Source organism: Pseudophryne corroboree, chromosome 2 (genome assembly GCF_028390025.1).
Source record: "Pseudophryne corroboree isolate aPseCor3 chromosome 2, aPseCor3.hap2, whole genome shotgun sequence".
In the NCBI taxonomy this organism is placed as follows: Eukaryota; Metazoa; Chordata; class Amphibia; order Anura; family Myobatrachidae; genus Pseudophryne; species Pseudophryne corroboree.
The window spans coordinates 35,721,994-35,866,172 of NC_086445.1; the positions used below are offsets into that span (position 1 = coordinate 35,721,994).

At 47.9% G+C, this 144,179-nt stretch overlaps 1 protein-coding gene across 13 annotated transcripts; it reads right to left on the reverse strand.

Annotated features, from left to right (window-relative positions):
- Positions 1-11,747: 11,747 nt before the first annotated feature.
- LOC134995568 (oocyte zinc finger protein XlCOF7.1-like) lies at positions 11,748-117,580 on the reverse strand. 13 transcript variants are annotated; one of them, XM_063951113.1, is made up of 12 exons: positions 117,384-117,577; positions 113,422-113,564; positions 112,515-112,700; positions 112,124-112,235; positions 111,630-111,730; positions 111,442-111,514; positions 107,978-108,078; positions 106,263-106,332; positions 97,818-97,918; positions 97,589-97,658; positions 71,986-72,060; positions 11,748-12,908 (listed from the first exon to the last, which is right to left on the reverse strand). In XM_063951113.1, exons 2-12 carry the CDS (start codon positions 113,539-113,541, stop codon positions 12,367-12,369), a joined length of 1,551 nt encoding a protein of 516 aa, XP_063807183.1. In that variant the 5' UTR covers positions 113,542-113,564; positions 117,384-117,577; the 3' UTR covers positions 11,748-12,366. The 13 variants fall into 13 exon arrangements, with proteins under 13 accessions (XP_063807183.1, XP_063807190.1, XP_063807181.1 ...); XM_063951120.1 differs by lacking the exon at positions 11,748-12,908 and adding an exon at positions 13,110-13,429 and having other exon boundaries at positions 117,384-117,566; XM_063951111.1 differs by lacking the exon at positions 11,748-12,908 and adding an exon at positions 14,776-16,350 and having other exon boundaries at positions 112,539-112,700; positions 117,384-117,580.
- Positions 117,581-144,179: the final 26,599 nt, after the last annotated feature.

Genomic DNA, 144,179 nt, shown 5'->3' on the forward strand with positions numbered 1-144,179 from the left:
GGTGCACCCAACTTGTTGGGCGCATACAGGATAAATAGCGAGTCAGTCTTTCTGACTCCAGCTGTCCTGGAAACATAAATTTTCAGGGCCCTGACTACGTCTAACAACTTGGAAGCCTCCAAGTCTTTTGTAGCCGCAGGCACCACGATAGGTTGGTTCAGATGAAAAGCTGATACCACCTTAGGGAGAAACTGGGGACGAGTCCTCAATTCTGCCCTATCCATATGGAAAATCAGATAAGGGCTTTTACATGACAAAGCCGCCAATTCTGACACACGCCTGGCCGAAGCCAAGGCCAACAACATGACCACTTTCCACGTGAGATATTTCAATTCCACGGTTTTAAGTGGCTCAAACCAATGTGACTTTAGGAAATCCAACACCACGTTGAGATCCCAAGGTGCCACTGGAGGCACAAAAGGGGGCTGAATATGCAGCACTCCCTTAACAAACGTCTGAACTTCAGGTAGTGAAGCCAGTTCTCTCTGGAAGAAAATCGATAGAGCCGAAATCTGGACCTTAATGGAACCCAATTTGAGGCCCATAGTCACCCCTGACTGTAGGAAGTGCAGAAAACGGCCCAGCTGAAATTCCTCCGTTGGGGCCTTCCTGGCCTCACACCACGCAACATATTTTCGCCAAATGCAGTGATAATGGTTTGCGGTCACTTCTTTCCTAGCTTTAATCAGCGTAGGAATGACTTCCTCCGGAATGCCCTTTTCCTTCAGGATCCGGTGTTCAACCGCCATGCCGTCAAACGCAGCCGCGGTAAGTCTTGGAACAGACAGGGCCCCTGCTGCAGCAGGTCCTGTCTGAGCGGCAGAGGCCATGGGTCCTCTGAGATCATTTCTTGAAGTTCCGGGTACCAAGCTCTTCTTGGCCAATCCGGAACAATGAGTATAGTTCTTACTCCTCTTCTCCTTATTAACCTCAGTACCTTTGGTATGAGAGGAAGAGGAGGGAACACATAAACCGACCGGTACACCCACGGTGTCACTAGAGCGTCCACAGCTATCGCCTGAGGGTCTCTCGACCTGGCGCAATATCTTTCTAGCTTTTTGTTTAGGCGGGACGCCATCATGTCCACCTGTGGCTTTTCCCAACGGTTTACAATCAGTTGGAAGACTTCCGGATGAAGTCCCCACTCTCCCGGGTGGAGGTCGTGTCTGCTGAGGAAGTCTGCTTCCCAGTTGTCCACTCCCGGAATGAACACTGCTGACAGTGCTAACACGTGATTTTCCGCCCATCGGAGAATCCTTGTGGCTTCTGCCATCGCCGCCCTGCTTCTTGTGCCGCCCTGTCGGTTTACATGGGCGACTGCCGTGATGTTGTCTGACTGGATCAGTACCGGCTGGTTTTGAAGCAGGGGTTTTGCCTGACTTAGGGCATTGAAAATGGCCCTCAGTTCCAGAATATTTATGTGTAGGGAAGTCTCCTGACTTGACCATAGTCCTTGGAAGTTTCTTCCCTGTGTGACTGCCCCCCAGCCTCGAAGGCTGGCATCCGTGGTCACCAGGCCCGTCCTGTATGCCGAATCTGCGGCCCTCTTGAAGATGAGCACTTTGCAGCCACCACAGCAGAGACACCCTGGTTCTTGGAGACAGGGTTATCAGCCGATGCATCTGAAGATGCGATCCGGACCACTTGTCCAACAGGTCCCACTGAAAGGTTCTTGCATGGAACCTGCCGAATGGAATTGCTTCGTAGGAAGCTACCATCTTTCCCAGGATCCGCGTGCAGTGATGCACCGACACCTGTTTTGGTTTTAGGAGGCCTCTGACTAGAGATGACAGCTCCTTGGCCTTCTCCTCCCGGAGAAACACTTTTTTCTGTTCTGTGTCCAGAACCATCCCCAGGAACAGTAGACGTGTCGTAGGGACCAGCTGTGACTTTGGAATATTTAGAATCCAGCCGTGCTGTTGTAGCACCTCCCGAGATAGTGCTACCCCGACCAACAACTGCTCCCTGGACCTCGCCTTTATCAGGAGATCGTCCAAGTACGGGATAATTAAAACTCCCTTCTTTCGAAGGAGTATCATCATTTCGGCCATTACCTTGGTAAATACCCTCGGAGCCGTGGATAGACCAAACGGCAACGTCTGGAATTGGTAATGACAATCCTGTACCACAAATCTGAGGTACTCCTGGTGAGGATGGTAAATGGGGACATGCAGGTAAGCATCCTTGATGTCCAGAGATACCATGTAATCCCCCTCGTCCGGGCTTGCAATAACCGCCCTGAGCGATTCCATCTTGAACTTGAATTTTTTTATATATGTGTTCAAGGATTTCAAATTTAAAATGGGTCTCACCGAACCGTCCGGTTTCGGTACCACAAACATTGTGGAATAGTAACCCCGTCCTTGTTGAAGTAGGGGCACCTTGACTATCACCTGCTGGGAATACAGCTTGTGAATTGCCTCTAACACTGCCTCCCTGCCTGAGGGAGTTGTTGGCAAGGCAGATTTGAGGAAACGGCGGGGGGGAGACGTCTCGAATTCCAGCTTGTACCCCTGAGATACTACTTGAAGGATCCAGGGATCCACCCGTGAGCGAGCCCACTGATTGCTGAAGTTTTTGAGACGGGCCCCCACCGAACCTGGCTCCGCCTGTGGAGCCCCAGCGTCATGCGGTGGACTTGGAGGAAGCGGGGGAGGACTTTTGCTCCTGGGAACTGGCTGTATGCTGCAGATTTTTCCCTCTACCTCTGGGCAGAAAGGACGCGCCTTTAACCCGCTTGCCCTTATGGGGCCGAAAGGACTGTACCTGATAATACGGTGCTTTCTTTGGCTGTGAGGGAACATGGGGTAAAAATGCAGACATCCCAGCTGTTGCTGTGGAAACGAGGTCCGAGAGACCATCCCCGAACAACTCCTCACCCTTATTAGGCAAAACTTCCATGTGCCTTTTAGAATCTGCATCACCTGTCCACTGCCGAGTCCATAACCCTCTCCTGGCAGAAATGGACATTGCACTTATTTTAGATGCCAGCCGGCAAATATCCCTCTGTGCATCTCTCATGTATAAGACTGCGTCTTTAATATGCTCTACGGTTAGCAATATAGTGTCCCTGTCTAGGGTATCAATATTTTCCGACAGGGAATCTGACCACGCAGCTGCAGCACTGCACATCCATGCTGAAGCAACAGCTGGTCTCAGTATAATACCTGTGTGTGTATATACAGACTTCAGGATAGCCTCCTGCTTTCTATCAGCAGGTTCCTTTAGGGCGGCCATATCCGGAGACGGTAGTGCCACCTTCTTTGACAAGCGTGTGAGCGCTTTATCCACCCTAGGGGATGTTTCCCAACGTGACCTATCCTCTGGCGGGAAAGGGTACGTCATTAGTAACCTTTTAGAAATTACCAGTTTCTTATCGGGGGAAGCCCACGCTTCTTCACACACTTCATTTTATTTCCTCAGATGGAGGAAAAACTACTGGTAGTTTTTTCTCTCCAAACATAATACCCTTTTTTGTGGTACCTGGGGTAACATCAGAAATATGCAACACATTTTTCATTGCCTCAATCACGTAACGTGTGGCCCTATTGGAAGTTACATTAGTCTCATTGTCGTCAACACTGGAGTCAGTATCCGTGTCGACATCTGTGTCTGCCATCTGAGGTAGCGGGCGTTTTAGAGCCCCTGATGGCTTTTGAGACGCCTGGGCAGGCACAGGCTGAGAGGCCGGCTGTCCCATATTTGGTATGTCGTCAAACCTTTTATGCAAGGAGTCGACACTGTCACGTAATTCCTTCCACATAACCATCCACTCAGGTGTCGGCCCCGCAGGGGGTGACATCACATTTATCGGCATCTGCTCCGCCTCCACGTAAGCCTCCTCATCAAACATGTCGACACAGCCGTACCGACACACCGCACACACACAGGGAATGCTCTGACAGAGGACAGGACCCCACAAAGCCCTTTGGGGAGACAGAGAGAGAGTATGCCAGCACACACCAGAGCGCTATATAACACAGGGATTAACACTATAACTGAGTGTTTTCCCTTATAGCTGCTTATATATATATATATTGCTGCGCCTAAATTTAGTGCCCCCCCCTCTCTTTTTTACCCTTTTGAAGCTTGAAACTGCAGGGGAGAGCCAGGGAGCGATCCTTCCAGCGGAGCTGTGAGGGGAAAATGGCGCCAGTGTGCTGAGGGAGATAGCCCCGCCCCTTTTTCGGCTGACTTTTCTCCCGCTTTTTTATGGATTCTGGGAGGGGTATTTATCACATATATAGCCTCTGGGACTATATATTGTGATTTTTTGCCAGCCAAGGTATGAATATTGCTGCTCAGGGCGCCCCCCCCCAGCGCCCTGCACCCATCAGTGACCGGAGTGTGAGGTGTGCATGAGGAGCAATGGCGCACAGCTGCAGTGCTGTGCGCTACCTTGTTGAAGACCGAAGTCTTCTGCCGCCGATTTTCAGGACCATCTTCATGCTTCTGGCTCTGTAAGGGGGACGGCGGCGCGGCTCCGGGACCGAACGATCGAGGTCGGGTCCTGTGTTCGATCCCTCTGGAGCTAATGGTGCCTAAGAAGCCCAAACTAGCTCCAATCAGGTAGGTTCGCTTCTTCTCCCCTTAGTCCCTCGTAGCAGTGAGTCTGTTGCCAGCAGATCTCACTGAAAATAAAAAACCTAAAATATACTTTCTTTTCTAGGAGCTCAGGAGAGCCCCTAGTGTGCATCCAGCTCAGCCGGGCACAAGATTCTAACTGAGGTCTGGAGGAGGGTCATAGAGGGAGGAGCCAGTGCACACCAGTTAGACCAAAAGCTTTCTTTTAGTTGTGCCCAGTCTCCTGCGGAGCCGCTATTCCCCATGGTCCTTACGGAGTCCCAGCATCCACTTAGGATGTCAGAGAAATATATATATATATATATATATATATATATATATATATATATATATGTATAATTATAGTGAATGTACACTATATAAGGACCCAGTATATGATGGTTTCACTTATGGGGTGAAAAAACGCTGGGAGGAGGTGGAGATTAGTCCTCGGAACGAGTCCGCGCCATTTTCCTCACATTCCCCCCAGAACTTGCTGTATAGTAAGATGGAGGGGGGGGGGGGGCACAGTGGTTATACTGCTATATGGTTGTCATATAGCATGATGTTGGATATGGGTTGCATAATCCCGGTTGTACTACATACATTCACTGTCCCTGTTAGTCTTCCCACTATTGGTTAGTCGATATATGTCGATGGTGTGGGGGTTTAGCTACGAGCGGTTGTGAAAAAATCTGGTGGCTGCGCCGGCACACGGTGGTGCTTGATTCGGTGAATTAAGTGTTACCAAGTTGGTTTTTTGTGTGCTTAAAACAGTGAACACAGGAGGGAAGTCACAATGTTTTGTGATGCCCTGTCGGCATCAACGGTATTTCCTGGGTGAAAGAATTAGCAGGCTGTTATTGCCTTGTACCTATATATACTGTATATATGAATATATGTATTCGGGTGTTTGGGGGGGGGGGGGGGGGAGTCTTATCTAAATTGTATTTGTATGATTCTCTCAGACCTCTCGGGGTTCCCAGTTATTATTATTATTATTAATTTTTGCCCGCTTACTATCCCTTGCTGTCGACATTTACTAAGTTTCTGTCGACCATAACGTTACAGGTAATTCCACATCGGGTACATGTCAGTACATGGTCATACACATTCCCAACACATTACTGTCTCTAGGGACCTGGCTGGTCGGGACAATCCACTTGCATATAGGTTACGTCTATATGTTTATATAGGTAGATATGGGTTTATATATGCATGTTTTGGATATATGTGTTATATCGTGTGTGGCAGGATGTTTATCAATGAATGCTGAAATAATGGTATTCTTATCCTGTCCTGACCGCTCTGTTGATTAAGCTCTAGATTGGCCGTGACGAGTTGGTTTCGATCCTCTCGAGGAGTCCGAATATTATTCTCTTCACAACGCGGATAGAAAATTATGACAGTCAACTCCTGGTCGACGCAGAGCCCGGTCGCAAAAGATCATACACAGGCAGCTAAGTGAAATTTTATTTCTATTGTTTGTCCTTATTTGCACTGTATACTTTTGAGAAAGTGTGGTATTTGGGTAGGCATCCGACAGTATTACCCTACCCAGAGTGGGTAATCCTTGCCTATGTTTGTTCTAAATTATAACATTACAGCAGGCTGCCACGTGACAGCAAGAGGTGTGACCGGTAAATTGCGGAGGATGTACCAGGGAAAGCTGGAGGGAGGTGTACAGCTGTGGGTGTGGCCTCTGTTCGGTAATTCTCGGCGGATTCCTCTGGTAAGGCTAATTAGCCTACTTCACGACGGTTGGTGATGCATTCTTTTATGCGGTGCAGTCATTGGTAACCGGTTCGACACCATTCTTGTTTTTCCTTTTCTGTGCAGACAGTGAAAGGCGAAAAGGTAAGTGTTCTGCAGCCTTGTTAGGTTCGCAGAAGTGGAGGTTGTTTTCCTTTTGTTTCTTCTACTAATTCAACCACTGGTCGCTGAGTCGATCTGGCGGGTTCCCACTCCGGTGACCACTTGTCTGATGAGTTTCAGTTAGTCCAGAATTAGACTAGGACCTGTGAGTTAGTCATAGAATATAAAGGAGGACATTCTGGGTTCCAGTTGTTTTTCCTTACTGTTTTTCTAATAGTTTTGCCGCTCCCCTCTGGGAGGGGAGGTAATGCATGACGCCATGCAGTGGTGCGTCAGGTTCAGGACAGTCTCTGGCTGTCCTTGTATTAAGGTGCAAATCATTGGGTCTCTCTGACTGTTTTGGACACAGGGATTGGCTGTTGTTCCCAATGACGCAGATGTTGAAATTGGGGTTCAGAGTAGGTGCTGACCGGTTTTGGTTCAGTGTTTTTTCCTGTGGAAAGAGGTCTGAGGATCCAGAGTAGGATCGGTTTTGGGGTGACACCTCATCAATTTCTTCCATCATAAAGCAGATGGCTGCGGCCTAAGAGTTTTTTTCCGGTGAGCAGATCTATTACCAGATGGGTTTTTAGGGGACCAGTTGGGAACGTGGTCTGGAGTTTACCACCGAATGCTCAGGAATATAATCCTAACCGCCAGGACATCGCTCCTGTGGTGTCTGGCCGGTTCTCTTCTTCTAAAGGAATGAAGGTTCGGGATCCAGCTTTAGACCCTGGTTGCCGTGCATGCAGCTCCCCGATGCTGGGGAGCAGTCCTTTGCAAGGGACGAATTTCCAGAGCCTATAGTCAAGTTAAAAAGCTGGTCTGCTGTAAGCTTTCTGGAATTGAGAGCTATTTTTCGACGAACGTTTTCTTCGAGGGCTGCCCGTGTTAGTTCTGCCGGACGACTTGTCAGCAGCGGCATAGGTAGGCCGCTAGGGCGGAACATGGGGCAAGCGGTATTGGCAGAAGTTGCACAGTTTGCGGTTGAAGGGGAGGTCTGGAAAACGCTATATTAGCAGCCTTCATTCCGGAGGTAATGACAGGGAAATAGAGTTCCTCTGCCGACGTGATATCCAGCCGGTGAAGATTCGGTCATCATCGAGAAGCATTCCCAGACGTGTCGAGTCTTTGAGGAGTATTGCAATTGGATATGTTGGCAATTCGCTTCAACGAGAGGCCTCAAGGAGATTTTTCCAGGTCAAGGGACGCTCAAGATATAGTAGTGGACATCCTCATAACACCGTGGGTGTCTTTAGTCGGTCTATGTGGTTTCTCCGCTTTCACTTTTCTCGTGGTGGTGTGCAGAAGATGTTGGAGGGTTCCGGTGATCCTCTTGAATCCGGTCTAGAAATGAGGGTTGGCTATCCAGTTTCATGATTTACTCATAGAAGTTTACGGCCCTCTTCCTCTACGTGAGGTAATGTTACAACAAGATCAGGGAGTGTAGCATGACTTACCGCGGCTGTGTCTGACGGCGAGGCGGTTGAATGCCATGTTCTAAGCCGAACGAGTATTCATGGTGTAGTCGTTTCCTCAATTCTTCAGGCTACGAAAGAACTAACGACAAAGGGTTACCAACGTAGTTGGAGTACCTAGATGTCTCGGTGTCTTCCACAAAGACTTTTATGGAAGTTTTTCAGCTTTGTCTGGCTTATCCATACTTTACAAGCCTGGGTGGAGGCAAGCATAATAACTTTCTTCACAAAATTTCTCTTTCGGAAGGTGGTCATGCTATTGACTTTAACATCCGCAAGGCTGTGTCGAAAGTGGTGTTTTTTGTCTCACAAAAGCCTGGTTTGATTTTTCAGGTGGATATGGAGGAATTGGGTACTAGGTTGGTAGTTCTATCTAGAGTGGTTTCTGGATTTGACAGAAATCCATCTTTTTTGTTGCTGGTAATTTTTAGGCATTAGCCGTTTCAAATTTCCTTGATCTAGCTGGGGATTTGAGTATGCGGGTTGCCAATTGGGCTCAGTGTGAAGTAACAGGAGCTCTGTTTTATGGCATGTTTCCCAGCGTGGTTTTGAAGACTGTGTTATGCAGTCTGTTACAGGCTGAATCTGTGATGCGGTTTGGCGTGTTTATTATACGGCTGGATTGCCGTCATCGAAGTAGGTGGAGGTCTATCCTTCTGGGAAGGTGGGCTTACTCTCGGGCGGATGCCCGGGGAGTCTCGGCAGGTCAATTTTGCCGAGAGGATTCTTGGTCGGGTTCAAACGCTTTTGCTTTGCTCTACAAGTTTGATTTCCTGATTGTTGGGGACCGTTTTGTTGGCTCATGCGGTGCTGCAGAGTCGTCCGCACTCTCCCGCCCGGTTTGGAGCTTTGGTATAATCCCCATGGTCATTTTGGAGTCCCCAGCATCCTCTAGGACGTATGAGAAAATAGGATTTTGGTACTTACCGGTAAATCCTTTTCTCTTAGTCCGTAGAGGATGCTGGGCGCCCGTCCCAGTGCGTACTGTGTCTGCAGTTATTGATTTGGATTACACCCTAGTGATGTGTTTTTCTGTGTCAGGCGTTTGATACCGTTGTTCATGCCATGGCATGCGGGGTCGTATTTTTGTTTATGTGGACACACGGGTTGTGTTACATATTCTCTCAGCATGTGGCTGTGTTTTTGTGCATACCGTTGGCTGGTATTCTACTGAATGCCACGTTCTACGGTGTGTTTGAGGTGTGAGCTGGTAGGACACTCACTGTGTTATAACAATACATTCTTTCCTCGAAATGTCCATCTCTCCTGGGCACAGTTTTCTAACTGAGGTCTGGAGGAGGGGCATAGAGGGAGGAGCCAGTTCACACCCAGTTTAAGTCTTTATAGTGTGCCAAAAGCTCCTGCGGATTCGTCTATACCCCATGGTCCTTTTGGAGTCCCCAGCATCCTCTACGGTCTAAGAGAAAAGGATTTACCAGTAAGTACCAAAATCCTATTTTAGTCAAACAAATATTATCTTGTAAATCCCAAATCTGTTGCTACTTAACCTACAGTAACACTGGAAGGTTGCAAGTAACATGACCAGCAACTCTATGATATGTAGTATTTGTCATGGTGCGCAATCTACTGGATTGACATGCATACTGTAACGTCATGAGTCAAGATAAGCTGGCTGATTAGTGCTTATTATATAGTTAGATTTCCCTGTGTAACAGATCTTGATATATATGTATATATATATATATATATACACATACAATATATCTATGTATGTATTTATATATGCATACATATATAACTGCTTGCATTCTGGGTTTGCAATATGAAGGTGTGTCCTTATTCATCCTTGCTGCGTTTCATGGTGCTGCCACAATGCGTACAAGTGCAGCCTCCCGCAGCCAGCAGGCTCCCATTATCTGCTATAGGTAGCGGGGCCTGCTACCGGCTTGCCCTGGAATAGTTACGGGTAGCAGGAGCTACCTCCTCCGTCTCCTCTGCCCTGGTATACTATACTTATAGCGGGAGCGTGCATTTGCATGCTCCCACTACTATACGCTGTGCCACGGTATTTACGCATTGCGGGCAGCAATGTACGTGGACACATCTGCATGTATTGTATATATCGTACATATATATTTATATACCTAGTCATTTTGGACTTGAGGAGCCTGTGCAAATTCTGCCAAAAAATATTTAATATCTGCATAGTTCATAAACAGTCCCATGAAATATATTTGTCCCCAAAAAAATTATATGTATATACCTATAGTGATTTTGGGCTTGAGCATACCTCCCAACATGACCCTCTCCAGGAGGGACAGAATGCTCTGCTCCTGGACTTCCCTAATAATGTATGATTGCCAGCACCTGTGGTGAAACACCTTTCTTATCCAGTTACCTGTTCAACACAGGTGCCGGCAATCATAGAGAAAGAGAAAGTCCAGAAGCAGAGCATTGTGTCCCTCCTGGAGAGGGTCATGTTGGGAAGTATGGGCTTGAGGAACCTGAACACTGCATGTGTCTGTTTTTTTCTTTATTGCTCCTCGACCTAGTGTCACATTGAGATCATACATACCTCAGTTTCTTTCTAGGTCACTAAGCTATGGAATAGTGAAAACGTCATCCAAATTCACCTTGTAGATTTTGCGTTATGCCAGAACGAACAAAAAAAAAAAATCAGACTTTTTTGGGTTTCCATAGTTCACAGTTTGTTTAAAAAATTCTTGTTTACTCAAGTAAATTATGTACAAACAAAACCATTACAACTTTATTATACGTATACATAAATTAATCTATAGAGATGCACTCCCCAAACTTCTAAATAGCCGTGTTTAATAAAGCATATCCGTAAAATCACTGTTCCACATTTCGATCCTCTGCAAGTGTCTTATAGGCCCTACACACTGGCCGATATTCTGAAAGATATGAACGATCTCGTTCATAAATGAACGAGAACTCGTTCATATCTTTCAGTGTGGAGACTCCAGCGATGAACGATGCGCGTCCCCGCGCTCGTTCATCGCTGATCTCCCGTCGGCTGTGCATGCAGGCCAATATGGACGATCTCGTCCATATTTGCCTGCACTTCAATGCAGCCGGGTGACGGGGGGAGTGAAGAAACTTCACTCCCCCCGTCACTGCCCCCCCGCCGCCGGGTTGCTCGTCGGCCGTATCGGCCGTCGGGCACCTCGGCGGCGCATCGCCGAGTGTGTAGGGCCCCTTAATCATGATTACTGCACCACCATCCCAAATGCTTTACTAAACACTGCTAATTAGAAGCCTAGTGTGTGCTCTCTACATGATTATCTATGGCTATACTTGCAAATGATGGACTTTGGGTCTAGCTGAGGAGAGCACCCCTGCTGCTGGATTAATAACTGAAAGTGCACAGACTTTGGGGGTCATTCAGATCTGATCACTGGGCTGCTAATTTTGCTGTCCTGCGTTCAGATAGTCGACGCCTCCAGGGGAAATGCATATTCGCCATGCAAGTGTGTGATCCTATGTGTACGCTGAGCTGCTAAAATTCAGCCCAGAACTTACTCCTACAGTACGATAGAATCAGGCTGATCGGGCCGGAGCTGACATCAGACGGGTGGTCTTCAGTATGCCGACTGACGGGATCCCGGCGCACAGTATACCGGCGCCGGGATCCCGACAGCCGGCATACCGACACTTATTCTCCCTCGTGGGGGTCCACGACCCCCCTGGAGGGAGAATAAAATAGTGTGGCGCGCGTAGCGTGCCACCGTGCCCGTAGCGTGGCGAGCGCAGCGAGCCCGCAAGGGGCTCATTTGCGCTCGCCACACTGTCGGTAAGCCAGCGGTCGGGCTCCCGGCGCCGGTATGCTGGTCGCCGGGAGCCCGACCGCCGGCATATCGTACTGAACCCCATCAGACACCCTCCCTGAAAATGCTTGGGAAGCAGTTGTCCCTTCTCAGTCCAGGAACCTCTCTATTGCACCCCCTCCTGAATGTAATCAATACAAACACATGAAAGTAACACATATAAGACAGGGCATGGTTCTCAATAGGGAATAAAGTAAGAAGGCGTACACCTTGGTAAAACTGCAGATATATTAGATGTGAGATGAGTGTGTACAAAGTATTATCTAGATTGCACTGTCAACATAAAGCTGATCAGCCTTGTGGGCCACATGTAGAAGCAGACAGTATTTACCCTGCATGTAAAAAATGTATGTATTTGCCCCCTATGCATTGCAACATATGTTGTCCAGGTGCACAGTTGCCTGCTCTTACTTTATTCTCTAATCAGAATCAGGCCCAGAGACAGTTCTGATATCCTTCACTCCCATAACTAAACTACGTTACGCCAAAAAGTGGAAGTAGGTGGGATATTCAAGGGATGTTTCTATTGTATCCACAATGCCCATTTTTACATGGCTCTAAAACTGGACACAACCCCTTGCGCAATTCAAACTCTTGCATTCGCTGGGAAAAGATGTCTGTCTGCAGATGCATAACATCTTGTTATGTATGTGACGGGCAGTTTATTCACATAGATCGGTGTGAGTCTTCTTATGATGCCAAAGATTTGAGCTATCAGAAAAGCAGCGACCACACTGGGAACACGAGAACGGCCTCTCCCCGGTGTGAGTGCGCTGATGCTTCAAAAGCTCGGCATTCTGGATAAAACATTTGCCGCACACTGTGCACGTAAACGGCTTCTCGCCAGAGTGAATCCGCTGGTGTATAGTAAGTCCATACCTTCTGGTAAAACGTCTCCCACACACCGCGCATGAAAATGGCCTCTCCCCGGTGTGAGTCCTCTTATGTGACAAGAGACGTGACCTCTGTGGAAAGGATTTCCCACAGTAAGAGCAGGGAAACAGTTTGTCCTCAGTGTGTGATTGCAAGTGAGCGGTAAGAGCCAATCTGGAGCTAAAACGCACTCCGCAATCTGAGCATCTATACAGATTACTGGCACTATGCGTCTGCTGATGGGTGACGAGGGCTGAATGATTAGGGAAACATTGCTGACACTCCGAGCACTGATGTGTCTTCTCAGGATAGTGTGAGGAGGCGTGCGGACCTGTTGGGGACAAAAGTACTAAGATAAACCCTCTGTATATGAACAGATGTGTTGCGTGTGATAAACTATACATACATATGCATATGTACAACTCAGACATCGGGTTTTAAAATATATCACGTGTATTATTTATATTAACCCTGTCAGTCCCACATAACACTGGAGTCTAGTTTAGGATGTATTAAACACATAAACGGAACGTAGTAAAAAAAACTGTCATTTAATTGAGTACAGCACAAGAGACGCAGCCATCTTTCATTTTACATTACTAGAATGTTTCTGAATCTGTCGCCTCCTCTCATTAAATGGAAAACACCAAGAACGGGCCAGAACAGTATTAGGACAGTATAGAATACATGTAGGAGGAAGTTGGCAGGATGAGTAACAGTCACTGCTCGGAAAGATTTGGTGATGCAAGTTAAATCTACGGTGGTGACCACTCTCAATCCTTGTAAAGAATGACTTCTCATCCATCACTGCTGGAACACAGTCTGCACCTTTATACTGTGTCTGATCTAGAACTGTAGATGATGAGAGATTAGATAATCCATAATCAGACCACACAGACAGAACACAATAACCCTCCAGGAACACAGACAGATGTATTGTCACTAAGCACGGCCTGTACATGATATACAGTGATCACTATCAGAGGGACATTATTGGGAAATCACTAATCACTATAACAATGTATGCTCCAAATGTCTCCTCCTGCTGTTTGATCTCCTGGCCGCAGGGTACGGCACCATTGCTGGTGATATTACAGGTCCCTCACAGCCATGCTGAGAAATAACCTGCCCCTATGTACTATCATTTATACCATGGTATAGAGAGGTAAGTGTGTGTAATGGGACAGACGCCCTCTGTGCCCCATAGTGAGTGGGTAACAGGTAACCTGTACAGCAGGCACCAGGACGGGCAGATGCCAGCTGCAGCTATGACAGGGCCACACCTCTCTGGCACGTCTACACATCAGGGTGTGATTACCTCGTAGTCAGGTGACTGATGTAATAATAGAGATGGAGACGTAGATGGAGATTACCTAGATATTAGTAAGGCCTGATTCCACACCGAAGACTCAGAAATCAGGTATAAGGCTAGGGCATGAATACAATGGCGGCTGAATAGATAGAATGCTGGAAAGAGGATCGCCTACACTTGTATTACATGAATTACATGCAGAGGAGGAAGGGGTGGGGGGGGGAGGCTTCCAGTGCCAGGTCGCAGGTCACACGGTACCTCTGTGGCCAAACTCACTCTGGTGTAAATGGGAAAACTGTTCATAAGTGCAGAATAAAGAGTAATTTAAAGGCAGAACAGAAAAACTATTAACATAATCAGGTTACATGTTGAGTTATATAGCATAGAACAGCACATTGCATACTATCTGATCAGGGAAACATACACAGTGATGGCTCACCGCTTATCCCTCTACATGGGTAGTAATAGCAACACTGACACCTGTAGGCTATAGAGGAAATGACACACACAGGGAAAGCTGATCCCATGTTCCTGGAGATGCCTTATTGTACCACTAGGAATGAGGGACATCATTGCTCCCTAGTGACTGATGAGCTACACTCTTGTGTCTACTGAGGCGTATCTAGTGATATCACTAAATCCTACTGAGCTGATAAGCTGCATTGTATAAAGAAGAGAAGCACCATAACATAGTCATTGTATAACTCACTAACTAAAATGTTTAATTATAGTTAATGTTCCACAAAAGACTGAGGGGTAAATTTACTAAGGTGGGAGATTTTTAGAACTGGTGATGTTGCCCATGGCAACCAATCAGATTCTACGTACCATTTATCTAGCTGCTTCTAGCAGATAATAGATATAATCTGATTGGTTGCTATGGGCAACATCACCAGTTCTAAAAATCTCCCACCTTAGTAAATTTACCCCTGAGCGTCTATGCTGTTTGTGTGACATCACCCGTTCTTATTTACACAAATGTTCCATTATTGCACTGGATTTGGGCGGGGAACTGTGACAGTGGTAGGTGGAAAGGGGTGCAGATTATTTTTTACGGGGCAAGATTGAATGTATATGATGGTGTAGGGAATACATCCTTAGAGCGTCATACCCTGTGTTGGGAGGGAGCGCAGCCTTTTGCGCCAAGCAAGAGAACTTGACTTTTCCAGCTCCCCTGAAATGGTGGAAATCGGACCTCATCGTACGCTACTGAGGTGTGCGCACTCTGGGCCAAATTCATGTTTGTTTGCAATAGCCAATTATCACGCGACGGAGTGATTAGCGGCATGTGCCGAGATCGCGATATGCATGCGCGAGGGTGCCGCTGCGATTCCCGCTCGCACTGAGGACTTTCTTGCAGAGTGATTGACAGGAAGTTTGGAGGTGGTAACGGGGAGTTTATGGGGAGTGGTTGGGAAAACACAGGCGTGCCATGCCGTTTTCGGGGCGTGTATCTTTAGATGGCTGCGCGCTCATACGTGCAAATACACGAGTCCAGTGGGCGTCTCTTTTCAGTTCTGCATAAATTAGGCCCTTTGTACCTTCCAGTTGTTTTTTTCGAAGGTGATGACAAACCAAAGTAATCATTACATTCAGATACACACAAAAGTCACAGTAGTAATAGAAACCGTCCCAACGTCCAAGACGTAATTAATGTTTTCATTGTATCCACTATTCGCATTATTAGATGGATCCATAACTGGACACAACTCCTTCTACATGCGCAGGACTGAGGACCAAAAATGTAGCCCTGCACCTTATAATGCATTTTGCAAGAAAAGAGGTCAACTTATATTTCCAGTTTGTAAACAAGACTTGTTACGTTAGTGACGGACAGTTTATTCGCCTAGACCGGTGTGAACTCTCTGATGTTGACCAAGACTTGAGCTATTAGAAAAGCAGCAGCCGCACTGAGAACACATAAACGGCCTCTCTGCGGTGTGAGTGCGCTGATGCCTGACAAGGTCGATTTTCTGGATAAAACATTTGGCGCATTCCGTGCACTTAAATGGCCTCTCCCCGCTGTGGATGCGCTGGTGCGTCACAAGGTTGGATCTCTGCGTGAAACGCTTCCCACATTCTGCACAACTAAAGGGTTTCTCGCCAGAGTGAATCCGCTGATGCATAATCAGAGCAGATCTGCCGGTAAAACATCTGCCGCACTCCGGGCAGGAAAATGGCTTCTCCCCGGTGTGAGTCCTCTTATATTTCAGAAGAAGTGACCTCTGATGAAAGGATTTCCCACTGTAACAGTGGATCAGTCTTTCCTCAGCGTGTGATTGCTGGTGGGCGGTAAGAGCAAATCTGGAGGTGAAACGCACTCCGCAAACTGAGCACCTATACAGATTACTGGCGCTATGAGTCTGCTGATGGGTGACGAGGGCTGAATGATTAAGGAAACATTGCTGACACTCCAGGCACTGATGCATCTTCTCAGGATAGTGTGAGGAGGCGTGCGGACCTGTTGGGGACAAAAGTGCTAAGATAAACCCTCTATACATCAGCGGATGAGTCACGTCATCATGAGCAATAAACTGAATAGTTATACATATGTATGATATAGATACAGATGTGTACGCATACATCTAGCCTCAATACGCCACACAGCGGGAGATGCCTGCCACGAGTGAGAGGACAGGTCCAGGGCATACAGCTTCTGGCATCTTAATTTGCCAACTAGGACGCACCGAGAGACTGTGCGGATTAATTTAATATGTGACGCCTGTATATCTGTGTGCAAACGAGTCTGTATATGAAGCGCCAAGGTACTTGGCATGGAATAAAACCACAGCCGCTGAATCATGGCACTACATATACAGATTCAGAGACTCAGTTGCACACAAATATGCAAGTGTCACATATGAAATTAATTAGCCTGGTCTCCCGGTGCGTCCTAGTCGCACCGCTAAGACGAAATTTCAGCAAAACAAAGACACCTGATGCTAGCAGAGTCTCACAGGACATGGAAGGCTGTTTGGCGTCGTGGGGAAGGGGTGTGGCCACAAAATAATACCAATTCATATAACGGTTCACAGTAGTCTCCATTATTCAAATTATGCCGCACGGTAGCGCCACTACAACAGGTAGAGCCCCTTTTACACCTTACGACGGACAGATTCCCCTTTTTACACATTACGGCAGACAGCGTTCCTTTTTTACACATTACGACAGACAGCGTCCCCCTTTTTACACATTACGGCAGACAGCGTCTCCTTTTTTACACATTACGGCAGACAGCGCCCCCTTTTTTTACACATTACGGCAGACAGCTTCCCTTTTTACACGCTACGGCAGACAGCGTCCCCTTTTTTACACATTACGGCAGACAGAATAGATAGACAGAATAGATAGAATAAACATACTGTTTCCTCTGGTTCAGGCTCCTCGTGCAGCTTCTGGCAGATCCCGGGCAGCCAGGGAGAAGAATGAGAAGGAGGAGGAGGAGGGAGGGGAACTCGGGAGCCGCAGCAGCGCAGTGTAATTGGTGGAGGTGTCGCAGCTGCTGTCCCTCTCCTTAACCATAGGCTGCCCTCCGCCGCTGTGAATGCTGGGAAGCGCTTCCCAGCATTCACAGTGGCGGAGGACAGCCTATGGTGAAGGAGAGGGACAGCAGCTGCGACACCTCCACCAATTACACTGCGCTGCTGCGGCTCCCGAGTTCCCCTCCCTCCTCCTCCTCCTCATTCTTCTCCCTGGCTGCCCCCCCCCCCCCCCCCACCGTAGCCGGTGCGCTCCTCTCCTCGGCACACAGCGGCAGCCAGGCGGCATGTAATGAGTCAGTTTGACTCAATACATGCCGCTCTGGCTTTGGGCCCCTTGACAGTGGTGGGCCCCAGTGCAAGGCACTGCTTGCACTGGCGGTAGTTCCGCCACTGAGAATGGGCCTTGTTACCTCTGACACCTCACGTGATGGGCACATGTGACTGCTACCATCAGAACCCTATGGGAGGAATTCAAATGTTTGAAAAGTCGGTTGGGTGTCTGTTTTTTCTTGTTTATTAGATATGAAAAAACAGACACCCAACTGACTTTTCAAACAATTGAATACCCCCCTAAGTGTCAGCCTCTGGAGAGAAACCTCTGCAAAGGTTCAAAGTTACCAAACTGAAGAGCATATATTCTACAGACTGTGGCTTCCATCAGGCCAGACAGCTCCTCTTGGTGTGCCAGGTCTGGGGCGACTCAGCTGCAGCGAGGACTTAGTTGCTCAAAATGTAAGTCTTAAAACAACTAAAAGCGATAAACTACTTTGCTAGATTGCACTGATCATTTTGATGTGCGACACTTGTACATCTGTGTGCGAATGAGTCTGAATCTGTATACGAAGTGCTACGATGCATCGGCCGCTGTTTTCCCAATGCCAGGTTCTGTTGTGCTTCATCTGCACCTTTCCTATAAATCCAATTCTTAGCCTGTAAACCTGTCCTCATACTCTGGCACACAGCTGGATAGTAGAAGCCAGAGGGACTATACGGTACTCCGGGAACTTATTACTCTTTCTATCTTTTTGGCTCTAATTATATTCCTTGCTTAATAGATTGCTATAGCAGGAGGACACAATCATTTGTATACATTTCTTTACTAGCACCAGGCTTATTGATCTTTACCAGGTGTATGTTGATAGTGAGCAATTCACCTCATGATCAACGCAGACTAGCATCAGCAGAGCCAGCCCTAACCAATATGATGCCCTAGGCAAGATTTTGGCTGGTGCCCCCTAGCACCGCCGCTATTTCCACCTCTGACTCAGCAGCTCTTTCCCAGCACCATCACCTGTCACCCCTCACCCACAGCGGTCCTCATTTTGGGGCTCCTACTCCCTATATTTTTAATAGGAACAGTGCGCATGAAAGGAACATGTTCTTGCTGGGAAGGGGCATGGCCACACCACAGTATCCCCAATTCAAATTACGCTAACACAGTATTGCAACTTTATTCACATTATATCATGCGATATTCACGTTACATCACACAGTACTACCACTTTACCTTACGTACGTTACTCCTCACAGTATTGCCCTGTATTTACATTACACCACACCATAATGCGCTTTATTCACATTAGACCACATCGTAGTGCCCTTTGTATACACTACACCACACAGTAGAGTACCTTATGCACATAATGCCACACATAATGTAAGTAATGCCTTTATACACCTAATACCACACAGTAATGGCCCTTACACATGTGACACATGTTATTAAGGTCCTTATAAACATAATGCACCTTACACATTTGCCAACCTTTATTAATTCCCTTATACACATAACTGCCCTTACACATATGCCGCACATTATTAATGCCATCTTTCCCAGAAGGCGAATGCATTGATGAACCAACACCCGGGTTGGCTTCAGGACATCCCGGACCATTGTTTGTATCACCAATGCTTTTTCCAGTGGAAGAAATACCCTCCTTTCTTCCGGTTCGAGGATGATCCCCAGAAAGGACAACCTCCTCGTTGGTACCAAGTGTGATTTTGGAAGGTTCAGAATCCAACCGTGGACATTGAAAAGATCGGTCGTGAAAACAATGGACCGCAATAGTTTCTCCCTGGATGATGCCTTTATCAACAGATCATCCAGATATGGAATGATGTTCACCCCCTGTCTGCAAAGGAGAACCATCATCTCTGCCATTACCTTGGTGAATACCCTCGGTGCCGTTATGAGGCTGAATGGCAGGGCCTGGAAGTGGAAATGACAGTCCAACAAGGCAAAGCAGAGATACGCCTGATGCGGCAGCCAGATCGGAATGTGGAGGTATGCTTCCTTGATATCCAGGTATACCAGGAATTCCCCCTCTTCCAGACTTGATATCACCGCTCTTAGAGACTCCATTTTGAACTTTAACTCCTTCAGAAAGAGGTTTAGTGACTTTAGGTTCAGAATGGGTCTGACCGAAACATCCAGTTTCGGTACCACGAGAAGGTTCGAATAGTAACCCTTGTTGTGCATATGAGGTGGTACGGGCAACAATGACTTGTGACTCCACCAACTTCTGAACGGCAGCTTGTAGGACCTTCCTGTCTGCCAGCAGAGCTGGTAAACCTGATTTGAAAAATCGGTGAGGGGGGAGATTTTGAAACTCCAGCCTGTACCCCTGGGACACAATATCTTGCACCCAGGGATCCAGGCCGGACGACACCCAAACGTGACTGAACTGCCTGAGTCTCGCTTCCACCGGCCCCACCTCCGGGACCAGCAGTCCACCGTCATGTGGAGGACTTTGGTGTACCTGAAATAGGTTTCTGTTCCTGGGAACCTGCTGTAGCGAGTCTCTTGAACTAGGGCCTACCTACCGAAAGAAGGTGTTGGACGGCCTGGCCTTTCTGGGCTTTGTAGTCTGAAAGGGCTGTGATGTAGGTGAAGAAAATGGTTTCTTCGGAGCAGGAGCAGCTGAGGGAAGAAAGGGATACTTACCCGCTGTAGCCGTGAAAATCCACGCATCTAGTGCTTCCCCAAAGAGAGCCTGACCTGTATACGGTAGGGACTCCACACTTTCTGGATTCTGTGTCGGCAGACCATTGACGTAGCCACAGTCTTCGCCACACTGAGACCGACAAGGAAGAAATTCCTGCAGCCATGGAACCCAGATCTTTCATGGATTCCACCAGAAAACAAGCTGAATCCTGAATGTTGTGCAAAAATAAGCCAACATCATCCTTATCCATAATATCCAAATCTTCAAGTAAGGTGCCAGACCACTTTACTATAGCTTTGGCAATTCAAGCACTGGCAATAGTGGGACGCAGTATAGCCCCTGAAGCCGTGTACATGGATTTGAGCGTATTCTCAATCTTACGATCAGCCGGCTCTTTCAAGGGGTTCACTACGATATGCCGGCAGTCGGGCTCCCGGCGACCAGCATACCGGCGCCGGGAGCCCGACCGCCGGCTTACCGACAGTGTGGCGAGCGCAAATGAGCCCCTTGCGGGCTCGCTGCGCTCGCCATGCTACGCGCGCCACACTATTTTATTCTCCCTCCAGGGGGGTCGTGGACCCCCACGAGGGGGTATAAGTGTCGGTATGCCGGCTGTCGGGATCCCGGCGCCGGTATACTGTGCGCCGGGATCCCGTCAGTCGGCAGACAGAAGACCACCCCTTTCAAGGCGGTAGATCCCGGAACAGGCAACACCACCTTTTTTGAAAGTCTGGATACTGACGTGTCAACAATCGGTGGGTTTTCCCATTTTTTCCTATCCTCAACCGGGAAAGGAAATGCCACCTGAACCCTCTTAGGGATCTGGGATTTTTTCTCAGGGTTTTCCCAAGCCTTTTCAAAAATAACACTTAATTCTTTTGACGCAGGGAAGGGTAGCGAAGCTTTCTTATTCTCAGTGAAGTAAGCCTCCTCAACCTGCTCAGGTGGTGTATCATTAATATTCAACACATCCCTAATAGCCTCTATCATCAACTGCACCCCTTTAGCAAGAGATGCTGTCCGCCGTACCCCATCATCACCGTCAGAATCTATATCGGTGTCATCCTGCATAATTTTGCTAAAGGACGCTTATAGGAGTACACAGCGGGGGGATCTGAGGTACCAGAACTGGGCCAGACTGCCATATTGTGCAGCACCTGGGTAGCAGATTCATCTGTGAAATCTGAGAAATCATATTTTTGATAGAGGATGACCATTCCGGCTCCCTTGCTGGAATCTGTGCTAAATCAGTGCAATCCTGACAACCCCTTACAGCGCTGCACAATGTATCGCTGAGCCTCCCGGAGCGCAGTTAATACTGCGCTCCTACCCTGATGCCGCCATCTTCACACCGGGCCCCGCTTGCTAGGGGGGTCTGTGTCTCCCTCGCCACAATCTTCAGCTCTGCAAGGGGGTGGCGGCATGCTGCTGGGATGAGCGATCCCCTGTTGCAGGGAATGATCTATCCCCTCTGGAGCTCAGTGTCCAGTCAGCGGAGACAGTGGCTCAGACCTCGCAGGGCGGACACTGCTCCCCCACCTAAGTCCCTCGCGCAGGGAGGCTGTTGCCAGCAGCCTCCCTATAAAACAATAAACTAAAAAAAAAAATAACTTTTACTAAGGAAACTCTGGAGAGCTCCCCTAGCTGTGACCGGCTCCTCCGGGCACATTTTCTAAACTGAGTCTGGTAGGAGGGGCATAGAGGGAGGAGTGTACCCACACTCTCAAACTCTTAAAGTACCAATGGCTCCTGGTGGACCCGTCTATACCCCATGGTACTAATGTGGACCCCAGCATCCTCTAGGACGTAAGAGAAAAATCTGTTTAATAATGTGTCATATGTTATATCGCTGCGCAGTGCGCACTTGGAGAATGATGGACTGCACGGTTACAGAACTGCATGGACAGGGCACTTATGAGAAAAGTACAAGGTATTTTGTTTCTAAAAAGGCCTTGACAATAGTTCTTGAGACACTTTGCATAGGAAGTCGTATGTTAATTGTCCTAGCTCCAGCAGGGAATAGGTGACAATTGGCAGGCTTTTGGTGGCCATACATTTTCTTCGAGATACAAAGGAAGGTTTGGAGAGAAGACGGTTTGTGTTTCCAGCATCTCTTGTTGTGTGATAAGCCAAAACTGGTTTTACATGGAGATGTGAGAGAGATAGAAAAATGTTAAATCACATTGTGTTTTATGAATGCAAACTAGTCAGTTTAGTTTAACAAACAGTTTGATGTAAGATTTCTTAGGCTGCATTATCTAGGATGCAGATTTAGGTTTAAATTACAAGAACTTTGTGTGACCGGAAGGAGGAAATTGCTTTATGCACTTATATACTTTTAAAATGTATTTTATTTAAATGTTGTAAGATATCCTGATTGGATGGAAAGAACTCGGGGGGGAACACTACCCCCTAAGATGTAGTGTGGTTTTACTGTATAAAAAGAAGAGGCCTGTGAGCTCCAGAGTGGATTATACCAACTACTTTCTACGGTAACATCTTGCTGTATTGCTGTTGCCCCTAGCAATAGGGAAGAGTTCTCTTTAGAACTATTGCATATAAACATTATTTGCCTCAAGACAACAGATTCATCTTGTGACCTGCAGGGCTAGGCGAAACATAGCTCCATTTTCCGGCTGTCCAGGGTGTAACCAGTGTCTCCAAGCTCCGCTTTACACCAGCTAACGGCAGAGGCCAAGTCAAATGCCTAGTGGGGATTCGTCAACACCACACAGGTGTGGTAAGGTGGCGTGTCGACGCATACAGAGCAGAACTGTGGTTCCAGACGCCATGGCAGGTTAGGGGTTTGGTGGTGGCAGCGTAAACCCGCCCACTACGCAGTGGGTGGAGTCAGTAACAGGCGGTTACTGACAGTAAGCGGGAGTTTCCTATGTGGCCAGGTCTTGTGTGACCTAAACATCCATTCTGTGTACTGGGGACAAGACGCGAAAGCAGTGAGGGCTTTCGTACGGGACCGTCCGGTCACAGTACTAAAGGGGTAATTCAGACCTGATCATTGCTGTGAGTGATCAGATCTGAACTGTGCACGCACCGCAATGCGTCGGCGTGTCGCACAACAGCACCGGGCATCAATGCCTAGCGACGGGATGGTGCGAAAAACCGACCTCATGGGCGATCGCACAATGATTGACAGGAAGTGTCCATTTGTGGGTGGCAACTGACCGCTTTACAGGAGTGTCCAGAAAAACGCAGGCGGGATCAGGCATTTTCCGGGAGGGTGTCTGACATCTGCTCCGGCCCCGAACAGTAGCAATCCATCGCAGCGGCAGAGTAAATCCTGGGCTGCGCAGAGCTCTGCTAGAAAAGCGATCGCACACCTGCAAAGCACTTTTCCCCTCCCCCTGTAGGCGGCAACTATCTGATCGCAGGGCTGCAAAAAACGCACCCTAGCGATCAGGTCTGAATTACCCCCTAAGATATATAAGGCCACAGTGGTGATCTTCCATAGCGGTGTGAGACCAGCCGCTTACCTGCCCTGGAGGGTGCCCTGATTCATAGCTGCAATGTGGTACACCCATACAGTATAAATTACTATACTGTGCAACACAGTCCCACTGAGCAGTAGAACTGAATAAAGGAACTTCCTGATCTACTTTAGCATCTGACAAATAATAGCAATGAAATCTTTTGTGACCTTCAGTCAGTATACAGACGTACTTGGAGGCGATCTCCATTCACAGCCAGAAGTTGGCAGAGCGGCGATCAGGTTTAAAGACCAAACAATACAGACAGCGATCGGCCATTGTTCAGGACACAGACTGAGCGACAGTCACTCACACCAGTCATTTAGTTGTCTGCTCTGCACAATCACCGCACAGTGGGGGTAATTCCAAGTTGATCGCAGCAGGAATTTTTTTAGCAGTTGGACAAAACCATGTGCACTGCAGGTGGGGCAGATATAACATTTGCAGAGAGAGTTAGATTTGGGTGGGTTATTTTATTTCTGTGCAGGGTAAATACTGGCTGCTTTATTTTTACACTGCAAATTAGATTGCAGATTGAACACACCACACCCAAATCTAACTCTCTCTGCACATGTTATATCTGCCTCCACTGCAGTGCACATGATTTTGCCCAATTGCTAACAGAATTCCTGCTGCGATCAACTTGGAATTACCCCCAGTGTACAGCCAGCTTTACTTGTTACACTGTAGAGACGCTTAGGGAGTAAATAATGGAGAATGGAAGTTGTAGGATCAGTACTAATATTGCACTTTAGAAACATAGAATTTGAAGTCAGCTACGAACCACTTGGGCCATCTAGTCCTACCTAAAAACATGTATATGCCCACACTTACACACTAGGGTTCATTTTTGTGTCAGCAGCCAATTAAACTACAAGCATATATTTTGGATTGTGGGAGGGAGCCAGAGTACGCGGAGGAAACCCAGGTAACCACAGGAAGAATATACAAACTCCAAAGTTAGGACCGTGGTAGGAATCAAACGCATGGCCTCAGTGCTGTGAGGCAGTAATGCTAAGCATTACACCGTCCTAATTTGTTTACTTTGTTACAGTTATTGCTGTACAGGAAATTAAACAATGTGCTTAAGACAACGCCATAAAAGAAGCATATTAATACCTTATAGAAATAATTAGGATAAATGTTTGATAAACTGTGGGCCAATAATAATGAAACCACAAAGCAGACAGATGGCGTATTAGTGTATGAGAACTTCATGTAAACACTCGTTCCAGCGCACTTTAGTTTTTGGCCAAGGAGGATTTCCTAATAGTTGGTCACATGTCACATCACAGACGTCCTTCTCGGCACTCCCAAGTCACACCACAGACGCCCATCTCAGTGGTCACGTATTACAATACAGACACCCTTCTCAGTGGTCACACGTCACATCACAGACATCCTTCTCAGGGGTCACACGTCACATCACAGACGCCCTCTTCTCAGTGGTCACACGTCACATCACAGACGTCCTTCTCAGTGGTCACACGTCACATCACAGACGTCCTTCTCAGTGGTCGCACGTCACATCACAGACGCCCTTCTCAGTGGTCACATGTCACATCACAGACGCCCTTCTCAGTGGTCACATGTCACATCACAGACGTCTTTCTCGGCACTCAGACGTCCCACTACAAACGTCCTTCTCAGGGGACACACGTCACATCACAGACATCCTTCTCAGTGGTCACACGTCCCATCACGGACATCCTTCTCAGTGGTCACACGTCCCATCACAGACATCCTTCTCAGTGGTCACATGTCCTATCACAGACGTCCTTCTCAGTGGTCACGTCCTATCACAGACGTCCTTCTTAGTGGTCACGTCCCATCACAGACGTCCTTCTCAGCGGTCACACGTCCCATCACAGACGTCAGTGGTCACATCACAGACGTCCTTCTCAGTGGTTACATAAATGTCTTTGCTTCCCCTTATTACACAATATAAGGCAGAGTTCTACAACCCAGATCTGCGTCAGCCTCAGACGGAGAGACTGCTTGCTACATAGCGGCACTTTGCATTATTTCTGTCACACTGGTAAAAGTAACTAATGTAAATGTCCCAGTTTCTACATTCTGACAAGATGGGATCCGACCATCACGGTTATTGCTTATTGTGGAGGGACTGAGGGATGAGGCTGGAATGTGCATTGTACTGGTATACATGTTCATTATGTGGCATTTGGGACATAAGGAGCTCGTAACATCTTCATCGTTTTATTGTAAACCCCGGGCTGCTCCTCTATGTTTGAGTAGAAAGCCTCATGTAGGTTATTATCGTGCGTATCTCCTGAACCAATGTTATCATGTGATGGTTGGATGTCATCAATCTACTTGTGCCAACACCGGTGACTTCTTGCTGGGAGTGTTCGGTGTTTCTACACTTATTGCCTTTTTTCTGTTCGTCTTCCAGATTTCTCTCTCGCCATCTCCTTACTCGCTTGGCGGATTGCAGACACTTCAATTGTAACCTGCAAAGATCCTCCAACAGCTTTTGCTCTTCTGCCTCTCTTTTTCCTCCCCCTCAGCCTCCCTTTCTCTAGGTAAGCTTCCTTCACGTCTTCATTCCGCTTCACCCTCTCTCCTCTTCCTAATCGTTTCTTGTGAACTCATTCCTGAGAAAAATAAGGGCTACAGCTTTCATTTACAAATAGTATCAGGAGTTTGAGCACATAACTGGGACTAAACACAGGTCAGATGGGATATTTCTTGCGTAGGAGTAGCGCATTCTGCAGACTAATGTTTCAGAATTATTTTATAACTGCAGCACTGATTTACCACACCCCTTTTGTGAACACAATAATAAATATTGTCAGTCTTCTTTTTTTTTTTTACCTATATGGGTATGCAGTTGGCATACCAATGCCAGGATCCCGACAGGGCAACCATACCGACGCTGGTATACCAACGAGGTAGGTGATTCTCCCACTACGGGTGTCCACTACACCCATAGAGGGAGAAAAGAACCTGTGGTGAGCGTAGCTCGCCACCGAACCCGCAAGGGGCTTGGTTGTACTCGCGAACCTGCCGGCATTTCAACACTTAGGATACCGATTTCGGGATCCTGACCTTCGATATCCAGGGCGGCGGGATCTCATAGCAATCCCATATTATGTATGTATTTGGTTTTGTATCTTACACCAGAAAAAGCAAAAGCGTAACAAGTTTAGAGGCAGATTTTATTAAAGCACAACACCCGTTGGAACCAGGATTTGTGAGCACAACTGCAGAATACTCTGATGGGAACACAATCAGTTACGGCCCAAAGATTTCCCCCCAGTGTGAATTCTCAGGTGACGAACAAGAGCTGCGCTCTGGGAAAAGCAGCGGCTGCACTGAGAACACCCGAATGGCCTCTCCCCGGTGTGAGTGCGCTGATGCCTGACAAGGTCGCCTTTCTGGACAAAACATTTGACACACTCTGGACATTTGAAAGGCTTCTTCCCAGAGTGAATCTGCTGGTGCATAGTTAGGGCACATCTTTTGGTAAAACATCTCCCGCACTCCTTGCACTTAAACGGCTTCTCCCCGGTGAATGCGCGAATGCCTGACAAGGTCGCCTTTCTGGACAAAACAATTGACACACTCCATGGACTTGAAAGGCTTCTATTCAGAGTGAATCCGCTGGTGCGTAGTTAGGGCACATTTTTTGGTAAAACATCTCCCGCACTCCTTGCACTTAAACGGCTTCTCCCCGGTGTGAGTGCGCTGATGCTTGACAAGATTGGATCTCTGGGTGAATCGCATTCCACACTCTGTGCACTTCAACGGCTTCTCGCCAGTGTGAATCCGTTGGTGTGTAGTAAGGCCATACTTTGTGGTAAACCATCTCCCGCACTCGGGGCATGAAAATGTCTTCTTCCCAGTGTGAGTCCTCTTAGGTGACAGGAGACATAACCTCTGATGAAAGGATTTCCCACTGAAACAATGAGACAGATTGTCTTCGGGGTGACATCGCTGGTGAAGTGTAAGAGTCCTTTCGGAGGTGAAATGCACTCCACATACCGAGCACCTATATAGATTACCGGTGCTATGCGTTTGCTGATGGGTGACGAGGGCTGAATGATTAGGGAACATTTGGTGACACTCCGAGCACTGATGCGTCTTCTCGTGATAGTGTGAGGAGGCGTGCGGACCTGTTGGGGACAAAAGTACTAAGATAAACCCTCTTTACAGTGAATGGATCGCTTCATCGTGTGATAAATATATGTGGATTTATACATATGTACAATTCAGACATGAGGGTTTTTTTTTACTAGCAATAATGTTCAGTAAAATGTTTCAGGGAGGGATACAGAAAAGGAAAAAAGAAGGGGGGTGAAGATGTAGGGAGGACGCAAAATGAGATCAATTTCTACACACTAGGCTGTCCAGACGTTGAGCTAGAAAGCAAGCTTCTTAGTATTTGACCAGGTCTGGAAGAACTAAGCCACATCGGTTCTTTGGGAGAATTATCCAAGACCATGCAAGTTTCAGAGGAGGTAGTATAGCAAATATCTCGATAAATGCTGCTCTAATGAAAATATTAGGATTTTAATTACCTATCCGTAAATCCTTTTCTCGTAGTACGCAGGGGTTCCATTTAGTACCATGGGGTATAGACGGGTCCACCAGGAGCCATGGGCACTTTAAGAGTATAATAGTGTGGGCTGGCAACTCCCTCTATGCCCCTCCTAGCAGACTCAGTCTAGAAACTGTGCCCAAGAAGACGGACATACTTCGAGAGAAGGAAATACACAGATAGTGGTGAGATTAACACCAGCTCACACATAACAAAAAGGAAAGCCAAGCTAACCAACTTATAACGATTCAGCAACGACTGAACCAACAATACTTAACCAAGTAACAATGCAGGAAAACGAAGCACTGGGCTGGCGCCCAGCATCCTCTATGGACTACGAGAAAAGGATTTACCGGTAGGTAATTAAAATCCTATTTTCTCTTGCGTCCTAGAGGATGCTGGGGTTCCATTTAGTACCATGGGGATGTACAAGTGCTCGAGAAGAGGGAAGTGAACCAAGTGCTCGAGAAGAGGGAAGAGATTCAATTCAAAAAACAGAGGTAAGGGTAGGAAGAAAATGGATGTCTAGATATTGAATAGACGGATATTCTTACAAAGAAACAAGGATCAAATAAGGTTTGAGGTAAAAATATGGTGCAGACAGGGGCAGACTAGATGGGCCAAGTGGTTCTTATCTGCCATCTGTTTGTATAAGTAGCTTGCCAATTATATGGAAACTGAGGGTCAAGGGAAGAAACGTCTACAAGATTTATAGGCAGTGTCAGTTTTGGTTGTATTAAGCTTATACTAGGAAGCTGCAAATTATTTGTCCAGTAAGGAATGTAAGTGAGGCAATGAAAGAGTCCCGTAGCAAAAAGGAAGATATCATCCATCAAGAGGCAGAGTTTATGGGTAGTTTTCCCACCCTTAGCATCAGGAAAGGCTCCATCTGCCCTAAGCAGTATTCCCATCCTTAGCACCAGGGAAGGCTCCATCAGCCCTAAGCAGTATTCCCATGCTTAGCACCAGGGAAGGCTCCATCTGCCCTAAGTAGTATTCCCATCCTTAGCACCAGGAAAGGCTCCATCTGCACTAAGTAGTATTCCCATCCTTAGCACCAGGAAAGGCTCCATCTGATATAAGTAGTATTCCCATCCTTAGCACCAGGGAAGGCTCCATCTGCCCTAAGTAGTATTCCCATCCTTAGCACCAGGAAAGGCTCCATCTGCCCTAAGTAGTATTCCCATCCTTAGTACCAGGGAAGGCTCCATCTGCCCTAAGTAGTATTCCCATCCTTAGCACCAGGAAAGGCTCCATCTGCACTAAGTAGTATTCCCATCCTTCGCACCAGGAAAAGCTCCATCTGATCTTAGTATTCCCATCCTTAGCACCAGGAAAGGCTCCATCTGATCTAAGTAGTATTCCCATCCTTCGCACCAGGAAAGGCTCCATCTGCCCTAAGTTTAGTGGCCAATGGCTTGATGGTTAAGAGAAACACTAGAGGGAAGAAAGAGCACCCTTGATAGGTACCATTAGTAATAGGGAATGTATTAGACAGAAAGTTATTTACTAAACACCCTTGCAGAGGGAGAACTAGATAGAGTTAAAACAGAGGATACTAGTTGATCCGGGATCTGAATCCATTACTCCCCACCTGAGACAGCGCACTACCTCCCCGCCGCGGACTTTATTACATGGGTGTCACGCTGAAACTGCTAGACCTTGTCCGGTGAACATCTACATAAGGACCTGGTAACTAACATTGTGGACCCCACTTTGTGAACTTATTCACACCTACGGTCTGAGCACGGACTAATTTGTACGGTGTTGCTGAATTCAAATTCTAGTATACTTACAAGTGACGGATATCGTTAATTAACCATAGCGGCTTTCTCCAGGGGGAAGTGGAGCACGGCGTTGCCATGCACACTTGACGGCGGTTAAGAGCTGTACAGAGTTTCAGAATGACAGTGGCTTCTAAGTGTATAAAAACACTATCACACGAGCTCCGGGTTAACAGACTGCAATTTATTAAACCGTATGATTAATCTAACACTAAGGGTGCTTTATAAGTGCTAAAGTGCATATAAATATATTGTGTTTCTATTGATGATATGGTATAAATAAATATTATTTCTCTGACGTCCTAGTGGATGCTGGGAACTCCGTAAGGACCATGGGGAATAGCGGGCTCCGAAGGAGGCTGGGCAATCTAGAAAGATTTATGACTACCTGGTGTGCACTGGCTCCTCCCACTATGACCCTCCTCCAAGCCTCAGTTAGATTTCGTGCCCGGCCGAGGTTGGATGCACACTAGGGGCTCTCCTGAGCTCTTAGAAAGAAATAGACTTAGGTTTTTTTATTTTCAGTGAGACCTGCTGGCAACAGGCTCACTGCAGCGAGGGACTAAGGGGAGAAGAAACGAACTCGCCTGCTTGCAGCCGGATTGGGCTTCTTAGGCTACTGGACACCATTAGCTCCAGAGGGATCGACCGCAGGCCCAGTCCTTGGTGTTCGGTCCCGGAGCCGCGCCGCCGTCCCCCTTACAGAGCCAGAAGCAAGAAGATGGTCCGGAAAATCGGCGGCATGAAGACTCAGTCTTCACCAAGGTAGCGCACAGCACTGCAGCTGTGCGCCATTGCTCCTCTCACACACTTCACACTCCGGTCACTGAGGGTGCAGGGCGCTGGGGGGGGGGGCGCCCTGAGGCAGCAATAAAAACACCTTGGCTGGCAAAAATACCTCAATATATAGCCCCAGGGGCTATATACGAGGTAAATACCCCTGCCAGATTCCATAAAAAAGCGGGAGAATAGGCTGCGGAAAAGGGGCGGAGCTATCTCCCTCAAGCACACTGGCGCCATTTTCCCTCACAGCTCCGATGGAGGGAAGCTCCCTAGCTCTCCCCTGCAGTTTACAACACAGAAAAGGGTTAAAAAAGAGAGGGGGGGCATTTAATTTAGGCGCAGTATACATATATAAAAAAAGCAGCTATAGGGGACATAACTCAGTTAGTCCCTGCATTATATAGCGCTCTGGTGTGTGCTGGCATACTCTCACTCTGTCCCCCCAAAGGGCTTTTGTGGGTCCTGTCCTCGTTTAGAGCATTCCCTGTGTGTCTGCGGTGTGTCGGTACGGCTGTGTCGACATGTTGAATGAGGAGGCTTATATGGTGACGGAGCAGAGGCCGATATATGTGATGTAGCCCCCTGTGGGGCCGACACCAGAGTGGATGGATAGGTGAAAGGTATTAACCGACAGTGTCAACTCCTTACATAAAAGGGTGGATGACGTAACAGCTGTGGGACAGCCGGCTTCTCAGCCCGCGCCTGCCCAGGCGTCTCAAAGGCCATCAGGGGCTCAAAAACGCCCGCTCTCTCAGATGGCAGACACAGATGTCGACACGGAGTCTGACTCCAGTGTCGACAAGGTTGAGACATATACACAATCCACTAGGAACATCCGTGACTTGATCCCGGCAATTAAAAATGTGTTACACATTTCTGACATTAACCCAAGCACCTCTAAAAATGGGTTTTTCGGTTTGGGGAGAAAAAACAGGCAGTGTTTTGTTCCCCCATCAGATGAATAAATAAAGTGTGTGAAAAGCGTGGGTTCCCCCATTTAGAAACTGGTAATTTCTAAAAAGTTACTGATGGCGTACCCTTTCCCGCCAGGAGGATAAGTTACGCTGGGAGATATCCCCTAGGGTGGATAAGGCGCTCACACGGTTGTCAAAAAAGGTGGCACTGCCGTTTTAGGAACGGCCACTTTGAAGGTACCTGTTGATAAAAGACAGGAGGATATCCTGAAGTCTGTATTTACACACTCAGGTACTAGACGGAGACCTGCAGATCGTGCTGCTGCAGCGTGGTCGGTGACCCTGTCAAACATGAGAACATATTAAAGACGTCGTCTTATATATGAGGGATGCACAGAGGGATATTTTGCCGGCTGGCATCCAAAATGAATGTAATGTCCATTCTGTCAGGAGGGTATTAGAGACCTGTCACGGGACAGGTGATGCTGACTTTAAAAAGATTCTGCCTTATAAGGGTGAGGAATTATTTGGGGATGGTCTCTGGGACCTCGTATCCACAGCCACAGCTGGGAAGAAATATTTTTACCTCAGGTTTCCTCACAGACTAAGAAAGCACTGTATCAGGTACAGTCCTTTCGGCTTCAGAAAAGCAAGCGGGTCAAAGGCGTTTCCCTTCTGTACAGAGACAAGGGAAGAGGGAAAAAGCTGCACCAGTCAGCCTGCTCCCAGATTCAAAATTCTTCTCTCGCTTCCTCTGAGCCCACAGCATGACGCGGGGGTTCCACAGGTGTAGCCAGGTACGGTGGGGGGCCGTCTAAAAAAATTTCAGCGATAAGTGGGCTCGCTCACAGGTGGATCCCTGTTTCTTTCAAGAAGTATGTCAGGGGTACAAGCTGGAATTCGAGATATCTCCCCCCAGCCGTTTCCTAGATTATGGCTTGCCGACAACTCCCTCAGGCAGGGAGGCTGTACTAAAGGCAATTAATAAGCAGTATTCCCAACAGGTAATACTCAAGTGCCCCTACTTCAACAAGGACGGGGTTACTATTCTACACGGGTTGGGGTACCGAAACCGCATGGTTCGGTGTGACCCATTTATATTAAAATCCTTGAACACATACATAAAAAAATTCAAGTTCAAGATGGAATCGCTCGGGGCGGTTATTGCAAGCCTGGACGAGGGGGATTACATGGTATCCCAGGACATCAAGGATGCTTACCTGCATGTCCCCATTTACCATCCTCGCCAGAAGTACCTCAGATTTGTGGTACAGGATTACCATTACCAAGTCCAGACAGGACTGTACAAGGCACCGAGGGTGTTTACCGGGGTAATGGCCGAAATGATGATACTCCTTCGAAAAAAGGGAGTTTTAATTATCCCGTACTTGGACAATCTCCTTATAAGGGCGAGGTCCAAGGAGCAGTTGCTAGTCGGGGTAGCACTATTTTGGAAAGTGCTACAACAGCAGAGTTGGATTCTAAACAGTCCGAAGTCACAGCTGGTTCCTATGACACGTCTACTGTTCCTGGGGATGGTTCTGGACACAGACCAGAAATAAGTGTTTCTCCGGGAGGAGAAAGCCAAGGAGCTGTCATCTCTAGTCAGAGACCTCCTGAAGCCAAAACAGGTATCGGTGCATCATTGCACGCGAATCCTGGGAAAAAGGGTAGCTTCCTACGAAGCAATCCCATTCGGCAGGTTCCATGCAAGAACTTTTCAGTGGGACCTGTTGGACAAGTGGTCCGGATCGCATCTTCAAATGCATCGGCTGATAACCCTGTCTCCAAGGACCAGGGTATCTCTAAAATGGTGGCTGCAGAGTGCCCATCTTAAGGAGGGCCGCAGGTTCGACATACTGGACTAGGTCCTAGTGACCATGGAGGCCAGCCTTTGAGGCTGGGGGCAGTCACACAGGGAAGAAAATTCCAAGGACTTTGGTCAAGTCAGGTGACTTCTCTACACAGGCAAGGCCTCTGCTTCAAAACCAGCCGGTACTGATCCAATCAGACAACATCACGGCGGTCGCCCATGTAAACTGACAGGGCGACACAAGAAGCAGGATGGCGATGGCAAAAGCCACAAGGATTCTCCGATGGACGGAAAATCATGTGTTAGCACTGTCAACAGTGTTCATTCCCGGAGTGGACAACTGGGAAGCTGATCTTCTCAGCAGACACGACCTCCACCCGGGAGAGTGGGGACTTCATCCAGAAGTCTTCCAAAGGATTGTACACCTTTGGGAAAGGCCACAGGTGGACATGATGGCGTCCCGCCTCAACAAAAAGCTATAAAAGATATTGCGCCAGGTCAAGGGACCCTCAGGCGATAGTTGTGGACGCTCTGGTAACACCGTGGGTGTACCAGTCGTTTTATGTGTTCCCTCCTCTGCCCCTCATACCAAAGGTATTGAGAATAATAATAAGAAGGCGAGGAGTAAGAACGATACTAGTGGTTCCGGATTGGCCAAGAAGAGCTTGGTACCCAGAACTTCAAAAAATTATATCAGAGGACCCATGGCCTCTGCCGCTCAGACAGGACCTGCGGCAGCAGGGGCCCTGTCTGTTCCAAAACTTACCGCGGCTGCGTTTGACGGCATGGCGGTTGAACGCCGGATCCTGAAGGAAAAGGGAATTCCGGAGGAAGTCATTCCTACGCTTATTAAAGCTAGGAAAGAGGTTACAGCAAATCATTATCACCGCATATGGCGGAAGTATGTTGCATGGTGTGAGGCCGAAAAGGCCCCAACAGAGGAATTTCAACTAGGTCGATTTCTACATTTCCTGCAAGCAGGAGTGAATATGGGCCTAAAACTGGGCTCCATTAAGGTACAGATCTCGGCTCTGTCGATTTTCTTTCAAAAAGAACTAGCTTCAGTACCTGAAGTTCAGACTTTTGTAAAGGGAGTGCTGCATATTCAGCCCCCGTTTGTGCCCCCTGTGGCACCTTGGGATCGCAACGTGGTGTTGAGTTTCTTAAAATCACATTGGTTTGTACCACTAAAAACCGTGGATCTGAAATATCTCACGTGGAAGGTGGTCATGTTATTGGCCTTGGCTTCGGCCAGGCGAGTATCAAAATTGGCGGCTTTGTCCTGTAAAAGCCCTTATCTGATTTTCCATATGGATAGGGCAGAATTGAGGACTCGTCCCCAGTTTCTCCCTAAGGTGGTGTCAGCGTTTCACCTGAACCAGCCTATTGTGGTGCCTGCGGCTACTAGGGACTTGGAGGACTCCAAGTTGTTAGACGTGGTCAGGGCCCTGAAAAATAAGAATTTACTTACCGATAATTCTATTTCTCGTAGTCCGTAGTGGATGCTGGGGACTCCGTCAGGACCATGGGGAATAGCGGCTCCGCAGGAGACAGGGCACAAAAGTAAAAGCTTTAGGATCAGGTGGTGTGCACTGGTTCCTCCCCCTATGACCCTCCTCCAAGCCTCAGTTAGGATACTGTGCCCGGACGAGCGTACACAATAAGGAAGGATTTTGAATCCCGGGTAAGACTCATACCAGCCACACCAATCACACTGTACAACCTGTGATCTGAACCCAGTTAACAGCATGATAACAGCGGAGCCTCTGAAAAGATGGCTCACAACAATAATAACCCGATTTTTGTAACAATAACTATGTACAAGTATTGCAGACAATCCGCACTTGGGATGGGCGCCCAGCATCCACTACGGACTACGAGAAATAGAATTATCGGTAAGTAAATTCTTATTTTCTCTGACGTCCTAGTGGATGCTGGGGACTCCGTAAGGACCATGGGGATTATACCAAAGCTCCCAAACGGGCGGGAGAGTGCGGATGACTCTGCAGCACCGAATGAGAGAACTCCAGGTCCTCCTCAGCCAGGGTGTGCCCCTGACCAAGTAGCAGCTCGGCAAAGTTGTAAAGCCGAGACCCCTCGGGCAGCCGCCCAAGATGAGCCCACCTTCCTTGTGGAATGGGCATTTACATATTTTGGCTGTGGCAGGCCTGCCACAGAATGTGCAAGCTGAATTGTACTACACATCCAACTAGCAATCGTCTGCTTAGAAGCAAGAGCACCCAGTTTGTTGGGTGCATACAGGATAACAGCAAGTCAGTTTTCCTGACTCCAGCCGTCCTGGAAACCTATATTTTCAGGGCCCTGACAACATCTAGCAACTTGGAGTCCTCTAAGTCCCTAGTATCCGCAGGTACCACAATAAGCTGGTTCAGGTGAAACGCTGACACCACCTTAGGGAGAAACTGGGGACGAGTCCGCAGCTCTGCCCTGTCCGAATGGACAATCAGATATGGGCTTTTGTGAGACAAAGCCGCCAATTCTGACACTCGCCTGGCCGAGGCCAGGGCCAACAGCATGGTCACTTTCCATGTGAGATATTTCAAATCCACAGATTTAAGCGGTTTAAACCAATGTGATTTGAGGAATCCCAGAACTACGTTGAGATCCCACAGTGCCACTGGAGGCACAAAAGGGGGTTGTATATGCAGTACTCCCTTGACAAACTTCTGGACTTCAGGAACAGAAGCCAATTCTTTCTGGAAAAAATTCGACAGGGCCAAAATTTGAACCTTAATGGACCCCAATTTGAGGCACATAGACACTCCTGTTTGCAGGAAATGTAGGAATCGACCGAGTTGAAATTCCTCTGTGGGGGCCTTCCTGGCCTCACACCATGCAACATATTTTCGCCAAATGCGGTGATAATGTTGTGTGGTCACCTCCTTCCTGGCTCTGGCCAGGGTAGGGATGACCTCTTCCGGAATGCCTTTTTCCCCATAGGATCCGGCGTTCAACCGCCATGCCGTCAAACGCAGCCGCGGTAAGTCTTGGAACAGACATGATCCTTGCTGAAGCAAGTCCCTTCTTAGTATCTCTTGAAGTTCCGGGTACCAAGTCCTTCTTGGCCAATCCGGAGCCACAAGTATAGTTCTTACTCCTCTCCTTCTTATAATTCTCAGTACCTTGGGTATGAGAGGCAGAGGAGGGAACACATACACCGACTGGTACACCCACGGTGTTACCAGAGCGTCCCAGCTATTGCCTGAGGGTCTCTTGACCTGGCGCAATACCTGTCCAGTTTTTTGTTCAGACGGGACGCCATCATGTCCACCTTTGGTCTTTCCCAACGGTTCACAATCATGTGGAAGACTTCCAGATGAAGTCTCCACTCTCCCGGGTGGAGGTCGTGCCTGCTGAGGAAGTCTGCTTCCCAGTTGTCCACTCCCGGAATGAACACCGCTAACAGTGTTATCACATGATTTTTCGCCCAGCGAAGAATCCTTGCTGCCATTGCCCTCCTGCTTCTTGTGCCGCCCTGTCTGTTTACGTGGGCGACTGCCGTGATGTTGTCAGACTGGATCAGCACCGGTTGACTTTGAAGCAGAGGTCTTCCTAGGCTCAGAGCATTGTAAATTGCCCTTAGCTCCAGTATATTTATGTGGAGAGAAGTCTCCAGACTTGACCACACTCCTTGGAAATTTCTTCCCTGTGTGACTGCTCCCCAGCCTCTCAGGCTGGCATCCGTGGTCACCAGGACCCAGTCCTGAATGCCGAATCTGCTGCCCTCTAGTAGATGAGCACTCTGCAGCCACCACAGAAGAGACACCCTTGTCCTTGGAGACAGGATTATCCGCTGATGCATCTGAAGATGCGATCCGGACCATTCGTCCAGCAGATCCCACTGAAAAATTATTTCGTGAAATCTGCCGAATGGAATCGCTTCGTAAGAAGCCACCATTTTTCCCAGGACTCTTGTGCATTGATGCACTGACACTTGGCCTGGTTCTAGGAGGTTCCTAACTAGCTCGGATAACTCCCAGGCTTTCTCCTCCGGGAGAAACACCTTTTTCTGGACTGTGTCCAGAATCATCCCTAGTAACAGCAGACGTGTCGTCGGAATCAGCTGCGATTTTGGAATATTTAGAATCCACCCGTGCTGTCGTAGAACTACTTGAGATAGTGCTACTCCGACCTCCAACTGTTCTCTGGACCTTGCCCTTATCAGGAGATCGTCCAAGTAAGGGATAATTAAGACGCCTTTTCTTTGAAGAATAATCATCATTTCGGCCATTACCTTGGTAAAGACCCGGGGTGCCGTGGACAATCCAAACGGCAGCGTCTGAAACTGATAGTGACAGTTCTGTACCACGAACCTGAGGTACCCTTGGTGAGAAGGGCAATTTGGGACATGGAGGTAAGCATCCTTGATGTCCAGGGACAACATATAGTCCCCTTCTTCCTGGTTCGCTATCACTGCTCTGAGTGACTCCATCTTGATTTGAACCTTTGTATGTAAGTGTTCAAAGATTTCAGATTTAGAATAGATCTCACCGAGCCGTCTGGCTTCAGTACCACAAATAGTGTGGAATAATACCCTTTTCCTTGTTGTAGGAGGGGTACTTTGATTATCACCTGCTGGGAATACAGCTTGTGAATTGTTTCCAATAATGCCTCCCTGTCGGAGGGAGACGTTGGTAAAGCAGATTTCAGGAACCTGCGAGGGGGAGACGTCTCGAATTTCCAATCTGTACCCCTGGGATACTACTTGTAGGATCCAGGGGTCCACTTGCGAGTGAGCCCACTGCGCGCTGAAACTCTTGAGACGACGCCCCCCACCGCACCTGAATCCGCTTGTACGGCCCCAGCGTCATGCTAAGGACTTGGCAGAAGCGGTGGAAGGCTTCTGTTCCTGGGAAGGGGCTGCCTGCTGCAGTCTTCTTCCGTTCCTCTACCCTTGGGCAGATATGACTGGCCTTTTGCCCGCTTGCCCTTATGGGGACGAAAGGACTGAGGCTGAAAAGACGGTGTCTTTTTCTGCTGAGATGTGACTTGGGGTAAAAAGGTGGATTTTCCAGCTGTTGCCGTGGCCACCAGGTCCGATGGACCGACCCCAAATAACTCCTCCCCTTTATACGGCAATACTTCCATGTGCCGTTTGGAATCTGCATCACCTGACCACTGTCGTGTCCATAAACATCTTCTGGCAGACATGGACATCGCACTTACTCATGATGCCAGAGTGCAAATATCCCTCTGTGCATCTCGTATATATAGAAATGCTCTATAGTCAATAAAATACTGTCCCTGTCAAGCGTATCAATATTTTCAGTCAGGGAATCCGACCAAGCCACCCCAGCGCTGCACATCCAGGCTGAGGCGATCGCTGGTCGCATTATAACACCAGTATGTGTGTATATACTTTTTAGGATATTTTCCAGCCTCCTATTAGCTGGCTCCTTGAGGGCGGCCGTATCTGGAGACGGTAACGCCACTTGTTTTGATAAGCGTGTGAGCGCCTTTTCTATCGGGGGAAACCCACGCATCATCACACACTTCAATTAATTTATCTGATTCAGGAAAAACTACAGGCAGTTTTTTCACACCCCACATAATACCCTTTTTTGTGGTACTTGTAGTATCAGAAATATGTAACACCTCCTTCATTGCCCTTAACATGTAACGTGTGGCCCTAATGGAAAATACGTTTGTTTCTTCACCGTCGACACTGGAGTCAGTGTCCGTGTCTGTGTCGACCGACTGAGGTAATGGGCGTTTTAAAGCCCCTGACGGTGTTTGAGACGCCTGGACAGGTACTAATTGGTTTGCCGGCCGTCTCATGTCGTCAACCGACCTTGCAGCTTGTTGACATTATCACGTAATTCCCTAAATAAGCCATCCATTCCGGTGTCGACTCCCTAGAGAGTGACATCACCATTACAGGCAATTGCTCCGTCTCCTCACCAACATCGTCCTCATACATGTCGACACACACGTACCGACACACAGCACACACACAGGGAATGCTCTGATAGAGGACAGGACCCCACTAGCCCTTTGGGGAGACAGAGGGAGAGGGAGAGTTTGCCAGCACACACCAAAACGCTATAATTTTACAGGGACAACCTTATATAAGTGTTTTCCCTTATAGCATCTTAATATGTAATAATATCGCCACAAAAATGCCCCCCCTCTCTGTTTTAACCCTGTTTCTGTAGTTCAGTGCAGGGGAGAGCCTGGGAGCCTTCCCACCAGCAGTTCTGTGAGGGAAAATGGCGCTGTGTGCTGAGGAGAATAGGCCCCGCCCCCTTTTCGGCGGGCTTCTTCTCCCGTTTTTCTGACAACCTGGCAGGGGTTAAATACATCCATATAGCCCCAGGGGCTATATGTGATGTATTTTTAGCCAGCATAGGTATTTCATTGCTGCCCAGGGCGCCCCCCCAAGCGCCCTGCACCCTCAGTGACCGTTGGTGTGAAGTGTGCTGAGAGCAATGGCGCACAGCTGCAGTGCTGTGCGCTACCTTAAGAAGACTGGGAAGTCTTCAGCCGCCGATTTCTGGACCTCTTCTTTCTTCAGCATCTGCAAGGGGGTCGGCGGCGCGGCTCCGGTGACCCATCCAGGCTGTACCTGTGATCGTCCCTCTGGAGCTAGTGTCCAGTAGCCTAAGAAGCCAATCCATCCTGCACGCAGGTGAGTTCACTCCTTCTCCCCTAAGTCCCTCGATGCAGTGAGCCTGTTGCCAGCAGGACTCACTGAAAATAAAAAACCTAACAAAACTTTTACTCTAAGCAGCTCTTTAGGAGAGCCACCTAAGATTGCACCCTTCTCGGCCGGGCACAAAGATCTAACTGAGGCTTGGAGGAGGGTCATAGGGGGAGGAGCCAGTGCACACCACCTGATCCTAAAGCTTTTACTTTTGTGCCCTGTCTCCTGCGGAGCCGCTATTCCCCATGGTCCTGACGGAGTCCCCAGCATCCACTTAGGACGTCAGAGAAATATATGTTTCCAGGACGGCTGGAGTCAGAAAATCTGACTCGCTGTTTATCCTATATGCACCCAATAAGCTGGGTGCTCCTGCTTCTAAGCAGACTATTGCTCGTTGGATTTGTAGTACAATTCAGCTTGCACATTCTGTGGCAGGCCTGCCACAGCCAAAATCTGTCAATGCCCATTCCACAAGGAAGGTGGGCTCATCTTGGGCGGCTGCCCGAGGGGTCTCGGCTTTACAGCTTTGCCGAGCTGCTACTTGGTCAGGGGCAAACACGTTTGCAAAATTCTATAAATTTGATACCCTGGCTGAGGAGGACCTGGAGTTCTCTCATTCGGTGTTGCAGAGTCATCCGCACTCTTCCGCCCGTTTGGGAGCTTTGGTATAATCCCCATGGTCCTTACGGAGTTCCCAGCATCCACTAGGACGTCAGAGAAAATAAGAACTTACTCACCGGTAATTCTATTTCTCGTAGTCCGTAGTGGATGCTGGGCGCCCGTCCCAAGTGCGGTGTATCTGCAATACTTGTACGTAGTTATTGTTAACTAAATCGGGTTATTGTTGAGCCGTCTGTTGAGAGGCTCGGTTGTTTCATACTGTTAACTGGGTTTCATATCACGAGTTATACGGTGTGATTGGTGTGGCTGGTATGAGTCTTACCCGGGATTCAAAATCCTTCCTTATTGTGTACGCTCGTCCGGGCACGGTGTCCTAACTGAGGCTTGGAGGAGGGTCATAGTGGGAGGAGCCAGTGCACACCAGGTAGTCTAAGATCTTTCTAGAGTGCCCAGCCTCCTTCAGATCCCGCTATTCCCCATGGTCCTTATGGAGTTCCCAGCATCCACTACGGACTACGAGAAATAGAATTACCGGTGAGTAAATTCTTATTATTTGTTATGCACTCTCTCCTATATATGCTTTGGTTTCTGTTATCGTAGAATATTTTCATACTACTATATGGGAGCTGCAGTGAATGTAATAGAGTGATCAGAACATCAGCTAATGAGTTTTTAATCTAATATAAAAAATTACCTTTGCGCATGAAATTTGTATATATACATGCGCGTGATACCTTTTGGGTAGCAATTAGTTTAGCAGAAAGTTTAACATTTCCACTTAGGAGAGCAATGGGGCGGTAATTTTAACAATATGCTGGGTCCTTTCCTGGCTTAGACAACGTCACAACCTGAGCTTCCAACATTTTAGTAGGGAATTTCCTAGAGTCTGGTACCTCATTAAACATGGTAGTAATTAATCATGAAATGTCTCATAAAAGTCATTAATAAAACCGACAGTTTTTATACCAATAAAAGAAACACTACATGAACAGAGCATACACTATTCTACTCTCTTTGCCTCTAAATTAAGAGTCGTGGCTGATGGAGAGTCTAAGTTTTTCTTGTCACCAAGGGAGGCGGCAGCATAGATGGACAGTCAGGTGACTGGAACACGACAGATGACCACTGATTAATGTCCTTTTAATGCCCTAATGAAACGTGCTTCTGTGTTATTGAAATAGATGTTAAGTTTTTATTTTTTAGAAAAATTAGCATAAATCTAAAAAAAAAAAAAAAATTGGAGGGAAAATGTTATTTATTCCATTTTGGAATAAGGCTGTGACATAACAAAATGTGGAAAAAGTGAAGCGTTGTGAATACTTTCCGGATGCACTGTAATAGGTCATATAGGTGACTGGTTAAAAAATAAGAATTTACTTACCGATAATTCTATTTCTCGTAGTCCGTAGTGGATGCTGGGGACTCCGTCAGGACCATGGGGAATAGCGGGCTCCGCAGGAGACAGGGCACATCTAAAAAGCTTTTTAGGTCACATGGTGTGTACTGGCTCCTCCCCCCATGACCCTCCTCCAAGCCTCAGTTAGGTACTGTGCCCGGACGAGCGTACACAATAAGGAAGGATCTTGAATCCCGGGTAAGACTCATACCAGCCACACCAATCACACCGTACAACTTGTGATCTGAACCCAGTTAACAGTATGATAACAAAACGAAGTAGCCTCCGAAAAGATGGCTCACAACAATAGTAATAACCCGATTTTTGTAACAATAACTATGTACAAGCATTGCAGACAATCCGCACTTGGGATGGGCGCCCAGCATCCACTACGGACTACGAGAAATAGAATTATCGGTAAGTAAATTCTTATTTTCTCTAACGTCCTAGTGGATGCTGGGGACTCCGTCAGGACCATGGGGATTATACCAAAGCTCCCAAACGGGCGGGAGAGTGCGGATGACTCTGCAGCACCGAATGAGAGAACTCCAGGTCCTCCTTAGCCAGAGTATCAAAATTTGTAAAATTTTACAAACGTGTTCTCCCCTGACCACGTAGCTGCTCGGCAAAGTTGTAATGCCGAGACTCCTCGGGCAGCCGCCCAGGATGAGCCCACCTTCCTTGTGGAATGGGCATCTACATATTTCGTCTGTGGCAGGCCTGCCACAGAATGTGCAAGCTGAATTGTACTACAAATCCAGCGTGCAATAGACTGCTTAGAAGCATGAGCACCCAGCTTGTTGGGTGTATACAGTATAAACAGCAAGGCAGACTTTCTGACTCCAGCCGTCCTAACTATATATATATATATATATATATATATATATATTTTTAGGGCCCTGACCACGTCTAGTAACTTGGAGTCCTCCAAGTCCCTAGTAGCCGCAGGCACCACAAGAGGTTGTTTCAGGTGAAAACGCTGACACCCCTTTATGAAGAAACTGGAGACGAGTCCCAGTTCTGTCCTGTTCAAATGGAAAATTTTAATATGGCTTTTGTAAGACAAAGCCGCCCATTCTGACAATCGCCTGGCCGAGGCCAGGGCTAACAACATGGTCACTTCCCAAGTGAGATATTTGTCAACAGCATGGTCACTTTCCATGTGAGATATTTCAAATCCACAGATTTGAGCGGTTCAAACCAATATGATTTTAAGAAATCCCAACACTATGTTGAGATCTCACGGTGCCCCTAGGGGCACAAAAAAGCTGTATATGCAATACATCCTTTACAATCTGGACTTCAGGAACTGAAGTCAATTCTTTCTGGAAGAAAATCTACAGGGCCGAAATTTAAATGTTAATGAACCCCAGTTTGAGGTCCAAAACACTCCTGTTTTCAGGAAGTGTAGAAATCGACCTAGTTGAATTTCCGTCGTGGAGCCTTCCTGGCCTCACCCACGCAACATATTTTCACCCCATGTGGTGATGACGTTGTGCGGTCACCTCCTTCCTGGCTTTGACCAGGGTAGGTATGACCTCTTATGGAATGCCTTTTCCCTTCAGGAACCGGCATTCAACCGCCATGCCGTCAAACGCAGCCGCGGTAAGTCTTGGAATAGACATGGTACTTGCTGAATCAAGTCCCTCTCAGCTCCCCAGGCCCTTAGTCCTCTGTGAGCATTTCTTGAAGTTCCGGGTACCAAGTCCCTCTTGGCCAATCCGGAGCCACTAGTATAGTTCATACTCCTCTATGTCTTATAATTCTCAATACCCTGGTTATGAGAAACAGAGGAGGGAACACATACACAGACTGGTACACCCACGGTGTTACCAGAACATCCACAGCTATCGCCTGAAGGTCTCATGACCTGGCGGAATACCTGTCCCGTTTTTTGTTCGGGCGGGACGCCATCATGTCCACCTTTGGTCTTTGCCAACGGTCCACAATCATGTTGAAAAACTTCCCTATGAAGTTTCCACTCTCCCGGGTGGAGGTCAAGCCTGCTGAGGAAGTCTGCTTCCCAGTCGTCCACTCCCGGAAAGAACACTGCTGACAGTGCTATCACATGATTTTCCGCCTAGCGAAAAATCCTTGCAGTTTTCACTGCCCTCCTGCTTCTTGTGCCGCCCTTCTGTTTACGTGGGCGACTGCCGTGATGTTATCCCACTGGATCAATACCGGCTGACCTTGAAGCAGAGGTCTAGCTAAGTTTAGAGCATTATAAATTTGCTCTAAGCTTATTTATGCGGAGAGAATTCTCCAGACTTAATCACACTTCCCTGGAAATTTTTTCCCTGTGTGACTGTTCCCCAGCCTCTCAGGCTGGCCTCCGTGGTCACCGGCATCCAATCCTGAATGCCGAATCTGCGGCCCTCTAGAAGATGAGCACTCTGTAATCACCACAGGAGAGACACCCTTTTCCTTGGATATAGGGTTATCCGCTGATGCATCTGAGGATGCGATCCGGACCATTTGTCCAGCAGATCCCACTGAAGAGTTCTTGCGGGAAATCTGCCGAATGGAATTGCTTCGTAATAAGCCACCATTTTTACCAGGACTCTTGTGCAATGATGCACTGACACTTTTCCTGGTTTTAGGAGGATCCCGATTAGCTCGGATAACTCCCTGGTTTTCTCCACTGGGAGAAACACGTTTTTCTGGACTGTGTCCAGAATCTTCCCTAGGAACAGTAGACGTGTCGTCGGAAAAAGCTGCGATTTTGGAATATTTAGAATCCACTCGTGCTGTCGTAGAACTACTTAAGATAGTGCTACTCCGACCTCCAACTGTTCTCTGGACCTTGCCCTTATCAGGAAAGCGTCCATGTTTCTTTTAAGAAAAATCATCATTCCGGCCATTACCTTGGTAAAGACCCGGGGCGCCGTGGACAATCCAAACGGCAGCGTCTGAACTGATAGTGACAGTTCTGTACCAGGAACCTGAAGTACCCTTGGTGAGAAGGGCAAATTTGGACCTGTAGGTAAACGTCCCTGATATCCAGTGACATCATATCGTCCCCTTCTTCCTGGTTCGCTATCACTGCTCCGAGTGACTCCATCTTGATTTGAACGCTTGTATGTAAGTGTTCAAATATTTCAGATCTCACCGAGCCGGTTGGCTTCAGTACCACAATATAGTGTGGAATACTACCCCCTTCCTTGTTGTAAGAAGGGTACTTTGATTATCACCTGCTGGGAATACAGCCTGTGAATTGTGTGAGGGGGAGACGTCTCGAATTTCCAATGTACACCTGGGATATTACATGTAGGATCCCGGAGTTCCCTTGCGAGTGTTGCTGAAACTCTTGAGATGACCCCCTACCGCACCTGAGTCCGCTTGTACGGCCCCAGCGTTATGCTGCGGACTTGGCAGAAGCCGTGAGGAGCTTCTGTTCCTGGGAATGAGCTGCTTGCTGCAGTCTTCTTCCCTTTCCTCTCCCCCTGGGCAGATATGACTGGCCTTCGCCCGCCTGCCCGTATGGGGACGAAAGGACTGAGACTGAAAAGACTGTGTCCTTTTCTGCCAATATGTGACTCGGGGTAACAAAAGGTGGATTTTTCAGCTGTTGCCATGGCCCCCAGGTCCAATGGACCGCCCCTTTATACGGCAATACTTCCATATGCCGTCTGGAATCTGCCTCACCTGACCACTGTCGTGTCTTCGTCTGGCAGATATGTACATCACATTTACTCTTGATGCCAGAATGCAAATATGCCTCTGCGCATCACACATATATAGAAATGCATCCTTAAAATGCTCTATAGACAATAAAATCCTGTCCCTGTCAAGGGTATCAAAATTTTCAGTCAGGAAATCCGACCAAGCCCCCTCAGCGCTGCACATCCAGGCTGAGGCGATTGCTGGTCGTAGTATAACACCAGTATGTGTGTATATACTGTTATGATATTTTCCAGCTTCCTATCAGCTGGCTCCTTGAGGGCGGCCGTATCTGGAAACGGTAACGCCATGTTTTTTATAAGCGTGTGAGCGCCTTGTCCACCCTAAGGTGTGTTTTCCAACTCGCCCTTACTACTGGCGGGAAAAAGGGTATACCGCCCATAACTTTCTGTCGGAGGAACCCCACGTATCATCACACACTTCATTTAATTTATCTGATTCAGGCAAAACTACAAGTAGTTTATTCCCACCCTACAAAATACCCTTATTTGTGGTACTTGTGGTATCAGAAATACGTAACACCTCCTTCATTGCCCTTAACATGTAACTTGTGGCCCTAAAGGAAAAATACGTTTGTTTCTTCACCGTCGACACTGGGGTCAGTGTCCGTGTCAGTGTCTGTCGACCGACTGAGGTAAATGGGCGTTTTTACAAGCCCCTGACGGTGTCTGAGACGCCTGGACCGATACTAATTTGTCCGCCGGCTGTCTCATGTCGTCAACCGGCTTGCAGCGTGTTGACATTATCACGTAATTCCATAAGTAAGCCATCCATTCTGGTGTCGACTCCCTAGAGAGTGACATCACCATTACAGGCAATTTTCTCCGTCTCCTCACCAACATTTTCCTCATACATGTCGACACACACGTACCGACCTACAGCACACACATACAGGGAATGCTCTGATAGAGGACAGGACCCACTAGCCCTTTGGGGAGACAGAGGGAGAGTTTGCCAGCACACACCAAAAGCGCCATAATGTATATAACAACCCTAGAAGGTGTTGTTTCTATATATGGGCTCTTAATATATAATTATATCGCCAATTTATGCCCCCCTTCTCTTTAACCCTGTTTCTGTAGTGCAGGGGAGAGTGGGAGCCTTCCTCACCAGCGGAGCTGGTCAGGAAAATGGCGCTGAGTGCTGAGGAGAATAAGCTCCGCCCCTTTCACGGCGGGCTTTTCTCCCGGTTATTAGGAAAACTGGCCTGGGTTAAATACATACATATAGCCTTAATGGCTATATGTGATGTATTTATTTGCCAAATAGGTATTTATATTGCTGCCCAGGGCGCCCCCAGCAGCGCCCTGCACCCTCCGTGACCGTGTCAGTGAGCCGTGTAGCAACAATGGCGCACAGCTGCAGTGCTGTGCGCTACCTCTCTGAAGACTGTGAAGTCTTCTGCCGCCTGTTTCCGGACCTCCGTTCCGCCGTCTTTCTTCAGCGTCTGTAAGGGGGATCGGCGGCGCGGCTCCGGGACGAACCCCAGGCTGACCTGTGTTCCGACTCCCTCTGGAGCTCAGTGTCCAGTAGCCTAAAACTTCAATCCTCCTGCACGCAGGTGAGTTGCAAGTCTCTCCCCTAAGTCCCTCGTTGCAGTGATCCTGTCGCCAGCAGGAATCACTGATTAGAAACCTAAAAAAAAAAACTTTACTAAACAGCTCCTTAAGAGAGCCATCCAGTTTGCACCCTTCTCGGACGGGCACAAAAACCTAACTGAGGCTTGGAGGAGGGTCATGGGGGGAGGAGCCAGTACACACCATGTGACCTAAAAAGCTTTTTAGATGTGCCCTGTCTCCTGCGGAGCCCGCTATTCCCCATGGTCCTGACGGAGTCCCCAGCATCCACTAGGACGTTAGAGAAAGGAGATTTATGGTAAGAACTTACCTTTGTTAAATCTCTTTCTGCGAAGTACACTGGGTTCCACAGGGATAACATCGGGGTGTAGAGTTGGATCTTACTCCAAGGCACCAACAGGCCAAAAGCTTTGACTGTTCCCAAGATGCACAGTGCCGCCTCCTCTCTAACCCCGCCACCGTGCACAGGAGCTCAGTTTTGTTAACCAGTCCAATGCAGTAGCAGGTAAAAGAGACAAGTTAGTAGCCACAGACATCACATTCTCACGACAGGAGAAGGTGTCAGCGGCTAATGCCATACCAACCCAAAGAAGCTAAATGCGTCAGGGTGGGCGCCCTGTGGAATCCAGTGTACCTCGCAGAAAGAGATTTAACAAAGGTAAGTTCTTACCATAAATCTCCTTTTCTGCAGCGGGGTACACTGTATTCCACAGGGAATAACATCGGGGATGTCCTAAAGCAGTTCATCATGGGAGGGGATGCACTGTAACGGGCACAAGAACCCGGCGTCCAAAGGAAGCATCCTGGGAGGCGAAAGTATCGAAGGCATAGAACCTTATGAACGTGTTCACTGAGGACCACGTAGCCGCCGTGCACAATTCAAGGGTCGCACCACAGCGGGCCGCCCAAGAAGGTCCAACAGACCGAGTAGAATGGGCTTTGATGGTAGCAGGAGCTGGAAGACCAGCCTGTACATAAGCATGTGCAATCACCATTCTAATCCATCTGGCCAAGGTCTGCTTGTTAGCAGGCCAGCCACGTTTGTGAAAACCAAACAGTGCAAAGAGAGAATCAGACTTCCGAATGGATACGGAGAGCCCGTACCACATCCAAAGACCTCTCTTTGGAGGACAATTCAGGAGAGACAAAGGCCGGAACCACAATCTCCTGGTTAAGGTGGAAAGAAGATACCACCTTAGGTAGATAACCAGGGCACGCCCGAAGAACCGATCTGTCACGGTGAAAAATCAGATAGAGGGACCTACAAGACAAGGCACCCAAATCTGACACCCGTCTAGTAGAGGCAATAGCCAGTAGAAACAAGACCTTAAGAGAAAGCCACTTAAGGTCCGCAGATGCAAGAGGCTCAAACGGAGACTATTACAAGGCCTCCAGAACCACCAACAAATCCCAAGGAGCCACAGGTGGGACATAGGGAGGTTGAATCTGTAAAACACCCTGTATGAACATCAGGCAGAGTCGCAATCTTTCTCTGAAAACCATACCAACAAGGCAGAAATATGAATCTTGAGGGAGGCCAGACGAAGGCCCAAGTCCAGGCCTTGTTATAGGCCTGGACTTGGGCCTATAACAAAAGTTTGGCCGTACTAAACTTGTAAACGTCATGATTATGAGATGCGCACCAAGCAAAGTAAGAATTCCAGACCCTATGGTAAATCCGAGCAGAAGCCGGCTTACGGGCCATCAACATAGTTTGAATGACCGCATCAGAAAATCCCTTGGCCCTCAGTACAGAAGCTTCAAGAGCCATGCCGTCAAAGCCAGACAGGCCAAGTCCTGGTAGACACAAGGGCCCTGAACGAGGAGGTCTGGTGGAAGCAGAAGAGGACGCTTTAGCGAGAGACCCTGTAGGTCTGAGAACCAATGCCATCTGGGCAGCGCCGGAGCTATCAGAAGTAGGATTCCTCCTTCTTGCTTGAACTTCCTCACTACTCTGGACAGGAGTGACACCAGAGGGAACGCGTATGGCAGCCGAAAGTCCCATGGAATTGCCAGTGCGTCCACGAACGCCGCTTGAGGATCCCTTGTTCTTGCTCCGAAGACCGGAACCTTGTGACTGTGTCGAGACGCCATCAGGTCTACGTCTGGTAGGCCCCACTTGTCCACTAGGAGTTGAAATACTTCTGGATGAATGTTCCACTCTCCGGGGTGTACGTCCTGACGACTGAAGAAGTCCACTTCCCAGTTGAGGACCCCCAGAATGAACACTGCTGATATGTCTGGCAGATGGCGTTCCGCCCATTGAATACTCTTTGACACTTCCATCATGCCATGCGGCTTCGAGTGCTGCCTTGATGATTTATGTATGCCACCGTGGTGGTGTTGTCTGACTTTTCTTGAACATGCCTGTTCTGTACCAAATGCTGGGCCAGTTTCAGAGCATTGAACACTGCCCGCAATTCCAGAATGTTTATCGGGAGGAGTGACTCCTCCCTGGTCCATCGAGTCTTGAAGGATATAGCGTATCCACGAGTGACGACTTCCTGTACCCAAGCGTTCGAAGTAGTCTTCAACCATACCTGGGTAAACTGTAGAAGTTGGCCTCCCACCCACCCTGGTATCTCCCAGGGGGAGGCCCGCCCCGTCATGAAGTGACAGAAGTTACTCCGGAGGGAACCCGTACGGCAGCCGAAAGTACCATGGAATTGCCAGTGCATCCACGAACGCTGCTTGAGGATCCCTGGTCACTGCTCCGAAGACCAGAACCTTGTGATTGTGTCAAGACGCCATCAGGTCTACATCTGGTACACTTGTCCACTAGGAGTTGAAATACTTCTGGATGAAGGCTCCACTCTCCAGCGTGTATGTCCTGACGACTGAGAAAGTCCGCTTCCCAGTTTAGTACCCCCGGAATGAATACTGCCGATATGGCTGGCAGATGGCATTCCGCCCATTGGAGAATTCTGGATACTTCCCTCAATGCCATGCTGCTTCGAGTGCCACCTTGATGATTTATGTGGTGGCGTTGTCCGACTGTACTTGAACAGGTCTGTTCTGTATTAAATGCTGGGCCAAGTTCAGCGAGTTGAACACCGCCAGCAATTCCAGAATGTTTATTGGGAGGAGAGACTCCTCCCTGGTCCACTTCCCAGTTGAGGACTCCCAGAATGAACACTGCCGATATTGCTGGCAGATGGCGTTCCGCCCATTGAAGAATCTTTCACACTTCCAACAGTGCCAATGCGGCTGCGCGTGCCGCCCTGATGATTTATGTACGCCACCGTGGTTGCGTTGTCTGACTGTACTTAGACAGGCCTGTTCTGTACCAGATGCTGGGCAAGTTTTAGAGCACTGAACACTGCCCACAACTCCAGAATGTTTATCGGGAGGAGAGAATCCTCCCGAGTCCACCGACACTGAAGAGAGTGTTGCTCCAACACCGCGGCCCAACCCTGTAGACTGGCATCTGTTGTCAGAAGGACCCAGTTGGAGATCCAGAAGGGACGACCCCTGCTCAATTGTTGGTCCTGTAGCCACCAGGTCAGTGACAGACGATCCTCCGGAGTCAAGGAGATCATGAGAGATCTGATCCAGGAAGGCAGGCCGTCCCACTCGGAATTAACCTCTGTAGAGGGCATGAATGAAATAGAGCTTATTCCACCATGTCAAAATCAGACACCATGATGCCTAGTACTTGCATCGCCGAATGTATCGACACACGTGAGCGAGAGAGGAAGCATCCTATCTTGTCCTGAAGATTCAGGATCTTCTCCGGAGACAAAAACAGCCGCTGGTTGTTGTTGTCCAACAGCGCTCCCAGGTGCACCATGCTCTGAGCAGGAGTCAGGAAAGATTTTTCCAGTCGATGAGCCACCCGTGGGCTTGCAGGAATTGGACTGTCAGTTCCAGATGATGAATGAGAACCTCTGGAGAGCTCGCCAGGATCTACAAGTCATTGAGATACGGCAGGATCCCGATAACCTGACGGCGGAGTAGGGCCCTCATGACCTTGGTGAAAACTTGAGGAGCCGAGAGCAGACCAAAACGCAAGGCCTGGAATTGAAAATGTAGGTTGCCAATAGCAAACCGCAGGTATAGCTAATACAAAACTACAATAGGTATATGCAGGTAAGCATCTTGTATGTCCAGGGATACCATGTAGTCCTTGGGCTCCAAGGCCAGAACAATAGAGCGAAGAGTTTCCATACGGAATTTGGAGACTTTCACAAATTTGTTCAAAGACTTGAGGTTGAAAATGGGCCGAGTAGCTCCATTCGGCTTCGGGACTAGGAACAGCGTTGAAAAGTACCCCCTGCCTCTCTGAGCCAGAGGCACCGGCACTACCACTCCCGTATCCAGGAGGGATTGTACCACCAGATGGATAGTCTTTGCTTTTACTGGATCAGAAGGGACGTTGAGCAAAACTGGCGAGGGGGACGTTTCTTGAAAGAAATAGCGCATCCGTAAGTGATGACTTCCCTTACCCAGACATCCGAAGTGGTCTGTAACCATACCTGAGCAAACCGAGGAAGTCAGCCTCCCACCCTGGGATCCCCCAGAGGGAAGCCCGCTCCGTCATGCAGCGGGCCTGTCTATTTTGGAAGCAGGCTGACGGGCAGCACAAGCACGATTAGGGTTGGGCTTAGTGGATTTGGAAGTGCGAGCATGTTTTGGGTACGTCTGACCCTTTGTTTACCTGGAGGTCGAAAGGAACAAAAGGAAGTACTCTTAGCCTTCGAGGCCGAAGGAGTAGTACTAGGTAGACGTGCAGTCTTAGCAGACGCTAAGTCAGCGACAATCTTGTTGAGATCTTCCCCCGAAAAAGAATGTTTCCCTTAAAAGGGATAACCTCCAAGGTCTTTTTCCAGTCCAGATCTATCGACTAGCGAGCCAGAATAGATGTGGTAGATGCTTTTGGCGGCTAAGATACCTGCATCCGATGCCGCCTCTTGAATATAACGAGAAGCTGTAACAATGAATGAAAAACCCTGTTCTGCATTATCAGGAAAATTAGACGGTAGTTCCGCTTCATCTCCTGAACCCAGGCCTCTATAGCTTTAGCAGCCCAAGAAGCCGCAATAGTGTAAATGGACTTCAAGCAACCCTCCACACGCTTATTCGTCGTTCCTTCAGAGAGGTAACGGTAGTGACAGGCAGAGCAGATGACACCGCCAGACATACGACCTGTGAAACCACCGGCGGCGGTGTTTCCCAATGTTTGCTTAACTGCAGCGAGGGGATAACGAGCTAGCATCTTTTTTAGATAAAGAGAATATCTTTTCTGGATATTACCAGGATTCCTGTCAACTAAATGGTCAGAATGTGGTAAAACTAACTTAGTATCCTTCGGACGCTTGAACTTATCTGACTTCTTAGAGGACGCTGGGGATTCTTCATCATCATCAATTTGAAGAATCAGCCTTATAGCCTATAAAATGTCAGGATTAGATACCCCGTCAGAAGCATCTGTGTCAGTGTTGTGGGATCAGTATATGCGCCATCATCATCAGATGAAGTATCTTTAACATGTGTGGACTGTGAGGATGTAAGGGCCCGCTTAGAGGACACTTTGGACTTAGGATTTTGCTTGGTCAAAGACTGATTTAATTGCTGTAACTGGGAGGACAGAGTATCTGCCCATGGCGGATTAACAGCAGGGACAATATGTGGCTGTAATGGCACAGGAGGTCCCATAGGGGGTGCAAGTCTAGTCACCAGCATAGTCACTAAATTAGAAAATGTGGCCCACGGTGGGTCAGTAGTTTTCCCGTTGTAGTAGCCTGACTGAGGGTTACAAAGCCCCCAGCACCTGAACCGTCAGCTGCAATATTTTCCTCACAGACATCCATGGCATGAGCACTGCAGGACGCAGGGTCAGCCACGGAACCCTCACCCTGATGAGCTAATATTCTATTAAAGCTTTACCTTAGGGCGGCACAGTACAATATAAGCAGACAAGGTACCTGACAAAAATCCCCCCGGATAGTGTGACTACAGGCAGAGCACACACGGAGGATTTAAGAGGTATATGGTGACTGTAATACACAGAGAAAATACCAAAACAAGTATATCCTGTGAAAAACACTATATTATATGAAAACTCTGACGCACTTAGCCCCCCCTCAGGGTACAGAATATAGGGATAGCAGTAGATGTTAGATACACGGAATGGAAATCACACAGCAGCTATTGGCACACACACACAGTCACATGTACAATACAGAAATGATCACTAATTACAATAAAACTGCACTGGACTAGCAATACTTTAGTAACTATGTACCACTCAAGTAAAGCTAAGTAGGTATAGAGATATATCAATGCACAGTAAAGACTGGATGTATATCGCAGGGTACTTGTACTAAATATCCCTGCCAGAATGCACTTGTTCTTAACTTACACTGTCAGCAGACATGTAGAATACTTACATGTCCTGTAAATGCACAGCGCTGATGATGCAGGCGGCTTTACGGAGGAGACCATGCCCAGCAGTCCCAAGATCAGCACAGCTGTGTGTGTAATGGCACGCAAACGCTGACAGGGAGTGAGGGAGAGAGAGAGATGCGGCTCCAGGGTGGGAACATTAGCAGTAAATAGCGCCCTGGGGCTGGGGGAAAGGCTACAGGTCAGAGCCTTATTCCCTTGCTGGACTTCACCACCGGGAACTGCGGGCAATAGAAAAACAGATTATATATCAAATCCGATCTGTGCCCTTGCCCTGGTGGTCTAGTGGGGTACCTGTACCGCCAGTGTCCACGCCAGCACGCGCGGTCCGTCTACTAGAGACCGCGCCGGATCGCAATTTGCAGCAGGTCCCGCCTGGGGGACCCTCTTACCTCCTCCCGGATGCGGCTACACGATCCCAGAGTGCAGCGGCAGTGTGTGTGCCCTAATTGAAGAACCGGAGCCCTTCGCTGTAGTTACCCGGCAACCAGGGTGCGGGGGTATACAGCGCTGCTGGGAGGTGAGGGAGCCGCAGCATAATATGCCAGAAATGACATATAGCACTCTTAAGTGCCTGTGCTGCGGCCCTTGAAGTCTTCTTTTTTCTTAGAAAAGCTCTTTTTAGGGCTGCTCAGCGCAGCCCTCCCTGTTGTCAGCCTGCACTGCAGGCACCAACTTACAAACTGAGCTCCTGTGCACGGAGGCGGGGTTATAGAGGAGGCGGCGCTGTGCATCTTGGAAACAGTCAAATCTTTTAGCCTGTTGGTGCCTCGGATCAAGATCCAACTCTACATCCCGATGTTATCCCTGTGGAACCCCAGTGTACCCCGCTGCAGCAAGTAGAAATTTACAGATATGGGGAGTAGAGATTATACGGTATATGAAGGAAGTAAAAAATAATCAGCAATAGGAGGGATTAATGTGCTAAACACTTTCTTTTTCTGTTTTTCTCTCTTCTAAAGCAGCAGCTGATATTATTATTATTTTTTAAAAAAGGAAACGAAAATGGCAGAGAGCCCACCAGTGTTTTGGTGGTTGGAAGAATACATTGCCCCTGTTGGGGTATATGTTTGGAGTAGGAGTTTAAGTATGCCACAGATGGGTTGGTATACAGGGGGGGAGGGGTTTGTATTGTTAATGTTTGTTTGTGATGTTGCAAATATTTTTGGGATGTTCGATTAGTGTGGTCTCCAACGGTAAGTAATAGCATTCCTGTATCTGATGATGAGAAGCGGGAGATTTTACAGGACACCTGCCCGGATATTATGATATTGAGCTACGGATGGTTAAGTTATTAACATGAATAGCCTAATTCATCAACGAGTGATAAATTTCACTGTGAGTGATAAATTGCACCAGCCAATCTGCTCCTGTCATTTTTCAAACACAGCTTGTAACATGACAGGAGCTGATTGGTTGGTACAATTTATCACTCACAGTGAAATCTATCACTCATTGATAAATAAGGGCAGAAATGTGAGAGGCAGAAATGTTCCTTAGTTTTTAAGCAGCTAAAACAATATGGAGCTGAGACAGTTTGTATTACTGAAACACACTTAGTGGGAGGTGAACTTATGTCTTTAAAGAGGCCGAGGGGGAAATGTAATAGGGGGTAAGAATCAGAAAGTGAGAGATTTTGGTAAAATTCTCCTGTTTTTTTTTTTAAAGTGGCAATCATTTACATGACAAAACCAGGTTGATTTTGCCATGTAAAAGATTGCCACTTAAAAAAAAAAACAGGAGAATTTTACCAAAATCTCTCACTTTCTGACTCTCACACCCTATTACATTTCCCCCCATGGGTGGGATGGGCATATCATGCCCCAGACACGTCTTACTCTAGGGGAGTGTCAGATATTATAAAAAAAACAATAACAATACCCTTTATCTGTAATGAGGTTAAGATTGACCCAGAAGGTCGTTACGTGTTTTTAAACAGTGTCATACATTCGATTTAGATGTTTTTGCTAGCAATCTACAGCATATACCCCCTCCGTTTTCATACACAGGGCTAGATGATCATCGCTTGGAGAGTGAAAAAATTGAAAGTGATAAACTACCAGCCATCAGCACCTGTCATATTTTTTCAAACAGGGCCTGTGACATGGCAGTTAGGAGCTGATTGGCTGGCCGACCCTTGGCACAATAAATATCCCAGTGTGAAACAATACTCCGGTTTTTCTCAGTCTTACCACTCTCTTTCTAATATAGATCTAATTCTTGTGTCTAGAAATAGGCTACACTAGGTATCTACTGTAGAATATAAAACACGTGTTTGGTGCCGAGGATTTTTGAGCTGATTTTACGTATATTTGTTGTGCCGATTTCAAATATAACATTAATTTTCGCCTATCCGCTCTAATTTTTGAGATACAAACCTCGTCTGATTTGTATTATCCTATTTCATATCAGGTCTATGAGTCACATAATAAAACCCAAAATGTTAAAAAACAGTCTAAAAATATTTTCTAGAATATTTTAGTGACATCAATAAAACATACTAACATTACAGTAACACTAAAGTGACTCAAATAACACTTTTTGTTCAAAGTAATAAAAGAAAACCATAATTGAAAAGAAAATTAGTTTAGGAAGCTTCTTTTGTGGGCCATTCCTGAATGGACTTTGTTTGGACAGTCTTATTGTAAGTTCCAGCTGTAATCTGCCCTCATATGTATATCCCATCTTCCCTGGTAGCGATCTACCATTGTTTTAATGTCCAGGTGAAATCTCTCACCTTGCTCTTCCACTCATATCACCCAAATTTTCTGGTCCAAGTGGCTGCGTAAGTGATGAACTTTTATGCTCACAATACATCCAAGGTCTCTGAAATTAAGGAGCATGGTGTTTACTAGCTCTGCATAGTTTTGAGCTTTGTGGTTGCCCAGAAAGTTTCTGACAACCAGGGCAAATGACATCTTGCTCAGACTGAAGGTCGCCCAGATGGCGATGTGCCGCAGACTTTTTTTGTTGGTCAGTGTTATTATACAACTTGCTGTAGAGAAGGAAGGGGGACAATCCCTCTGGAAATTTCATCCCTCTTGTTTATTGCAGATGGGGACAGGGACCGAATCAGAGGTAATATGGGCAGAGCTTATTGACGAGAACAGCGGCTCTGCCTCTTCGACAATAGTTTGGGATGCATTTAAGGCATTTTTGCGTGGTTCATTGATAAAGAGAATAGCTGAATTGAAATTGCCACATAGGAAAACTGCCTCTGAGCTAGAAGACAAGTGTAATGTTCTGGAGTTGGTTTATCCTCAAAAGTATGAGTATGGTTAGAAGCACAAAGGGAATGGACTGCATATTTATATGAAGGGGGAGCTTGTCAAATGTTATTTACTTACCAATCCTAATATTTTAGTGCTGACAGGTCCGGTAGTTATCTGGCCTAGTTAGCTAAGATAGATAGGCCATCAAATGTGATTGCAAAAATCCAGACTGTTAACGGAAATACGGTCACCAAAAAAAGTAAGCAACTGGGCAAAAATAAGAATTTACTTACCGATAATTCTATTTCTCGTAGTCCGTAGTGGATGCTGGGAACTCCGTAAGGACCATGGGGAATAGCGGCTCCGCAGGAGACTGGGCACAAAAAGAAAGCTTTAGGACTACCTGGTGTGCACTGGCTCCTCCCCCTATGACCCTCCTCCAAGCCTCAGTTAGGATACTGTGCCCGGACGAGCGTACACAATAAGGAAGGATTTTGAATCCCGGGTAAGACTCATACCAGCCACACCAATCACACCGTACAACTTGTGATATGAACCCAGTTAACAGCATGATAACAGAGGAGCCTCTGAATAGATGGCTCACAACAAGAACCCGATTAGTTAACAATAACTATGTACAATTATTGCAGACAATCCGCACTTGGGATGGGCGCCCAGCATCCACTACGGACTACGAGAAATAGAATTATCGGTAAGTAAATTCTTATTTTCTCTGACGTCCTAGTGGATGCTGGGAACTCCGTAAGGACCATGGGGATTATACCAAAGCTCCCAAACGGGCGGGAGAGTGCGGATGACTCTGCAGCACCGAATGAGAAAACTCAAGGTCCTCCTCAGCCAGTGTGTCAAACTTGTAAAATTTTACAAAGGTATTTGACCCTGACCAAGTAGCCGCTCGGCAAAGTTGTAAGGCCGAGACCCCTCGGGCAGCCGCCCAGGATGAGCCCACCTTCCTTGTGGAGTGGGCTTTTACAGATTTTGGCTGTGGCAGGCCTGCCACAGAATGCGCAAGCTGAATTGTATTACAAATCCAGCGAGCAATAGTCTGCTTAGAAGCAGGAGCACCCAGCTTGTTGGGTGCGTACAGGATAAACAGCGAGTCAGATTTCCTGACTCCAGCCGTCCTGGAAATATAAATTTTCAGGGCCCTGACAACGTCTAGCAACTTGGAGTCCTCCAAGTCCCTAGTAGCCGCAGGCACCACAATAGGCTGGTTCAGGTGAAACGCTGACACCACCTTAGGGAGAAACTGAGGACGAGTCCTCAATTCCGCCCCGTCCGAATGGAAAATCAGATAAGGGCTTTTACAGGATAAAGCCGCCAATTCCGACACTCGCCTGGCCGAAGCCAGGGCCAACAGCATGACCACTTTCCACGTAAGATATTTCAAATCCACAGATTTAAGTGGCTCAAACCAATGTGATTTTTGGAACCCCAAAACTACATTGAGATCCCAAGGTGCCACTGGAGGCACAAAAGGAGGTTGTATATGCAGCACCCCTTTGACAAAAGTCTGAACTTCAGGAACTGAAGCCAGTTCTTTCTGGAAGAAAATCGACAGGGCCGAAATCTGAACCTTAATGGATCCCAATTTGAGGCCCATAGACACTCCTGTTTGCAGGAAATGCAGGAATCGACCCAGTTGAAATTCCTCTGTTGGGGCCTTCCTGGCCTCGCACCACGCAACATATTTCCGCCAAATGCGATGATAATGCTTTGCGGTTACATCCTTTCTGGCTTCAATCAAAGTAGGGATGACTTCATCTGGAATGCCTTTTTCCTTCAGGATCCGGCGTTCAACCGCCATGCCGTCAAACGCAGCCGCGGTAACTCTTGAAACAGACAGGGTCCCTGCTGGAGCAGGTCCCTTCTTAGAGGTAGAGGCCACAGGTCCTCTGTAAGCATCTCTTGAAGTTCCGGGTACCAAGTCCTTCTTGGCCAATCCGGAGCCACGAGTATAGTTCTCTCCGTCTTATAATTCTCAGTACCTTGGGTATGAGCGGCAGAGGAGGGAACACATAAACTGACTGGTACACCCACGGCGTTACCAGGGCGTCCACAGCTATCGCCTGAGGGTCCCTTGACCTGGCGCAATGACTTTTTAGTTTTTTGTTGAGGCGGGACGCCATCATATCCACCTTTGGTTTTTCCCAACGGCTTACAATCATGTGGAAAACCTCCGGGTGGAGTCCCCACTCCCCCGGGTGGAGGTCGTGTCTGCTGAGGAAGTCTGCTTCCCAGTTGTCCACACCCGGAATAAACACTGCTGACAGTGCTATCACATGATTTTCCGCCCATCGGAGAATCCTTGCAGCTTCTGCCATTGCCCTCCTGCTTTTTGTGCCGCCCTGCCTGTTTACGTGGGCGACCGCCGTGATGTTGTCCGACTGGATCAACACCGGCTGGTCCTGAAGCAGAGGTCTCGCTTGGCTTAGGGCATTGTAAATGGCCCTTAGCTCCAGGATATTTATGTGAAGTGAGGTTTCCAGGTTTGACCACACTCCCTGAAAATTTCTTCCCTGTGTGACTGCTCCCCAGCCTCGAAGGCTGGCATCCGTGGTCACCAGGACCCAGTCCTGAATGCCGAATCTGCGGCCCTCTAAAAGATGAGCACTCTGCAACCACCACAGGAGAGATACCCTTGTCCTTGGTGACAGGGTTATCCTCTGATGCATCTGAAGATGCGATCCGGACCATTTGTCCAGCAGGTCCCACTAGAAAGTTCTTGCGTGGAATCTGCCGAGTGGAATTGCTTCGTACGAAGCAACCATTTTTCCCAGGACCCTTGTGCATTGATGCACTGATACTTGACCTGGTTTTAGGAGGTTTCTGACTAGATCGGATAACTCCCTGGCTTTCTCCTCCGGGAGAAATACCTTTTTCTGGACTGTGTCCAGAATCATCCCTAGGAACAGAAGACGTGTCGTCGGGATCAGCTGCGATTTTGGAATATTGAGAATCCAACCGTGCTGTCGTAACACTTCTTGAGATAGTGCTACCCCGACTACCAACTGTTCCCTGGATCGCGCCCTTATCAGGAGATCGTCCAAGTACGGGATAATTAAAACTCCCTTCCTTCGAAGGAGTATCATCATTTCGGCCATTACCTTGGTAAAGACCTGCGGTGCCGTGGACAATCCAAACGGCAGCGTTTGGAACTGATAGTGGCAGTTCTGTACCACAAACCTGAGGTACCCTTGGTGAGAAGGGTAAATCGGGACATGCAGGTACGCATCCTTGATGTCCAGAGACACCATGTAATCCCCTTCCTCCAGGCTCGAGATAACCGCTCTGAGTGACTCCATCTTGAATTTGAACTTCTTTATGTAAGTGTTCAATGACTTTAGATTTAAAATGGGTCTCACCGAGCCGTCCGGCTTCGGTACCACAAACATTGTGGAATAATACCCCTTTCCTTGTTGCAGGAGGGGTACCTTGATTATCACCTGCTGGGAATACAGCTTGTGAATAGCTTCTAAGACCGCCTCCCTGTCGGAAAGGAGTCGTCGGTAAGGCAGACTTTAGGAAACGGCGAGGGGGAGACGTCTCGAACTCCAATTTGTACCCCTGAGATACTACCTGAAGGATCCAGGAATCTACTTGTGAGCGAGCCCACTGTGCGCTGAAATTCTTGAGACGGGCCCCCTCCGTCCCTGAGTCCGCCTGTAGAGCCCCAGCGTCATGCTGCGGACTTAGCGGAAGCGGGGGATGACTTCTGTTCCTGGGAACTGGCTGTTTGCTGCAGCCTTTTTCCTCTCCCTCTGCCACGGGGCAGAAAAGAGGAGCCTTTTGCCCGCTTGCCCTTATGGGGCCGAAAGGACTGCGCATGATAATACGATGTCTTCTTTTGCTGAGAGGCGACCTGGGGTAAAAACGTGGATTTCCCAGCCGTTGCCGTGGAAACCAGGTCCGACAGACCTACCCCAAATAACTCCTCTCCTTTATAAGGCAATACTTCCATATGCCTTTTAGAATCGGCATCACCTGACCACTGCCGCGTCCATAACCCTCTTCTGGCGGAAATGGACATAGCACTTACTCGTGATGCCAGTCGGCAAATATCCCTCTGTGCATCACGCATGTATAAAAATGCATCTTTTAAATGCTCTACAGTCAGTAATATACTGTCCCTATCCAGGGTATCAATATTGTCTGTCAGGGAGTCTGACCAAGCCACCCCAGCACTGCACATCCAGGCTGAGGCGATTGCTGGTCGCAGTATAACACCAGTGTGTGTGTGTATATACACTTCAGGATAGTCTCCTGCTTTCTATCAGCAGGATCCTTAAGTGCGGCCGTATCCGGAGACGGTAGTGCCACCTGTTTGGACAAGCGTGTGAGCGCTTTATCCACCCTAGGGGGTGTTTCCCAACGTGCCCTATCCTCTGGCGGGAAAGGGTACATCGCCAATAACTTCCTAGGAATCATTTGTTTTTTATCGGGAGAAACCCACGCTTCATCACACACTTCATTTAATTCCTCAGATGCAGGAAAAACTACAGGTAGTTTTTTCTCACCAAACATAATACCCTTTTTAGTGGTACCTGTGGTATTATCAGAAATGTGTAAAACATTTTTCATTGCCTCAATCATGTAACGTGTGGCCCTACTGGAAGTTACATTTGTCTCCTCGTCGTCGACACTGGAGTCAGTATCTGTGTCGACGTCTGTATCTGCCATCTGAGGTAGCGGGCGTTTTAGAGCCCCTGATGGCCTTTGAGACGCCTGGACAGGCACAAGCTGAGAGGCCGGCTGTCCCATGTCATCAAACTTCTTATGTAAAGAGTTGACACTTTCACGTAATTCCTTCCATAAGCCCATCCACTCAGGTGTCGACCCCCTAGGGGGTGACATCTCCACTACAGGCAATTGCTCCGCCTCCACATCATTTTCCTCTTCATACATGTCGACACAGCCGTACCGACACACAGCACACACACCGGGAATGCTCTGAAAGAGGACAGGACCCCACTAGCCCTTTGGGGAGACAGAGGGAGAGTATGCCAGCACACACCAGAGCGCTATATATACACAGGGATATCACTATATAGAGTGTTTTCCCTTATAGCTGCTATCATCTGTAATACTGCGCCTAATTAGTGCCCCCCCCCTCTCTTTTTTACCCTTTTCTGTAGTGCAGGACTGCAGGGGAGAGTCAGGGAGACGTCCTTCCAGCGGAGCTGTGAGGGAAAATGGCGCCAGTGTGCTGAGGAGAATAGCTCCGCCCCCTTTTCGGCTGACTTTTCTCCCGCTTTTTATGAGAATCTGGCAGGGGTTAATGTACATCCATATAGCCCTGGGGGTTATATGTGATGTATTTTTGCCAGTCAAGGTGTTAATATTGCTGCTCAGGGCGCCCCCCAGCGCCCTGCACCCATCAGTGACCGCAGTGTGAGGTGTGCATGAGGAGCAATGGCGCACAGCTGCAGTGCTGTGCGCTACCTTGATGAAGACTGATGTCTTCTGCCGCCGATTTTCCGGACCTCTTCTTGCTTCTGGCTCTGTAAGGGGGCCGGCGGCGCGGCTCTGGGACCGGACTCCGAGGCTGGGCCTGTGTTCGATCCCTCTGGAGCTAATGGTGTCCAGTAGCCTAAGAAGCCCAAGCTGGCTGCAAGCAGGCAGGTTCGCTTCTTCTCCCCTTAGTCCCTCGATGCAGTGAGCCTGTTGCCAGCAGGTCTCACTGAAAATAAAAAACCTAAAACTAACTTTTTTCTAAGAAGCTCAGGAGAGCCTCCTAGATTGCACCCTGCTCGGTCGGGCACAAAAATCTAACTGAGGCTTGGAGGAGGGTCATGGGGGGAGGAGCCAGTGCACACCAGGTAGTCCTAAAGCTTTCTTTTTGTGCCCAGTCTCCTGCGGAGCCGCTATTCCCCATGGTCCTTACGGAGTTCCCAGCATCCACTAGGACGTCAGAGAAATCATGCTGCACTGCAGGTGGGGCAGCTGTAACATGTGCAGAAAGAGTTAGATTTGGGTGGGTTATATTTTTTCTGTGCATGGTAAATACTGGCTGCTTAATTTCTACACTGCAATTTAGACTTCAATTTGAACACACCCCACCCAAATCTAACTCTCTCTGCACATGTTACATCTGCCCCACCTGCACTGCAGCATGGTTTTGCCCAATTGCTTACTTTTTTGGTTTGCTAATAACTCTGAATAAGGCCCAATGTACAGAAGTGGGGGTGTTCCGTCACATTACTCTCCTACTTTTAGGTACTTAAGTCTTTTTATTTGAAGACAACAGATTTGAGAGCCAAGATGGAGGTACCAAGTAGGGGTGCTCCAATAACTGAAAAAGGAGTTTGGTAGAATGGGGGCTGGGATTGAAGTATATCTGCTTTGCACCTACTTGAAAAAGCTAATTTTCCATTGGCTGTACTGAATTATTTGCATAGGACAAAAGGGGAGGAAGAGACATATAATTTGCCATTCCCTGCGGTGCATGAGAGGAAGCTGCCTACTTTATGAAAAGGCATAAATTTATCTATCGCCTTGAAAATGGTGGAGATTGGGCCCCATCCTATAATCAAAACATCTGCATTTTCAACCTGCCATTTGAACTTTTGGTAAAACCACCATTCTAGATGCACTCAACCAATGGATTAACGTAATTTTCTCTGGCATGGTCCACAAGTTATCCACAGGATAACATTGGGATATGATGAAGCGACAACGGATTTGCACCAATCGGTCAAAGCTTTTCGGCCTCCCAGCATGCAACGGGCCCGTCCATATATCTCCGCCTCCTGGCTCAGGCAAATTAGTTTTTTGTTTGCGGCGGCAGGAGCCGTACCATGGCTATGTTTGCACAAACATTATCCAGTATATCTGATCGGATAATTCCAACTCCTGTACCAGGGATAGGTTACACGATTAACACTTACAAGGGGAAGGGTCGGATTGTATGTCACTTTAACAAGCTTAAAGTGATTACAGTCATTAATTGTGTAGTACACTGTGTAAGTGTTGATTATCATCAGAGGGCTGCTGGTTTTTAGCAGCCCTAAGCTTTCTTATGTTATTTTTTTATAGTCTTGCTATTTTTTCTTGAGTGATCTTTCTAAAAAGCGTCTTATACGTACCTTAGAAAGAGTCGCTCCAACAACTCTCCGCTGGGTCGTGACAGTGCCTACCCATGAGTACAGTGCTGTTTCGGCGGGCGTCTGTGTCGGATATGCTAGCAGGTCCAGCAGACGTTACCAGGCTGTGGCCGGAGCACGGGGAGAAGGTAAGGCATCGGTTCCGCTTACAAGGGGAATATGATCACAGCCGCACTGTTTTGGGAGGAGACTGCCAAACAGTCGCTGACATGGCTGCCACCTTGGGTGCACCAGTGCTAGGCCTTAGGGATCATAGGCTCCAAGAATAGTATGAGGCCGCGATCCCTAGGGTTGATGTCAGCAGTGGGGAGTCAGACGCTCTCCTGGTCGCCCCTCCCCTGGTTCATGACCAGTTTCCTCTGAGTCTCCCACCGTGAAACTGAGTTCTCGCTTCCGTCTGAGATGCTGTATAGGAAGGGGACCCAGTCGCAGCATAGGCGGCTGTGTGACTGGTGCGTCTGTGTTCACTATAGGTTCATGGAGCGGCAGTGTAAAATATTAGCATCTGGATCCACTCAGCGTTCGCAAACGTATTGATCGGTCCTGGAAGTGAGGGGAGTCTCCCTGTATCCCACTCTATTGAGTATGGGTTATACAGCACTAAGTCTCTATCTACCTTTTGAGTACAAAGTTAGATGAGTGCCTATTGCATATGAGTCTGTATACTATTACTGTTGTTTTCTTTCGCTATGCGTCTGAATACAGTATATCGGTCTAAACGTGATTCAGTAATATGTTCTCCTACATACTTGAAATGTATTTGTAGTTGATTATGTTCTCATATTGCTTATTATACTAATGTATAACATGTGACTGCTAGTGTGATTGCTGACTTTACTATATATTCAGTTTTTTTCTATTCCGATCCTCAATGCTGGTGCAAATCAGCAGAGCCTGTTAATAACCAAGGCACCTGTATTTAAACGTCCAAAAACAGTTAAGACTGAGTTTCCTGGGTCAGATCAACTGACTGAAATCATGGAAGAGGCTTGGGCTATGCCCAGTAAGAAGTTTAGAATTCCTAGGAAATGGAATTCCAATTATCCTCTTCCAGCTAGGGATTGTTTAAAGCGGGAGGTGGCCCCCAAAGTAAATACGCATGTGATTCGATTAGTGCAAAAATCTACATTGCCACTGCCTTCAACTTCATTAAATGATGTCACGGATAGGAGAGTGGATGGTTTTTTAAAAAAACCAAAACATTTTTTTCCTGTCTGGGGCAGTCATAAAACCAGCCATGGCTTCAGCTTGGATGGCAAAGGCAGTGGCTGCCCGGGCTGATGCATTGGAAGGGGATCTTTCTATGGCATCTAGAGAGCAAAAATCCCATATAGCACATATAAAACAGGCTGCAATGTTCTTGGAAGAAGCAGCTTTGGATATGGGTACTATTGCCTCCAGGGCATCAGTTTCAACAATAGCCGCTCGCAGAACTGTTTGGCTACGTACGTGGAAAGCTTATTCAGAATCTAAGAAGGTTTTGGAATCTTTGCCTTTTTCTGGAGATATTCTTTTTGGTAAAGAATTGACAGATATTCTGGAGTCAGAAGCAGACTCCAAGAAAGTAAAGTTTCCTTCCACATACAAATTCAAATCTAAAGTTCCAGCTTTTCGTCCATTTCGGTCTCAGGGAAAAGCTAAAGAAAAAAGTGATGGCAAACAGCCCCAATACAACAAGTCTGGTAAGACTAAGAAGCATTGGGCTACCAGAGGACCGGTTGGTAAAACAGAAAGTAAGCCATCAGCCTGATGGTGCGGGCCTCCACCTGAGGGACCCCAGGATGGGGGGCCGACTTCTTCAGTTTGCACAGATCTGGCAGCAGTCTACAACAGATGCCTGGGTGCAGGAAGTAGTAGCTCTAAGTTATGCTTTTGCCTTCAAGAAGCACCCTCCTCGAAGGTTCTATTGTACCAGCCCATCTCGGGTAGAGACGAAGGCCAGGGATTTGCAAAAGGCAGTTCAGAAATTGCTTCAGTCATGAGAAATCATTCCAGTTCCTCCTGCTCAACGAGGACAGGGGTTTTACGCCAACCTGTTTCTAGTTCAGATGCCAAATGGGTCATTCCGACCCATTCTCAATCTCAAGGTGCTGAACCAATACATTTGGGTACCTCGGTTTCATATGGAGACTTTACGTTCCATTATTTTAGCCATGGAGCCAGGGGATTATATGGGATCCCTGGATATCCAGGATGCTTACCTACATGTTCCTATAGCTCGGTCCCATCAATGCTATCTCAGGTTCGCTGCTCCTCCAAGAGCATTTTCAGTTCCAGGCCCTACCTTTTGGGTTAGCTACAGCCCTTAGAGTATTTACCAAAATCATGGTGGTAATGGCAGCTTATCTCCGCCAGCAGGGAATCATTTTTCCATACCTCGACGATCTTTTAATCCTGGCACAGCCTCAGGAATTGCTCCTGTGTCATCTGCAACAGACAATAACGTGTCTGCAGAAGCATGGGTGGCTTATAAATTGGGCAAAATCGACTCACTTGGGGGCTGTACTGGATTCAAGCCTTCAAAGAGTAATTTTACCTCTGAACAAGTTCAGTCAAGGATTCAGGAGCTGCTACACAGTCAAACGATATCCATTCACGCAGCAATGCATGTGATGGGATTGATGGTGTCAACATTCGTCATGGTGGAGTATGCTCAGTTCAAATCGCGGCATCTGCAGCATGTGATCCTTTCCAAATGGAATGGGTTTCATCAGATGATAAAAACGCAAACTATGGTCCTTATGGTGAAAGTAAGGAGGTTGTTAGCCTGGTGGCTACAGACATACCATCTGGACAAAGGGAGACCGTTTTGGATTTCAGATTGGGAAATTCTGACAACATATGCCAGTCTCCAGGGCTGGGGAGCAGTGTCAGGAAGGTTTTGTTTCCAGGGACAATGGATCATGGAAGAAGGTTGCCTGCCAATAAATATATTGGGACTTCGGGACATATACATGGCACTGATTCAGGCAAAGGACATCCTTCGGAGAAAACCAGTTCAGATCCGCTCGGACAATACAACGGCAGTAGCGTACCTCAACCATCAGGGAGGAACTCGCAGCCAAAAAGCTATGTAGGAAGGAAGTCACACACTAAAGTGGGCAGAACTTCATCATCCAGCATTGTCCGCAGTGTTCGTTTCGGGAGTACTAAACTGGGAAGCGGACTTTTAGTCGGCACGCCATTCAGGCAAGTAAATGGGCTCTACACCCGGAGGTCTTCCTGATCCTAGTCGATTAGTGGGGGTTGCCAGATATAGATCTCATGGCGTCCCGTCAGAACAACAAAGTTCTTGCATACGGGTCAAGAACAAATAATCCCAAAGCGATCTTTGTGGATGCCCCGTCAGTGAGATGGGACTTTCATCTGGCCTATGTGTTTCCTCCGTTCACCTTATTACCCATGGTGGTGAGAAAGATAAAACAAGGAAGGGGTGCCGTGATACTAATAGCTCCGGCTTGGCCCAGAAGGCATTGGTACACAGATCTGCAGAGGATGTCGATGGATGCTCCATTCCTACTTCCTCAACGTCCAGATCTACTGACGCAGAGTCCTTGTTATCACAGACATCTGGATCGACTGTCTTTGATGACGTGGCTCTTAAGACCTCTATCCTGAAGTCAAGAGGATTCTCACAACAGGTAATTCAAACAATGCTCAGAGCAAGAAAATCTTCCTCAGCTCGAATTTATCACAGAATATGGCAAGCCTATATTCAAATGGTGCAGTGAACGGAATTTGATCCTAGGTCTTTCATAGCTTCCAGGGTCTTAGCATTCCTTCAGGCAGGAATGGATAAAGGTTTAAGGGTGGCTTCCTTGAGAGTGCAAGTGTCAGCATTGACTGTATGGTTCCAAAAGAAAATTGTCAACCTACAGGATGTGCGCACTTTTTTCCAGGGAATGCTGCGCATTCAACCTCCTTTTGTTCCTCCTACAGTGCCTTGGTATTCAAGTTTAGTCCTAAAGGCTCTTCAAGTTGCCCCATTTGAACCACTTAATAGAGTGGATCTTAAATGGGTGACAGCTAAAGTTCTCTTTCTACTGGCCATGGCTTCAGCTAGAAGAGTGTCATATTTAGGGGCATTGTTATGTAATCCTTTATTTCTGACTTTTTATCCAGATAGAGTGGTTCTCAGAATTAAATCTGGTTATCTTCCTAAGGTGGTGTCTAAATTTCACCTTAATGAAGAAATTGTAGTCCTGGCTTTCCAGGAACCGGGCCTTTCTGCGGGAGATGCATCGCTGGACGTGGTCCGTGCCTTAAGGATCTACGTGGATCGTACCAGTGCCATGAAAAGGACAGATTCTCTCTTCGTTCCCTACGGATTTCACAAGAGAGGATGGCCTGCTGATAAGCAGACACTGGCGAGATGGTTTCGGATGACGATTTCAGAAGCATATTCTCAAGCTGATCTCCCTGTTCCAGCTAATGTCTCTGCTCACTCTACTCATAAGGTAGGTCCATCGTGGGCAGCACAACATGGTGCTTTAGCAGAACAGATATGTAAGGCAGCCACATGGTCTTCCATTAACACATTCATTTGACATTATGCCTTGGCTACCTTTGCCTCTCACGACGCTGAATTCGGGCGAAGGATTCTCCTGTCCAATCAGCAGCATCCCCACCACTAAATTGCTTTGGGAAATCCCAATGTTATCCTGTGGACCCTGCCTGGGAAATATACGTTATGGTAAGAACTTACCGTTGAAAACGGTATTTCTCCAAAGCCCACAGGTTCCACAGGGATCCCACCCTGACGCACCTGATTTGAGGATCCTTTTACTCACTAACCTCTTCCTTCTTGTACTACAGAAGGGTGTGCATGTGTGTTTTTCTCACCTGATTAGGGCTCTACATGATGCTCCTGCCTTGAGCTTTGGAAAACAACTAAATTTGTCTGAGCCAGCAGGCGGGGAAATATGGACGCATGCTGGGAGGCTGAAAAGCTTTGACCGATTGGTGTAAATCTGCTGTCATTTCATCATATCCCAATGTTATCCTGTGGACTTAGGAGAAATACCGTTATTAACGGTAGGTTCTTACCATAACGTATATATTATCATCCTTTAATTATATTGCGCCACAAAGGATCCGCAGCGCCCAATTACAGAGTACATAAATGCATAATCAAACAGGAAAACAGTGACTTACAGACGAATAAAACATAGGACAAGTCCAGGGTAAATAAACAGCTATATCAGCAGATGACACTGACATAAGTATCAGGGTGGCAGAAAACCGCGGGATTCGATGCCGTCAAAGATGTTTTAAGTAAGAGAAGGATAAGCCATGAGCCCTGCTCGTGAGAGCTTACATGAAGAGGAGGGGCAGACATGGGTGACACAGATGGGGCACACGGAGAGCATGGAACGTAGGGTTAAGATGAGATTTGGCTGGGTTCAAACATACAAAAGGATTATAAGTACTAAGAAAGTGTTGATATCCTTTCGCTCTCATAAGCAACTTAATATTATTTTAGGAGAAAAAAAAACAAGTAAAAAAAAAAAAAAAAAACCCCGCGAGCCCCTAAAGTGATCACTTCCGCAATGCGCATTCTTAGATGGATCTATAAGCAGACGCATTCTCTTTCACATGTGCAATTCCTAAGCAGAGAGTTGGCCTACAACTTTAAATGTAGAAGCAACACAAATCCACGTGGTCTGTGATTCGTAAGCCAGTCCTATGATGTACCCCAATGTTTATTCACCTAGAACACAACAGATCCCCCCGCTACAATGTGAATTATCTGGTGACGGAACGCAATTTGAGGTCGTGGAAAAGCAGCGGCCACACTAAGAGCACACGAGCGGCCTCTACCAGGAGTGAGTGCGTTGATGCTTGACAAGGTGGGATCTCTGGCCGAAACGCTGTCCACACTCCGTGCACTTAAACGGCTTCTCACCAGTGTGAATCCGCTGGCGTGTAGTAAGGCCATACCGTCTGGTAAAACATCTCCCGCACTCCAGGCATGAAAATGGCCTCTCCCCGGTGTGAGTCCTCTTATGTGACAGAAGACGTGACCTTTGATGGAGAGGATTTCCCACTGTAACAATGAGACAGTTTGTCCGTAGTGTGACGTCGCTGGAGGAGGGTACGTGCCTTTTTGGAGCTGAAGCAGAGCATCTATACAGATTACTGGCGCTATGTGTTTGCTGATGGGTGAGGAGGGCTGAATGATTAGGGAAACATTGCTGACACTCCGAGCACTGATACGTCTTCTCAGGATAGTGTGAGGAGGCGTGCGGACCTGTTGGGGACAAAAGTACTAACATACTTTAAACCTTCAATACATCAGCAGATGGGTCACGTCAACATGTGCGATTATTATACATATTTGCAAATGTCTTCGTACATCTTTGCTGCAGTCACGCCAAACAGCCCCTCTTGGCGCGCTAGGTCGCGTGTGAATTCTCTAGCATTCAGAGTCTTTCTTGCTCCATTTTTGCAGGGAAAATGCATATTAGTCATAATGCGACTGGTCTTTGCAAAGATGACTGCAGGCAACAAATCACCAAGACAGGGCACAGATAAAACATCCCTGGAACCCTGAAGATGAACTGAGGACAACTTGGATCCTTTCCCAAATGATCTTCACATCCGATGTAGTGCCGTAGTGTCCTGGTTACGTTACTTCTGGCATCATTGTAAGATGGGCTCATATATTACACCTCTACCTCCACTGGATGTAATAATATTCTAGTGTAACTTTTGTCTCTTTGTTTATCTCTGTTATTTTCAAAAATATATTTTCATAGGTTTCCTTTAGAATTGTCCAGTTTAGCACCAAATACAGAAATTATCTTTGGAATCTGATGTAGAAGCCTGGAAGTAACGACGCATCCCCAGGTCTGTAACCATAGTCCTGTCCTGGCCCAGTGGGAGAGGTGGCTGTTCCTGAAACATCTCTGGCAGAATCCACTTAGGAGCCAGTGGTGGAGGCCGCTGCCTTAGTGCTACAAGTCTGGGACCTCTTCCCTGGGAGTCGTAGTCCTCAACTGAATCTCCAGTTGGCTTATCCAGATCCAAAATGACCTGGCTACATAACTAGAGCTGAAAAAATGTTTCAAGAGTAGAGATGCTGTTACTTCAGTATTTACTAATTATTCTATACAAGTATCCTCAACAGTAAATGAAGATCCAAACACCACCAACCTGCAGTAGGGTTCAGATTACTACATGTCCTACTGGAATCCCCCTGTCTGCTCTCCGTCCCCGATGAGCGGCCGGTGGGGAATTCCTGTCCATAGGAAGGGGGGGGCAGGACAATATCTCTATTGTGCGCGCCGTCCTAGAGATAACCTGGAGAAACCACCTAAACGTAGCAGTCATCTGAGTGATGCCGTGTAGCAGTGTGAGAGCCTCTGCTGTAAGGTCACCTATAGCCATTTCTGTATCTGTCCTTGCACCTCACATACTGCCCCCTACAGCCGGAATCGCGGCCTCTCATCATTACATGCGACCAGAGGAGCAGCCGATCCCTCTCATACCCGACGGTCAGACATCTATTCTCCCTAACATATTACAGAACAGGGAGCTGCAATAGGAGCGTCTCACACCCAGAACAGCCGCCGTGCACAGTCTATGATCTCCCATTCTGTCCGGCAATGTGATAGATGTAACATTATAGAAGAGAGAACATCACTGACCTGCACTGGACTCTGGGAGGAATTCCTGCAGCCCCCGATGATCACCAGCATCCAGCTCTACACCGGCCTCAGTTCCTGTGTATGACAATAAGCAGACAGTGTTACACACAGACACACATAGGCAGAGACAGAAGGGGCAGTGTCTCTGTGTAGTAGTCATTATTCCCATATGTTACACTGACAGTGACAGGAGGAATATCCGGCCATACATGTTCCCATATGTTACACTGACAGTGACAGGAGGAATATCCGGCCACACGTGTTCCCATATGTTACACTGACAGTGACAGGAGGAATATCCGGCCACACGTGTTCCCATATGTTACACTGACAGTGACAGGAGGAATATCCGGCCACACGTGTTCCCATATGTTACACTGACAGTGACAGGAGGAATATCCGGCCATACGTGTTCCCATATGTTACACTGACAGTGACAGGAGGAATATCCGGCTACACGTGTTCCCATATGTTACACTGACAGTGACAGGAGGAATATCCGGCCATACGTGTTCCCATATGTTACACTGACAGGAGGAATATCCGGCCACACGTGTTCCCATATGTTACACTGACAGTGACAGGAGGAATATCCGGCCACACGTGTTCCCATATGTTACACTGACAGTGACAGGAGGAATATCCGGCCACACGTGTTCCCATATGTTACACTGACAGGAGGAATATCCGGCCACACGTGTTCCCATATGTTACACTGACAGTGACAGGAGGAATATCCGGCCACACGTGTTCCCATATGTTACACTGACAGTGACAGGAGGAATATCCGGCCACACGTGTTCCCATATGTTACACTGACAGTGACAGGAGGAATATCCGGCTACACGTGTTCCCATATGTTACACTGACAGTGACAGGAGGAATATCCGGCCATACGTGTTCCCATATGTTACACTGACAGGAGGAATATCCGGCCACACGTGTTCCCATATGTTACACTGACAGTGACAGGAGGAATATCCGGCCACACGTGTTCCCATATGTTACACTGACAGTGACAGGAGGAATATCCGGCCACACGTGTTCCCATATGTTACACTGACAGTGACAGGAGGAATATCCGGCCACACGTGTTCCCATATGTTACACTGACAGTGACAGGAGGAATATCCGGCCACACGTGTTCCCATATGTTACACTGACAGTGACAGGAGGAATATCCGGCCACACGTGTTCCCATATGTTACACTGACAGTGACAGGAGGAATATCCGGCCACACGTGTTCCCATATGTTACACTGACAGTGACAGGAGGAATATCCGGCCACACGTGTTCCCATATGTTACACTGACAGTGACAGGAGGAATATCCGGCCACACGTGTTCCCATATGTTACACTGACAGTGACAGGAGGAATATCCGGCCACACGTGTTCCCATATGTTACACTGACAGTGACAGGAGGAATATCCGGCCACACGTGTTCCCATATGTTACACTGACAGTGACAGGAGGAATATCCGGCCACACGTGTTCCCATATGTTACACTGACAGTGACAGGAGGAATATCCGGCCACACGTGTTCCCATATGTTACACTGACAGTAACAGGAGGAATATCCGGCCACACGTGTTCCCATATGTTACACTGACAGTGAAAGGAGGAATATCCGGCCACACGTGTTCCCATATGTTACACTGACAGTGACAGGAGGAATATCCGGCCACACGGGTTCCCATATGTTACACTGACAGTGACAGGAGGAATATCCGGCCACACGTGTTCCCATATGTTACACTGACAGTGACAGGAGGAATATCCGGCCACACGTGTTCCCATATGTTACACTGACAGTAACAGGAGGAATATCCGGCCACACGTGTTCCCATATGTTACACTGACAGTGAAAGGAGGAATATCCGGCCACACGTGTTCCCATATGTTACACTGACAGTGACAGGAGGAATATCCGGCCACACGTGTTCCCATATGTTACACTGACAGTAACAGGAGGAATATCCGGCCACACGTGTTCCCATATGTTACACTGACAGTGAAAGGAGGAATATCCGGCCACACGTGTTCCCATATGTTACACTGACAGTGACAGGAGGAATATCCGGCCACACGTGTTCCCATATGTTACACTGACAGTGACAGGAGGAATATCCGGCCACACGTGTTCCCATATGTTACACTGACAGTGACAGGAGGAATATCCGGCCACACGTGTTCCCATATGTTACACTGACAGTGAAAGGAGGAATATCCGGCCATACGTGTTGGCCACAGACAGTGTCTCTCTCACATACTTACTCTTCCTTACACCACTGTATCATATAGCGGTAATATCCAAATGAAGTATTACGTAAGAACAATTACCGGTCACCATAGCGATGAATATCTCAGTCCTAGCGACTAGATATATTGGAGGAAGTACAGCAGCCCCAGCAGTATAGGTGTCAGTCCCACTTACAACAAGGGAAAATGGGCTTGCTATTTTTAAGTTTTGTGGGGGGGATGGGGGGGTTTGGCCAGCCGCAATTTTCTTCTGCATTTTTTATTTTTTTACTCCCAAATGCATCACAGCACGGCCGGGTCCTATGTGGCACGGAGAGAGGGAGGTCTGTGATGTGCTGCAAAAGTGGACTCTTCCATCTCTACCATAAAAGAGGGTGGAGGTTGATAAGGTTCCTCCCATTTCTTGCATGCATAACCGAGAAGAGACCCCCCTCCCTGATAAGTATGCACCAATTGTCCCAGTCAGAGACAGGAAAGGGACAGGTATAACCTACATGGGAATACATTCTCAACCTTGGTAAATCATCTACAGGATCAGGGTTAGTCTTCTGTACAGAAAGTGAGATATAGGGAATATACTACAGACAGTCTGCCTCATATTGGTCTCCGGATCACGCTGTTCGCCAATTTCCCACAAGTCTCTCAGGTCCCACACACTCTATAGGCAGGGAGAACAAGCCACTCAATTACTATATATATATATATATATATATATATATATATATATATATATATATATATATATATATATATATATATACACATACACATACATACATATATATACACACACACACACACACACACACATATATATATTTTTAATTTATTTATTTTTTAGGGATGAACCGAACACCCCCAAACCTAGGGGATCTGGCGCGATCTGAGCCACAGCTCGGATCTCCCTGACTGCCCCGGATCCCCAATCGAGGCAAATCCTCAGAATCTCGCTGTGGAATACTGAGGTTTTGCCTCAGACACCGGTCTCCATAGTAACCTATGGAAGACTGAGAGAGCCATCTGTCACGGCTCTCAGCCAATCAGCGTGTCCCCATAGGCTACAATGGCTAAGAGGGATGCCCCCACAGCACTAATAGCACCGCCGCCCGCACTGCCGACGCTCCTTCACTGCCGACACCCCCGCAATGGGGACACTGCCAGCACTCCTGCACTGAGGACACCTCCCGCACTGCCGGCACCCTTCACTGAGGACACTTCCGGCGCTCCCACACTGCCGACACTGCACTGATTACACCTCCAGCAGTCCGGCATTGCTAACACTGCTAGCACTACTGCATTGAGGACACCATCGGCACTCCCGCACTGCCAACATCGCTGGCACCCCCTGCACTGAGGACCCCTCCGGCACTCCCGCAATTGCAGACACTGCAGGCACCTCTGCTCTGCCGACACCGCTGGCACCCCTACACTGCGGACACCGCTGGCACCCCTACACTGCCGGCACCACTGCACTGAGGACACCACTGGCACCCTTGCACTGATAACACTGCTGGCATCACCGCACTGAGGACACAGCTGGAACCCTTGCACTGCTCCGTTTCTAGGGAGGAGACAGAGCATTACGGGGAGGCGCGGATGGGGGGCGGAGTCGGCCGAACGGGGACGTGTCGGGGGCATGATCGCGGCGGCTGCGTGACGTCACACGCAGCTGCTTTGATGGGTAAGACAGCGCTGGGTCTCCTGCGGGCGGGAGGCATCAAGATTTTTACAATGAAGTAGAAATTGCGAAGCGCTCACAATTTCTGCTTCATCAATGGGGGGAGGCGCCGGTCAGCATGCTGGGTGACACTGCCCTGCATTGGGCGACCCCCAGCATGCTAGGAAAAGAATAGCAAATTCTGCCGATTATCCTTACTGAAATAGCCTCTATATCCAACACACACTCCGACCTGCACTGTATCCAACCCAAACTGTATGCGTTCTACATTATATACAACCCAAAATGATTTCCACCTACACTGTATCCGCCTGCACTGTATCTGACCCACACTGTAACCTGCATTGTATCCGACTTGCTTTGTATCCAACCTGCACTGTATCCTGGTCAATATTTAACTGTGTGTCCCAAAGTATTCTGCACTGTACTACGCAGGTACGGAATACTGTTTTTTGTGATTGGGGAGAATTTGGGGAGCTGCTTGACAAAATGGCTGATTGATCTGGGCTTTACATGGGCACAGAGTGCCAGTCATCAGTGAGCCAGGGCCCCCAGGAGGGAGGTACATCAATGTCTGCTGTTGCTATTTTAAACATAGTTTCATTATTTTTCTTTGCTGTTTGGCAACTACTTTAGAGCAGTGATATTGTACACACGATTCTCAGGAAATGTCTGTGTTGGATTGTTTTCTATTGATAGTACTTGTGAGTTGGTTTGATTGGTTATTGCTAATACAGCACTAATTTGTAAAACATTTTTAAACAGAAATAACTGCCGTGTGTTTGTGCCGCTGCTCTGCTGCTTAGTTTAGCCAGCCAGGCTTTGGCCTATGTTGGTGAACAATATTGTGATGTATGAATTGGTCAAAATTGAGTGTTATTGAGGTTAATAATACTGTAGATACAAAAATACCTCCAAATTCTGTGATTTAGCTGTTTTGATGATGTTTTCGAAAAGATCCAAAACCAAAATAAATCCAGATCAAAACACGAAAGGAGATCCAGATCCAAAATCAAAACCCGAGAAATGTCCAGTGCACATCTCTAATTAATATAATAAGAATTTACTCACCGGTAATTCTATTTCTCGTAGTCCGTAGTGGATGCTGGGAACTCCGAAAGGACCATGGGGAATAGCGGGCTCCGAAGGAGGCTGGGCACTCTAGAAAGATTTATGACTACCTGGTGTGCACTGGCTCCTCCCACTATGACCCTCCTCCAAGCCTCAGTTAGGACACTGTGCCCGGACGAGCGTACACAATAAGGAAGGATTTTGAATCCCGGGGTAAGACTCATACCAGCCACACCAATCACACCGTATAACTCGTGATATTATACCCAGTTAACAGTATGAAACAATTGAGCCTCTCAACAGATGGCTCAACAATAACCCGATGTAGTTAACAATAACTATGTACAAGTATTGCAGATAAACCGCACTTGGGATGGGCGCCCAGCATCCACTACGGACTACGAGAAAATAAGAATTTACTTACCGATAATTCTATTTCTCGTAGTCCGTAGTGGATGCTGGGAACTCCGTAAGGACCATGGGGAATAGCGGCTCCGCAGGAGACTGGGCACAAAAGTAAAAGCTTTAGGACTACCTGGTGTGCACTGGCTCCTCCCCCTATGACCCTCCTCCAAGCCTCAGTTAGGATACTGTGCCCGGACGAGCGTACACAATAAGGAAGGATATTGAATCCCGGGTAAGACTCATACCAGCCACACCAATCACACCGTACAACCTATGATCTGAACCCAGTTAACAGCATGATAACAGAGGAGCCTCTGAAAAGATGGCTCACAACAATAATAACCCGATTTTTGTAACAATAACTATGTACAAGCATTGCAGACAATCCGCACTTGGGATGGGCGCCCAGCATCCACTACGGACTACGAGAAATAGAATTATCGGTAAGTAAATTCTTATTTTCTCTGACGTCCTAGTGGATGCTGGGAACTCCGTAAGGACCATGGGGATTATACCAAAGCTCCCAAACGGGCGGGAGAGTGCGGATGACTCTGCAGCACCGAATGAGAGAACTCCAGGTCCTCCTCAGCCAGGGTATCAAATTTGTAGAATTTAGCAAACGTGTTTGCCCCTGACCAAGTAGCTGCTCGGCAAAGTTGTAAAGCCGAGACCCCTCGGGCAGCCGCCCAAGATGAGCCCACTTTCCTTGTGGAATGGGCTTTTACAGATTTTGGCTGTGGCAGGCCTGCCACAGAATGTGCAAGCTGAATTGTACTACAAATCCAACGAGCAATAGTCTGCTTAGAAGCAGGAGCACCCAGCTTGTTGGGTGCATACAGGATAAACAGCGAGTCAGATTTTCTGACTCCAGCCGTCCTGGAAACATATATTTTTAGGGCCCTGACTACGTCCAGCAACTTGGAGTCCTCCAAGTCCCTAGTAGCCGCAGGCACCACAATAGGCTGGTTCAAGTGGAATGCTGAAACCACCTTAGGGAGAAATTGAGGACGAGTCCTCAATTCTGCCCTGTCCGTATGAAAAATTAGGTAAGGGCTTTTATAGGATAAAGCCGCCAATTCTGAGACACGCCTGGCTGAAGCCAGGGCTAACAGCATTACCACCTTCCATGTGAGATATTTTAAGTCCACAGTGGAAAGTGGTTCAAACCAATGTGATTTTAGGAATCCCAAAACTACATTGAGATCCCAAGGTGCCACTGGAGGCACAAAAGGAGGTTGTATATGCAGTACCCCCTTGACAAACGTCTGTACTTCAGGAACTGAAGCCAGTTCTTTTTGGAAGAAAATCGACAGGGCCGAAATTTGAACCTTAATGGACCCTAATTTTAGGCCCATAGACAGTACTGTTTGCAGGAAATGCAGGAAACGACCCAGTTGAAATTCCTCTGTAGGGGCCTTCCTGGCCTCGCACCACGCAACATATTTACGCCAAATACGGTGATAATGTTGTACGGTTACATCCTTCCTGGCTTTGATCAGGGTAGGGATGACTTCATCCGGAATGCCTTTTTCCTTCAGGATCCGGCGTTCAACCGCCATGCCGTCAAACGCAGCCGCGGTAAGTCTTGGAACAGACAGGGACCCTGCTGGAGCAGGTCCTTTCTTAGAGGTAGAGGCCACGGGTCCTCTGTGAGCATCTCTTGAAGTTCCGGGTACCAAGTCCTTCTTGGCCAATCCGGAGCCACGAGTATTCCTTACTCCTCTCCTTCTTATGATCCTCAGTACCTTGGGTATGAGAGGCAGAGGAGGGAACACATACACTGACTAATACACCCATGGTGTTACCAGAGCGTCCACAGCTATTGCCTGAGGGTCCCTTGACCTGGCGCAATACCGGTCTAGTTTTTTGTTGAGGCGGGACGCCATCATGTCCACCCTTGGTTTTTCCCAACGGTTCACAATCATGTGGAAGACTTCTGGGTGAAGTCCCCACTCCCCCGGGTGGAGGTCGTGTCTGCTGAGGAAGTCTGCTTCCCAGTTGTCCACTCCCGGAATGAACACTGCTGACAGTGCTATCACATGATTTTCTGCCCAGCGAAGAATCCTTGCAACTTCTGTCATTGCCCTCCTGCTTCTTGTGCTGCCCTGTCTGTTTACGTGGGCGACTGCCGTGATGTTGTCCGACTGGATCAGCACCGGCTGACCTTGAAGCAGAGGTCTTGCTAGGCTCAGAGCATTGTAGATGGCTCTTAGCTCCAGGATATTTATGTGAAGTGAAGTCTCCAGGCTTGACCACAAGCCCTGAAAATTTTTTCCCTGTGTGACTGCTCCCCAGCCTCTCAGGCTGGCATCCGTGGTCACCAGGACCCAGTCCTGAATGCCGAATCTGCGGCCCTCTAGAAGATGAGCACTCTGCAACCACCACAGGAGAGACACTCTTGTCCTTGGAGACAAGAGTATCCGCTGATGCATCTGAAGATGCGACCCGGACCATTTGTCTAGCAGATCCCACTGGAAAGTTCTTGCGTGGAATCTGCCGAATGGGATTGCTTCGTAAGAAGCCACCATTTTTCCCAGAACCCTTGTGCATTGATGCACTGAGACTTGGCCTGGTTTTAGGAGCTTTCTGACTAGTTCGGATAACTCCCTGGCTTTCTCCTCCGGGAGAAACACCTTTTTCTGGACTGTGTCCAGGATCATCCCTAGGAATAGAAGTCGTGTCGTCGGGATCAGCTGCGATTTTGGAATATTGAGAATCCAACCGTGCTGGCGCAGCACTATCTGAGATAGTGCTACCCCGACTTCCAACTGTTCCCTGGATCTTGCCCTTATCAGGAGATCGTCCAAGTAAGGGATAACTAAAACTCCCTTCCTTCGAAGGAGTATCATCATTTCGGCCATTACCTTGGTAAAGACCCGGGGTGCCGTGGACAATCCAAACGGCAGCGTCTGAAACTGATAGTGACAGTTCTGTACCACAAACCTGAGGTACCCTTGGTGAGAAGGGTAAATTGGGACATGTAGGTAAGCATCTTTGATGTCCAGAGACACCATATAGTCCCCTTCTTCCAGGTTTGCAATCACTGCTCTGAGTGACTCCATCTTGAATTTGAACCTTTGTATGTAAGTGTTCAAGGATTTCAGGTTTAAAATTGGTCTCACCGAGCCGTCCGGCTTCGGTACCACAAATAGTGTGGAATAGTACCCCTTTCCCTGTTGTAGGAGGGGTACCTTGATTATCACCTGCTGGGAATACAGCTTGTGAATGGCTTCCAATACTGACTCCCTGTCTGAGGGAGACGTCGGTAAAGCAGACTTTAGAAAACGGCGAGGGGGAGACGTCTCGAATTCCAATTTGTACCCCTGAGATACCACCTGAAGGATCCAGGGGTCCACTTGCGAGTGGGCCCACTGCGCACTGAACTTCTTGAGACGGGCCCCCACCGTGCCCGAGTCCGCTTGTAAAGCCCCAGCGTTATGCTGAGGACTTTGCGGAAGCGGGAGAGGGCTTTTGTTCCTGGGAACTGGCTGTTTGTTGCAGCCTTTTTCCTCTCCCTCTGCCACGGGGCAGAAATGAGGCGCCTTTTGCCCGCTTGCCCTTATGGGGCCGAAAGGACTGCGCCTGATAATATGGCGTCTTCTTAGGTTGAGAAGCTACCTGGGGTAAAAATGTGGATTTTCCAGCAGTTGCCGTGGCTACCAGGTCAGATAGACCTACCCCAAATAACTCCTCCCCCTTATAAGGCAATACTTCCATGTGCCTTTTAGAATCCGCATCACCTGACCACTGCCGCGTCCATAAACCTCTTCTTGCAGAAATGGACAGCGCGCTAACTCTTGATGCCAGTCGGCAAATATCCCTCTGTGCATCACGCATATATAGAAATGCATCCTTCAAATGCTCTATAGTCAATAATATACTGTCCCTATCCAGGGTATCAATATTTTCAGTCAGGGAATCCGACCACGCCAGGCCCGCACTGCACATCCAGGCTGAGGCTATTGCTGGTCGCAGTATAACACCCGTGTGAGAGTATATACATTTTAGAATATTCTCCAGCTTTCTATCGGCAGGTTCCTTTAAGGCGGCCGTATCAGGAGAGGGTAGTGCTACCTGTTTTGACAAGCGTGTGAGCGCTTTATCCACCCTAGGGGGTGTTTCCCAACGTGCCCTATCCTCTGGCGGGAAAGGGTACGATGCCAATAACCTTTTAGGAATTATCAGTTTTTTATCGGGGGAAACCCACGCCTCATCACACACTTCATTTAATTCCTCGGAAACAGGAAAAACTACAGGCAGTTTTTTCTCACCAAACATAATACCCTTCTTAGTGGTACTTGTATTATCAGATATATGCAATACATTTTTCATTGCTTCAATCATGTAACGTGTGGCCCTAGTGGAAGTCACGTTTGTCTCCTCATCATCGACACTGGAGTCAGTATCCGTGTCTGTGTCTGCCATCTGAGGTAACGGGCGTTTTAAAGCCCCTGATGGCGTTTGAGACCCCTGGACAGGCACAAGCTGATTAGCCGGCTGTCTCATGTCGTCAACTGTCTGTCTTAAGGAGCTGACACTGTCACGCAGTTCCTTCCACAAGCTCATCCACTCAGGTGTCGACTCCCTAGGGGGTGACAACTGTATAATAGGCAATTGCTCCGCTTCCATCTCATTTTCCTCCTCAAACATGTCGACACAATCGTACCGACACACCGCACACACACAGGGAATGCTCTGATAGAGGACAGGACCCCACTAGCCCTTTGGGGAGACAGAGGGAGAGTATGCCAGCACACACCAGAGCGCTATATATATACAGGAATACCACTATCAAGTGTGTTTTTCCTTTATAGCTGCTGTTAATATAAAATTGCGCCAAATAAGTGCCCCCCCTCTCTTTTTTACCCTTTTCTGTAGTGCAGGACTGCAGGGGAGAGTCAGGGAGACGTCCTTCCAGCGGAGCTGTGATGGAAAATGGCGCCCGTGTGCTGAGGAGATAGGCTCCGCCCCCTTCTCGGCGGCCTTTTCTCCCGCTTTTTTGGTAATTCTGGCAGGGGTTAAAATACACCCATATAGCCCTGGGGGTTATATGTGGTGTATTTATGCCAGCCAAGGTGTTTTACATTGCTGCTCAGGGCACCCCCCCCAGCGCCCTGCACCCTCAGTGACCGGAGTGTGAAGTGTGCTGAGTAACAATGGCGCACAGCTGCAGTGCTGTGCGCTACCTTGTTGAAGACTGATGTCTTCTGCCGCCGATTTTTCCGGACCTTTTCTTGCTTCTGGCTCTGTAAGGGGGACGGCGGCGCGGCTCCGGGACCGAGCTCCGAGGCTGGGCCTGTGTTCGGTCCCTCTGAAGCTAATGGTGTCCAGTAGCCTAAGAAGCCCAATCCACTCTGCACGCAGGTGAGTTCGCTTCTTCTCCCCTTAGTCCCTCGATGCAGTGAGCCTGTTGCCAGCAGGTCTCACTGAAAATAAAAAACCTAAAACTAAACTTTTCACTAAGAAGCTCAGGAGAGCCCCTAGTGTGCACCCTTCTCGTTCGGGCACAAAAATCTAACTGAGGCTTGGAGGAGGGTCATAGGGGGAGGAGCCAGTGCACACCAGGTAGTCCTAAAGCTTTTACTTTTGCGCCCAGTCTCCTGCGGAGCCGCTATTCCCCATGGTCCTTACGGAGTTCCCAGCATCCACTAGGACGTCAGAGAAATAGAATTACCGGTGAGTAAATTCTTATTTTCTCTGACGTCCTAGTGGATGCTGGGAACTCCGAAAGGACCATGGGGATTATACCAAAGCTCCCAAACGGGCGGGAGAGTGCGGATGACTCTGCAACACCGAATGAGAGAACTCCAGGTCCTCCTTAGCCAGGGTATCAAATTTGTAGAATTTTGCAAACGTGTTTGCCCCTGACCAAGTAGCAGCTCGGCAAAGTTGTAAAGCCGAGACCCCTCGGGCAGCCGCCCAAAATGAGCCCACCTTCCTTGTGGAATGGGCATTGACAGATTTTAGCTGTGGCAGGCCTGCCACAGAATGTGCAAGCTGAATTGTACTACAAATCCAACGAGCAATAGTCTGCTTAGAAGCAGGAGCACCCAGCTTGTTGGGTGCATATAAAATAAACAGCGAGTCAGATTTTCTGACTCCCGCTGTCCTGGAAACATATATTTTCAGGGCCCTGACAACGTCTAGCAACTTGGAGTCCTCCAAGTCCTTAGTAGCCGCAGGCACCACAACAGGCTGGTTCAGATGAAACGCTGACACCACCTTAGGGAGAAACTGGGGACGAGTCCTCAATTCTGCCCTATCCATATGGAAAATCAGATAAGGGCTTTTACATGATAAAGCCGCCAATTCTGATACTCGCCTGGCCGAAGCCAAGGCCAATAACATGACCACTTTCCACGTGAGATATTTCAGATCCACGGTCTTTAGTGGCTCAAACCAATGTGATTTTAAGAAAACTCAACACCACGTTGAGATCCCAAGGTGCCACAGGAGGCACAAATGGGGGCTGAATATGCAGCACTCCTTTTACAAATGTCTGAACTTCAGGTACTGAAGCTAGTTCTTTTTGAAAGAAAATCGACAGAGCCGAGATCTGTACCTTAATGGAACCTAATTTTAGGCCCATATTCACTCCTGCTTGCAGGAAATGCAGAAATCGACCTAGTTGAAATTCCTCTGTTGGGGCCCTTTCGGCCTCACACCATGCAACATATTTCCGCCATATGCGGTGATAATGATTTGCTGTAACGTCTTTCCTGGCTTAAATAAGCGTAGGAATGACTTCTTCCGGAATGCCCTTTTCCTTTAGGATCCGGCGTTCAACCGCCATGCCGTCAAACGCAGCCGCGGTAAGTCTTGGAACAGACAGGGCCCTTGCTGTAGCAGGTCTTGTCTGAGCGGCAGAGGCCACGGGTCCTCTGAGATCATCTCTTGAAGTTCCGGGTACCACGCTCGTCTTGGCCAATCCGGAACCCCGAGAATTGTGTTTACTCCTCGCCGCCTTATTATTCTCAATACCTTTGGTATGAGAGGCAGAGGAGGGAACATATAAACTGACTGATACACCCACGGTGTCACTAGAGCGTCCACAGCTATCGCCTGAGGGTCTCTTGACCTGACGCAACACCTCTCTAGTTTTTTGTTTAGGCGGGACGCCATCATGTCCACCTGTGGACAATCCCACTGATTTACAATCATTTGTGATTTTCCGCCCATCGGAGAATTCTTGTGGCTTCTGCCATTGCCATCCTGCTTCTTGTGCCGCCCTGCCGATTCACATGGGCGACTGCCGTGATGTTGTCTGACTGGATCAGCACCGGCTGGTGTAGGAGCAGGGATTTTGCTTGACTTAGGGCATTGTACATGGCCCTTAGTTCCAGAATATTTATGTGAAGGGAAGTCTCCTGACTTGACTATAGTCCTTGGAAGTTTCTTCCCCTTGTGACTGCCCCCCAGCCTCGAAGGCTGGCATCCGTGGTCACCAGGACCCAGTCCTGTATGCCGAATCTGCGGCCCTCTAGAAGATGAGCACCGTGCAGCCACCACAGAAGAGACACCCTGGTTCTTGGAGACAGGGTTATTAAACGATGCATCTGAATATGCGATTCTGGCATGGAACCTGCCGAATGGAATTGCCTCGTAAGAAGCTACCATCTTTCCCAGGACCCGCGTGCAGTGATGCACCGATACCTGTTTTGGTTTCAGGAGGTCTCTGACTAGAGAAGACAACTCCCTGGCTTTCTCCTCCGGGAGAAACACTTTTTTCTGGACTGTGTCCAGAATCATACCCAGGAACAGTATACGTGTAGTCAGAACCAGCTGTGACTTTGGGATATTCAGAATCCAGCCGTGCTGGCTCAGCACTTCCTGAGATAGTGCTACTCCCACCAACAACTGTTCCTTGGACCGTGCCTTTATTAGGAGATCGTTCAAGTACGGGATTTTTTTAATTAAAACTCCCTTTTTTTTTGAAGGAGTATCATCATTTCGGCCATTACCTTGGTAAACACCCTCGGTGCCATGTACAGTCCAAACGGCCGTGTCTGGACTTGGTAATGGCAAACCTGTACCACAAATCTGAGGTACTCCTGGCGAGGATGGTAAATGGGGACAAGCAGGTAAGCATCCTTGATGTCCCGGGATACCATGTAATCCCCCTCGTCCAGGCTTGCAATAACCGCCCTGAGCGATTCCATCTTGAACTTGAATTTTTTTATGTATGTGTTCAAGGATTTTAAATATAAAATGGGTCACACCGAACCATGCGGTTTCGGTACCCCAAACCGTGTGGAATAGTAACCCCGTCCTTGTTGAAGTAGGGGCACCTTGAGTATTACCTGCTGGGAATACCGCTTATTAATCGCCTCTAGCACAGCCTCCCTGCCTGAGGGAGTTGTCGGCAAGGCATATTTAAGGAAACGGCGGGGGGGAGACATCTCGAATTCCAGCTTGTACCCCTGAAATACTACTTGAAAGAAACAGGGATCCACGTGTGAGCGAGCCCACTACTTGCTGAAATTTTTGAGACGGCCCCCCACCGTACCTGGCTACACCTGTGGAGCCCCCGCGTCATGCTGTGGACTCACAGGAAGCGGGGGAGGACTCACAGGAAGCGGGGGAAGAATTTTGATTCTGGGAACAGGCTGACTGGTGCAGCTTTTTCCCTCTTCCCTTGTCTCTGTACAGGAAGGAAGCGCCATTTGACCCGCTTGCTTTTCTGAAGCCGAAAGGACTGTACCTGATAATACAGTGCTTTCTTAGTCTGTGAGGAAACCTGAGGTAAAAATATGTCTTCCCAGCAGTTGCTGTGGATACGAGGTCCCAGAGACCATCCCCAAATAATTCCTCACCCTTATAAGGCTCTATGCGCCTTTTAAGTCAGTATCACCTGTCCATTGACAGGTCTCTAATACCCTCCTGACAGAATGGACATTACATTCATTTTGGATGCCAGCCGGCAAAATATCCCTCTGTGCATCCCTCATATATAAGACGACGTCTTTAATATGTTCTCATATTAGCAAACTAGTATGCTTGACAGGGTCACCGACCACGCTGCAGCAGCACGATCTGCAGGTCTCAGTCTAGTACCTGAGTGTGTAAATACAGACTTCAGGATAGCCTCCTGCTTTTTATCAACAGGTACCTTCAAAGTGGCCGTTCCTAAAACAGCAGTGCCACCTTTTTTTTTTTTTTGACAACCGTGTGAGCGCCTTATCCACCCTAGGGGATATCTCCCAGCGTAACTTATCCTCCTGGCGGGAAAGGGTACGCCATCAGTAACTTTTTAGAAATTACCAGTTTCTTAACGGGGGAACCCACGCTTTTCACACACTTCATTTATTCATCCGATGGGGGAACAAAACACTGCCTGTTTTTTCTCCCCAACCTAAAACCCATTTTTAGAGGTGCTTGGGTTAATGTCAGAAATGTATAACACATTTCTTATTGCCGGGATCAAGTCACAGATGTTCCTAGTGGATTGTGTATATGTCTCAACCTTGTCGACACTGGAGTCAGACTCCTTGTCGAAATCTGTGTCTGCCATCTGAGAGAGCGGGCGTTTTTGAGCCCCTGATGGCCTTTGAGACGCCTGGGCAGGCGCGGGCTGAGAAGCCGGCTGTCCCACAGCTGTTACGTCATCCACCCTTTTATGTAAGGAGTTGACACTGTCGGTTAATACCTTTCAGCTATCCATCCACTCTGGTGTCGGCCCCACAGGGGGCGACAACACATATATCGGCCTCTGCTCCGTCACCATATAAGCCTCCTCATTCAACATGTCGACACAGCCGTACCGACACACCGCAGACACACAGGGAATGCTCTAAACGAGGACAGGACCCACAAAAGCCCTTTGGGGGGACAGAGTGAGAGTATGCCAGCACACACCAGAGCGCTATATAATGCAGGGACTAACTGAGTTATGTCCCCTATAGCTGCTGTTTCTATATAATGTATACTGCGCCTAAATTTAGTGCCCCCCCTCTCTTTTTTAACCCTTTTCTGTAGTGTAGACTGCAGGGGAGAGCTAGGGAGCTTCCTTCCAGCGGAGCTGTGAGGGAACAATGGCGCCAGTGTGCTGAGGGAGATAGCTCCGCCCCTTTTCCGCGGCCTATTCTCCCGCTTTTTTATGGAATCTGGCAGGGGTATTTACCTCATATATAGCCCCTGGGGCTATATATTGAGGTATTTGTGCCAGCCAAGGTGTTTTTATTGCTGCCTCAGGGCGCCCCCCCCCAGCGCCCTGCACCCTCAGTGACCGGAGTGTGAAGTGTGTGAGAGGAGCAATGGCGCACAGCTGCAGTGCTGTGCGCTACCTTGGTGAAGACTGATGTCTTCATGCCGCCGATTTTCCGGACCATCTTCTTGCTTCTGGCTCTGTAAGGGGGACGGCGGCGCAGCTCCGGGACCGAACATCAAGGCTGGGCCTGCGGTCGATCCCTCTGGAGCTAATGGTGTCCAGTAGCCTAAGAAGCCCAATCCGGCTGCAAGCAGGCGAGTTCGCTTTTTCTCCCCTTAGTCCCTCGCTGCAGTGAGCCTGTTGCCAGCAGGTCTCACTGAAAATAAAAAACCTAAGTCTATCTTTCTTTCTAAGAGCTCAGGAGAGCCCCTAGTGTGCATCCAACCTCGGCCGGGCACAAAATCTAACTGAGGCTTGGAGGAGGGTCATAGTGGGAGGAGCCAGTGCACACCAGGTAGTCATAAATCTTTCTAGAGTGCCCAGCCTCCTTCGGAGCCCGCTATTCCCCATGGTCCTTTCGGAGTTCCCAGCATCCACTAGGACGTCAGAGAAATATATATATATATATATATATATGTAAAAAAGAGATAGTGTAGCGCCACTTGTGAGGTTATAATCTCAGTAAAATCTATACGATTGTATTTAAAAACTTCAGTTATAAAAGCTTTTAAGCCCACGTAACCTTAAAAATGGTGTCAGCCCACCCCTAAAAATACAAAACTGGTATGGTAATGTTAAAAGGTATAAAACTGGGGGGATAGGGGTACTGGCGACGAGTGTGGCTAAAAACTATGTTTTTAAAGCTTAAAATTAGGAGCCAAAAAATGTTTTTTTTAAATTTATAAAAAAATTTAATATATATGAGAGTAAAAACAGTTTCCAAGAATGGTTAAAAGAACAAGCATAAAAAACTTTTTGTCCATAAATAAGCAATAAAAAATAAGAATTTACTTACCGATAATTCTATTTCTCGTAGTCCGTAGTGGATGCTGGGGACTCCGTAAGGACCATGGGGAATAGCGGCTCCGCAGGAGACTGGGCACATCTAAAGAAAGCTTTAGGACTATCTGGTGTGCACTGGCTCCTCCCCCTATGACCCTCCTCCAAGCCTCAGTTAGGATACTGTGCCCGGACGAGCGTACACAATAAGGAAGGATTTTGAATCCCGGGTAAGACTCATACCAGCCACACCAATCACACCGTACAACTTGTGATCTGAACCCAGTTAACAGCATGATAACAGAGGAGCCTCTGAAAAGATGGCTCACTACAGCAATAACCCGATTTTTTTGGTAACAATAACTATGTACCAGTATTGCAGACAATCCGCACTTGGGATGGGCGCCCAGCATCCACTACGGACTACGAGAAATAGAATTATCGGTAAGTAAATTCTTATTTTCTCTAACGTCCTAAGTGGATGCTGGGGACTCCGTAAGGACCATGGGGATTATACCAAAGCTCCCAAACGGGCGGGAGAGTGCGGATGACTCTGCAGCACCAATTGAGAGAACTCCAGGTCCTCCTCAGCCAGGGTATCAATTTTGTAGAATTTTACAAACGTATTTGCTCCTGACCAAGTAGCTGCTCGGCAAAGTTGTAAAGCCGAGACCCCTCGGGCAGCCGCCCAAGATGAGCCCACCTTCCTTGTGGAGTGGGCATTTACAGATTTTTGGCTGTGGCAGGCCTGCCACAGAATGTGCAAGCTGAATTGTACTACAAATCCAACGAGCAATAGTCTGCTTAGAAGCAGGAGCACCCAGCTTGTTGGGTGCATACAGGATAAACAGCGAGTCAGATTTTCTGACTCCAGCCGTCCTGGAAACATATATTTTCAGGGCCCTGACAACGTCTAGCAACTTGGAGTCCTCCAAGTCCCTAGTAGCCGCAGGCACCACAATAGGTTGGTTCAGGTGAAACGCTAAAACCACCTTAGGGAGAAACTGAGGACGAGTCCTCAATTCCGCCCTGTCCGAATGGAAAATCAGATAAGGGCTTTTACAGGATAAAGCCGCCAATTCTGACACGCGCCTGGCCCAGGCCAGGGCCAACAGCATGACCACTTTCCATGTGAGATATTTTAACTCCACAGATTTAAGTGGTTCAAAACAATGTGACTTTTGGAACCCAAAAAACTACATTGAGATCCCAAAGTGCCACTGGAGGCACAAAAGGAGGCTGTATATGCAGTACCCCTTTTACAAACGTCTGAACTTCAGGGACTGAAGCTAGTTCTTTTTGGAAGAAAATTGACAGGGCCGAAATTTGAACCTTAATGGACCCCAATTTCAGGCCCATAGACACTCCTGTTTGCAGGAAATGTAGGAATCGACCCAGTTGAATTTCCTCCGTCGGGCCTTACTGGCCTCGCACCACGCAACATATTTTCGCCAAATGCGGTGATAATGTTTTGCGGTTACATCCTTCCTGGCTTTGATCAGGATAGGGATGACTTCATCCGGAATGCCTTTTTTCCTTCAGGATCCGGCGTTCAACCGCCATGCCGTCAAACACAGCCGCGGTAAGTCTTGGAACAGACAGGGTCCTTGTTGGAGCAGGTCCCTTCTTAGAGGTAGAGGCCACGGATCCTCCGTGAGCATCTCTTGAAGTTCCGGTTACCAAGTCCTTCTTGGCCAATCCGGAGCCACGAATATAGTGCTTACTCCTCTCCATCTTATCAATCTCAGTACCTTGGGTATGAGAGGCAGAGGAGGGAACACATACACTGACTGGTACACCCACACCCACGGTGTTACCAGAGCGTCTACAGCTATTGCCTGAGGGTCCCTTGACCTGGCGCAATACCTGTCGAGTTTTTCCCAACGGTTTATAATCATGTGTGAAGTCCTCACTCTCCCGGGTGGAGGTCGTGCTGAGGAAGTCTGCTTCCCAGTTGTCCACTCCCGGAATGAATACTGCTGACAGTGCTATCACATGATTTTCCGCCCAGCGAAGAATCCTTGCAGCTTCTGCCATTGCCCTCCTGCTTCTTGTGCCACCCTGTCTGTTTACGTGGGTGACTGCCGTGATGTTGTCCGACTGGATCAACACCGGCTGACCTTGAAGCAGAGGTCTTGCTAAGCTTAGAGCATTGTAAATGGCCCTTAGCTTCAGGATATTTATGTGAAGTGATGTCTCCAGGCTTGACCATAAGCCCTGGATATTCCTTCCCTGTGTGACTGCTCCCCAGCCTCGCAGGCTGGCATCCGTGGTCACCAGGACCCAGTCCTGAATGCCGAATCTGCGGCCCTCTAGAAGATGAGCACTCTGCAACCACCACAGGAGGGACACCCTTGTCCTTGGTGACAGGGTTATCCGCTGATGCATCTGAAGATGCGACCCGGACCATTTGTCCAGCAGGTCCCACTGGAAAGTTCTTGCGTGGAATCTGCCGAATGGGATTGCTTCGTAGGAAGCCACCATTTTACCCAGAACCCTTGTGCATTGATGCACTGAGACTTGGCTCGGTTTTAGGAGGTTCCTGACTAGCTCGGATAACTCCCTGTCTTTCCCCTCCGGGAGAAACACCTTTTTCTGGACTGTGTCCAGGATCATCCCTAGGAACAGAAGACAAGTCGTCGGAACCAGCTGCGATTTTGGAATATTGAGAATCCAATCGTGCTGCCGCAACACTACCTGAGATAGTGCTACACCGACCTCCAACTGTTCCCTGGATCTTACCCTTATCAGGGAATCGTCCAAGTAAGGGATAACTAAAATTCCCTTCCTTCGAAGGAATATCATCATTTCGGCCATTACCTTGGTAAAGACCCGGGGTGCCGTGGACCATCCATACAGCAGCGTCTGAACTGATAGTGACAGTTCTGTACCATAAACCTGAGGTACCCTTGGTGAGAAGGGTAAATTTTGACATGAAGGTAAGCATCCTTGATGTCCCGAGACATCATGTAGTCCCCTTCTTCCAGGTTCGCAATCACTGCTCTGAGTGACTCAATCTTGAATTTGAACCTCTGTATGTAAGTGTTCAAAGATTTTAGATTTAGAATCGGTCTCACCGAGCCGTCCGGCTTCGGTACCACAACAGTGTGGAATAATACCCCGTTCCCTGTTGCAGGAGGGGTACCTTGATTATCACCTGCTGGGAATACAGCTTGTGAATGGCTTCCAAAACTGTCTCCCTGTCAGAAGGAGACATCGGTAAAGCCGACTTTAGGAAAACGGCGAGGGGGAGACGTCTCGAATTCTAATTTGTACCCCTGAGATATCACCTGAAGGATCCAGGGGTCTACTTGCGAGTGAGCCCACTGCGCGCTGAAATTCATTGAGACGGGCCCCCCACCGTGCCTGATTCTGCTTGTAAAGCCCCAGCGTCATACTGAGGGCTTGGCAGAGGCGGGAGAGGGTTTCTGTTCCTGGGAACTGGCTGATTTCTGCAGCCTTTTTCCTCTCCCTCTGTCACGGGGCAGAAATGAGGAACATTTTGCCCGCTTGTCCACGAAAAGACTGCGCCTGATAATACGGCGTCTTCTCATGTTGAGAGGCGACCTGGGGTACAAACGTGGATTTCCCAGCTGTTGCCGTGGCCACCAGGTCTGAAAGACCGACCCCAAATAACTCCTCCCCTTATTAAGGCAATACTTCCAAATGCCGTTTGGAATACGCATCACCTGACCACTGACGTGTCCATAACCCTCTACTGGTAGAAATGGACAACGCACTTAGACATGATGCCAGTCGGCAAATATTCCGCTGTGCATCACGCATATATAGAAATGCATCTTTTAAATGCTCTATAGGCAAAAATATACTGTCCCTATCTAGGGTATCAATATTTCCAGTCAGGGAATCCGACCACGCCAACCCAGCACTGCACATCCAGGCTGAGGCGATTGCTGGTCGCAGTATAACACCAGTATGTGTGTAAATACATTTTAGGATACCCTCCTGCTTTGTATCAGCAGGATCCTTAAGGGCGGCCATCTCAGGAGAGGGTAGAGCCCTTACAAGCGTGTGAGCGCTTTATCCACCCTAGGGGGTGTTTCCCAACGCACCCTAACCTCTGGCGGGAAAGGATATAATGCCAATAACATTTTAGAAATTATCAGTTGTTATCGGGGGAAAACCACGCATCATCACACACCTCATTTAATTTCTCAGATTCAGGAAAACTACAGGTAGTTTTTCCTCACCGAACATAATACCACTTTTTGGTGGTACTCGTATTATCAGAAATGTGTAAAACATTTTTCATTGCCTCAATCATGTAACGTGTGGCCCTACTGGAAGTCACATTTGTCTCTTCACCGTCGACACTGGAGTCAGTATCCGTGTCGGCGTCTATATCTGCCATCTGAGATAACGGGCGCTTTAGAGCCCCTGACGGCCTATGAGACGTCTGGACAGGCACAAGCTGAGTAGCCGGCTGTCTCATGTCAACCACTGTCTTTTATACAGAGCTGACACTGTCACGTAATTCCTTCCAACAGTTCATCCACTCAGGTGTCGACCCCCTAGGGGGTGACATCACTATTACAGGCAATCTGCTCCGTCTCCACATCATTTTTCTCCTCATACATGTCGACACAAACGTACCGACATACAGCACACACACAGGGAATGCTCTGATAGAGGACAGGACCCCACTAGCCCTTTGGGGAGACAGAGGGAGAGTTTGCCAGCACACACCAAAGCGCTATATATATACAGGGATAACCTTATATAAGTGTTTTTCCCCTTATAGCTGCTGTATTGTTAATACTGCGCCTAATTAGTGCCCCCCTCTCTTTTTTAACCCTTTCTGTAGTGTAGTGACTGCAGGGGAGAGCCAGGGGAGCTTCCCTCCAACGGAGCTGTGAGGGAAAATGGCGCCAGTGTGCTGAGGAGATAGGCTCCGCCCCTTATTCGCGGACTTTTCTCCTGCTTTTTTATGGATTCTGGCAGGGGTTAAAATTCATCCATATAGCCCTGGGGGCTATATGTGATGTATTTTCGCCAGCCAAGGTGTTTTTATTGCTGCTCAGGGCGCCCCCCCCTAGCGCCCTGCACCCTCAGTGACCGAAGTGTGAAGTGTGCTGAGGAGCAATGGCGCACAGCTGCAGTGCTGTGCGCTACCTTGGTGAAGACAGGATGTCTTCTGCCGCCGATTTTCCGGACCTCTTCTGTCTTCTGGCTCTGTAAGGGGGCCGGCGGCGCGGCTCTGGGACCCATCCATGGCTGGGCCTGTGATCGTCTCTCTGGAGCTAATGTCCAGTAGCCTAAGAAGCCCAATCCACTCTGCACGCAGGTGAGTTCGCTTCTTCTCCCCTTAGTCCCTCGATGCAGTGAGCCTGTTGCCAGCAGGTCTCACTGAAAATAAAAAACCTAAACTAAAACTTTCACTAAGAAGCTCAGGAGAGCCCCTAGTGTGCACCCTTCTCGTTCGGGCACAAAGATCTAACTGAGGCTTGGAGGAGGGTCATAGGGGGAGGAGCCAGTGCACACCAGATAGTCCTAAAGCTTTCTTTAGATGTGCCCAGTCTCCTGCGGAGCCGCTATTCCCCATGGTCCTTACGGAGTCCCCAGCATCCACTTAGGACGTTAGAGAAATACACTTAAACGGATAGGAATTCAAAAAACTTAGCTTGTAATATATGTATGTATGTATATATATATATATATTATATATATATATATATATATATATATATATATATATACACACACACATATACATATACATATATATATATATACATATACATATACATATACACACACACACACACACACAAAGAATGGGTATGGACCGGCACTCCGTTTTCAATGTTCAAAAGTGCGCCGATGCAGCAGTGGATAAACAAGCAGGAAAGAAAGAGCGGCACTCAGCGGCTTAATCAAAAATGAAAAAGTGTATTCACATCACCAACAAAACCAACGTTTCGGGACACGCAGGTCCCTTTGTCAAGGTGTACAGCACTGCTGCTGCGTGTCCCGAAACGTTGGTTTTGTTGGTGATGTGAATACACTTTTTCATTTTTGATTAAGACGCTGAGTACCGCTCTTTCTTTCCTGCATATTACTCAGGCAGACTTGTAGGTGGAGAAAGATGGTTAGTTTATTCCGACATGTTTCGGGGATACCCCAGTCCTCAGGGCCTAACTGAGTTGAGTTAGGCCCTGAGGACGGGGGTATCCCCGAAACATGGCGGAATAAACTAACCATCTTTCTCCACCTACAAGTCTGCCTGAGTGCCGCCTGTTTCCACTATCCATATTGGGAAAGTATTTACCTTCTCGAGGAGGGCACCGCAGCCAGTTACATTAAATGAAGGGAGTGCCGGGACTTTTTGCTTGGATATAGATATATATACATACATACATACATATATACATACATACATACACACACAAAGTACTGTGCAAACGTTTTAGGGAGATATTCAATTAGTGCCGAATTCTCCGACAGTCGTAAAATCTACACTTTTCGCCCGTTTTCAGGTCAAATTTACATTCAACCAAAGTAACGATTTTTTGACTGTCGAAAAATCCGGCATTGTAGGTAAACACACGAATTAGTGAATTACTTGCCGATCCACATGTTTTTGTCGAAAATGAGGCCGTTTGACTATTTTCTGTGGATGCAGATTCGACTTGTTAACAAGTCGAATCCGCAATGTCGGAAAAAGTGGCCAAAAATGGAGGGATTGAATAGCTAGGTCAAAAGTTTGGAGTCACCCAGACAAGTTTGTGTTTTCCATGGAAACGCACTTTTATCAAATGAGTTGCAAAATGAATAGAACGTATAGTCAAGACATTGCCAAGGTAGGAAATATTGATTTTTATTTGAAATAATAATTTTGTCCTTCAAACTTCGCTTTCGTCAAAGAATGCTCCTTTTGCAGCAATTACAGCATTGCAGACTTTTGGCATTCTAGCTGTTAATTTGTTGAGGTAATCTAAAAAAAATTCACCCCCCGCTTCCTGAAGCACCTCCCACAAGTTGGATTGGCTTGATGGGCACTTCTTTCGTACCATACGGTCAAGCTGCTCCCACAACAGCTCAATGTGGTTGAGACCTGGTGACTGCGCTGGCCACTCCATTACAGACAGAATACCAGCTGCCTGCTTCTTCCCTAAATAGTTCTTGCATAATTTGGAGGTGTGCTTTGGGTCATTGTCCTGTTGTAAGAGGAAATTGGCTCCAATCAAGCGCTGTCCACAGGGTATGGCATGGCGTTGCGAAATGGAGTGATAACCTTCCTTATTCAAAATCCCTTTTACAAATCTCCCACTTTACCAGCACCAAAGCAGCCCCAGACCATCACATTACCTCCATCATGCTTGACAGATGGCGTCAGGCACTGTTACCACCTTTTCACTTGTTCTGCGTCTCACAAATGTTCTTCTGTGTGATCCAAACACCTCAAACTTTGATTAGTCTGTCCATAACACTTTTTTCCAATTTTCCTCTGTCCAATGTCTGTGTTCTTTTGCCCATATTAATATTTTCCTTTTATTGGCCAGTCTCAGATATGGCTTTTTCTTTGCCACTCTGCCTAGAAGGCCAGCATCCCGGAGTCGCCTCTTCACTGTAGACATTGACACTGGCGTTTTGCGGGTACCATTTAATAAAGCTGCCAGTTGAGGACCTGTGAGGCGTCTATTTCTCAAACTACAGACTCTAATGTACTTGTCTTCTTGCTCAGTTGTGCACCGGGGCCTCCCACTTCTCTTTCTACTCTGGTTAGAGCCTGTTTGTGCTGTTCTCTGAAGGGAGTAGTACACACCGTTGTAGGAAATGTTCAGTTTCTTAGCAATTTCTCACATGGAATAGCCTTTATTTCTAAGAACAAGAATAGACTGTCAAGTTTCACATGAAAGTTCTCTTTTTCTTGCCATTTTGAGAGTATAATCGAACCCACAAATGTGATGCTCCAGATATTCAACTAGCTCAAAGGAAAGCCAGTTTTATAGCTTCTCTAACGAGTAAACCCATATTCAGCTGTGCTAACATAATTGCACAAGGGTTTTCTAATCATCTATTAGTCTTCTACCGCGATTAGCAAACACAATGTACCATTAGAACACTGGAGTGATGGTTGCTGGAAATGGGCCTCTATACACCTATGTAGATATTCCATTAAAAACCAGACGTTTGCAGCTAGTATAGTCATTTACCACATTAACAATGTATAGCGTGTATTTCTGATTCATTTAATGTTATATTTACTGAAAAACCCCCAGTGCTTTTCATTTAAAAAAAAAAAGGAAACTTCTAAGTGACCCCAAACTTTTGAACGGTAGTGTAATTGAATACCGCCCTAAGGCAGTTGTGGAAAAAATGCTGCAAAATTTGAATGCTTTCAAAAATAGAAGTGTTAATATTTTTAGCAATTAACAAAATGCAAAGTGAATGAACAGAAGAGAAATCGAATCAATACTTGGTGTGACCACCCTTTGCCTTCAAAACCGCACCTCTCCCCGATACAGCCACTGAGGGAACAGATACCGGCTACAGTGGATCTGCCTGGGGGCTGTCCCGGGGCTCAGGGTCTCTGGGTATATGATGAAGCGATCGTGTAACTAGATAATACCAGGTATCAGTGCCGGCTGTAACAGAACGGACCACTTACATCAGGAAGATCATGTAGATCGCCATGAGGGTCCACAGCCTACGTCACCTCCTTATAGTGAGTGTCCGGCACAGCTCTGCGCCCTCACAGAGAGCTGGCATCACTTCTACACTACACCAAGCAGATTATCACCAGTACAGGAGAAAGTGTCATGGTTCCTTACAGTCCCAGCACCCACACCTTCACACGGGCCCTTATGTCTCACCTATAGGCCCATCAGCCCTCCTAATAAGGCATTACTCTACCCCCCTGACCTCCCACCTACTCTCTGTCCCAGATCACCCCACATATTACGCCCCTCTCTATATACTGTAAGTACTGACAGGCAGGGCCCTCCTACCCAGACAGCAGAGACCTCTGTACATATCTCCTGTATGACAGCACTGTCTGTATGTCTGTATCTCTCACCTGATCTGATCTCAGCAGGAACGTCCTCTTCTTTACATTGCTGGTAACACATCCCGTCTCCTGGCACAGCCTGTCATACAAGAACATGTGTCACATACGTGTCCCACCCACACGTTACACGGGACATCACTATAGGACTCATACACAGGGCGGGGACATGGGAATAACACAATATCCTGCAACGTGAGACATGTGAGGAGCTGGGAGAGGTCAGAGCAGGTTCCTCTACCTGATAATCCTGGCTGATCATCCTGTTCTCTTCTCCCATACACCCCGGAGTATAGAGAGGGGTGTCACATGGGTCTGCGGGGTGTGTAGGGTTACACCCACCTGTGGGGAATAGACACAGATGTATAAATGATAACGCAGAAGAAGACCTCAGCTGATACACACACATTATAGTGACGGATATGGCGGAGTAACATAGAACCAAAGTCCTGCAAATAAAACCTTATCCCGATCACTGCTAATGGTCCATTCTCCTGCAGCGCCGCAGTCAGCAGCGACGGGGAAATGTAGATTGTTATACTTACTGTGATGAGACCAGGGGAGGGGGTATTGTACTACTACCCCTAACGCTACTTCCACAGGACTACATTACACTGAGACTATGGTATGGGAATATTTGTGATGTCTCATGTGTTACCCGGGGATTGCACTACTGATCTCTTAGAGGGCACCACTGGGCTCTGACCTTCTTACATGCCGCCCGGTGGTCTGCCCTCTTTCACCCCCTGATTACCAGGATTTCCCAGGCAGGAAGTAACAGGAGACGTCCCTGCATGTGACACAGCGTGTCAGGGGGTAATGCTGGGAGTGACTGGGCCCTATCTGAGATCTGGAGGAAGGATAACTCCACCAGCACCTAATGTTCTCCCCTAGGACTGTGCTAGACTCTGTGGCAGGGGATCAGCAGATGGTAACTGCACAGAACCTTCCTCCCTCCCATCTCCAGTAAGCAGAGACCACCACCCCTTGGACAGCACTGATAGGCAGGACTACTCCTGTGGGTATTGGAGACTTTGCAGCAGCACAAGTTCAGGTAACTGGTATTTAGATCCGGTCTGGGATAGGATACTGATCTCTACCAGCACCTGGGATATACATGGGAGACATTCTGCTGGAAAAGCTGGATCACATCTGAGGACATGTACAAGGCATCGCTCCCCTCCATAGTAGCTCGCTGGCTCTGTGGTATTGGGTGTTGGAGTAGGGACTGAGAGCCAGAGCCCTACATACTGGTGGAGAGCTTGGCTGAGTGGTTGGGACCCCAAAATAGAGACCGGAACAGGAATCAGTGCAAGGAGGGCAGCAGTGCCCCTTACTACAGGATTACCCTCATACCATCTGGTCTCTCTCTGCCACATGGTGCGATACAGGACTGCGCTGCCTCTGGTCAGGTGCAGACTTTATGGGGGATATGATACTGGTTATACCCTGGCATGTTATCTCATGTGCTACAGTGTGCAGGGGTTTTATAGACTATTGTACTGCACTGGTTGTGTGTATTATACATGCAGTAAAGGTGCCATTGTACCCCCTCTCCTCGTTACCTGTGTGATTGCTGAACCTAAGGATCCGGGCACACTTAGCAAACTACGGATCCTTCACCCGGTATCCTCACAGCCCTCACTGACCTGTGCCACAAGGGAGATGTGAGTGATTGTGTACATCCCTGCAGTGTGCTACTTGTGTCCATTACACACCGGAGATCACACACAAGATACGTCACCAAACTGAGCTACACCTGAATCAGTCAGTGTGCGTATAATATGTTACGTGTACATGTATGTAATGTCTTCTGGCTTGTGTACTGGGGAATTGGCTAAGTTGTGATTTAGCAGTAACATTATTATTATTAACAAACCTTTTTTAAAATAATAAATATGCAAACTTCAGAGACGCCCCGGAGACCTGCAGCGCTGGGAATGATCTCATGTATAGAGGGCACCCCCAGCAGTCAGTGCGGCTGGTTATACAGAAGGTGTCTAGTTGGGGTCACCAGGTTCCTAAACCTCTGTGTGCGGCGCGGTGACATCAGAATGAAGAGACGTGTCACTGCATGGTAAAGATGGCGGCTGTGATGTACAACTGTCTCAGTATCTTGTCATGTGTTCCATGTTATAGCGCTGAGATAAGCTGCTCTTCCCTCCCATGTATGTAACATCACATATAAGCCATATCTCCAGTAATATAAAAAAGGATTTTAATTACCGACCGGTAAACCCTTTTCTCGTAGTACGTAGGGGGATACTGGGAATCCATTTAGTACCATGGGGTATAGACGGGTCCACTTGGAGCCATGAGCACTATAGAAGTTTGATAATGTGTGCTGGCTCCTCCCTCTATGCCCCTCCTACCAGACTCAGTCTAGGAAACTGTGCCCGAGGAGACGGACATACTTTGAGAGAAGGAAATAGATAAGGAAAGTGGTGAGATTTCGAACCAGCACAACTAGAACAAGAGGAAAGCCACGCTAACCAAACCTGAAAACAGGGACAGCAACAGCTGAACCAAACAACAGTAGTCAAACAAGTAACCGTGCCGGAATAACGAAGTAACCGTGCGGGCGCCCAGAATCCCCTACAGACTACGAGAAAAGGATTTACCGGTAGGTAAATAAAATCCTAATTTATATTACTGGAGATTTTCTCTTATGTACTAGGGGATACTGGGAATCCATTTAGTACCATGGGGAAGTACCAAAGCTCCCAAACCGGGTGGGAGAGTGCTGAGGTTCCTGCAGAACTGACTGACCAAACTGAAGATCCTCAGAGGCCAAGGTATCGAACTTTTAAAACTTGGCAAACGTGTTCTAACACGACCAAGTAGCTGCTCGGCAGAGCTGTAAAGCCGAGACACCCCGGGCAGCCGCCCAGGAAGAACCTACCGACCTAGTAGAGTGGGCTTGAACAGATTTCGGAATCGGCAATCCTGCCGTGGAATAAGCATGCTGAATAGCGAGCCTGATCCAGCGTGCAATAGACTGCTTCGAAGCAGGACACCTAATTTTATTGGGATCATAAAGAACGAACAGCGAGTCCGATTTCCTATGATGAGCTGTCCTCTTCACATAGACCTTCAAAGCCTTAATGACATCCAAAGACTTTGAAGTAGCAGAGGCGTCTATAACAGCCGGAACCACAATAGGTTGGTTGATGTGAAACGAGACACCACCTTAGGAAGAAATTGCTGACGAGTCCTGAGTTCAGCTCTGTCCTCATGGGAAATTAAGTAGGGGCTCATGTGAAACGACCCCAGCTCCAACACACGTCTTGCTGAAGCCAAGGCCAACAGTGTTACGGTCTTCCACGTAAGGTACTTTATGTCTACCTCCTGCAACAGTTCAAACCAGTCCGATTGAAGGAACTGCAGTACCAAATTGAGATGCCAAGGTGCCGTAGGAGGCATAAAGGGAGGTTGTAAGTGCAGAACACCTTTCAAGAACGTTTGAACCTCAGGGAGAGAAGCCAATTGTTTCTGAAAGAAAAAAGACAAGGCCGAATTCTGAACTTTAATGGAGCCTAGGCATAGGCCCACGTCCACTCTCGACTGCAGAAAAAGCAGATGTCGTCCCAGATGAAATTCCACTGCAGAATATTGTCTGCTCTCACACCAAGAGACATATTTCTTACAGATACAATGGTAATGTTTAGACGTTACCCCCGTTCTGGCTTGGATCAGTCAGGAATCCCTCTCCTGGCTAAAATCAGCCATTCAACTTCCATGCCTTTCAACGTAGCCGTGGTAAGTCTTGATAGATGAACGGGCCCTGCTGCAGAAGATCCTCTAGAAGAGGCGAAGGCCACAGATTTTCGATCAGCATCTCGTGAAGATCCGCATACCAGACTTTTCGCGGCCTGTCCTGAGCAATGAGGATTACTTGAACCTTTTCCCTTTTTATTCTTTTTAGAATTCTTGGGATCAGAGGAATGGGAGGAAACAAGTACACCAGCTGGTAAACCCACGGAGTTGTCAGGGCGTCTACCGCTACTGCCTGTGGGTCCCTCGACCTGGAACAATACGCTTGAGCTTCTTGTTGAGTCGAGAGGCCATCATGTCGAATTGTGTATATCCCCACCGACGTTTTAACCACCGGAACACCTCCGGGTGGAGGCCCCATTCCACCGGCTGCAGATCGTGTCTGCTGAGGAAGTCTGCTTCCCAGTTGTCTACTCCCGGAATGAAGATCGCCGACAACGCCATGGCATGTTTTTCCGCACAGAGAATTCTCGACACCTCTGACATTGCGGCTCTGCTTTTGATTCCGCCCAACCGGTTTATGTACATTACCACCGTCACATTATCCGACTAGACCTGAATGGCCTGATTCTGAAGAGATGAGGCCTGCAGAAGGGCATTGTAAATAGTCCTGAGTTCCAGGATGTTTATTGGAAGGATGACTTCCTGACTTGACCATCTTCCCTGAAACTGCACCCCCTGGGTGACTGCTCCCCAACCTCTTAGGCAGGGCCGGTTTCGGGGCTTCTTGCGCCCCGGGCGGCATTAGGGTGTGTGGCTTCATACAGGGGGCATGGTCAGTTACGCCCCCTGTACTGTAGTAGGATGTGCGGTGCGCGATGATGTCATCGCGCACCACACAGCAAAGGTCCTCTCCACGAAGGAAAACTAGACGCTAAGCGTCTAGTTCCCTTCGTGGAGAGGACCTTTGCTGTGCGGTGCGCGATGACGTCAACGAGCACCGCACAACATTACAGTTAAGGTCCTCTCCAGGAAGGGAAACTAGACGCGTAGAGTCTAGTTTCCCTTCACAGAGGGCATTCCACGAAGGGAAACTAGACGCCTTCACAGCGGACAGCGGCAGCGGGGGGCACCACAGCAGCAGCGGATCTTGCCATGGTGCGGCGCCCTCCGGAAGGCGGCGCCCCGGGCAAAAGTCCTGCTTGCCCGTGGCAAGATCCGCTACTGCTCTTAGGCTCGAGTCTGTGGTTAGCAGAATCCAATTCTAAATCCCAAACCTCTGACCCTCGACTAGGTGAGAAGTCTGTAGCCACCACAGGAGGGATATCCTGGCTTTTGGTGACAGACGAATCCACTGTGAAGATGTGATCCGGACCATTTGTCCAACAGATCCAGCTGGAAGGGCCTCGCATTAAACCTTCCGTACTGAATCGCTTTGTAAGAATCCACCATTTTCCCCAGAAGGTGTATGCAGAGATGCACTGAGACTCGGGTCGGCTTCAAGACAGCCTAAACCATCAACTGGATTACTATTGCCTTTTCCAAGGGAAGGAACACTTTCTGAGACTCTGTGTCCAGTATCATTCCCCGGAAATGAAGCTTCTGCATTGATTCTAGGTGAGATTTTGGCAGATTCAGAATCCACCAATGATTCAGGAGTAGTCTGGTTGAGAGGGCAATGTTCTTCAACAGCTGTACCCTGGACGGTGCCTTTATCAGAAGATCGTCCAAGGATGGAACTATGCAACTCCCTGTCTGCGGAGCAACATCATCATCTCTGCCATCACTTTGGTGAACACCCTCGGTGCCGTGGAAAGACCAAATGGCAGGGCCTGAAACTGGTAGTGACAGTCTTGCAGTGCAAACCGTAGAGAAGCCTGATGAGGCGGCCAAATCAAAATGTGAAGGTACGCATCCTTGACATCCAGAGACACTAGGAATTACCCCTCCTCCAGACCTGAGATTACCGCTCTTAACGACTCCATCTTGAATTTGAACACTCATAAGAACGGGTTCAAAGACTTGAGGTTCAGAATCGGTCTTACCGAACCGTCCGGTTTCGGTCCTACAAACAAGCTGGAATAGTAACCCTTGCTTTGTAGATGAGGTGGAACTGGAACAATGACCTGGGTCTGTAACAGTTTATGAATGGCGTTGTGTAAGTTTACTCTCGCCTCTTGTGAAACTGGTAAGCCTGATTTGAAGAATCTGTGAGGTGGAAGCTCCTGGAACCCTAGTCTGTAACCCTGGGATATAAGGTCTATGACCCAGGAATCCTGGCAAGATGCTGTCCAGATGTGACTGAAGAATTTTAGCCGGGCTCCCACCCTCCTGCCTTCCAGGCATCGCGGGCCACCGTCATGCGGAAGGTTTTGAGGAAACAGAGATTGAGCCCTGTTCCTGTGAACCAGCAGTCGCTAGTTTGCGTGGTTTACCTCTAGCACCTCTGGTGGCGGTAGAAGAACCTCTGTCCTTGCCCCTAAACTTGGCATTCCGAAAGGACTGTAGATTAGGTCCTGAGTAGGCCTTCCTAGCTGGCGGAGCTGCAGAAGGTAGGTATGTGGACTTACCCGCAGTAGCTTGGGAGATCCATTTGTTGAGTTCATCTCCAAATAAGGCCTCTCCTGTGACAGGTAGGCCTTCCACTCCTTTCCTGGAGTCCGCATCAGCCGTCCACTCACGTAGCCATAATTCTCTGTGTGCCGACACTGCCATAGCTGTAGTGCGTGCATTAAGCAAACCTATTTGTTTTATGGCTTCCACTATAAAGTTTGCAGAGTCTTGTATATGTTGCAGGAGCAAAACAATCTCCTCTTGAGGTAAGGTTTCTAACCCATCAATTAAATTACCTGACCATTTAGCAATGGCTCTTGTAATCCACCCACATGCTATAGGTGGTCTCTGGGCCACCCCAGCAGCAGTATACAAAGATTTGAGTGTAGTCTCAATCTTGCGATCAGCAGCATCTATTAGGGAGGCTGCACCAGGGACAGGTAATACAATTATACGCGAGAGCCTGGAGACTGACACATCCACTATCTGTGGATTTTCCCATTTTATCCTATCCTCAGGAGGAAAAGGAAAAGATGATAACAACCTCCTAGGGATTTGACATTTCTTATCTGGATTAACCCACGGTTCATCAAACACAGGAAAAGTGGCAGAGGATTTTTTCTTAATATTAAAGTAAGATTCCTCACTCTCCTCTGTTACCTTATCAGGGATACTTAGAATTTCTCTGATAGCATCTATGAGAGCCTCTACACCAGGCATGTCCAACCTGCGGCCCTCCAGCTGTTGAGAAACTACACATCCCAGCATGCCCTGACACAGCTTTAGCATTCTCGGACAGCAAAACAGTGTCAGGGCATGCTGGGATATGTAGTTTCACAACAGCTGGAGGGCCGCAGGTTGGACATGCCTGCTCTACACCCTGCGACAGAGTACCCTCCCCTACCTCTGTATCCACCTCACCTTCCTACATTTCTGACCCTTCATTATCAGTCAGAATGCAGGATATGGGCGAAAGTACGTTTTTGCGTACAAATGGTAGAGGAATGGTACCGAGTCCTTTTTCATAAACTCATCCATAGACTGCCCTAAGTATTGCGTCTCTTTCTCATTACGATATAATTTTGTAGAAATGGTCAAATCATTCCCCTAATGGAGTCCGGCCAAGCTGGTTCTGCCCCACTAGCCTGGGAAGGGATACTACACTGAGTACACACTAGTGAACCCCCTGGAGAAGAGGAACACTGTGCCTTACATGAAACTCACTCTTTGCCTGACATAGGGGACAATTCAGAGTTGATCGCAGCAGCAAATTTGTTAACAGTTGGGCAAAACCATGTGCACTGCAGGGGGGCAGTTATAACATTTGCAGAGAGAGATTTGGGTGGGTTATAATGTTTCTGTGCAGGGTAAATACTGGCTGCTTTATTTTTACCCTGCAATTTAGATTTCAGTGTATCTGCGCCCCTGCAGTGCACATGGTTTTGCCCAACTGCTAACAAATTTTGTGCTGCGATCAACTCTGAATTACCCCCTTAGTGGACTAGTAAACCGCAACCCCCCCCTTCCCCCCCACTATAACCCCCTTGTACCACTGGGGTAAACTGGAGGCTTTTCGGAGGAGCTGCGCGTCCCTGTCAGTCAGCGTCTGTGTCAGCTGCAGTAGGGAAAATGGCGCTTGTGAGCTGCTGGATCCGCTCATAATGAAGCCCCGCCCCTTCACTGGTGCGCAGTCTTCCCACTCTTCTTTATACTGGCTTATGTGTCTGTGTGCATAAAATGGAGACATTCCCCTTTTATGGCTGTAGTGCCAGTCTGGGTACTGTGTACACTACAGTGTACTTAGTCAGGAGACTCAGACTGCCCCGTGTAGAAGCTGTGCGTCTCCGTACCCTCATGCCGCCCATAATGGCCGGCGACCCGCTAACCGGGACGCTGGCTTATTACTCACCACACTTAATTCTTCTGGCTTTGTTACGGGTGGCGGTGTGCCGCGGGAATGTACGCTCACCATGGTGGTGCTTGCGAATAGTTCCCTCAGAAGTTAGGTTCCTGTCAGCGGGGAACGTGGCCATTAACCCTTGGGGGCAGGGGGGGGGGGGGAGGGGGACGGGACGGCCCAACCCCACCAAGTCCCACGAAGCAGGCAGGCTGATGCCATCCAGTCCTGCCTGAAAATATGAAAATAACAAACTTTAAAAATAAATGCAGAAAACTCTTCAGGAGCTTCCAGAGACGTGACCGGCTCCTCCGGGCACATTTTCTAAACCGAGTCTGGTAGGATGGGCATAGAGGGAGGAGCCTGCACACATTATCAAACTTCGATAGTGCCCATGGCTCCAAGTGGACCCGTCTATACCCCATGGTACTAAATGGATTCCCAGTATCCCCTAGGACGTAAGAGAAACATTTCTCCCCATACAGCAATATTATAGCCCCAGAGCGTCTGCGTCTCTCTCACCTGGTCTGATCTCAGCAGGAACGGCCTCTTCCTTACACTGCCGGTGATATATCACGTGTCCCGGCTCATCCTGTCATACAAGAACATGTGTCACATACGTGTCCCACCCACACACAGGGCAGGGAAATGAGAATAAGGAGATTTATGGTAGACTTACATTTGTTAACTCCTTTTCTGCGAAGTACATAGGGTCCACAGGGAAACATCAGGGTATAGTGGTGGATGATGCATACGGGCACCAACAGTCAAAGCTTTAGGTATCAAAGGCATAGAACCTAAGAAACATGTTCACTGAAGACCATGTAGCTGCCTTGCACAATTGTTCAGCGGACGCCCCACGGCAAGCTGCCCAAGAAGGTCCTACAGAGAGTAGAATGGGCAGAAATCGAGGCTGGAGTTGGAAGGCCAGCCCAAGCGTACGCATGTGCAATCACCATTCTAATCCATCTGGCCAGTGTCTGCTTATTAGCAGGCCAGTCTCGTTTGTGAAAACCAAAAAGAACAAACAGGGCATCAGAATGTCTAATGGAGATAGTATGGTTCACATAGATACGGAAAGCCCAATCCACATCCAAAGAACGGCCCTTAACTGACAAATCTGGAGAGATGATGGTTGGAACCATGATCTCTTGGTTAAGATGAAAGGAAGAAACCACTAGGAAGGTAAACAGGCTTAGTTCGGAGAACTTCTGTCACGGTGGAAAATCAAAAAGGGGGGACGACAGGATAAAGCACCTACACATGGAGCCGCACTCATCTAGTGCAGCTCCATCGCAAATGCGCACTCCCGGCGGGACTAGGCGATCCCCGCTACGGGAGTGTACAGAGATGCTCCCATTGTAGTGAAACGAAACGGACACGCGCGAGGCCCAGACGCTGTGGCTCCATCTATGAGTCCAAAACCCTCCTTGCAGAGGCAATAGCCAGTAAGAAGAGAACCTTGGCTGTCAGCCATTTGAGGTCCACAGATTCAGGAGGTTTGAATGGAGCTTGTTGGCGAGGCTCCAACACAACAGACAGATCCCATGGCGCCACCGGAGGACCAGGGAGGCTGAATGCGAATAACGGCCTAAAGGAACGTGTGTTCATCAGGTATGGAGGCAATCTTGCACGGGAACCATACAGACAAGGCAGAAACGTGTACCTTGAGAGAAGCAAGATGAAGACCTAAGTCCAAACCTCTTTGGAGAACAAGCTTGTTGTTATCAGCAGAATGTGGTAGTCATCATGGGTGCTAAAACAGGCACCTGGCTCCTGCTCCCTCCATACCCGACGACTAAATAAGCACTGAGCTATTTTTACAGAAGGTAACAGCCACAGGAGGTTGAGCACAGTACAAGTATTTGGGATACCTGCCCCACGCTCTCTCCACGTCCAGTGACAGACAATACATCCTTACCTGCACGGAGGTTTGCAATGGACAGAGGTGGAGCATAACGCTGCTGCTACCTCATTCATAGTGCAGCATCCTCCCTCTGCCACTCCGGTACCACCATATACTTGTGACAACGGAGGTGAGCATATTGCAGTAACATCAAATCTTATCATACACACTTTCCTGGGACAGCTAAAGCTTTGACTGTTGGTGCCTGAATGCTTCATACACCCCAGTGTTTCCCTGTGGAAACCCCATGTACCCTGATGCAGAAAACATAATATTCTGCAATGTGAGGAGCGGATGTGCGAGGAGGAGAGGTCAGAGCAGGTTCCTCTACCTGATATTCCTGTGTCACAGTCCTGTTCTCTTCCTCTATACAGCCCGGAGAGTACAGAGGGGTATCACAGGGGTCTGCCGGATTTCTAGAGCTGCACCCACCTGCGGGGAATGGATACAGAACATTACATTACAGTAAGTATAGTGATTCTATGTAGAGTCAGTGGGGAGGTGAGGACTTCCCTACTGAGTAATGAGGAGACCACTGCCTGCCACCGAGTACAAGGTTACATGTAGGTCACACAATGACTCAGCCTGGACTTGTTACAGGAACAGTGGCCACAATTACCACATAGTAACTTGTGTAAGTGTATAGACAATGGCAGAAATGCCCCATGTGACACTACTCGCCCAGGCAAGACGCCTGCACCTGCTGTACCTCTGGGACCTACAGATAAGACCCAACACTCAGCCATCCCCCGGCTGTCCTGTGCTGTGTATATTGCTCTGATTACTATGCAGCAGCCAGGACCCACAATAACCAGTCATGAGGACCCAGCAAAGAGGCGCTGCAGCAGGTACACACATCAAGTAATAAGCAGTTCCCGGTGCCGAATAAGGAGCCTGGTGGTGGCAGTGACTATTCTCCTACAACTGAGGACACCACGTGGTGTACAGATGGTGAGTGTGAGTCGGCCAAGCAGCACCAATAGGAGTGGTTGGTAATAGTGGGTTACTGACAGTAAGAGGGAAAATGTAACAGAGATCCTAGCTGCTGCTGCTGCTATGTAAGATAGTCCCAAACGTGCTGGAGTAAAGGAAAGGGTGTACATATATCACGCACCAATCAGGTGCTGCTGTCAGTACAGGTAGCCGCAGTAGCAGATCTTGCTACGTGCAAGCAGGATTTTTGCCTGGGGCGCCGCCTTCTGGAGGGCGACGCTGCCTTGGCAAGATCCACTACTGGTGCTGCCCGGTGCTGTGTAGATGCGGTGCGCGATGAAGTAATCGCGCACCGCACTGCATTGGGGGAGAGCCACAGAGACGCTAGAGATCATAATTGACCTCTACTGTCTATGCGGTGCTATGGGAGAGACGTCAAGACGTTTCTCCCATAGATCCGAGGAGCGGCGCCGGCGGGTAGCAGCGGTAGGAAAGCGGGAGCGGGATTGTGAGTATTAACTTTATTTTTAAATTTTTTTTGTAAGCAGCGCAACTAGGGGGCACAGTACTGGGGGCAATACTACTGGGGGCACAACTCTACAGGGGGCAATACTACTGTGGGCATAGCTACAGGGGGCAATACTTCTGAGGGCATAACTGACCACGCCCCTTCTCCATGAAGCCATGCCCCTATTTTTTGTCCATGGTCTAGATCCGGCCCTGGGTAGCCGTCTGTATATGGGAGATGGCCCCTCAGACACACAGGCCGGACCACACACCACACAGGCCCAGCACTGAGCACACTACATACACTGACAGGAATTTGGTTCCTCATCCTCAGGCCCAGCACTGAGTACACTACATACACTGACAGGAGTTAGGCTCCTCTTCCTCAGGCCCAGCACTGAGCACACTACATACACTGACAGGAATTTGGTTCCTCATCCTCAGGCACAGCACTGAGTACACTACATACACTGACGGGAATTAGGCTCCTCCTTCTCAGGCCCAGCACTGAGCACACTACATACACTGACAGGAATTTGGTTCCTCATCCTCAGGCACAGCACTGAGTACACTACATACACTGACGGGAATTAGGCTCCTCCTTCTCAGGCCCAGCACTGAGTACACTACATACATTGACAGGAATTAGGCTCCTCCTCAGGCCCAGCACTGATTACACTACATACACTGACAGGAATTAGGCTCCTCCTCAGGCCCAGCACTGACTACACTACATACACTGACAGGAATTAGGCTCCTCCTCCTCAGGCCCAGCACTGAGTACACTACATACACTGACAGGAATTAGGCTACAGCTGTACAATGTCTTCCCTGTCAGAGCTTAGTGAGGAAGGTGACTGACGTCATCCATCACCTGCCCCCTTAGCAGGCTGTGCTCTTATGTGTGCCAGCCCAGTGACCGGGTGCAGAGCGCAGCTCACCACAGCTCCCTACATCCAGTGTGACGAGAGACGGATACTGCCATAGCTCCGGAGCGCTGTCTCGTGCAGAGAGGCTGCCTGCCGTTATGGCAGTGACCGGGTCACCCCTCCAGAGGTCTGACAGCAGGAGGAACGGGCGCCGGCAGTATGAGGCGCTGCCCAGCACCTATTCCCCCTTCCCAGCATGCAGTGTCAGCAGCTGTAACACCGGCAGCAGCTGAAGCTAATGACACACTAATCAGTAACATAATAACCTAATGCTGCCATAGGTGCCACAGTACAGAGTGTCCTAAGGTGCCTGCGCTCCTACAGCCACCTCTATATCCCACAGTTCCAGCAACACAGTGCCCGCGCTCCTACAGCCACCTCTATACCCCACAGTTCCAGCATCCACACAGTGCCTGCACTCCTACAGCCACCTCTATACCCCACAGTGCCAGCATCCACACAGTGCCAGCACTCCTACAGCCACCTCTATACCCCACAGTTCCAGCATCCAACACAGTGCCCGCTCTCCTACAGCCACCTCTATAACCCCACAGTTCCAGCGTCCACACAGTGCCCGGACTCCTACACCCACCTCTATACCCCACAGTTTCAGCATCCACACAGTGCCCGCACTCCTACAGCCACCTCTATACCCCACAGTTCCAGCATCCACACAGTGCCCACACTCTTACAGCCACCTCTATACCCCACAGTTCCAGCATCCACACAGTGCCCGCGCTCCTACAGCCACCTCTATACCCCACAGTTCCAGCGCCCACACAGTGCCCACTCTCCTACACCCACCTCTATATCCCACAGTTCCTGCATCCACACAGTGCCCGGACTCCTACAGCCACCTCTATACCCCACAGTTACAGCATCCACACAGTGCCCGCGCTCCTACAGCCACCTCTATACCCCACAGTTCCAGCATCAACACAGTGCCCACTCTCCTACAGCCACCTCTATACCCCACAGTTCAAACATCCACACAGTGCCCGCGCTCCTACAGCCACCTCTATACCCCACAGTTCCAGCATCAACACAGTGCCCACTCTCCTACAGCCACCTCTATACCCCACAGTTCCAACGCCAACACAGTGCCCGGACTCCTACAGCCACCTCTATACCCCACAGTTCCAACATCCACACAATGCCCGCTCTCCTACAGCCACCTCTATACCCCACAGTTCCAGCACCAACACAGTGCCCACTCTCCTACAGCCACCTCTATACCCCACAGTTCCAGCATCCACAAAGCGCCTGTGCCCCTACAACCACCTCTATACCCCACAGTTCCAGCGCCAACACAGTGCCCGGACTCCTACAGCCACCTCTATACCCCACAGTACAGAGTGTCTTAAGAACATATTTTTTCTCTTTTTTAATGTATCCATTATATACCCCAATCCCGCTGCTGTCTCACCTGAGCTGGTGGGATCAGGGACGGGCTCCTCTTCCTTACACTGCGGGTGATACACCCCGTGTCCCGGCTCAGCCTGTCATACAAGGACAGAAATATTATTACACCGAGCGTCTATACCAGGAGGATACACAGGATAAGGATACGAGAGTAACATAATGCAGAAGAGATAATGCAGCCAGTCCTGCTACCTGATAATCCTCTATGACAATCCGGTTCTCTTCCTTTATATAATCCCCAGAGTACAGAGGGGTCTCACATCGTCCTGGGGGGCTTCTAGAGCTACACTCACCTGCGGGGAGAACAGACAATGACAGCCATATAGCAATGCTTAGTAATACCAGCAGAATATATCACTGAACAGGGTCACCTGTCACTAGGGCTCGGGTGTAAATCACAGCCCTGCACCGTTACGTGTATCTGGGTGGGATGTCACCCCCCGAGGGTCATCATGACCAGAGACACTGGGGGAAGAATTTATCATCCAACCTTCCACCAGCCCCCAGCATCCGATAGATCGTGATCAGGTGTCAGCTGGAATTGGCAGTCGCTTTGGACCCACATGCAGAGGGAATGGAGGCCAATTATGTCCCAACTGCAGTGATCAGTAACAGCCAAACAGCCGGGAGAGGGGCGGAGAGAAGAGACAGGATAGAATAACACACCCTGAGAGACGTCCTCTTACCTACTGAGTCACGCAGCTGCGGAGGGTCCATTACAACGTCATTATGTCCGCCTGAATAGTCCCACTCTGTCACAGAGAACGAGACCTCCACATCCTTACACTTCCCAGGCACCTGCAGCATAGGAGAGCTGGTCACATGACTTACCCCCACACCTAGGAGTACCGTGTAATACATTCCACTGCAGGGCACAATGGCAGACGATGGGTCAGGGATCAATTACCGAGTGCGTCCTGACCAATCACCAGTGCTCCAGTGAAGTATCAGTATTATTACACTTTAGCACAACATCAATTAAAAATCAAAAGCCCTCATAGGATTTATTATAAAACAAAAAAACACACAGCGTTCTCCCTGGGAATATACAGCTATATGTACAATGAGAGCGCTCACCTTTCCTGTCTCTCTGGGATATACCTCAGTAGGTGGCTGGATATTCCTGTCACGGTTCCTCTCCTCTGTTGGTGCATGAGGCGGAGCCTCAGAGTTTGGACTCTGGGTGCCGCTGCTTCTGTCTGACACAGGGGGGCCGCTGATGTCTGTCACCTGGTCACCCGACTTTCTCACAACAATGAAATCCTATGAGAGCACCAATATGTAAGATGCCGCCCTATGTATATAATACAGTAACATCCTCATATACAGCAAGCTAATCCCAGCTGTATATAGGCGGATAGCAGCCCTGCACCATCTCTGTGTAACACAGGCTGTGTGTATATATGGCTGTAACCATAAGAGGCAGAAGACACACACAGAGGGATCTGCCTGCTCCTACCCACAATTCCTGGGGGCCACTGCTGTATCTCTGTGGGGAAATGTCACTTTATAGCATAAACCCCTGAAGAAGACTTGTCGTGTATAACAGACGTGTGACAGGAAAGTGACGCCTCTTATAGCCAGACACAGGAGAGACTGGAAGACGGACAGGGAAATGGCGGCGACCTGTACTGTGTGTTGTTTACAGTACACCGACTGACCACACATGATGGAAGTAGCCAACTGGGGATCTGAATTACTATTTATGAGAATGTCGCCAGTCAGCTATGCACCAGTGACATCACAGAGACACGAGGCATATCTGACACTTGGTGCCTCGCACCTCACAGCTGTCACCCCTTCATAGTGAATTGATGGGTTACATTATAATAAGTGCTTGTTCAGACCACAAAATGGCTGCCTGCACGGCATACTGACAAGAGGTGCACTATACTGGAAAGAATGCCAGCTGCTACTACCCCGGGCACTGTGCCCCTGTAGTTCCGCTAGTAAATAGAACAGTGAGGTATCTAGCACCTCTCACCTCTCTAGTCAGCAGACAGATAATCTCCATGGTGAGACTCAGCAGCTTGTCTATGATCAGGTCTTTGTTTCTGTCACTCAGTAGCGAGTGCCGGATATGTTCCAGGACCTGGACCTCCATGGCTGGTCTTCAGGTGACGTCTCCTAAGGGAAGGGAATACAATGTTCTGTCAGCTCCATATATGTCATTTGCTCCCATAGTCTCTGCCACATAGAGGGAGCCGCATCGCCCATCTATTCCGGGCACAGAAGACATCAGGGTCACTTACTGCACCATACACCATCTGTAATGTAGGAATTATGGGATTTCCCCGCAGAACCTGAGTGTAACTAGAGCATGGAGGCCTCTTATAGCGTCCTCTAACATGGCCGCATCATCAGCTCTTCTCCGGCAGCCATTTTACTTTTCTTTTATAAGAAGCTTAAATCTACAAATCTATATGGACTTGTAAATGGTGGGGGAGGTGTGGCCAGTGGGGGATGCGCAGCGCGATATACGCTGTAACTGCACGCTCTGCTATATACCCTGTATAACACAACAAGCATATAAGCGAGCCGGAGACACCCCCTTGAGACACCCTATTCTATGTCAGGGTGAGCTGTAAATGACGGGCGAGTTAGTGGAAGAGCTGGGCCTCTTTCTTCGCAAAGCTTCCCAAAATGGCAGCCGCAGTCATGGACTGGATAAAACAGGGACATCAGATCTGGTGGACAGCACAGCAGGAACACAGAATGCCTCCTCCAACTGTCTGCAGATCAATTCCCTCCAGACTCACCAGCACCTGCTGAACTACATAGACCAGAGGCACCCAAACATTTTTCTTGGAGAGATGTACTAAGAAAACGACATTGGACAGAGACACAAAATATTCTCTCAGTTATCCTACCAGCAATTAGGGTCCGGTTCTGTGCTGAGTAACTCTTATTCTAAGTAGATTTTGGCTATCTTCGATTTTGACTATGCGATATTGTCTATGTGCGATTTTGACTAAACTTTGTACTAGATAGTCAAAACTCACTTGCCTGCACAGCCTTGCGATACCGAACTCGCGGGAGTGTGCATCGGGATTGAATTGGTATCTAACTAACTAACTTTCCTTACGATTTTGACTATATAGTCATAATCAGCAGGCAATATCTCACCGTGTGTACACACCTTTACACTAATATCAATATCTAACAATAAATGTCTTTTGAACAATTTGACATTTCTATTTTGCGATTAGATTGCCGCACTGTAATGCCCCCTATAGATACAGACTGAGATACATACCCAAGTGTGCTAGAAGCACCAGAGCAGACAGCGACACCCCAGTCAGGAAAGAGAAACTACATGGGTTGTGACAGTTGCAGGGTGCTAGAATGAACACTAATAGTGTAATATGTGCCTCAGAACCCCCTCATATGGCAGGGCAGTGCAGAGCCCCCCCCCCCCCCCCCCCCCATGTCATTATACCGGGCTTTATGCTTCTTTGCAGAAGACGAGCACTGTGCAATGATCACCATCCTGGTCTATAGCCCGACCATTGTGGTTATTCTCTTCCCCCCTCTGAGGATAAATGCACCAGTTCTGTTTGTAGTTTCTTATTCTGGAGCGTTAATGACGCCTTATCATAGCTGTATATGGAAATCCCCATCTTACATCGTGCAGTCACCAGAGACTCTCCTCCTGTGCTCTGGGCTTCCTCAGTCACACATATGGGTCACCCCTATACTGTACTCACCCTGCATGTACCCCACCCCCATTGCCAGGCATAGGGAGGGATGGCCAATCAATCTTTTGGATCAAAGCGGAATGCCATGTCTGCATTTACCTCAGAAGATGATCAGTAACATGATAAATAAAGAAGACTGATATTATTCTGACACGCGCCATTAGGGCATACTTACCTACTTATTGGCTGCTCTCTCCAGGAGACAGCAGCCATGTCGGCTCGGCAGGGGGGGCGGGCAGCGATGCGAGTGTGGAGGGGGCGGACCGGGGGCGTGGCGGAGGTGGACCGGGGCGTGGCGGAGGCGGGTCAGGGGCGTGGTCACAGGGTTGTGCCGTGTAAGCCCCGCCCCCCGCTGTGTAATGCCGCTATTACAGGCATTATACAGCAGGGGGAGTGGCTATGATGACGCGATTCAAAAAGAATCGCGTCATCGCCTGCCCGGACCGCCCACTTTACTCGCTAAGTGGGCGGCCGGGCGGGGGGGGGGACCCCTGTAATCGGGAGACTTGCCTCCTCTTCCGGGGGGCCGGGAGGGTCACCCGATTTTCGGGCCATTCCGGGAGAGTAGGCAAGTCTGCATTAGGGGTAGATAGATAAACATAAAATAAATGGAAATACAACGTATGCGGAGTGGAGGCTGATAATTACATCACTGCTGCATTGTGGGTTTTACATTACTTCAATTAAATCATTGCGTCTCCAGAATCAATCCAAAAAAGACCCACAATGTTTTGGGAATGACCGTTTTTATATAATCAGAGAGCGATTCCCACTCCGACCTCAGCACGAGGTAATCTGCAGATGGAGGCAGCGTAAATCTCCTCTGTGCACACACACACCTGTCCTGGGTATATTGCTGGGCGAGCGTCTGTGTAACGTGAGACATTGCACCATCTCCCCCTGTCCCGTCTCCCCCCTTATACCGGCTAGAGCCATATTACAGGCCACCAGGTCACCCTGTAGCCCCCGCAGTCCCAAGTCTCCTCTCTCTCTCGCCTTACCGCCTTGTTGCCCCGTGTTACAGCGCTGTGACACACATTACAGGACGCACACTAACCATAGTCATGTACAGACAGGGAAGGAGAATCCCGGCATTGCAGGCGGCAGTTCCTGCACACAGTGCAGACTAGGTGACCCTAATAAGACACTGACACATTACACTCACCCCAATATAATCCCATTTACATCTCATTACACTGATCTCCATCCCTGGTAATAACCAATTGCTGCTGTGCCGCCCTGAGGCCACATAGTGTCTCCTCTCTATGTATAGCCCTGGCCCCTGTGACATTATTATTATTACATTTTATTTATAAAGGCGTCACAAGTGTTTCGCAGCGCCGTACAAAGGACAGTACAGGGAGACAAAACTTATCATTACAGTAAATAAATAACAGAAATAGAGTACAGGTAACAGAGAGCAGCACAATTCTCATACATAATACAGCTTAGTAGTGAGGGAGTGATCATTGTACTACTTGGGGCTGGCGGCCATAGATAGAGATGAGCCTTTACCAGCCGGAGAAAAAGCGGTTAAGATGGGCGCTGAGTAGGGGAGAGCTGCGAGTGAAATGTGTCGAGAAGAGGGCTTAGATAACAAGAGGAAAGAGGGCCCTGCTCTGAAGAGCTAACAATCTAGTGGGAAGGGGCGACAGACAGATTACCGGAGGTTGCAAGTAAGCGGGAGGTAGCCTGATGGCAGGATGTAAGCAAAGCAGAGATGTTCAAGGCATGGAGCAGGGGGTGGAGGAGCAGCCTCGGGACTGGGTTATGCATCGGAGGGGTACGCTTTGATGAATAGGTGGGTTTTCAGTGCCCGCTTGAAGCTTTGCATGGTCGGGGAAAGTCTAATGGAGAGGGGACACGCGTTCCACGGAAGGGGTGCAGCACGGGCAAAATCTTTAACTCGAGCATGGGAAGCAGTGACCAGGTCAGAGGAGAGGCGATGGTCATTGGCCGACCGTAGGGGGCGGGATTGAGTAGGTATAATGCGCTGTGCCAGCACAGGCTGAGGTGGTGAGAGGGCTCCAGCCCTGTGCACCCTCATACAACATGAGCTATCTGCATGAGGATGGGAACAGCTTACCCTGCAGCAAGAGGTGTCACCGGCTGATGGACAAACACTGTGCAAGCCTCTGTACACCAATGTGCCGCAAGGGATGATGGGAGTTGTAGTTTTGCACTCAAAATCACTCCTCCATAAGTTATCCATTACCCCCAGCTATTACTAACAATTAGGATGACTCACCGCTGCCCCTTTCCTCCTGTGACTACTTCTCCTGTGTGAGCTGCCGTTATCAGCTCTCCCTGCAGAACAGAGCAGTTGTCTGTTGGCTATTGATGTCCGCTTTGCACTTTTTTAAATAAAGTTTTTTTTCTCTTGAAAAAAAAAAAAAAAGCTGCTGGAGCTGGTCAGCTGACTAGGAATCTCACTGTGACTGTGGAGGACCTTTCCCATAAGCCCCTGGGTGGATAAAAGATTAAGGCGCTGTAAGGGCGGAAGTTCTCTTCTGCCCTCTCATACTTTCACTTCCTGGTCTTGATTAAGAAGGGAACGTAAGTACTATTGATGTCCGTTTTGCAGATTTTTAAATAAAGTTTTTTGTTTCTAAAAAAAAAAAGCTGCTGGAGCTGGTCAGCTGACTCGGAATCTCACTGTGACTGTTGTTGTAAGGGCGGAAGTTCTCTTCTCCCCTCTCAAGCTGTCACTTCCTGGTCCTGATCATGAAGGGAACATAAGCAGACCCTCCAACATGACCCGCCCCACTAGGTACAAAATGCTCTGTTCCTGGACTTCCCTCTTAATTTATGATTTTCATCACCTGTGTTGAACTAGTTAACTGATAAGAAAGCTGTTTCTTCACAGGTGATGGCAATAATAATTTAAGAGGGAAGTCCAGAAACAGAGCATTTTGTACCTAGTGGGGCGGGTCATGTTGGAGGGTATGCATAAGCACCACCTTGTGACAGTGTACCCGAGCCTCACTGATGCAGCTGCTCTGTGTCTGGAGTTTGCTTTGTTTATTATTGTAGCTTTTCCTGCTCTGGACACTTTTATTTGTAAAGGTGCATACACACGGTGAGATTCGGGCTATTCCCGATTCTCACTATGCGACAGGGACTAGGTCGGTATCGCAAGCATATAATGACTGTGCTTGAGATACTGGCTTTGTCCGATTTGGGCAAAGCGTCAATTTTGTAGAGATGTGCAGCGGGCACATTTCGTGTTTTGGTTTTGGATCTGGATGATTTTTGGAAAAAACACAAAAACAGCTAAAATCACAGAATTTGGGGGTAATTTTGATCCTACGGTATTATTGACCTCAATAACATTAATTTCCACTCATTTCCAGTCTTTTCTGAACACATATTGTTTTTAGGCCAAAAGGTTGCACCGAGGTGGTTGAATGATTAAGCTAAGCGACCCAAGTGGGTGGCACAAACACCTGGCCCATCTAGGAGTCGCACTGCAGTGTCAGACAGGATGGCACTTTTAAAAACTAGGCCCCAAACAGCACATGATGCAAAGAAAAAAATAAGAGGTGCAAGATGGAATTGTTCTTGGGCCCTCCCACCCACCCTTATGTTGTATAAACAGGACATGCACACTTTAACAAACCAATCATTTCGACGACAGCGTCTGCCACATGACTGTGGCTGAAATGATTGGTTTGTTTGGGCCCCCACAAAAAAAGAAGCAATTAATCTCTCCTTGCACAAACTGGCTCTACAGAGGCAAGATGTCATGCTCATCCTCCGATTCCTCACCCCTTTCAGCGTGTACATCCTCTTCCTCCTCACAGATTATTAATTTGTCCCCACTGGAATCCACCATCACAGGTCCCTGTGTAATTTCTGGAGGCAATTGCTATTAAATGTCTTCCTGGAGGAATTTATCATTCATTTTGACGAACATCATCTTCTCCAAATTTTCTGGAAGTAACCTCCTGCGCCGATCGCTGACAAGGTGACCGGCTGCACTAAACACTCTTTCAGAGTACACACTGGAGGGGGGGGCAACTTAGGTAAAATAAAGCCAGTTTGTGCAAGGGCATCCAAATTGCCTCTTTGTCCTGCCAGTATACATGCGGACTGTCTGACATGCCTACTTGGATGCTGTCACCCATTTTTCAATGGTGACAGGATCATATGCAGTGGCAGTAGACATGTCAGTAATCATTGGCAGGTCCTTCAGTTCAGACCAGATGTCAGCACTTGCTCCTGAATGCCCTGCATCACCGCCAGTGGGTGGGCTCGGAAATGTTATCCTTTTCCTCGCATCCCCAGTTGCGGGAGAAAATGAAGGAAGAGCTGTTGACGGGTCACGTTCCGCTTGAGTTGACAATTGTCTCACCAGCAGGTCTTTGAACCTCTGCAGACTTGTGTCTGCCGGAAAGAGATACAGTGTAGGCTTTAAACCTAGGATCGAGCACGGTGGCCAAAATGTAGTGCTCTGATTTAAACAGATTGACCACCCTTGTATCCTGACAAAGTGAATGAAGGGCTCCATCTACAAGTCCCACATACTTAGCAGAATTGCTACGTCTTAGCTCCTCCTTCAATTTCTCCTCTATGCTTCTGCAAAAGCCTGATGACGGGAACGTGTGGTAAGTTCGAAGGGTTGGAGAACCTTGCACAAGACGGAAATCATTCTACACTGCGCTTGAGTCAGGTGCATTCCCCCTCTATTGTCTATATCATAGGTAGATGTATAGGCTTGAATGGCCTTTTGCTGCTCCTCCATCCTCTGAAGCATATAGAGTGTTGAATTCCACCTCATTACCACCTCTTGCTTCAGGTGATGGCAGGTTCAGGAGTTTTTGATGGCAAAAGTGGCCCACAATTTTTCGCGCCACCAACAGCTTCTCCTGCATGCCCCTGTCATTTTTAAAAAAATTCTGCACCACCAACTTAATTGTATGTGCACGCACAACATTGGTGGCATTGTCCGATATCACAAATCCCCAGGAGAGTCTAAGTGGGGTAAGCCATTGTGCGATGATGTACCTCCGTTTCCGTAAGAGGTTGTTAGCGGTGTGTCTCTTACGGAAACCGATGATACACAGCAAAGCCTGCCTAGGAACGAGCTGGCGTTTGTGAGATGCTGCTACTGGTGCTGCTGCTGTTGTTGCTGTTGGAGGCAATACATCTACCCAGTGGGCTGTCACAGTCATGTAGTCCTTAGTTTGCCCTGCTCCACTTGTCCACATGTCCGTGGTTAAGTGGACACTGGGTACAACCGCATTTTTTCAGGACACTAAGGACACTTTTCTTAATGTCCCTGTACAGTCCGGGAATCGCTTTCCTAGTGAAGTAGAATCTACATGGTATTTGGTACCAGGGACACAGTACGTCCATCAACTGTCTAAATCCCACTGCACTAATGGCGGATACCGGACGCACGTCTAACACCAACATAACTGTCAAGGCCTCAGTTATCCGCTTTGCAAAAGGATGACTGCTGTCATATTTCATCTTCCTCGCAAAGGACTGTTGGACAGCCAATTGGTTAGTTGAATTAGTACAAGTGGTCTTCCGACTTCCCCTCTGGGATAACGATCGACTCCCAGCAGCAACAACAGCAGCGGCAGTAGGCGTACCACTCAACACATGGCTTGACTCCTGTTGTCCGGATTTGTGGAGAAATAATTCCATACCGGAGAGGTGGCTTTTTTGGTATTTTGTCCAGGCATGACAATGGGCTTATTCATCCCACGGAAAACAACTGTCTCCCCCGGTGCCTGATTTAAACAAACCACATCACCATCAGAATCCTCATCGTCAACTTCCTCAGCTCCAGCAACACCCATTTCTCTAACGTCCTAAGTGGATGCTGGGGACTCCGTAAGGACCATGGGGAATAGCGGCTCCGCAGGAGACTGGGCACATCTAAAGAAAGCTTTAGGACTATCTGGTGTGCACTGGCTCCTCCCCCTATGACCCTCCTCCAAGCCTCAGTTAGATATTTGTGCCCGAACGAGAAGGGTGCACACTAGGGGCTCTCCTGAGCTTCTTAGTGAAAGTTTTAGTTTAGGTTTTTTATTTTCAGTGAGACCTGCTGGCAACAGGCTCACTGCATCGAGGGACTAAGGGGAGAAGAAGCGAACTCACCTGCGTGCAGAGTGGATTGGGCTTCTTAGGCTACTGGACATTAGCTCCAGAGGGACGATCACAGGCCCAGCCATGGATGGGTCCCAGAGCCGCGCCGCCGGCCCCCTTACAGAGCCAGAAGACAGAAGAGGTCTGGAAAATCGGCGGCAGAAGACATCCTGTCTTCACCAAGGTAGCGCACAGCACTGCAGCTGTGCGCCATTGCTCCTCAGCACACTTCACACTTCGGTCACTGAGGGTGCAGGGCGCTAGGGGGGGGCGCCCTGAGCAGCAATAAAAACACCTTGGCTGGCGAAAATACATCACATATAGCCCCCAGGGCTATATGGATGAATTTTAACCCCTGCCAGAATCCATAAAAAAGCAGGAGAAAAGTCCGCGAAAAAGGGGCGGAGCCTATCTCCTCAGCACACTGGCGCCATTTTCCCTCACAGCTCCGTTGGAGGGAAGCTCCCCTGGCTCTCCCCTGCAGTCACTACACTACAGAAAGGGTTAAAAAAGAGAGGGGGGCACTAATTAGGCGCAGTATTAACAATACAGCAGCTATAAGGGGAAAAACGCTTATATAAGGTTATCCCTGTATATATATAGCGCTTTGGTGTGTGCTGGCAAACTCTCCCTCTGTCTCCCCAAAGGGCTAGTGGGGTCCTGTCCTCTATCAGAGCATTCCCTGTGTGTGTGCTGTATGTCGGTACGTTTGTGTCGACATGTATGAGGAGAAAAATGATCTGGAGACGGAGCAGATTGCCTGTAATAGTGATGTCACCCCCTAAGGGGTCGACACCTGAGTGGATGAACTGTTGGAAGGAATTACGTGACAGTGTCAGCTCTGTATAAAAGACAGTGGTTGACATGAGACAGCCGGCTACTCAGCTTGTGCCTGTCCAGACGTCTCATAGGCCGTCAGGGGCTCTAAAGCGCCCGTTACCTCAGATGGCAGATATAGACGCCGACACGGATACTGACTCCAGTGTCGACGGTGAAGAGACAAATGTGACTTCCAGTAGGGCCACACTTTACATGATTGAGGCAATGAAAAATGTTTTACACATTTCTGATAATACGAGTACCACCAAAAAGGGGTATTATGTTCGGTGAGGAAAAACTACCTGTAGTTTTCCTGAATCTGAGAAATTAAATGAGGTGTGTGATGATGCGTGGGTTTCCCCCGATAACAACTGATAATTTCTAAAATGTTATTGGCATTATATCCTTTCCCGCCAGAGGTTAGGGTGCGTTGGGAAACACCCCCTAGGGTGGATAAAGCGCTCACACGCTTGTAAGGGCTCTACCCTCTCCTGAGATGGCCGCCCTTAAGGATCCTGCTGATAGAAAGCAGGAGGGTATCCTAAAATGTATTTACACACATACTGGTGTTATACTGCGACCAGCAATCGCCTCAGCATGGATGTGCAGTGCTGGGTTGGCGTGGTCGGATTCCCTGACTGAAAATATTGATACCCTAGATAGGGACAGTATATTTTTGCCTATAGAGCATTTAAAAGATGCATTTCTATATATGCGTGATGCACAGCGGAATATTTGCCGACTGGCATCAAGTCTAAGTGCGTTGTCCATTTCTACCAGTAGAGGGTTATGGACACGTCAGTGGTCAGGTGATGCGTATTCCAAACGGCATTTGGAAGTATTGCCTTAATAAGGGGAGGAGTTATTTGGGGTCGGTCTTTCAGACCTGGTGGCCACGGCAACAGCTGGGAAATCCACGTTTGTACCCCAGGTCGCCTCTCAACATGAGAAGACGCCGTATTATCAGGCGCAGTCTTTTCGTGGACAAGCGGGCAAAATGTTCCTCATTTCTGCCCCGTGACAGAGGGAGAGGAAAAAGGCTGCAGAAATCAGCCAGTTCCCAGGAACAGAAACCCTCTCCCGCCTCTGCCAAGCCCTCAGTATGACGCTGGGGCTTTACAAGCAGAATCAGGCACGGTGGGGGGCCCGTCTCAATGAATTTCAGCCCCGCAGTGGGCTCACTCGCAAGTAGACCCCTGGATCCTTCAGGTGATATCTCAGGGGTACAAATTAGAATTCGAGACGTCTCCCCCTCGCCGTTTTCCTAAAGTCGGCTTTACCGATGTCTCCTTCTGACAGGGAGACAGTTTTGGAAGCCATTCACAAGCTGTATTCCCAGCAGGTGATAATCAAGGTACCCCTCCTGCAACAGGGAACGGGGTATTATTCCACACTGTTGTGGTACCGAAGCCGGACGGCTCGGTGAGACCGATTCTAAATCTAAAATCTTTGAACACTTACATACAGAGGTTCAAATTCAAGATTGAGTCACTCAGAGCAGTGATTGCGAACCTGGAAGAAGGGGACTACATTATGTCTCGGGACATCAAGGATGCTTACCTTCATGTCAAAATTTACCCTTCTCACCAAGGGTACCTCAGGTTTATGGTACAGAACTGTCACTATCAGTTCAGACGCTGCTGTATGGATGGTCCACGGCACCCCGGGTCTTTACCAAGGTAATGGCCGAAATGATGATATTCCTTCGAAGGAAGGGAATTTTAGTTATCCCTTACTTGGACGATTCCCTGATAAGGGTAAGATCCAGGGAACAGTTGGAGGTCGGTGTAGCACTATCTCAGGTAGTGTTGCGGCAGCACGATTGGATTCTCAATATTCCAAAATCGCAGCTGGTTCCGACGACTTGTCTTCTGTTCCTAGGGATGATCCTGGACACAGTCCAGAAAAAGGTGTTTCTCCCGGAGGGGAAAGCCAGGGAGTTATCCGAGCTAGTCAGGAACCTCCTAAAACCGAGCCAAGTCTCAGTGCATCAATGCACAAGGGTTCTGGGTAAAATGGTGGCTTCCTACGAAGCAATCCCATTCGGCAGATTCCACGCAAGAACTTTCCAGTGGGACCTGCTGGACAAATGGTCCGGGTCGCATCTTCAGATGCATCAGCGGATAACCCTGTCACCAAGGACAAGGGTGTCCCTCCTGTGGTGGTTGCAGAGTGCTCATCTTCTAGAGGGCCGCAGATTCGGCATTCAGGACTGGGTCCTGGTGACCACGGATGCCAGCCTGCGAGGCTGGGGAGCAGTCACACAGGGAAGGAATATCCAGGGCTTATGGTCAAGCCTGGAGACATCACTTCACATAAATATCCTGAAGCTAAGGGCCATTTACAATGCTCTAAGCTTAGCAAGACCTCTGCTTCAAGGTCAGCCGGTGTTGATCCAGTCGGACAACATCACGGCAGTCACCCACGTAAACAGACAGGGTGGCACAAGAAGCAGGAGGGCAATGGCAGAAGCTGCAAGGATTCTTCGCTGGGCGGAAAATCATGTGATAGCACTGTCAGCAGTATTCATTCCGGGAGTGGACAACTGGGAAGCAGACTTGCTCAGCACGACCTCCACCCGGGAGAGTGGGGACTTCACCCAGAAGTCTTCCACATGATTATAAACCGTTGGGAAAAACTCGACAGGTATTGCGCCAGGTCAAGGGACCCTCAGGCAATAGCTGTAGACGCTCTGGTAACACCGTGGGTGTACCAGTCAGTGTATGTGTTCCCTCCTCTGCCTCTCATACCCAAGGTACTGAGATTGATAAAATGGAGAGGAGTAAGCACTATATTCGTGGCTCCGGATTGGCCAAGAAGGACTTGGTAACCGGAACTTCAAGAGATGCTCACGGAGGATCCGTGGCCTCTACCTCTAAGAAGGGACCTGCTCCAACAAGGACCCTGTCTGTTCCAAGACTTACCGCGGCTGCGTTTGACGGCATGGCGGTTGAACGCCGGATCCTGAAGGAAAAAAGGCATTCCGGATGAAGTCATCCCTATCCTGATCAAAGCCAGGAAGGATGTAACCGCAAAACATTATCACCGCATTTGGCGAAAATATGTTGCGTGGTGCGAGGCCAGTAAGGCCCGACGGAGGAAATTCAACTGGGTCGATTCCTACATTTCCTGCAAACAGGAGTGTCTATGGGCCTGAAATTGGGGTCCATTAAGGTTCAAATTTCGGCCCTGTCAATTTTCTTCCAAAAAGAACTAGCTTCAGTCCCTGAAGTTCAGACGTTTGTAAAAGGGGTACTGCATATACAGCCTCCTTTTGTGCCTCCAGTGGCACTTTGGGATCTCAATGTAGTTTTTTGGGTTCCAAAAGTCACATTGGTTTGAACCACTTAAATCTGTGGAGTTAAAATATCTCACATGGAAAGTGGTCATGCTGTTGGCCCTGGCCTGGGCCAGGCGCGTGTCAGAATTGGCGGCTTTATCCTGTAAAAGCCCTTATCTGATTTTCCATTCGGACAGGGCGGAATTGAGGACTCGTCCTCAGTTTCTCCCTAAGGTGGTTTCAGCGTTTCACCTGAACCAACCTATTGTGGTGCCTGCGGCTACTAGGGACTTGGAGGACTCCAAGTTGCTAGACGTTGTCAGGGCCCTGAAAATATATGTTTCCAGGACGGCTGGAGTCAGAAAATCTGACTCGCTGTTTATCCTGTATGCACCCAACAAGCTGGGTGCTCCTGCTTCTAAGCAGACTATTGCTCGTTGGATTTGTAGTACAATTCAGCTTGCACATTCTGTGGCAGGCCTGCCACAGCCAAAAATCTGTAAATGCCCACTCCACAAGGAAGGTGGGCTCATCTTGGGCGGCTGCCCGAGGGGTCTCGGCTTTACAACTTTGCCGAGCAGCTACTTGGTCAGGAGCAAATACGTTTGTAAAATTCTACAAAATTGATACCCTGGCTGAGGAGGACCTGGAGTTCTCTCAATTGGTGCTGCAGAGTCATCCGCACTCTCCCGCCCGTTTGGGAGCTTTGGTATAATCCCCATGGTCCTTACGGAGTCCCCAGCATCCACTTAGGACGTTAGAGAAAATAAGAATTTACTTACCGATAATTCTATTTCTCGTAGTCCGTAGTGGATGCTGGGCGCCCATCCCAAGTGCGGATTGTCTGCAATACTGGTACATAGTTATTGTTACCAAAAAATCGGGTTATTGCTGTAGTGAGCCATCTTTTCTAGAGGCTCCTCTGTTATCATACTGTTAACTGGGTTCAGATCACAAGTTGTACGGTGTGATTGGTGTGGCTGGTATGAGTCTTACCCGGGATTCAAAGTCCTTCCTTATTGTGTACGCTCGTCCGGGCACAGTATCCTAACTGAGGCTTGGAGGAGGGTCATAGGGGGAGGAGCCAGTGCACACCAGATAGTCCTAAAGCTTTCTTTAGATGTGCCCAGTCTCCTGCGGAGCCGCTATTCCCCATGGTCCTTACGGAGTCCCCAGCATCCACTACGGACTACGAGAAATAGAATTATCGGTAAGTAAATTCTTATTTTCCTTATCCTGGTGTACTTCAACAGTGACATCTTCAATTTGAATATCAGGAACTGGACTGCGGGTGCTCCTTCCAGCACTTGCAGAGGGCATGCAAATGGTGGAAGGCGCCACCTCTTCCCGTCCAGTGTTGGGAAGGTCAGGCATCGCAACCGCCGACACACTTGGACTCTCCTTGGGGATTTGTGATACCATCTGTATCAGGAGTAAGAAACACCATTATTAATGTCATGCTCTCATGTGTTTTTAGCACCAAATGCAAAGAATTATATGAGTGCTTTATGTTATATCTTTAGAAAGGTGTTTGGTGTTTGTTATGAATATAATATGGTGTTTTTAATAGGACAAGAAGGGGGAAATATATATATATTTAATACAAGGGATATATATATATATATATATATATATATTACAAACTATGTTCTGTGTGTGTCAGTATTCCTGACACAGGTATATTTTACAAGCAAGGGCAATGTCCATTGTCTGGTTATATGACACAGACAAAAACAAGACAAGTGTTTGGAGTTGGGCATATGTCAACATTGTAATGTTTGCATCTTCATATTAAGACAATGGTGTTTTCACCTTGTGTGTTAATCTATATAATCCATGTTACACATTGGTATTTTTATGTTATTTCTAACACTCAAAATTGAGGCAACAGTGCCCCCTACTGTTTCTTAGCATTTATGTATATGTCATAATATGAACTTTGGACACATGAAATACCCTTACTCAGGAGTTCTTCAGCCTATATAAGATAGACATTTTCAATGTTAAAGTAGCCTAGATAGCTTGGATGAACCAGGATGATCTGAATATAACTCAGCCTCTAGACGAAGAGGGCGAGGCTCCTGAGTATGCTGATGTGATTGCTGTATTGAACATCTGCTGACTGGATCAATAACCTTAGCTAAGTATACAATAAATTCATATTTATATATTCAAGTTATTTTGTTGAAGTACTTTTCTGGGAATCCACCCATCTGGGTCTCCTCAAACCTAACCCACTTGTAACATTTGGCGAGCCAGGTAGGAGGCCCTGTTTGGACCCCCAGAAAGTACTATATATATATATATATATATATATATATATTGTATAAAACGTTTAAAAGGTTATTCAGTAAGAAAAAGGGGGCTAGTTTTCCGTCATGGCTGTCTAGACCCGGGCCCTGGGCTGACATGATGGAAACTGCCTGTAAATACATGCAACCAATCAGAACTGTAACTCCTATAGAAGATTTACAGAATGTTAATTTAAGTATTTATTCAAAAAATGAGTGTCGCGCTGCAGCTGCAATCCTAAATATTGCAGCACAGGCTTTCTGTGAGCTGGACTCACAGGTTAAGGAAATACAGATAGAGCGAGACGCACTAAGGGAGCAAAATGCTGTCTTGCGTACCTGTGTACGGTCCCAGGAACAGTGTACTAGTGAATTGCAGACACAGTTCGAAAAGTATGTTGTAAAAAGAGTAAACCGTAAGAAACAACTAGGTAAAAAGCCTAAACATGATTCTGTGAAGATACGTACATTGATTACATCACAAAATTGGGAACAGTTAGACAGTGATTCTGAGGTAGAATATGGGGAAGATGTAACAGGGCAGCTGCGCCCCGTCAGACACACTACTCGCACTTCCACACAAGAGAGTAGACAACAGCAGCAACAGGTTCTAGCAGATGGGATAGCTATGGACTCAAATAATCAACCCTCCATGTTACCAGCGGTAGGAAATGATGGGACAACAGCATTAATAGGACCAGGAGGGGTACAAATGTTTGATAGGAATCCCCTATATACAACCCCCCCCCCCCCCACCCCGCACCTATACCTGTAATTATACAAGGAACAAGACAAGGGGTTCGGGAGCAGGAAGCTACTGCTTCAGAGACAGAGAAAGCATCCATAGCAATGGAGGATTGGAAACAAAGTGATTTGATACACATGTCCCGTAGATTGAGACAGGGAGCTAATGAATCTCTCCTAGAATGGATACTCCGGTTGTGGGAGGAGGGTGGAGATTCAATTGAGTTAAATTCCAGAGAAATGGCACAAATGGGAACTTTGTCGGTAGACCCTCGGGTGCGTTTACAGTTGCAAATGTATCGTACTAGGAATGGTATATGGTCTTTATTGACTGGCGTGCGAGCCGCTATATGTGAAGTAATAAAATCACCCATGACACTGATGCCCACTTCACCATGGCACACTACAACAGAAGGTATTCATAGATTACGGTTGTTAGGGTGTGTTCGAGGTTTGGTGAAAGTTGCAAATCCAGGAGGTGGGGGAGTCAGTCTAATACAGTGGGAAGGACCTGATCTCTGTATGTTGGATGAGGAAATGTGTGATATGTTTGTCAAGACAGCTCCCACCAACATGAAAGCACCCCTGTATTTAGCAGTGGGCGCATCAGCTAGTATGACTGTGTGGCAGTTGAGTCAGATGTTAGGACAATTGGGACATTTAGGGACAGATGCACCACGCCAGAGACAGCTGACACAAAAAGAACCCAAGGCCAAGGGTAACATACGACACAAAGTTTCCCGCAAACAAATGTTTTTCGAGTTATTAAATGCTGGTACCCCAAGGAAAGAAATAGACGGGGTACGGACTGATGTTTTGTTAAAAATGTGGTTAGCATTGAAGAAGAAGGGTGGTGGCACAACACCCACCAAGCAGATAGCAAAGAGTGATGTGGATGAGGAAGTAGCAGAACAAGCCATTCCAACCGCACCTCTCCAAAGCCCTTCCTCCAGGCCATCACCCTATGCTGAGGTGAGGACAGAGCTAGACTCGTTTTTAGGGATACACCGTCCAACAGATGCCCAGAGAAAAGGAGGTTGGATTGTACCACAGCCTTTATGACAGGCAGGCGAGTCTCTGGAAGCACAGGCACAGAAAAAACAGTGCTATGTGCAATTTCCTGGGATAACGGGGCTACTGTTACACACTGTACAGCTCTGTTAGATACGGGAGCTGAAGTCTCATTGTTCCACAGAACACAAATCCCAGCTAGTACCACCACATGGGTAGCAGTAGAAGGCCTGGGGGGTACACAAACATGGGCAGCACGATGTCACTGCAAGATACGGTTGGGCAAAGGGCCTTGGTTCCATGCAAAGGTGCTGGTGTCCGACCTGCCAGACAATATTATAGGTATGGATATTTTGAAAGGACAGTCCATAGATACTCCCTCGGGTACCTATGTGTTTGGTTGTGCCATAAGGACATGCACCCTCTTGCCAGTGAAAAGTGTAGTGAGGGGAAGGGCAAAATGGGACCCTGTGTACATCCCTGTCCCTGATACCCCAGTGCACATGAAGCAATACCGCATACCCGGTGGCCACAAAGAGATTACAGAGACAATAGCGGCTTATGTGGAGGCAGGAATATTCAGACCAGCTATCAGCCCATTTAATGCCCCTGTGTTCCCAGTGAAGAAACCTGATGGATCATGGAGAATGACTGTGGATTATCGAGCTCTGAATTAAGCTACACAACCTTTAACTGCAGCAGTTCCTGACATGGTCTCGATTGTACAGAAGATTCAAGATACTTCTTCTGAATGGCATGCAGTGATTGACTTGGCTATTTTTTTCTATTGCTATTGATCCACGTAGTCAAGACCAATTTGCTTTTTCCTGGGAGGGCAGACAGTATGCTCCCACAGTGTTACCTCAAGGGTGGAAACACAGTCCGTCCATATGCCACAGTCTTGTGTCCAGGGACCTGGAGGGACTGATCGGACAGCTGAAGTATCAGACATATCACTACATTGATGACATCATGTTGTCCGGGACAACTGCAGAGGAGGTAACTGAAGACCTACACAAATTGACCACCTACATGGAAGATCGGGGGTGGGCCATTAACCAGGACAAAGTACAAGGTCCGGCTCAAACTGTAAAGTTTTTAGGCATGATCTGGACTGGTCCACAGAGGAAGATTCCTGAGCCTGTGTTGGATGCTATTGCTCAACTAAAGACTCCAACTAAAATGAAAGAAGCTCAACAAGTGCTGGGGACACTGGGGTATTGGAGATCTTTTGTGCCACATTTGGGACTAATTCTCAGACCAATCTACAATGTGACCAGAAAGAAGTCTGAGTTTGTATGGACCAATGAACAAGAAGATGCATTTCAGGCTGCAAAACAAGCTATAAAGGCTCATAATGCCCTGGGCCCCATACGACCAGATCAGCCATTTTATCTGGATATAACTGTTACAACTTATGGGATGTCTTGGGGTCTTTGGCAGAAGAGTGCAAACAGTGGGGAGAAGAAAATACCCATAGGCTTCTGGGCTAAACAATATGCCCCTGTGCAGTGCAGATACACGCCTTTGGAAAAGACATTGTTAGCGACTTATACTGCCTTGCAGCATGTGGAGCCAACAACAAAGAATCAGCCAGTCACCATCAGGACCGAATTACCAGTGGCTGGTTGGTTGTGACAGGAGGGGCTAGCTATCGCCAACATGGTAGCCCAGAAGTCAACTCTGATGAAATGGAAATGGTACCTGCAGGAACAAGGTGGCATCAGCAGCCAAGAACCATCACAAGTAGCTACTCACATTGCAGGGTTAGTAAATTTCCAAAGTACAGAAGTAGAACTACCACCATTACAGATTGGAGGCGGTCCATGCCAGGTCGCAGAACCTTATGTCACCTTGGATCCCTCGCAACAAATCCAAGCCTGGTTTACAGATGGGTCAGCTGTATTGACAGCCTCTGGTAGATCCTGGGCAGCAGCAGCCTATCAACCTATCACCCAAAACTTGCTACATGAAACAGGCGAAGGTGGGTCCAGCCAGTATGCAGAGCTAAGAGCAGTAATCATGGTCATGGAAGAGACTAAAGGTCCAGTAACTATATACACAGACAGCTGGGCAGTGTTCCAGGGATTCACAGTTTGGATTCCCACTTGGAGGGCAAATGGATGGCAGGTACATGATAAAGTAATCTGGGGTGGCACGGTGATGTGGGAATATGCTTGGTCCTGCTGTATGGAGAGACTTGTCCACATGGGACATGTGAATGCCCACACCGGTTTAGAAGGGAATGAAATTGCCAATGCCCTGGTTCAGGTTCGTGCTATAGCTTTGACTGATGCTGAGAATGTGGAACTGTACAATCTTGGAGAGTGGGCCCATGGCCAATGTGGACATTGGGGAGCTGAAGGTACCTATGCATGGGCTAAGAGGAAAGGAATACCAATGACACAGCTGATGGCCAGAGAAATTGTGGAAAAATGTGAGACCTGTCGATTGTTGAATTACAGGAATAAACTGACTGGTGATGTTGGTTCCATCTACAGAGGAGAAAGAGCGGGGCAGGTGTGGCAAATGGACTTTATTGGACCACTACCACTTGGAAAGGGACAAGTAAAGTATGCATGTACTGCAGTTGATACTTATTCTGGTGTCCTACTAGCAAGGCCAAGCCAATCTGCAGACCAGCAAGCCACTCTGAAGATGTTGGAAGATTTACAAAGACATTATGGTGTACCGCAATAAATACAATCAGACAATGGTACTCACTTCACTGGACGTCAAGTTCGTGCCTGGGCACAGGAGAAGGGAGTGTACTGGGTGTACCATATACCTTATTACCCTCAGGCAGCAGGCCTAAAAGAACGCATGAATGGCCTACTCAAGGACCAGATTAGGAAAAAGACGCCCACAAATACTCTGAGGGGATGGGATAAGGTCCTTGGGGAAGCAGTGTGCAGTTTGAATGAGAGGGCTGTGGGGGGAGATATGTCACCCTTTGAGAGAATGTTGACACCAGTACCACCAAGACCCCCACATAAGGTTATTATACGGGTCAAAAGGAGTTTAGAAAAATCCAGCTCTCACAGTCTGGTTGTGAAGACAAGTTGTTCCTACACTTTCCAAGAAGTACCATGTGAGTTGGAGGTAGACACTGGAATAGTGCACAAAGATCCTGAACAAGTTGTCTATTTTCTCCCTGTGATCAAAATAAAGGAAAACTGTCACTGGTCAAATGATGTTCATATGGGAGAGGATGGTACTTATATGGTCACCATAAAGATACAGAAACCAATGTCAGTAGACAAGGGGGAGCCCCTGGGTGCTTTAGTGTTAGTACCAACAGACATGTATATCCAACAGGACATGGAGCACTCCACGCCTGGAGGAAAAGTGTGGATCCTTCCAGCTGGTCAGCAGAAGGAGAAATTAAAAGGAGAAATAGTGGCAGCAGGGTTAGGCAGAACTTACTATGTGTTGGTAGAGGGAGACACTAATCCAATCTATTTTCCCACCCATAGGTTGTACCCAAGAACTACATAAAGCTGCGAGATGCCTCTTTTCAACCTGCTGGATTCAAGACCAGATCAAGGCCGACGGATCAGGGCATCAACTATACTGGCAACGGGAGTGATTTTTATTGTGTGGACAATTATGCAAGAAATTGATGCATATCAACAAGGAAATCATACAAGAGCAAGGAAAACGAGGAGTACTATATCTGAAATGTCTGATGACTGGGATAATCATTTCATCCGGCTGCATTATGCGTTAGCAGAGGGAATGGGGGAGAAGGAGTGCTGGATATGTACTCATTCTCCTATCTCTTCTAAAACACTGCCATATGTAGCTACCCCAGTAAGCTGGGAAGAGTTAAGCAAAAACGTAGATGACTGGCTAAAACTTTTTCGTTTAACAAGTGAGCCATTTGACAATTCAGTGATACGATTGTATGTTGCTGGATGGACTCAGCCTCCCTTTTGGAAGGCAGTACGTAATGGTTCTGATGAGAATTGGAATAGAACTGTTCAAATATGTCAGGGTAATAACTGTGTGCATGTCACCAACAAGAATGTAGACCTAGGAACTATCCATTTTAAAGTCAATGTAACTTTCTATGCTAAACAATTGGTTTTTAAAAAGAATAGAGCACTGATATACTTTCAACAGATCATGTATAATACCATTGATAAAAGATGGGTACAGTATCTGAATTATTCAAGTGTGTGGAATTCTACAATAAATCATACACAGTGTACTTCAAAGGATCAAAGTATAGTACACATAATGAAAGGATGCCCTGTAAAAAATACCACAAATGTATTGTGGTATGTAAGGACAATTATAAAGGGTGGGCAGGTGAGGCTACCTGAAGGGTACTATTTTGTATGTGGCCATCAGGCATACAAATTTTTACCGTGGGGAGGATCTGGTAGCTGTACTATAGCTCGTCTATCACCTGCCACATGGATTCAGAAATGGATAAATCTAAACACAATGCCCGCTCATATGATGTATAAAAGGGCCCAGAAACAGAATAGAGAAAGGGCTAATGATTTGATTTTCATACCTTGGTATAAGAAGATGGGTATGGCTTTAACGCTCTATGGGTTACCGGTTCAAAATACACATAATATAGAGGCATTGGCACGGTTATTTGACAATATAACTGATGAAATTCTAGACGTGCTAGACATAACAGCTAATACCTTGCGGTATCATGTTAAAATATTGAGACAACATCAACTGGTTTTGGATTATTTAACAGCAGCTCAAGGAGGTATGTGCCAAATAGTGGGTCCTGCATGCTGTAATTACATAGCAGATAATTTTAGTGACCCTATAACGGCACATATCAAGCAAGTACAGAAATTAAAGGAGGAGTTTAGGAAATCCCACAATGATCCAGAGTATAATTTAGATGGTACAGGATGGATATCCTGGTTAAATCCAGCAAATTGGTTCTCTGGATTAAAAGGGTGGCTCATAGGAATCCTACACTTAGTAGGATACGCTGTGCTTATGTTTTTAGCAATATATTTGGTGATTAAATGTGGTATATGGTAAATATGTAAGCTTTGTTCTAATTTAGAAAATGTTAAATCATATCCAGTGAAGATGATTACTGATACAGGAGAAACTTGGAAGGTATATGGTGCAAAACCACCTGAGAGCAAGGGTGGAGTGTATCAGGAGTAAGAAACACCATTATTAATGTCATGCTCTCATGTGTTTTTAGCACCAAATGCAAAGAATTATATGAGTGCTTTATGTTATATCTTTAGAAAGGTGTTTGGTGTTTGTTATGAATATAATATGGTGTTTTTAATAGGACAAGAAGGGGGAATATATATATATATATATATATATATATATATATTTAATACAAGGGATATATATATATATATATATTTATTACAAACTATGTTCTGTGTGTGTCAGTATTCCTGACACAGGTATATTTTACAAGCAAGGGCAATGTCCATTGTCTGGTTATATGAGACAGACAAAAACAAGACAAGTGTTTGGAGTTGGGCATATGTCAACATTGTAATGTTTGCATCTTCATATTAAGACAATGGTGTTTTCACCTTGTGTGTTAATCTATATAATCCATGTTACACATTGGTATTTTTATGTTATTTCTAACACTCAAAATTGAGGCAACAGTGCCCCCTACTGTTTCTTAGCATTTATGTATATGTCATAATATGAACTTTGGACACATGAAATACCCTTACTCAGGAGTTCTTCAGCCTATATAAGATAGACATGTTCAATGTTAAAGTAGCCTAGATAGCTTGGATGAACCAGGATGATCTAAATATAACTCAGCCTCTAGACGAAGAGGGCGAGGCTCCTGAGTATGCTGATGTGATTGCTGTATTGAACATCTGCTGACTGGATCAATAACCTTAGCTAAGTATACAATAAATTCATATTTATATATTCAAGTTATTTTGTTGAAGTACTTTTCTGGGAATCCACCCATCTGGGTCTCCTCAAACCTAACCCACTTGTAACACCATCTTAGAACGCACAGTTCTTTGCTGTGCTTTTGCCAGCTTAACTCTTATAATTTTTCTAGCGGGAGGATGAGGGCTTCCATCGTCAGGTGAAGCTGAACCACTAGTCATGAACATAGGCCAGGGCCTTAGCCGTTCCTTGCCACTCCATGTCGTAAATGGCATATTGGCAAGTTTACGTTTCTCCTCAGACCATTTAAATTAATTTTTTGGGTAATTTTACTGAACTTTGGCTTTTTGGATTTTACATGCCCTCTACTATTACATTGGGCATCGGCCTTGGCAGACGACGTTGATGGCATTTCATCGTCTATGTCATGACTAATGGCAGCATCTTCAGCACTAGGAGGAAGTGGTTCTTGATCTTTCCCTATTTTATCCTCCAAATTTTTGTTCTCCATTATTTTTCCGGAGTTATATAACAATATGCGGCACAGGAGAGCATACCTCTACACCACACAGGGCAAACCCTGTAAATATTATTTGGAATAAATATTAATAACCCCTTTATTTGGAGTAAATAATATACAGCACAGGACAGCACCACTGAACTTATACGGCAGCACCACTGTACTGGACTTATATGGCAGTACCACTAAACTGGATTTATACGGCAGTACCACTGGACTTATACGGCAGTACCACTGGATTTATACGGCAGTATCACTGGAATTATATGTCAGTACCACTAAATTTATACGGCAGTACCACTGGACTGGATTTATGCGGCAGTACCACTGGACATATACAGCAGAATCACTGGACTTATATGGCAGTACCACTGGACTTATACGGCAGTAGCACTGGACTTCTAAGGCAGTACCACTGGACATATACGACAGTATCACTGGACTTCTAAGGCAGTACCACTGGACTGGATTTATACGGCAGTACCACTGGATTTATACGGCAGTACCACTGGACATATACAGCAGTATCACTGGACTTATACGGCAGTACCACTGGACTTATACGGCAGTACCACTGGACTTATACGGCAGTACCACTGGAATTATACGGCAGTACCACTGCACTTATACAGAAGTACCACTGGACATATACGGCAGTATTACTGGACTAATACGGCAGTACCACTGGACTGGATTTATACGGCAGTACCACTGGACTTATATGGAAGTATCACTGGACATATACGGCAGTACCACTGGACTTATACGCCAGTATCACTGGAATTATATGGCAGTACCACTGGACATATACGGCAGTATCACTGGACTTATACGGCAGTAGCACTGGACTGGATTTATACGGCAGTACCACTGGATTTATACTGCAGTACCACTGGACATATATGGCAGTACCACTGGACTTATACGGAAGTACCAATGGACTGGATTTATACGGCAGTACCAATGGATTTATACGGCAGTATCACTGGCCTTATACGGCAGTACCACTGGACATATACGGCAGTACCACTGGACATAAACGGCAGTATCACTGGACTTATACGGCAGTACCACTGGACTGGATTTATACAGCAGTACCACTGTGGAAATATACAGCAGTATCACTGGGCTTATACGGCAGTACCACTGGACTTATACGGCAGTATCACTGGAATTATATGGCAGTACCACTGGACATATACGGCAGTATCACTGGACTTATACGGCAGTAGCACTGGACTGGATTTATACGGCAGCACCACTGGATTTATACTGCAGTACCACTGGACATATATGGCAGTACCACTGGACTTATACGGAAGTACCAATGGACTGGATTTATACGGCAGTACCAATGGATTTATACGGCAGTATCACTGGCCTTATACGGCAGTTCCACTGGACATATACAGCAGTATCAATGGGCTTATACGGCAGTACCACTGGACATATTCGGCAGTATCACTGGACTTATATGGCAGTACCACTGGACTGGATTTATACAGCAGTATCACTGGACTTATACGGCAGTACCATTGGACTGTATTTATACGGCAGTACCACTGGATTTATATGGCAGTACCACTGGACATATACGGCAGTACCACTGAAATTATACAGCAGTACCACTGGACTTATATGGCAGTACCACTGGACTGGATTTATACATCAGTACCACTGGATTTATACGGCAGTACCACTGGACATATACGGCAGTATCACTGGAATTATACGGCAGTGCCACTGGACTTATACGTCAGTATCACTGGACTTATAGAGCAGCACAGGGACACCGCCACTGGACTGATGCAGGACAACACAGCACCACTGCAATGGACTGGACTTATACAGCAGCACTGGACATATGGCAGCAGAGGACACCACCACTGTGACTGGACTGAGGCAGCACAAGAGTATGCAATGTAGCAGGATAACAGGATTGCACTGTAGCAGGATCACAGAATAGCACTGTGGTAGAGTATGCAACGTAGCAGGATAACAGGATTGGACTGTAGCAGGATCACTTGAGCATAGAATGCAGGGTTGCAGGATTGCACTGTGGAAGGTTAGCACCATAGCAGGGTCGCGACACAGGATAGCTGTTAGAACCTGGCAGTTCTATGGATGATTTAGCAGTAGAGACCAGCATAACCAGGACCAGGAACTGAGACAACCTTGACACGATGAACTGGCAACAGGGAGCCTGTGTGGCTGGCCTAAGTAGTGAGTTCAGGTGCTGCTCACAGCTGTGGTAACAGCTAATTATCAAGCTGCAGATACAGAGCAAAGTGCTGAGCACCAGAGCAGAGAGCGCCACCCCAGGCATGGAGGAGAAACTGCATGGATCGTGACAGTACCCCCTCCCTAAGGAGCGGATTCCAGACGCTCAACACATGTCAGAGTCTGAATCAAAAGGTAGAGGGCATATCATGCTGCCAAGGAAGTCCAACAGAGGCTTTCAACTCAGACTTTCCCTTTTTCTTCTTTCTCCTTTTTGTAGATTTCCCAGCAGGAACAGTAGACTGAAGCTGAAGAAAACCAACAGGTAAGCTGATTGCTGGAGTCTCTGAGCTGGCAACAGGATTCTCGGATGAACCAAGATAGATAGGAACCTTAGATGGCCCCGGCTGGGCAGGAACCTCAATTGAGACTGAAGACTGATAAGAGCATGAATTGAATTTCTTAATTACCACCTCACTGAAGGCCACAAGATTGAGAAGAACTGGGTCATTGGTTTCAATTAGTGGACTAGCCCATTCCAAGGCTTCTCCTCTGAAGGTCAGGAATAAAAATTTAACTATGTTGGATGGAGTAATTCTGAGGGAAGGGTCTGTCTCCATCATGATAAGATATTGGTTAACTAGTGCAAAGTATTGCGTTAAATCTCCATCAAAGTAATCCAAAGATGGAGCGTTGGATGAATTCTGTGAAGTGGAAGCTTGATTTTCTGGAAACACTGGAGATGGAATAAAAAATGGAGCATCAGGACACTGAGGAGGGGACAGACTTTCAGGAGACTGGTCAGGAATACATGATGATCCTAACCGAACGTTGACTAGAGAGTTGGATGGCACTTTCTGGATTTGGTCCTTCCTGGAAGTCCTGTGAGACTGAGTTGTACCCAAATCGTGAGCCAACAAGTTAGTAGTAGGATTGGAACCCAGGACTACAGCAGTGCCTACGTGCCTAGTGTTGTGAGACACGTGAGTGCTAGATCCTTCTTCGGAGATTGGCATAATGCTAAGAGCCCCCTCCTGGGGCTTAACTAAGGCAGGAGCCCCTTCTTCACGGGGCTGAACTAAGGCAGGAGCCCCCTCTTCACGGGGCTGGGCTAAGGGGGCTCCTTCACGGGGCTGGGCTAAGGCAGGAGCCCCCTCTTCACGGGGCTGGGCTGAGGCAGGAGCCCACTCTTCACGGCGCTGGGCTGAGGCAGGAGCCCACTCTTCACGGGGCTGGGCTGAGGCAGGAGCCCCCTCTTCACGGGGCTGGGCTAAGGCAAGAGCCCCCACTTCACGGGGCTGGGCTAAGGCAAGAGCCCCCATTTCACGGGGCTGGGCTAAGGCAAGAGCCCCCATTTCACGGGGCTGGGCTAAGGCAAGAGCCCCCACTTCACGGGGCTGGGCTAAGGCAAGAGCCCCCACTTCACGGGACTGGGCAGCACTCTGTAGAATCTCTGGCTGGGCAGCGCTCTGTAGACTCTCTGGCTGGGCAGCGCCCTGTAGACTCTCTGGCTTGGCAGCGCTCTGTAGACTCTCTGGCTGGGCAGCGCTCTGTAGACTCTCTGGCTGGGCAGCGCTCTGTAGACTCTCTGGCTGGGCAGCGCCCTGTAGACTCTCTGGCTGGGCAGCGCCCTGTAGACTCTCTGGCTGGGCAGCGCTCTGTAGACTCTCTGGCTGGCCAGCGCTCTGTAGACTCTCTGGCTGGCCAGCGCTCTGAAGACTCTCTGGCTGGGCAGTGCTCTGAAGACTCCCTGGGGCTGGACCCTCTGAACCCCTCACTGGGGCTGGATGCTCTGAACCCCTCACTGGGGCTGGATGCTCTGAACCCCTCACTGGGGCTGGATGCTCTGAACCCCTCACTGGGGCTGGACGCTCTGAACCCCTCACTGGGGCTGGACGCTCTGAACCCCTCACTGGGGCTGGACACTCTGAAGAACCCCCTCCTGGGGCTGGACACTCTGAAGAACCCCCTCCGGGGGCTGGACACTCTGAAGAACCCCCTCCTGGGGCTGGACACTCTGAAGAACCCCCTCCTGGGGCTGGACACTCTGAAGAACCCCCTCCTGGGGCTGGACGCTCTGAACCCCTCACTGGGGCTGGACACTCTGAAGAACCCCCTCCTGGTGCATCAGGCTCGGAAACCACTCCTGGGGCAACAGGCTCGGAAACCCCTCCTGGGGCAACAGGCTCGGAAACCCCTCCTGGGGCAACAGGCTCGGAAACCTTAGGTGGAAGACCAGTTTTGAGACAGATGGTATTTAAAGATTGGAGATGCACTCTGCCCCCATTTCTTGGTTTTTGAATGGGACAAGTTAGAATAAAATGTCCTTGACCCCCACAATACAGGCAAAGTTTATTGTCTCTACGATACTGGCGTTCTGTTTCTGAGAGGCTAGGTCGAGGGATACTTTGGAACCTGCCTCTTGTCTGTGGAGGAGAGGTGCCCCTAGCATGCCTAGTCCATGGGTCAGAAGAAAACTCCTTTTCTGGAGCTATTTTACTGGGGTCTACCAGTCTCCCCAGGAATTCAGGTAAAATGCATAGAATACTGGATACTAAAGTCTGTAGCTGGTCTAACATTTCCTTTAAAATCCCCAGTCGTAAGGAATCTAAAGAAGGTGGTGTTTTGGGAGCTGTGGGGTTAACGAGCTGTGAGAAAACTCCCTCAGGCAGATTGCAATTAGCTCCCCTGCTGTTTTTGGGTCAGTTCATACTGTCAGAATCCGTTTGGAATTTCCTCTGTATGAACATATTCACAGGGACTGATGTTCATGGTACAATAGTAAGTTTATTCATACAGGGTAAAGCAACTGTAAACAATAAGTATAAATTGGAGAACACAAAATGAAAGGGAGAACTGGAATTGCAAACATACTTGTGATGCTGGGAACTGAGGGGACATGGGATGCCAGGAGACTGTGAGTATACGGGATGCCGGGAGACTGTGATCACATGAAAATGGTGTACACTGTGGAAACACTTGAGACACTGTGGACTGTGAAGGCACTTGTAATAGGATTGTTCTGTAGTAGATATAGCACCATAGCAGGATGCACTGGAGCAGAGAATGCAGGGTTGCAGGATTGCACTGTGGTAGAGTATGCAACATACCAGGATAACAGGATTGCAATGTAGCAGGATCTCAGGATAGCACTGTGGTAGAGTATGCAACGTAGCAGGATAACAGGATTGCACTGTAGCAGGATCACAGGATAGCACTGTGGTAGAGTATGCAACGTAGCAGGATAACAGGATTGCACTGTAGCAGGATCACAGGATAGCACTGTGGTAGAGTATGCAACAAAGCAGGATGACAGGATTGCACTGTAGCAGGATCACAGGATAGCACTGTGGTAGAGTATGCAACGTAGCAGGATAACAGGATTGCACTGTAGCAGGATCACTTGAGCATAGAATGCAGGGTTGCAGGATTGCACTGTGGAAGGTTAGCACCGTAGCAGGGTCGCGACACAGGATAGCTGTTAGAACCTGGCAGTTCTATGGATGATTTAGCAGTAGAGACCAGCATAACCAGGACCACGAACTGAGACAACCTTGACACGATGAACTGGCAACAGGGAGCCTGTGTGGCTGGCCTAAGTGGTAACAGCTAATTATCAAGCTGCAGATACAGAGCAAAGTGCTGAGCACCAGAGCAGAGAGCGCCACCCCAGGCATGGAGGAGAAACTGCATGGATCGTGACAATGACACATTTTACAAATATTTTACAACTTATCCACTTTAGTTAGACTTTTGTCTATATTTAATGGGTAGAAATCACAATGTGCCTCTTTCCTGAGGGTCTTGATGCTCTCTGCAAAATTAAGGCCACTTCACTTGAATTTATAACAGTGTATTCTTCCTCTGGGACCCCATACTTAGCTAGCACTGACATTAAGGGATTCTTGTCCATAACACAAGTTTCTTCAGGAACAACATATTTCATCTTTTGCACAACAGTAACCTGGTGGTTCTGTTCTGAAGATCCCAACTTCTCTACTACAGCTGTATTGGCAATCCTTCCCATGTCTTCTCTGTAAATCGGTAGTTTTTCTGGTAGACACATGAAGGACCTCTGCGATGTGCATGGCTCCAATAATGATTGCTATCCACTGTATATTTACTGCCTTGCACAGGCACACCACCAGGACTAGTTACATGAGCTGCCTGCAGACCCTTTTCTCCTGCAACCACATCAAACTCTACAATTTCTCCATCTCCCAGGCTTCGATGATTTTTTCTGGGGTTGTTCTTCTGGATGGCTGTGTAATGCACAAATACATCTTTATTGGTGTCATGCCGATTTATGAAGCCATAGCCGTATCGTATATTAAACCAAATGACCTTCCCCATAACTTTTCTTGTACTAACTTCAGGCTCTCGGTCTGTAGCTGGTGTGGCTACCACTTCAGTTTTATTCTGGACTACAGGATGAGGGTCTACATCTTTGGGCTATCCTTCTAATGATCTCTGTACTTCTCCATTTAAAGACTCCAGCTGATTGCAGGCAGTGTCCATATGACCACGTCCATTGCAATATCTACATACATGCCAGCCATGTTCTAAAAGGCGTCTTTTGGTGCTCTGTGGGTAGTCCCACAAAGAATAATTTTGCTGCCATCTCTTAAAGTACCAACCTGTCTCTTCTCGGAAACTGGGCTTGTTGCTTCATGAAGTTCTGCAACTCATGGCACATTTCAGCTATCGCCTGTGTCAGTACAGCAATTTGCTCTTTTATAGCATTGAATGGATCAGTTCTAGGGGCCTGTGGACCCTGTACAACTTATTTCCGTGTATGCAGACTCATGATTCCCTACTGTGCGATCTCTGGACGGTATACATTTTCTAGGTTCTTTGGTATCTCAGGAAAAGTAATTTCTTGACCCTGAAATCTCCCAATCACTTTAATGGCAGTTTATTTGAAGTTCAAGAATTAACTATTTGGAGACTGTTTGGGATCCCTCTATAAACTGATGAATCAAAATTTCATCTGTTGGCCTGACCTCAGTTGGATCGACAGCTGAAGGCCGTGGTTGAACGAGTATTTGAAGAATTCCGTGCAACTTGTTTGTCAGATAACATGACGTGTTCATATCCCGTTCGTACAACACCAAATGTGACACCCAGGTAAGTATAAAGATGTAAAACAGAATACCTTTCCTTTTACCAGGCTTGGAAGAACTATCTGTCCTGACTTAGGTACCGTGAAGTAAGTTGGAGAGGTAAGGGGAAGTGCCCAATATCAGGGAATGAACGACATAAAATTTGAAATGAAATTCAGTTTCTTGAATGAGATAAATCACTGGATGTCCTTTGAAGAATAAGCTTGATTACAAACTAACCATATTCCGATGAATACACAGTATTACTGTCCAACCTTATAACAGTAGCACACGCCAAACAAAAAGTACAGTTTTATTTTACTGGAAACTTGGGAAGAAATGTCGCTTCTGACAGCTATTTTAAACACCTGAAATAAAAGTTGGTTTTCCTGCAAACGTTGTACCATAAAATCAAAGCACTTTTCTAAAGAATATAACTATTACAACATCTCAGAGAATGAAATTAAACAAAGTACATTATACATAACATTACATACTGTAGTCAAAACTGACTTGCCTGTACAGTCTATCTAGGCTTGCTGTGCCGCGCATCGGGATCGGAAGGTGACTTTCACCTTGCGATCTGCACTAACTTTCTTTGCGATTTTGGCTATATAGTCAAAATCGCAAAGAAATATCTCACCGTGTGTACACACCTTAAGTTTTTCATTTACATAGATAATAAAGGGTTTTCTGATTGTAATATAAGCTTATCATCCTCTTTGTTTTATAATGTGTGAATATCTATATTGCTATGGGCTTAAAAATAGGCAATTTACGGTGGGCTGCATTGTTTCATGAATATATCCGGTTCCAGTTATACAGTTTGGGAAAGATGGGAGTCTCAGCTTTGGAACGGTGCTGGTGGATGCGGATAGGGCAGGTAATTCCGGAGCAATGTTTTGTTGAAATGATAAATCCTCAAGCCCAGCAGTGTGGACAGGCGCAGGCAGAGACGTGGCAGTGGTTCCGCTGTTCTAAGGCCCATAGATATAATTCTGTGTTTGGCAGCAACAAGCTGTTGGTGTCTCCTTACAGTAGGGACCCCAGCTTTCCGGGAATTAGCAAAAATGTAAAGACAGATGAA

Excerpts from the sequence above, each read along its gene's own strand:
- LOC134995568 (XM_063951109.1), bottom strand. The coding sequence starts at position 113,541 with ATGGAGGTCCAGGTCCTGGAACATATCCGGCACTCGCTACTGAGTGAC. Across the intron at positions 111,731-112,123 it reads GCAGCTGCGTGACTCAGTAG|GTGAGTGTAGCTCTAGAAGC; the intron begins GTAAGAGGACGT and ends TTCTCCCCGCAG. Across the intron at positions 97,919-106,262 it reads TCCTGCTGAGATCAGACCAG|GTGGGTGTAACCCTACACAC; the intron begins GTGAGAGAGACG and ends TATTCCCCACAG.